Raw genomic sequence first — 112578 nt, forward strand, 5'->3', positions numbered from 1 at the left:
CGATGTCTGTTGTGATGGTGGCATGTTATGATGACAGCATGTAGTGATGCTTAAAGTAGTCACGATGTCTGTTGTGATGGTGGCATGTTATGATGACAGCATGTAGTGATGCTTACCGTAGTCACGATGTCTGTTGTGATGGTGGTATGTTATGATGACAGCATGTAGTGATGCTTACCGTAGTCACGATGTCTGTTGTGATGGTGGTATGTTATGATGACAGCATGTAGTGATGTTTGCACGTGGACACAAAGTCTGTAGTGATGGTGGTATGTTATGATCACAGCATGCAGTGATGTTTGCACGTGGTCACGATGTCTGTTGTGATGGTGGTATGTTATGATCACAGCATGTAGTGATGTTTGCACGTGGTCACGATGTCTGTTTTGATGGTGCTATGTTATGATGACAGCATGTAGTGATGTTTGCACGTGGTCACGATGTCTGTTGTGATGCTGGTATGCTATGATGACAGCATGTAGTGATGCTTACCGTAGTCACGATGTCTGTTGTGATGGTGGTATACTATGATGACAGCATGTAGTGATGCTTACCGTAGTCACGATGTCTGTTGTGATGGTGGTATGCTATGATGACAGCATGTAGTGATACTTACCGTAATCACGATTTCTGTTGTGATGCTGGTATGCTATGATGGCAGCATGTAGTGATGCTTACCGTAGTCACGATGTCTGTTGTGATGGTGGTATGTTATGATGACAGCATGTAGTGATGCTTACCGTAGTCACGATGTCTGTTGTGATGGTGGTATGTTATGATGACAGCATATAGTGATGCTTACCGTAGTCACGATGTCTGTTGTGATGGTGGCATCTTATGATGACAGCATGTAGTGATGCTTACCGTAGTCACGATGTCTGTTGTGATGGTGGCATGTTATGATGACAGCATGTAGTGATCCTTACCGTAGTCACGATGTCTGTTGTGATGGTGGCATGTGATGATGACAGCATGTAGTGATGCTTACCGTAGTCACGATGTCTGTTGTGATGGTGGTATGTTGTGATGACAGCATGTAGTGATGTTTGCACGTGGTCACGATGTCTGTTGTGATGCTGGTATGTTATGATGACAGCATGTAGTGATGTTTGCACGTGGTCACGATGTCTGTTGTGATGGTGCTATGTTATGATGACAGCATGTAGTGATGTTTCCACGTGGTCACGATGTCTGTTGTGATGGTGGTATGTTGTGATGACAGCATGTAGTGATGCTTACCGTAGTCACGATGTCTGTTGTGATGGTGGTATGTTATGATGACAGCATGTAGTGATGCTTACCGTAGTCACGATGTCTGTTGTGATGGTGGTATGTTATGATGACAGCATGTAGTGATGCTTACCGTAGTCACGATGTCTGTTGTGATGCTGGTATGTTATGATGACAGCATGTAGTGATGCTTACCGTAGTCACGATGTCTGTTGTGATGCTCGTATGTTATGATGACAGCATGTAGTGATGTTTACCGTAGTCACGATGTCTGTTGTGATGGTGGTATGCTATGATGACAGCATGTAGTGATGCTTCCGGTAGTCACGATGTCTGTTGTGATGGTGGTATGCTATGATGACAGCATGTAGTGATGCTTCCGGTAGTCACGATGTCTGTTGTGATGCTGGTATGCTATGAAGACAGCATGTAGTGATGCTTACCGTAGTCTCGATGTCTGTTGTGATGGTGGTATGCTATGATCACAGCATATAGTGATGCCTACCGTAGTCACGATGTCTGTTGTGATGGTGGTATGCTATGATGACAGCATGTAGTGATGTTTGCACGTGGTCACGATGTCTGTTGTGATGGTGGTATGCTATGATGACAGCATGTAGTGATGCTTACCGTAGTCACGATGTCTGTTGTGATGGTGGTATGCTATGATGACAGCATGTAGTGATGCTTCCGGTAGTCACGATGTCTGTTGTGATGCTGGTATGCTATGATGACAGCATGTAGTGATGCTTACCGTAGTCACGATGTCTGTTGTGATGGTGGTATGCTATGATGACAGCATGTAGTGATGCCTACCGTAGTCACGATGTCTGTTGTGATGGTGGTATGCTATGATGACAGCATGTAGTGATGTTTGCACGTGGTCACGATGTCTGTTGTGATGGTGGTATGTTATGATGGCAGCATCTAGTGATGCTTACCGTAGTCACGATGTCTGTTGTGATGGTGGTATGTTATGATGACAGCTTGTAGTGATGCTTACCGTAGTCACGATGTCTGTTGTGATGGTGGTGTGCTATGATGACAGCATATAGTGATGCTTACCGTAGTCACGATGTCTGTTGTGATGCTGGTATGTTGTGATGACAGCATGTAGTGATGCTTACCGTAGTCACGATGTCTGTTGTGATGCTGGTATGTTGTGATGACAGCATGTAGTGATGCTTACCGTAGTCACGATGTCTTTTCTGATGGTGGTATGCTATGATGACAGCATGTAGTGATGCCTACCGTAGTCACGATGTCTGTTGTGATGGTGGTATGCTATGATGACAGCATGTAGTGATGCTTCCGGTAGTCACGATGTCTGTTGTGATGCTGGTATGTTATGATGACAGCATGTAGTGATGTTTACCGTAGTCACGATGTCTGTTGTGATGGTGGTATGCTATGATGACAGCATGTAGTGATGCTTCCGGTAGTCACGATGTCTGTTGTGATGGTGGTATGCTATGATGACAGCATGTAGTGATGCTTCCGGTAGTCACGATGTCTGTTGTGATGCTGGTATGCTATGAATACAGCATGTAGTGATGCTTACCGTAGTCACGATGTCTGTTGTGATGGTGGTATGCTATGATCACAGCATATAGTGATGCCTACCGTAGTCACGATGTCTGTTGTGATGGTGGTATGCTATGATGACAGCATGTAGTGATGTTTGCACGTGGTCACGATGTTTGTTGTGATGGTGGTATGCTATGATGACAGCATGTAGTGATGCTTACCGTAGTCACGATGTCTGTTGTGATGGTGGTATGCTATGATGACAGCATGTAGTGATGCTTCCGGTAGTCACGATGTCTGTTGTGATGGTGGTGTGCTATGATGACAGCATGTAGTGATGCTTACCGTAGTCACGATGTCTGTTGTGATGGTGGTATGCTATGATGACAGCATGTAGTGATGCCTACCGTAGTCACGATGTCTGTTGTGATGGTGGTATGCTATGATGACAGCATGTAGTGATGTTTGCACGTGGTCACGATGTCTGTTGTGATGGTGGTATGTTATCATGGCAGCATCTAGTGATGCTTACCGTAGTCACGATGTCTGTTGTGATGGTGGTATGTTATGATGACAGCATGTAGTGATGCTTACCGTAGTCACGATGTCTGTTGTGATGGTGGTATGCTATGATGACAGCATATAGTGATGCTTACCGTAGTCACGATGTCTGTTGTGATGCTGGTATGTTGTGATGACAGCATGTAGTGATGCTTACCGTAGTCACGATGTCTGTTGTGATGCTGGTATGTTGTGATAACAGCATGTAGTGATGTTTACCGTAGTCACGATGTCTGTTCTGATGGTGGTATGCTATGATGACAGCATGTAATGATGCTTACCGTAGTCACGATGTCTGTTGTGATGGTGGTATGCTATGATGACAGCATGTAGTGATGCTTCCGGTAGTCACGATGTCTGTTGTGATGCTGGTATGCTATGATGACAGCATGTAGTGATGCTTACCGTAGTCACAATGTCTGTTGTGATGGTGGTATGCTATGATGACAGCATGTAGTGATGCCTACCGTAGTCACGATGTCTGTTGTGATGGTGGTATGCTATGATGACAGCATGTAGTGATGCTTACCGTAGTCACGATGTCTGTTGTGATGGTGGTATGTTATGATGACAGCATGTAGTGATGCTTACCGTAGTCACGATGTCTGTTGTGATGCTGGTATGCTATGATGACAGCATATAGTGATGCTTATTGTAGTCACGATGTCTGTTGTGATGCTGGTATGCTATGATGACAGCATGTAGTGATGCTTACCGTAGTCACGATGTCTGTTGTGATGCTGGTATGCTATGATGACAGCATGTAGTGATGCTTGCCATAGTCACGATGTCTGTTGTGATGCTGGTATGCTATGATGACAGCATGTAGTAATGCTTACCGTAGTCACGATGTCTGTTGTGATGCTGGTATGTTATGATGACAGCATGTAGTGATGCTTGCCGTAGTCACGATGTCTGTTGTGATGCTGGTGTGTTATGATGACAGCATGTAGTGATGCTTACCGTAGTCACGATGTCTGTTGTGATGGTGGCATGTTATGATACAGCATGTAGTGATGCTTACCGTAGTCACGATGTCTGTTGTGATGGTGGTATGTTATGATGACAGCATGTAGTGTTCCTTACCGTAGTCACGATGTCTGTTGTGATGGTGGCATGTTATGATGACAGCATGTAGTGATGCTTACCGTAGTCACGATGTCTGTTGTGATGCTGGCATGTTATGATGACAGCATGTAGTGATGCTTACCGTAGTCACGATGTCTGTTGTGATGCTGGCATGTTATGATGACAGCATGTAGTGATGCTTACCGTAGTCACGATGTCTGTTGTGATTTTGGCATGCTATGATGACAGCATGTAGTGATGCTTACCGTAGTCACGATGTCTGTTGTGATGGTGGTATGTTATGATGACAGCATGTAGTGATGTTTGCACGTGGTCACGATGTCTGTTGTGATGGTGGTATGTTATGATGACAGCATGTAGTGATGTTTGCACGTGGTCACGATGTCTGCAGTGATGGTGGTATGTTATGATGACAGCTTGTAGTGATGTTTGCACGTGGTCACGATGTCTGTTGTGATGGTGGTATGGTATGATGACAGCATGTAGTGATGTTTGCACGTGGTCACGATGTCTGTTGTGATGGTGCTATGTTATGATGACAGCATGTAGTGATGTTTGCACGTGGTCACGATGTCTCTTGTGATGCTGGTATGCTATGATGACAGCATGTAGTGATGCTTACCGTAGTCACGATGTCTGTTGTGATGCTGGTATGCTATGATGACAGCATGTAGTGATGCTTGCCATAGTCACGATGTCTGTTGTGATGCTGGTGTGCTATGATGACAGCATGTAGTGATGGTTACCGTAGTCACGATGTCTGTTGTGATGGTGGCATGTTATGATGACAGCATATAGTGATGCTTACCGTAGTCACGATGTCTGTTGCGATGCTGGCATGTTATGATGACAGCATGTAGTGATGCTTACCATAGTCACGATGTCTGTTGTGATGCTGGTGTGCTATGATGACAGCATGTAGTGATGGTTACCGTAGTCACGATGTCTGTTGTGATGGTGGCATGTTATGATGACAGCATATAGTGATGCTTACCGTAGTCACGATGTCTGTTGCGATGCTGGCATGTTATGATGACAGCATGTAGTGATGCTTACCGTAGTCACGATGTCTGTTGTGATGGTGGCATGTTATGATGACAGCATGTAGTGATGCTTACCGTAGTCACGATGTCTGTTGTGATGGTGGCATGTTATGATGACAGCATGTAGTGATGCTTTCCGTAGTCACGATGTCTGTTGTGATGGTGGTATGTTATGATGACAGCATGTAGTGATGTTTGCACGTGGTCACGATGTCTGTAGTGATGGTGGTATGTTATGATGACAGCATGTAGTGATGTTTGCACGTGGTCACGATGTCTCTAGTGATGGTGGTATGTTATGATGACAGCATGTAGTGATGTTTGCACGTGGTCACGATGTCTGTTGTGATGGTGGTATGGTATGATAACAGCATGTAGTGATGTTTGCACGTGGTCACGATGTCTGTTGTGATGGTGCTATGTTATGATGACAGCATGTAGTGATGCTTAAAGTAGTCACGATGTCTGTTGTGATGGTGGTATGCTATGATGACAGCATGAAGTGATGCTTACCGTAGTCACGATGTCTGTTGTGATGGTGGTATGTTATGATGACAGCATGTAGTGATGCTTACCGTAGTCACGATGTCTGTTGTGATGGTGGTATCTTATGATGACAGCATGTAGTGATGCTTACCGTAGTCACGATGTCTGTTGTGATGGTGGCATGTTATGATGACAGCATGTAGTGATGCTTACCGTAGTCACGATGTCTGTTGTGATGGTGTTATGTTATGGTGACAGCATGTAGTGATGCTTACCGTAGTCACGATGTCTGTTGTGATGCTGGTATGTTATGATGACAGCATGTAGTGATGCTTACCGTAATCACGATGTCTGTTGTGATGGTGGCATGTTATGATGACAGCATGTAGTGATGCCTACCGTAGTCACGATGTCTGTTGTGATGGTGGCATGTTATGATGACAGCATGTAGTGATGCTTACCGTAGTCACGATGTCTGTTGTGATGGTGGTATGTTATGATGACAGCATGTAGTGATGCTTGCCGTAGTCACGATGTCTGTTGTGATGCTGGTATGCTATGATGACAGCATATAGTGATGCTTATTGTAGTCACGATGTCTGTTGTGATGCTGGTATGCTATGATGACAGCATGTAGTGATGCTTACCGTAGTCACGATGTCTGTTGTGATGCTGGTATGCTATGATGACAGCATGTAGTGATGCTTGCCATAGTCACGATGTCTGTTGTGATGGTGGTATGCTATGATGACAGCATGTAGTGATGCTTTCCGTAGTCACGATGTCTGTTGTGATGCTGGTATGCTATGATGACAGCATGTAGTAATGCTTACCGTAGTCACGATGTCTGTTGTGATGGTGGTATGTTATGATGACAGCATGTAGTGATGCTTGCCGTAGTCACGATGTCTGTTGTGATGCTGGTATGTTATGATGACAGTATGTAGTGATGCTTACCGTAGTCACGATGTCTGTTGTGATGGTGGCATGTTATGATGACAGCATGTAGTGATGCTTACCGTAGTCACGATGTCTGTTGTGATGGTGGCATGTTATGATGACAGCATGTAGTGATCCTTACCATAGTCACGATGTCTGCTGTGATGCTGGTATGTTATGATGACAGCATGTAGTGATGTTTGCACGTGGTCACGATGTCTGTTCTGATGGTGGTATGGTATGATAACAGCATGTAGTGATGTTTGCACGTGGTCACGATGTCTGTTGTGATGGTGCTATGTTATGATGACAGCATGTAGTAATGCTTACCGTAGTCACGATGTCTGTTGTGATGGTGGCATGTTCTGATGACAGCATGTAGTGATGCTTACCGTAGTCACGATGTCTGTTGTGATGGTGGCATGTTATGATGACAGCATGTAGTGATCCTTACCGTAGTCACGATGTCTGTTGTGATGGTGGCATGTTATGATGACAGCATGTAGTGATGCTTACCGTAGTCACGATGTCTGTTGTGATGGTGGCATGTTATGATGACAGCATGTACTGATGCTTACCGTAGTCACGATGTCTGTTGTGATGCTGGCATGTTATGATGACAGCATGTAGTGATGCTTACCGTAGTCACGATGTCTGTTGTGATGGTGGCATGTTATGATGACAGCATGTAGTGATGCCTACCGTAGTCACGATGTCTGTTGTGATGGTGGTATGTTATGATGACAGCATGTAGTGATGTTTGCACGTGGTCACGATGTCTGCAGTGATGGTGGTATGTTATGATGACAGCATGTAGTGATGTTTGCACGTGGTCACGATGTCTGTTGTGATGGTGGTATGGTATGATGACAGCATGTAGTGATGTTTGCACGTGGTCACGATGTCTGTTGTGATGGTGCTATGTTATGATGACAGCATGTAGTGATGTTTGCACGTGGTCACGATGTCTCTTGTGATGCTGGTATGCTATGATGACAGCATGTAGTGATGCTTACCGTAGTCACGATGTCTGTTGTGATGCTGGTATGCTATGATGACAGCATGTAGTGATGCTTACCATAGTCACGATGTCTGTAGTGATGGTGGTATGTTATGATGACAGCATGTAGTGATGTTTGCACGTGGTCACGATGTCTGTTGTGATGGTGGTATGGTATGATAACAGCATGTAGTGATGTTTGCACGTGGTCACGATGTCTGTTGTGATGGTGCTATGTTATGATGACAGCATGTAGTGATGCTTAAAGTAGTCACGATGTCTGTTGTGATGGTGGTATGCTATGATGACAGCATGAAGTGATGCTTGCCGTAGTCACGATGTCTGTTGTGATGGTGGTATGTTATGATGACAGCATGTAGTGATGCCTACCGTAGTCACGATGTCTGTTGTGATGGTGGTATGTTATGATGACAGCATGTAGTGATGTTTGCACGTGGTCACGATGTCTGCAGTGATGGTGGTATGTTATGATGACAGCATGTAGTGATGTTTGCACGTGGTCACGATGTCTGTTGTGATGGTGGTATGGTATGATGACAGCATGTAGTGATGTTTGCACGTGGTCACGATGTCTGTTGTGATGGTGCTATGTTATGATGACAGCATGTAGTGATGTTTGCACGTGGTCACGATGTCTCTTGTGATGCTGGTATACTATGATGACAGCATGTAGTGATGCTTACCGTAGTCACGATGTCTGTTGTGATGCTGGTATGCTATGATGACAGCATGTAGTGATGCTTACCATAGTCACGATGTCTGTTGTGATGCTGGAATGCTATGATGACAGCATGTAGTGATGTTTGCACGTGGTCACGATGTCTGTTGTGATGGTGGTATGGTATGATAACAGCATGTAGTGATGTTTGCACGTGGTCACGATGTCTCTTGTGATGGTGCTATGTTATGATGACAGCATGTAGTGATGCTTAAAGTAGTCACGATGTCTGTTGTGATGGTGGTATGCTATGATGACAGCATGAAGTGATTCTTACCGTAGTCACGATGTCTGTTGTGATGGTGGTATGTTATGATGACAGCATGTAGTGATGCTTACCGTAGTCACGATGTCTGTTGTGATGGTGGTATGTTATGATGACAGCATGTAGTGATGCTTGCCGTAGTCACGATGTCTGTTGTGATGGTGGCATGTTATGATGACAGCATGCAGTGATGCTTACCGTAGTCACGATGTCTGTTGTGATGGTGGCATGTTATGATGACAGCATGTAGTGATGCTTACCGTAGTCACGATGTCTGTTGTGATGGTGGTATGTTATGATGACAGCATGTAGTGATGTTTGCACGTGGTCACGATGTCTGTAGTGATGGTGGTATGTTATGATGACAGCATGTAGTGATGTTTGCACGTGGTCACGATGTCTGTAGTGATGGTGGTATGTTATGATGACAGCATGTAGTGATGTTTGCACGTGGTCACGATGTCTGTTGTGATGGTGATATGGTATGATAACAGCATGTAGTGATGTTTGCACGTGGTCACGATGTCTGTTGTGATGGTGCTATGTTATGATGACAGCATGTAGTGATGCTTAAAGTAGTCACGATGTCTGTTGTGATGGTGGTATGCTATGATGACAGCATGAAGTGATGCTTACCGTAGTCACGATGTCTGTTGTGATGCTGGCATGTTATGATGACAGCATGTAGTGATGCTTACCGTAGTCACGATGTCTGTTGTGATGGTGGCATGTTATGATGACAGCATGTAGTGATGCTTACCGTAGTCACGATGTCTGTTGTGATGGTTGCATGTTATGATGACAGCATGTAGTCATGCTTACCGTAGTCACGATGTCTGTTGTGATGGTGGTATGTTATGATGGCAGCATGTAGTGATGCCTACCGTAGTCACGATGTCTGTTGTGATGGTGGTATGTTATGATGACAGCATGTAGTGATGTTTCCACGTGGTCACGATGTCTGTAGTGATGGTGGTATGTTATGATGACAGCATGTAGTGATGTTTGCACGTGGTCACGATGTCTGTTGTGATGGTGGTATGGTATGATGACAGCATGTAGTGATGATTGCACGTGGTCACGATGTCTGTTGTGATGGTGCTATGTTATGATGACAGCATGTAGTGATGTTTGCACGTGGTCACGATGTCTCTTGTGGTGCTGGTATGCTATGATGACAGCATGTAGTGATGCTTACCGTAGTCACGATGTCTGTTGTGATGCTGGTATGCTATGATGACAGCATGTAGTGATGCTTACCATAGTCACGATGTCTGTAGTGATGGTGGTATGTTATGATGACAGCATGTAGTGATGTTTGCACGTGGTCACGATGTCTGTTGTGATGGTGGTATGGTATGATAACAGCATGTAGTGATGTTTGCACGTGGTCACGATGTCTGTTGTGATGGTGCTATGTTATGATGACAGCATGTAGTGATGCTTAAAGTAGTCACGATGTCTGTTGTGATGGTGGTATGCTATGATGACAGCATGAAGTGATGCTTGCCGTAGTCACGATGTCTGTTGTGATGGTGGTATGTTATGATGACAGCATGTAGTGATGCCTACCGTAGTCACGATGTCTGTTGTGATGGTGGTATGTTATGATGACAGCATGTAGTGATGTTTGCACGTGGTCACGATGTCTGCAGTGATGGTGGTATGTTATGATGACAGCATGTAGTGATGTTTGCACGTGGTCACGATGTCTGTTGTGATGGTGGTATGGTATGATGACAGCATGTAGTGATGTTTGCACGTGGTCACGATGTCTGTTGTGATGGTGCTATGTTATGATGACAGCATGTAGTGATGTTTGCACGTGGTCACGATGTCTCTTGTGATGCTGGTATACTATGATGACAGCATGTAGTGATGCTTACCGTAGTCACGATGTCTGTTGTGATGCTGGTATGCTATGATGACAGCATGTAGTGATGCTTACCATAGTCACGATGTCTGTTGTGATGCTGGAATGCTATGATGACAGCAGGTAGTGATGTTTGCACGTGGTCACGATGTCTGTTGTGATGGTGGTATGGTATGATAACAGCATGTAGTGATGTTTGCACGTGGTCACGATGTCTCTTGTGATGGTGCTATGTTATGATGACAGCATGTAGTGATGCTTAAAGTAGTCACGATGTCTGTTGTGATGGTGGTATGCTATGATGACAGCATGAAGTGATGCTTACCGTAGTCACGATGTCTGTTGTGATGGTGGTATGTTATGATGACAGCATGTAGTGATGCTTACCGTAGTCACGATGTCTGTTGTGATGGTGGTATGTTATGATGACAGCATGTAGTGATGCTTGCCGTAGTCACGATGTCTGTTGTGATGGTGGCATGTTATGATGACAGCATGTAGTGATGCTTACCGTAGTCACGATGTCTGTTGTGATGGTGGCATGTTATGATGACAGCATGTAGTGATGCTTACCGTAGTCACGATGTCTGTTGTGATGGTGGTATGTTATGATGACAGCATGTAGTGATGTTTGCACGTGGTCACGATGTCTGTAGTGATGGTGGTATGTTATGATGACAGCATGTAGTGATGTTTGCACGTGGTCACGATGTCTGTAGTGATGGTGGTATGTTATGATGACAGCATGTAGTGATGTTTGCACGTGGTCACGATGTCTGTTGTGATGGTGATATGGTATGATAACAGCATGTAGTGATGTTTGCACGTGGTCACGATGTCTGTTGTGATGGTGCTATGTTATGATGACAGCATGTAGTGATGCTTAAAGTAGTCACGATGTCTGTTGTGATGGTGGTATGCTATGATGACAGCATGAAGTGATGCTTACCGTAGTCACGATGTCTGTTGTGATGCTGGCATGTTATGATGACAGCATGTAGTGATGCTTACCGTAGTCACGATGTCTGTTGTGATGGTGGCATGTTATGATGACAGCATGTAGTGATGCTTACCGTAGTCACGATGTCTGTTGTGATGGTTGCATGTTATGATGACAGCATGTAGTCATGCTTACCGTAGTCACGATGTCTGTTGTGATGGTGGTATGTTATGATGGCAGCATGTAGTGATGCCTACCGTAGTCACGATGTCTGTTGTGATGGTGGTATGTTATGATGACAGCATGTAGTGATGTTTCCACGTGGTCACGATGTCTGTAGTGATGGTGGTATGTTATGATGACAGCATGTAGTGATGTTTGCACGTGGTCACGATGTCTGTTGTGATGGTGGTATGGTATGATGACAGCATGTAGTGATGATTGCACGTGGTCACGATGTCTGTTGTGATGGTGCTATGTTATGATGACAGCATGTAGTGATGTTTGCACGTGGTCACGATGTCTCTTGTGGTGCTGGTATGCTATGATGACAGCATGTAGTGATGCTTACCGTAGTCACGATGTCTGTTGTGATGCTGGTATGCTATGATGACAGCATGTAGTGATGCTTACCATAGTCACGATGTCTGTTGTGATGCTGGTATGCTATGATGACAGCATGTAGTGATGCTTACCGTAGTCACGATGTCTGTTGTGATGGTGGCATGTTATGATGACAGCATGTAGTGATGCTTCCCGTAGTCACGATGTCTGTTGTGATGGTGGTATGTTATGATGACAGCATGTAGTGATGCTTACCGTAGTCACGATGTCTGTTGTGATGGTGGCATGTTATGATGACAGCATGTAGTGATGCTTACCGTAGTCACGATGTCTGTTGTGATGGTGGCATGTTATGATGACAGCATGTAGTGATGCTTACCGTAGTCACGATGTCTGTTGTGATGCTGGTATGTTATGATGACAGCATGTAGTGATGTTTGCACGTGGTCACGATGTCTGTAGTGATGGTGGTATGTTATGATGACAGCATGTAGTGATGTTTACACGTGGTCACGATGTCTGTAGTGATGGTGGTATGTTATGATGACAGCATGTAGTGATGTTTGCACGTGGTCACGATGTCTGTTGTGATGGTGGTATGGTATGATAACAGCATGTAGTGATGTTTGCACGTGGTCACGATGTCTGTTGTGATGGTGCTATGTTATGATGACAGCATGTAGTGATGCTTAAAGTAGTCACGATGTCTGTTGTGATGGTGGTATGCTATGATGACAGCATGAAGTGATGCTTACCGTAGTCACGATGTCTGTTGTGATGGTGGTATGTTATGATGACAGCATGTAGTGATCCTTACCGTAGTCACGATGTCTGTTGTGATGGTTGTATGTTATGATGACAGCATGTAGTGATGCTTACCGTAGTCACGATGTCTGTTGTGATGGTGGTATGTTATGATGGCAGCATGTAGTGATGCCTCCCGTAGTCACGATGTCTGTTGTGATGGTGGTATGTTATGATGACAGCATGTAGTGATGTTTGCACGTTGTCACGATGTCTGTAGTGATGGTGGTATGTTATGATGAGAGCATGTAGTGATGTTTGCACGTGGTCACGATGTCTGTTGTGATGGTGGTATGGTATGATGACAGCATGTAGTGATGTTTGCACGTGGTCACGATGTCTGTTGTGATGGTGCTATGTTATGATGACAGCATGTAGTGATGTTTGCACGTGGTCACGATGTCTCTTGTGATGCTGGTATGCTATGATGACAGCATGTAGTGATGCTTACCGTAGTCACGATGTCTGTTGTGATGCTGGTATGCTATGATGACAGCATGTAGTGATGCTTACCATAGTCACGATGTCTGTTGTGATGCTGGTATGCTATGATGACAGCATGTAGTGATGCTTACCGTAGTCACGATGTCTGTTGTGATGGTGGCATGTTATGATGACAGCATATAGTGATGCTTACCGTAGTCACGATGTCTGTTGCGATGCTGGCATGTTATAATGACAGCATGTAGTGATGCTTACCGTAGTCACGATGTCTGTTGTGATGGTGGCATGTTATGATGACAGCATGTAGTGATGCTTACCGTAGTCACGATGTCTGTTGTGATGGTGGCATGTTATGATGACAGCATGTAGTGATGCTTACCGTAGTCACGATGTCTGTTGTGATGGTGGTATGTTATGATGACAGCATGTAGTGATGCTTACCATAGTCACGATGTCTGTTGTGATGGTGGCATGTTATGATGACAGCATGTAGTGATGCTTACCGTAGTCACGATGTCTGTTGTGATGGTGGCATGTTATGATGACAGCATGTAGTAATCCTTACCGTAGTCACGATGTCTGTTGTGATGGTGGCATGTTATGATGACAGCATGTAGTGATGCTCACCGTAGTCACGATGTCTGTTGTGATGCTGGCATGTTATGATGACAGCATGTAGTGATGCTTACCGTAGTCACGATGTCTGTTGTGATGGTGGCATGTTATGATGACAGCATGTAGTGATGCTTACCGTAGTCACGATGTCTGTTGTGATGGTGGCATGTTATGATGACAGCATGTAGTGATGCTTACCGTACTCACGATGTCTGTTGTGATGGTGGTATGTTATGATGACAGCATGTAGTGATGCTTACCGTAGTCACGATGTCTGTTGTGATGGTGGTATGTTATGATGACAGCATGTAGTGATGCCTACCGTAGTCACGATGTCTGTTGTGATGGTGGTATGTTATGATGACAGCATGTAGTGATGTTTCCACGTGGTCACGATGTCTGTAGTGATGGTGGTATGTTATGATGACAGCATGTAGTGATGTTTGCACGTGGTCACGATGTCTGTTGTGATGGTGCTATGTTATGATGACAGCATGTAGTGATGTTTGCACGTGGTCACGATGTCTCTTGTGATGCTGGTATGCTATGATGACAGCATGTAGTGATGCTTACCGTAGTCACGATGTCTGTTGTGATGCTGGTATGCTATGATGACAGCATGTAGTGATGCTTACCATAGTCACGATGTCTGTTGTGATGCTGGTATGCTATGATGACAGCATGTAGTGATGCTTACCGTAGTCACGATGTCTGTTGTGATGGTGGCATGTTATGATGACAGCATGTAGTGATGCTTACCGTAGTCACGATGTCTGTTGCGATGCTGGCATGTTATGATGACAGCATGTAGTGATGCTTACCGTAGTCACGATGTCTGTTGTGATGGTGGCATGTTATGATGACAGCATGTAGTGATGCTTACCGTAGTCACGATGTCTGTTGTGATGCTGGTATGTTATGATGACAGCAGGTAGTGATGTTTGCACGTGGTCACGATGTCTGTAGTGATGGTGGTATGTTATGATGACAGCATGTAGTGATGTTTGCACGTGGTCACGATGTCTGTAGTGATGGTGGTATGTTATGATGACAGCATGTAGTGATGTTTGCACGTGGTCACGATGTCTGTTGTGATGGTGGTATGGTATGATAACAGCATGTAGTGATGTTTGCACGTGGTCACGATGTCTGTTGTGATGGTGCTATGTTATGATGACAGCATGTAGTGATGCTTAAAGTAGTCACGATGTCTGTTGTGATGGTGGTATGCTATGATGACAGCATGAAGTGATGCTTACCGTAGTCACGATGTCTGTTGTGATGGTGGTATGTTATGATGACAGCATGTAGTGATGCTTACCGTAATCACGATGTCTGTTGTGATGGTGGTATGTTATGATGACAGCATGTAGTGATGCTTACCGTAGTCACGATGTCTGTTGTGATGGTGGCATGTTATGATGACAGTATGTAGTGATGCTTACCGTAGTCACGATGTCTGTTGTGATGGTGGTATGTTATGATGACAGCATGTAGTGATGCTTACCGTAGTGACGATATCTGTTGTGATGGTGGTATGTTCTGATGACAGCATGTAGTGATGCTTACCGTAGTCACGATGTCTGTTGTGATGGTGGCATGTTATGATGACAGCATGTAGTGATGCTTACCGTAGTCACGATGTCAGTTGTGATGGTGGCATGTTATGATGACAGCATGTAGTGATGCTTACTATAGTCACGATGTCTGTTGTGATGGTGGTATGTTATGATGACAGCATGTAGAGATGCTTACCGTAGTCACGATATCTGTTGTGATGGTGGTATGTTATGATGACAGCATGTAGTGATGCTTACCGTAGTCACGATGTCTGTTGTGATGGTGGCATGTTATGATGACAGCATGTAGTGATGCTTACCGTAGTCACGATGTCTGTTGTGATGGTGGCATGTTATGATGACAGCATGTAGTGATGCTTACCGTAGTCACGATGTCTGTTGTGATGCTGGTACGTTATGATGACAGCATGTAGTGATGCTTACCGTAGTCACGATGTCTGTTGTGATGGTGGCATGTTATGATGACAGCATGTAGTGATGCTTACCGTAGTCACGATGTCTGTTGTGATGGTGGCGTGTTATGATGACAGCATGTAGTGATGCTTACCGTAGTCACGATGTCTGTTGTGATGGTGGTGTGCTATGATGACTGCATGTAGTGATGCTTACCGTAGTCACGATGTCTGTTGTGATGGTGGTCTGTTATGATGACAGCATGTAGTGATGCTTACCGAAGTCACGATGTCTGTTGTGATGGTGGTTTCCTATGATGACAGCATGTAGTGATGCTTACCGTAGTAACGATGTCTGTTGTGATGGTGGTATGATATGATGACAGCATGTAGTGATACTTACTGTAGTCACGATGTCTGTTGTGATGTTGGTATGTTATGATGACAGCATGTAGTGATGCTTACCATAGTCACGATGTCTGTTGTGATGCTGGTATGTTATGATGACAGCATGTAGTGATGCTTACCATAGTCACAATGTCTGTTGTGATGCTGGTATGTTATGATGACAGCATGTAGTGATGCTTACCGTAGTCACGATGTCTGTTGTGATGCTGGTATGTTATGATGACAGCATGTAGTGATGCTTACCGTAGTCACGATGTCTGTTGTGATGGTGGTATGCTATGATGACAGCATGTAGTGATGCTTACCGTAGTCACGATGTCTGTTGTGATGGTGGTATGCTATGATGACAACATATAGTGATGCTTACCGTAGTCACGATGTCTGTTGTGATGGTGGTATGCTATGATGACAGCATGTACTGATGCTTACCGTAGTCACGATGTCTATTGTGATGGTGGTGTGCTATGATGACAGCATGTAGTGATGCTTACCGTAGTCACGATGTCTGTTGTGATGCTGGTATGCTATGATGACAGCATGTAGTGATGCTTACCGTAGTCACGATGTCTGTTGTGATGCTGGTATGTTGTGATGACAGCATGTAGTGATGCTTACCGTAGTCACGATGTCTGTTGTGATGGTGGTATGCTATGATGACAGCATGTAGTGATGCTTACCGTAGTCACGATGTCTGTTGTGATGGTGGTGTGCTATGATGACAGCATGTAGTGATGCTTACCGTAGTCACGATGTCTGTTGTGATGCTGGTATGTTATGATGACAGCATGTAGTGATGCTTACCGTAGTCACGATGTCTGTTGTGATGGTGGTATGCTATGATGACTGCATGTAGTGATGCTTACCGTAGTCACGATGTCTGTTGTGATGGTGGTGTGCTATGATGACAGCATGTAGTGATGCTTACCGTAGTCACGATGTCTGTTGTGATGGTGGTGTGCTATGATGACAGCATGTAGTGATGCTTTCCGCAGTCACGATGTCTGTTGTGATGGTGGTGTGCTATGATGACAGCATGTAGTGATGCTTTCCGTAGTCACGATGTCTGTTGTGATGGTGGTGTGCTATGATGACTGCATGTAGTGATGCTTACCGTAGTCACGATGTCTGTTGTGATGGTGGTCTGTTATGATGACAGCATGTAGTGATGCTTTCCGTAGTCACGATGTCTGTTGTGATGGTGGTTTGCTATGATGACAGCATGTAGTGATGCTTACCGTAGTCACGATGTCTGTTGTGATGGTGGTGTGCTATGATGACAGCATGTAGTGATGCTTACTGTAGTCACGATGTCTGTTGTGATGGTGGTATGTTATGATGACAGCATGTAGTGATGTTTACCATAGTCACGATGTCTGTTGTGATGCTGGTATGTTATGATGACAGCATGTAGTGATGCTTACCGTAGTCACGATGTCTGTTGTGATGCTGGTATGTTATGATGACAGCATGTAGTGATGCTTACCGTAGTCACGATGTCTGTTGTGATGCTGGTTTGTTATGATGACAGCATGTAGTGATGCTTACCGTAGTCACGATGTCTGTTGTGATGGTGGTATGCTATGATGACAGCATGTAGTGATGCTTACCGTAGTCACGATGTTTGTTGTGATGGTGGTATGCTATGATGACAGCATGTAGTGATGCTTACCGTAGTCACGATGTCTGTTGTGATGCTGGTATGTTGTGATGACAGCATGTAGTGATGCTTCCCGTAGTCACGATGTCTGTTGTGATGGTGGTGTGCTATGATGACAGCATGTAGTGATGCTAACCGTAGTCACGATGTCTGTTGTGATGGTGGTGTGCTATGATGACAGCATGTAGTGATGCTTACCGTAGTCACGATGTCTGTTGTGATGCTGGCGTGTTATGATGACAGCATGTAGTGATGCTTACCGTAGTCACGATGTCTGTTGTGATGCTGGTATGCTATGATGACAGCATGTAGTGATGCTTACCGTAGTCACGATGTCTGTTGTGATGGTGGTATGCTATGATGACAGCATGTAGTGATGCTTACCGTAGTCACGATGTCTGTTGTGATGGTGGTGTGCTATGATGACAGCATGTAGTGATGCTTACCGTAGTCACGATGTCTGTTGTGATGGTGGTGTGCTATGATGACAGCATGTAGTGATGCTTTCCGTAGTCACGATGTCTGTTGTGATGGTGGTGTGCTATGATGACTGCATGTAGTGATGCTTACCGTAGTCACGATGTCTCTTGTGATGGTGGCATGTTATGATGACAGCATGTAGTGATGCTTACCGTAGTCACGATGTCTGTTGTGATGGTGGTATGCTATGATCACAGCATGTAGTGATGCTTACCGTAGTCACGATGTCTGTTGTGATGGTGGTATGTTATGATGACAGCATGTAGTGATGCTTACCATAGTCACGATGTCTGTTGTGATGCTGGTATGCTATGATGACAGCATGTAGTGATGCTTACCGTAGTCACGATGTCTGTTGTGATGGTGGTATGCTATGATGACAGCATGTAGTGATGCTTACCGTAGTCACGATGTCTGTTGTGATGCTGGTATGTTATGATGACAGCATGTAGTGATGCTTACCGTAGTCACGATGTCTGTTGTGATGGTAGTATGTTATGATGACAGCATGTAGTGATGCTTACCGTAGTCACGATGTCTGTTGTGATGGTGGTATGCTATGATGACAGCATGTAGTGATGCTTACCGTAGTCACGATGTCTGTTGTGATGGTGGTATGCTATGATGACAACATGTAGTGATGCTTACCGTAGTCACGATGTCTGTTGTGATGGTGGTATGTTATGATGACAGCATGTAGTGATGCTTACCGTAGTCACGATGTCTGTTGTGATGGTGGTATGCTATGATGACAGCATGTAGTGATGCTTACCGTAGTCACGATGTCTGTTGTGATGGTGGTATGCTATGATGACACCATGTAGTGATGCTTACAATAGTCACGATGTCTGTTGTCATGGTGGTATGCTGTGATGACAGCATGTAGTGATGCTTACCGTAGTCACGATGTCTGTTGTGATGGTGGTGTGTTATGATGACAGCATGTAGTGATGCTTACCGTAGTCACGATGTCTGTTGTGATGGTGGTATGTTATGATGACAGCATGTAGTGATGCTTACCGTAGTCACGATGTCTGTTGTGATGGTGGTATGCTGTGATGACAGCATGTAGTGATGCTTACCGTAGTCACGATGTCTGTTGTGATGCTGGTATGTTATGATGACAGCATGTAGTGATGCTTACCGTAGTCACGATGTCTGTTGTGATGGTGGTATGCTATGATGACAGCATGTAGTGATGCTTACCGTAGTCACGATGTCTGTTGTGATGGTGGTATGCTATGATGACAGCATGTAGTGATGCTTACCGTAGTCACGATGTCTGTTGTGATGGTGGTATGTTATGATGACAGCATGTAGTGATGCTTGCCGTAGTCACGATGTCTGTTGTGATGGTGGTATGTTATGATGACAGCATGTAGTGATGCTTACCGTAGTCACGACGTCTGTTCTGATGCTGGTATGCTATGATGACAGCATGTAGTGATGCTTACCGTAGTCACGATGTCTGTTGTGATGGTGGTATGCTATGATGACAACATGTAGTGATGCTTACCGTAGTCACGATGTCTGTTGCGATGCTGGTATGTTGTGATGACAGCATGTAGTGATGCTTACCGTAGTCACGATGTCTGTTGTGATGGTGGTATGTTATGATGACAGCATGTAGTGATGCTTACCGTAGTCATGATGTCTGTTGTGATGGTGGTATGTTATGATGACAGCATGTAGTGATGCTTACCGTAGTCACGATGTCTGTTGTGATGGTGGTATGTTATGATGACAGCATGTAGTGATGCTTACCGTAGTCACGATGTCTGTTGTGATGGTGGTATGTTATGATGACAGCATGTAGTGATGCTTACCGTAGTCACGACGTCTGTTCTGATGCTGGTATGTTATGATGACAGCATGTAGTGATGCTTACCGTAGTCACGATGTCTGTTGTGATGGTGGTATGCTATGATGACAGCATGTAGTGATGCTTACCGTAGTCACGATGTCTGTTGTGATGCTGGTTTGTTGTGATGACAGCATGTAGTGATGCTTACCGTAGTCACGATGTCTGTTGTGATGGTGGTATGCTATGATGACAGCATGTAGTGATGCTTACCGTAGTCACGATGTCTGTTGTGATGGTGGTATGCTATGATGACAGCATGTAGTGATGTTTGCACGTGGTCACGATGTATGTAGTGATGCTGTTATGTTATGATGACAGTATGTATATTCATACTTGCACGTAGTCACGATGTATGTAGTGATGCTGCTATGTTATGATGAGAGTATGTAGTGATGTTTGCACGTGGTCACGATGTATGTAGTGATGCTGTTATGTTATGATGACAGTTTGTAGTGATGTTTGCACGTAGTCACGATGTCTGTTGTGATGGTGGTTTGCTATGATGACAACATGTAGTGATGCTTACCGTAGTCACGATGTCTGTTGTGATGGTGGTATGTTATGATGACAGCATGTAGTGATGCTTACCGTAGTCACGATGTCTGTTGTGATGGTGGTATGTTATGATGACAGCATGTAGTGATGCTTACCGTAGTCACGATGTCTGTTGTGATGGTGGTATGTTATGATGACAGCATGTAGTGATGCTTACCGTAGTCACGACGTCTGTTCTGATGCTGGTATGTTATGATGACAGCATGTAGTGATGCTTACCGTAGTCACGATGTCTGTTGTGATGGTGGTATGCTATGATGACAGCATGTAGTGATGCTTACCGTAGTCACGATGTCTGTTGTGATGCTGGTTTGTTATGATGACAGCATGTAGTGATGCTTACCGTAGTCACGATGTCTGTTGTGATGGTGGTATGCTATGATGACAGCATGTAGTGATGCTTACCGTAGTCACGATGTCTGTTGTGATGGTGGTATGCTATGATGACAGCATGTAGTGATGTTTGCACGTGGTCACGATGTATGTAGTGATGCTGTTATGTTATGATGACAGTATGTATATTCATACTTGCACGTAGTCACGATGTATGTAGTGATGCTGCTATGTTATGATGAGAGTGTGTAGTGATGTTTGCACGTGGTCACGATGTATGTAGTGATGCTGTTATGTTATGATGACAGTTTGTAGTGATGTTTGCACGTAGTCACGATGTCTGTTGTGATGGTTTTATGTTATGATGACAGCATGTAGTGATGCTTACCGTAGTCACGATGTCTGTTGTGATGGTGGTATGTTATGATGACAGCATGTAGTGATGCTTACCGTAGTCACGATGTCTGTTGTGATGGTGGTATGCTATGATGACAGCATGTAGTGATGCTTACCGTAGTCACGATGTCTGTTGTGATGGTGGTATGTTATGATGACAGCATGTAGTGATGCTTACCGCAGTCACGATGTCTGTAGTGATGCTGGTATGTTATGATGACAGCATGTAGTGATGCTTACCGTAGTCACGATGTCTGTTGTGATGGTGGTATGCTATGATGACAGCATGTAGTGATGTTTGCACGTGGTCACGATGTATGTAGTGATGCTGTTATGTTATGATGACAGTATGTATATTCATACTTGCACGTAGTCACGATGTATGTAGTGATGCTGCTATGTTATGATGACAGTATGTAGTGATGCTTACCGTAGTCACGATGTCTGTTGTGATGGTGGTATGTTATGATGACAGCATGTAGTGATGCTTACCGTAGTCACGATGTCTGTTGTGATGCTGGTATGTTATGATGACAGCATGTAGTGATGCTTACCGTAGTCACGATGTCTGTTGTGATGGTGGTATGTTATGATGACAGCATGTAGTGATGCTTACCGTAGTCACGACGTCTGTTCTGATGCTGGTATGTTATGATGACAGCATGTAGTGATGCTTACCGTAGTCACGATGTCTGTTGTGATGGTGGTATGCTATGATGACAGCATGTAGTGATGCTTACCGTAGTCACGATGTCTGTTGTGATGCTGGTTTGTTATGATGACAGCATGTAGTGATGCTTACCGTAGTCACGATGTCTGTTGTGATGGTGGTATGCTATGATGACAGCATGTAGTGATGCTTACCGTAGTCACGATGTCTGTTGTGATGGTGGTATGCTATGATGACAGCATGTAGTGATGTTTGCACGTGGTCACGATGTATGTAGTGATGCTGTTATGTTATGATGACAGTATGTATATTCATACTTGCACGTAGTCACGATGTATGTAGTGATGCTGCTATGTTATGATGAGAGTATGTAGTGATGTTTGCACGTGGTCACGATGTATGTAGTGATGCTGTTATGTTATGATGACAGTTTGTAGTGATGTTTGCACGTAGTCACGATGTCTGTTGTGATGGTTTTATGTTATGATGACAGCATGTAGTGATGCTTACCGTAGTCACGATGTCTGTTGTGATGGTGGTATGTTATGATGACAGCATGTAGTGATGCTTACCGTAGTCACGATGTCTGTTGTGATGGTGGTATGCTATGATGACAGCATGTAGTGATGCTTACCGTAGTCACGATGTCTGTTGTGATGGTGGTATGCTATGATGACAGCATGTAGTGATGCTTACCGCAGTCACGATGTCTGTAGTGATGCTGGTATGTTATGATGACAGCATGTAGTGATGCTTACCGTAGTCACGATGTCTGTTGTGATGGTGGTATGCTATGATGACAGCATGTAGTGATGTTTGCACGTGGTCACGATGTATGTAGTGATGCTGTTATGTTATGATGACAGTATGTATATTCATACTTGCACGTAGTCACGATGTATGTAGTGATGCTGCTATGTTATGATGACAGTATGTAGTGATGTTTGCACGTGGTCACGATGTATGTAGTGATGCTGTTATGTTATGATGACAGTTTGTAGTGATGTTTGCACGTAGTCACGATGTCTGTAGTGATGCTGGTATGTTATGATGACAGTATATAGTGATGTTTGCACGTAGTCACAATGTATGTAGTGATGCTGGTATGTTATGATGACAGTTTGTAGTGATGTTTGCACGCGGTCACGATGTATGTAGTGATGCTGTTATGTTATGATGACAGTTTGTATATTCATACTTGCACGTAGTCACGATGCATGTAGTGATGCTGGTATGTTATGATGAGAGGATGTATATTCATACTTGCACGTGGACATGATGTATGTAGTGATGCTGGTATGCTATGACGATGTCATGTAGTTACCTTACTAGTAGGTGATGGTGTTTTGTAGTGATGATGGTTTGTAGTAATGCTTGTATTCGGTGATTTTACTGGACACAGTGAGTGTGTCCACCATCACATAGTGATGTGTTTTAGTTCCACTAACCTACCCTGGAATATGTGTTTATGAAGGGCATTGATCTTGGATGTCAGTTTTCTATATCATAATGTTGCTACAGGTAGACAAACAACATAACACACCTGTATTCATTACACACTTATCTAAAGGTACACAAACAACACATACCTGTATTCATTACACGCTTCTCTATAGACAAAAACATTAGAAATGTTCATTGATAACTCACCCACTGAAGATAACGCTGTGTAATAGAAGATTGCTGATCACTGGATGTTGACTTAAGAAGGATAACGAACAATAGTCATTGACCACAGACCTGCTATGATCTTTTACGTGCGCTTCGTGTTGAGGAATCACATGCACGATGTTACATATACATCCGTGTCCCATGTGTCACAAATACGCAAAAAATGATACATTTCTAAGACGGTAAGGACTTCCAGTATGAAATGTGGTCTGGATATTGAGTCGGGTACCGCCAATAGTGTGAGTGCCCCAAAGTATTATGAGATTATGTGAGTGTCAAACCTTCTGTTGTTTTATTTCCCGGATGGTGGTGCGACAGTATGTGAATTTGTCATACAATGGATAGCGTTCTCAGCAGGGTAAAGACAACGGCTATTTTCGGTGTCCGTTGTGGTCACAAACATCGGTGCACATGAGACACAGTGTAACTTTCACAGTGTAACTTTCACAGTGTAACAATCAAGGCGTCAGGCCCATCTATCGGCAATCGTGTCCGGATTCACGGTCGTGACTATGAGTTTGTTGCTATCTTTTTAAACTTGAGTTAGTGAGTTTAGTTTTACGCCGCATTCAGCAATATCCCTATACCCCAGCTATAAGTTGATCATTGGATTGTCTGGTCCAGGGTCGATCATTCACAGACAGTCGCCACATAGCTTGAATATGGGTAAATGCGGCGTCAAACAAGCAACCCTGTAGCATTAGAATGGCTAACTAAACAAACCCTGTTCGACATATATAGTAATGAATGCTCATGATATTAATCACTTTTTTCTCTGATCTGACATTCTTAAACTCCCGCCATACACACACTGAAACTTCTCTGAATACCTGATGATAAATGGAATTTCGCCTTGATTGATTATAACTTATACATCGTTCCTCGGAGAGTGAAACTGTTATCGACTCGCATCAATAAACATGTGATAGCAGTCAGTGTACATCGAAGAGGTTTGACAAGGTATATACTTTATTGTGGTGTAGATGTGACGGAATGACACAGCAAAAAGTGACGATGTCATTCGTGTTGCATATCATCGAATGAAAGGCATTTAAGGGGCTCACGCAATAACACATACATACAAAAACATTACCACTTACAGTCATAGTTTCAAATCGCTATTAATGGCTTGTATTACAAGGAGGGTAAGCACATGATCAGACACACCGGGAACAAGAAGGGTTGGTCTAGTATTGGCTTGTATTACATGGGATTAAGCACATTAACTGACACACCGAGAACAAGAAGGCCTCCTCTATTATTGGCTTACATTACATGGGATTAAGCATTGTAACTGAAACACACCAGAACAAGAAGGCATGGTCTGTTGTTGGCTTGTATTACAAGGAGGGTAAGCACATTAACTGACACACCGAGAACAAGAAGGGTTGGTCTGTTATTGGCTTGTATTACATGAGATTAAGCACATTAACTGACACACCGAGAACAAGAAGGCCTCCTCTGTTATTGGCTTGCATTACATGGGATTAACCACTTTAACTGAAACACCAGAGCAAGAAGGGTTGGCCTAGCATTGGCTTGTATTACAAATAGGGTAAGCACATTAACTGACATACCGAGAACAAGAAGGGTTGGTCAGTTATTGGCTTGTATTACATGGGATTAAGCACATTAACTGACATGCCGAGAACAAGAAGGGTTGGTCTGTTATTGGCTTGTATTACATGGGATTAAGCACATTAACTGACATACCGAGAACAAGTAGGGTTGGTCTGTTATTGGCTTGTATTACATGGGATTAAGCACATTAACTGACATACCGAGAACAAGTAGGGTTGGTTTCAGTTAGCGCATATCACATACCACACATGCTTTTGTTTCACTGTTCCAACTACTGAGTTTACCCTCCTGCGACACAAACCAATGAATAAAATTCTGAGATTTAAATGTTCAGTTGGCAAGGTAAAAATTATGAGAACATAGAGAAATAAAAATGAGAAACAACCAGGTCACTTTGTAATAGCGGGCAACATGGCTTTCCCGTTGGTGTTACTGATGACCCGATTCTTTCACTGCTACAGGGGCAGTGGGTCAAGTGTTAGCTCGCCATGCAGAAGACCTGGTTCAATTCCATATGTGGGTACAACGTGTAAAACCCTCTTTCTGGTGTCCCCCGCTGTGCTCTTGCTAGAGTATTGCTAATAGCAGCGTAAACATAACTAAACTCATACATTACTGCAGCAGCTCCGCAATGCCAGGATCCCGGGTTTTAACTTCATATGGTCGTTGCAGATTTGACAGTTTAGTTCCAACTGACGTTCTGCCAGTCAACCTTCCGCGACAGACCAGCAAATTTAGGGTCTGCACGTGCATCCAGTTTGAAGTCAGTGTGGACTGGCCACCATAATGTCCAGGTGCTCTATGGAGCCTGTTCGATGGTGTGCAATGTCTTTGAGCACGTCTGTGATTTAAGTCACTCCACAAACAGATGACAGTTTCCGTTTTCATGTTCTCTATAGAATGAAGGTGAAGGTCACGTTGATACTGGCAGCGTCAGCTCGTGCAGCACCTTGCTTTACTCTCTTCATCGGTTTCTTCAATGTGGATAGATCTACCGAATTCTGTGTCTGCATTCTGAAAATGAGGGGAGACCATCAATGTTTTTTGTTGCTTTGTTTTGACTAAATAGTAGTAACAAAGTTCTCAGGTAAAACATCCATCTTGGTAGAGTCCAAATATTATGTTTGATCGGTGAATGGTTACTCTGCAGTTGATTGTGTAACTATAGTTGGGCGTTTTCTAATGTGTCAGTGAGTTTAGTTTTAACATATTTATTTAACAATATTCTAGCAATCATTGAGTCACGGCAGGGACAAAACAAACGGGTTTCACAGGGTGTACCCATGTGAGGAAACGAACCCGGATCTCCAACGTAATGATCGAACGCTTTAACCACTATCGAACGCTTTAACCACTATCGGACGCTTTAACCCCGATTTCAAAAACAGATACCATGTACTAGTTTCACTGCCGGCTCGTATAGTAGCCCTTTAGTCCCCTGGGGATGCACGGGACTCACCAAAGCGTAGCACTTACGTGTTGTATATTGGCTAAACAGAAAGAACAATTCACTTGCTACATGTCAGACTTACCAGTCGTATGGTGGGTAACAGACACAGAACGATTCATTTGTCCCACGTCAGACTTAACAGTTGTGTAGAGGCTAACACATGCAGACCGATTCACTTGTCCCACGTTAGTTTTACCGGTTGTATACTGGCTAACGCCTACAGAAAAGTCACTTGTCCCATGTCAGACTTACCGGGTGTATATTCCGCCATGTTTCACGGATCCAGGTCTCAAAGGCTTCTTTGACATTGTCACCTGTCTTTGCACTAACGTCATAATAGGGCGCACAGAAAAAATCTGCTCTCTGTAAAGACAAGAGGAAGTTACGTACTGAAATAAGTAAAGCTACAACACCTACCTAGAGTTAGATGTATGACAAGCCTGCTGCTGACCAGTGTCAAATGTCCCATAGCAAATAATCACTCTAGGAAGAGACTTGAACATTGCTCATAAAGTCTGATTCAGAAATAAAGTAATGACTACAATGTCAATGTCTTACAATATCTTACAATATCTGACTCCTCACTCTTCCTTCTCTCCATGCCCTCACACTGACCCCACACTCTTCCTTCTCTCCCTGCCCTCACACTGACTCCTCAGTCTTCCTTCTCTCCCTGCCCTCACACTGACTCCTCAGTCTTCCTTCTCTCCCTGCCCTCACACTGACTCCTCAGTCTTCCTTCTCTCCCCGCCCTTACACTGGCCCCTCGCCCTTCCTTCTCTCCATGCCCTCACACTGACTCCTCACTCTTCCTTCTCTCCATGCCCTCACACTGACTCCTCACTTTTCCTTCTCTCCATGCCCTCACACTGACTCCTCACTCTTCCTTCTCTCCATGCCCTCACACTGACTCCTCACTCTTCCTTCTCTCCCTGCCCTCACACTGACCCCACTCTCTTCCTTCTGTGCTCACCCTTTTCCTGACCCCTCCCCCTGAAATTTTGTTGCCGCCTTCTCACCGACCCCACCCTGTTCATGACTCTCAATTGTATAGTTACCGCACGGGCTTGACTTATGGGTATCTCCCTGTGGGCTTTGAGGTCATGTTTGTTGCCGACCAGCATCACATGTGGCTGGGGTTCAATTTCCTGAAAATAACCATCACCAGTATAAATGAACCATGATACAGACAAGTCATTACACTCGTATATTTCATTTATTACTTTTCATCAACAGACTCATACTTATTCAAAATTCAGATTCGTAAAGTATATTCTGTCAGCAAGTTAAATGTTTTGGACTGACTAACACAAACTATATCCCGAATTCTTCTTAGTTGTCCTCTATGATCTGCGCCCAACGTTGCCTGTTCACAATCGTCTTTAAGTTCTCTGTAATGTTCGGCGACCTACCTTTGTCACTCTTTCCACCCATCCATCAACCGTATCGAAGCTCTTCTGGTTCGTCACGTCGAACACAACCATAATGCCCTGCGAAACCAGAACATGATTCAACAGATCAGTCATGTTTGGACAGGGTTATGTCCCAGTAAAGTATCAGGATCCCAAACAGAAAATCTGTATTTAATCAGGCACACTATTGTTTAATGTCACATCTGCCTTAGGTTTCGTGTTTAACAGCACGCTCAGTAGTCTCTTAAGTGTATCACAGAGGTATAGAATCGATTCTAGGCCAGAAAATCCAGTGATCAACAGTACGAACATCGATCTACGTAAGTGATACTCTCTGACATATGTCAAGCTAATCAGCGAGGCTGACCCGTGGTTAGTCGCCTCTTGCATGGGAAATCGAACCGCACTGTATACGATGTATGTAGACTTACGTTTGCGTTTCTGTATATACTCCTAATGAGGGACTTGACGTCAGCCTGCCCGGCCGTGTCCCTGTAAACAGACATGGTGTAGAGTTAGCACTGTGGTGGGATATGGACTCTAATGGACTTGTATATGGGTGGGATATAGGTTGTAAGATCCAGTTTATGTATGGGTGGGATATGGGTTGTAACATCCAGTTTGTATATGAGTGGGATATGAGTTATAACATCCAGTTTACATGGGGGTGGGATATAGGTTGTAACATCCAGTTTACATATGGGTAGGATATGGGTTGTAACATCCAGTTTATCTGTGGGTGGGATATGGGTTGTAATATCCAGTTTATTTGTGGGTGGGATATGGGTTGTCACATCCATTTTTATATGGGTGGGATATGACTTGTAACACCCACTTTATCTATGGGTGGGATATGCGCTCTAACACCCAGTTTATATATGGGTGGGATATAATTTGTAATATCCAGTGTATAGATATGGCCGGCATATGGGTTATAATACCTAGTTTATATGAAGATTTTTATAAATCAAGGAAATCCAAGTTCTGTGGATAGTCAATTTGATTTTTGAAATAAGTGCAACATATGTTGAATTCAAAATTATGCGTTTCTTAGTATTAACAGTGGTTTAAAACAAATGACAAAACAGCTGGTATAATTACTGTGCAATGTCAGCAGTCTGTCATTACCACGGAGTGATTGACTCACTGACTGAGCTGTCGTTTTGGGCAAGATTCCAGCATTATCACACCAGAAACATACCCATGTGGGAATCGAACCTGCATCTTCGTCATGACGAGCGAACGCCGTAACCACTTGACTACCCTGACTGAACCTTATACTGAATGATGAAACTTCAGGTAACGGCCATGAGCAAATGGTTTGTGCAGACACTCAAAGAAACAGAGCACAGGATATACTCTTCGTATATCACTGTGCTCTACTCATACATTATGTGTTATAATGTTCTTATTTTTCTGTTCATCTGTCAAATTCTGACGTCTTCGATAAGCATTTTTAGAAGTTGATGTGATGTAAAGATGAAAAATTAGGACGTTTTATGGATATACAACTTCTGTATCCTGCCGATATAGAAGAAAGAAGTTGTATATCCATAAGAAAATTCCTCATTCTTTATGTGTGTATGGTCATATATCAAGTATTAATATGTCCAGGAATCTCTGCTCATATATTCGTAAGTGTCTGATCATATATCCCCAAGTGTTTGCTCATATATCCCCAAGTGTCTGATCACATATCCCCAAGTGTCTGATCATATATCAAAAAGTGTCTGCTGTCACAAATATATTCAAGTGTGATAAATATATTCAAGTGTCTGTACATCTATCCCCAAGTGTCTTATCATATATCCCCAAGTGCCTGCTCATATATCCCCAAGTGTCTGCTCATATATCCTTAAGTGTCTGCTCATATATCAAGAAGTGTCTGAACATATTTTCCCAAGTATTTGATCATATATCCCCAAGTGTTTCCTCATACATCCCCAAGTGTCTGCTCATGTATCAAAAAGTGTCTGCTGTTATAATTACATTATATTCAAGTTTCTGCTCATATATTCCCAAATGCCTGCTCATATATCTTCAAGAGTCTGCTCATGTATCAAGAAGTGTCTGATCATATATCCCCAAGTGTCTCATCATATATCGATAAGTGTTTGCTCATATCTCCCCAAGTGTCTGATCATGTATCAAAACGTGTCTGCTGTTATGATTATATTCATGTGTCTGATCATATATCCTCAAGTGTCTGATCATATATCCTCAAGTGTCTGATCCTATATCCCCAAGTGTTTCCTCATATATCCCCAAGTGTCTGATCATGTATCAAGAAGTGTCTGCTGTTATGATTATATTCAAGTGTCTGCTGTTATGATCATATTCAAGTTTCTGCTCATATATCCTCAAGTGTCTGCTCAAATATCCCCAAATGCCTTGTCATGTACCAAGAAGTGTCTGATCATATATCCTCAAGTGTCTGCTCATGTACCAAGAAGTGTCTGGTCATATATCCTCAAGTGTCTGCTCATGTATCAAGAAGTGTCTGCTGTTCTAATTATTTTCAAGTGTCTGCTCATATATCCTCAAGTGTCTGCTCATGTACCAATAAGGGTCTGGTCATATATCCTCAAGTGTCTGCTCATGTATCAAGAAGTGTCTGCTGTTCTAATTATTTTCAAGTGTCTGCTCATATATCCCCAAGTGTCTGCACATATATCCCCAGGTTATATATGAATATGCCGCTGAAACTGCTTGCAACATGTAGGCATGAAAAACCGCTTAAAATGTATGATTACACGATGCCATTTAGAAATAAGTCAAATGCAACATATGTCATGTTTGGGAATTCTTAGTAAAGTACAAATTCTAGAACTTTGTGGTTGAGTCCCATCCGGGAGTCAGGCTTTTAACAGCCAGTTCACAAATAGCCGCATCTCTTATCTTTTCAGCTTTCAACATCTCAAGATTTTGAAAATATAAGTTAACCATATTAAACAACAACGTGCCATCAGTACTTCCGATCTTGACAATATCCGGGCTGGGTGAAGTGACACTTTTCAGAAACGCCATTCGCATGGCTCAAACTTACACAAAGTGCAGTTTAATTCGTCGGCCATCGACCCGCAGTTCCTTCTCGAACATGTCGCCACCTGTAATACAGAAACAGACTAAATCATCACTGAATATGCAACTTGTGTTTAAGGTGGCATTTGAAAGGTCTGCTTAATGTGGGATGGAATCCCGCAGTGACGCTGATCTTCTATTTCACCTCGTTGGTTCTCACAAATCTAGCAATGTATTAATTAGAGGTGGTCCTGGATTCGGACGGGACCAACGGATTATAACTCTGCAAAGGGAATTAAAGCACATTATGTCATATGTCTGAGGGCCGCGTTTCACAAAAGCAATCATAACGCCACGACTCTCTTATCTCCTTTACTTTAACATATACAAGATCGCTTTGTGAGACGGGCCCCCAACTCCTAACAAATAGTGTCTAGGTGCCTCTGTACGTGTGTGTCCAAAGAGTCGGTGGACAGGTCATGCCGTTGTTTTAGTCCGTTTGGCCCAAAAGCGTACCGATGATTTGCAATCTCGAAAACCAAAAAATATAAAATACTCACTGAAACGATGATCGTAATCAAAACATCATACCAGCTCTAAGATGCTTTTGCAGGATGTTGGTCGTAAAAATGAAACAAGTTGTTTAACAAACTAACATTAAATTATGGACACTGTTACGAGGGGGGAGTGCAGAAGAAAGGACAGCCAGGTGTTGGAGAACCACGTCCACAAGTGCCGACAAAGTTATTTATTCATTAACCCGTGCTGTGCCGTCACTATCCTTTCTCGCACACCCGGCTGTTCCTTTCTTCACTAGCTTCTTCGTCTCGTCATACGTCAGGCAAATCAACGTCACGTGGTATATTTGGCATATTTGGCAAGTGGTATTATTTACCGGGTATGTATTTCATCTTCAAACACGCATACATTAACATTTTCATCTCCTAAGGAAACTAAAACATCCTCCCTCCCTGGTCAGTACACCGACCTCGTCATTTAAAGGGGCACTAATGCGGAGCAATTTCCGTGGACTGGTGTAAACTTTTGTTATTGTTTTTCTCCCGTGAGTACCCGGATGATATCCCAGAATTCGTGACTGGTTCGTGACCTCTGCTGCGCAGTCCGTAGGCGCAACTGATAGTTTAATTACAGACAGATCAACTGAGGTGAAGTCACTTTTACTTCATTACAAATGTATTATGAAAACAAATGAAACACTTTGAAGGTTAATCATCTGCCAGTGGTAGAAATGGTAAAAAACTACTGGGACGGAAAAATAACGAAGCCAATGTACGTCTCTATATTTTGCCTCATAACCCTAATTAGTTTATTGTCATATTTGTATGATTCTGAAAATTAACAAAAGAACACACGATCTGCTTATACTCATAGTAAATTTCTAACATAACAGCAACATTTATACATTGTATAGATTGCCAATGTGGATCCTATTTCACACACATACGCGATCTAGTGTCTGTTTTCTGTGATACAGATTCTGCTGAATGCTACAATAAATAAATTAAACCAAAATGCAAATAATGAATGTAAAACAGACTAATTTTATAGCAACAATGTCAGGCTACTACCTTGTTCAGGAGTGTATCCATCAATATCCACATAAAAGAAATCGTATTCCATTCATCTGCAGCTGGTAAATAATCCTGCTCTGTGTCGCGTGTCTTACAACTGTCTCATTTGCGAAAAAGTAACACATCGTTTCACGTCTTTCGTTGGTGAAAACCAGATAAACCTCTCATTGGTCTCCCAAGATAGCACACCTGGCAACTAATTGTATGATGTCCACTATTCTAAGTAATTTAGTTAACCAATAATGAGCAATCAATCAATCAACGCAAGGGTGGTTAATTCTTTGAAGGGAGGATGTTGTTTTTGCACTCACACTTTACGACAGGGTGTTGTCATCTACACACTCTGCCTTTTGACAAATCCGCTAGAAGATAAAAGTAATTAATCAATCAGTGTGTTATCGGTTAATCCTTTGATCGATGTTTGCTTTTGTAACTCAGCTGATAAAACCTCTTGCATCACTTACATGCACATGTTACATAACATACAATACATTTGCCATTACAGACCTTAATTTATAATGTTGAGTATTTACTCCAGACAGGAGAAATGCCAAATGGGAATCTTTGTTGAGTAAAAGTGGTGTTACTACTAATTATACCTGTTAAAAAATCATTAATTGACCATCCAGGGAATTATGACAAATAGCACGTGTATTTACACCATCAAGCGCGAGTTACAGCAAGGAAGATGTAATCTCTGTATCGCATGCAGCCTGAAAACACTTATGGCCCGAAACTGTTTTGAGGATACCAACGGAATTTAGTTACATAAGGAAAACACACTGGCATTTGCTGTGTACTTTGGTAAATAGGTGAAATAAGGGGTTTTTTACGTAAGAAAAATTTCAGATCTCTCTACCAAAGGCAAAGTCATCGTTTTTTGTTTACGAATTCAAATAAATCAACTGTGTGTTTTTCTTATCATAAATAAGAAAGAATTGTAGCTACCATAGCTACCAAAATTTACGTATGCTATTTGCTATCACAGCTCAACCAACACTCAAAACTACCTAAATATAAAGCTTTGCAATCTTCCGTACTGAAACAAATGGCTTGCTACGTGCCTGTAGACATTATATTTTGATGTAACATGATTAAATATCGAGGTTAAAAACGCAGAAATAGGATCAAATTGGATCAGTAACTATACCATCCAAGCATCCTAAAAGTACTACACTGCTGGTATATTTGGTTACGATCGGACAAGGAATACCATGGATATTTTCAAACAAATGGCATATGATGGGCATCCGGCCCCCTGACTGTTTAGGTGAAAAAATTCTGCTAATATGGACAGGAGCCCAGTTCCTTTGTCCGTCACGGACGAAGGAGCGGGCGCTGACCAAATTGCGGTTTGGTTTCGTAATTAGACCGTTGGCGAGAAACATTATTCGCTCCGCATCAGTGCCCCTTTAACACTTCTCTTTATATCAAACCGCTGTTTTACATGGAAAGGTTGAACGTGTGATGGGGCGAGTGAGCACGTGATGTGTACTGTGACGTCATAGATCACAGCTGACTAACCGCATCATGACCTGGTAGATAACAGTTTATACTGTATCTATATTTAGGAAACACGTGTCGCCTTAAGTCTAGTTACCATGCCATGATTTACCCCGGAGACAAATTTCATCATGTTAACACATTTGGGGCACCTATGGCAAACTTTGCAAAAGTGGGGTGGAGGTGGAGCAAGAAAATAATTCGAAAACCCCTGAGGCAAATACTGTCCAAGGGGTCCTATGCTTTATGTAAACGCACTGACATTCTGAAACACCCTTTATGACATTTGTCAGCTTAATGAAGCGTAATGTGTTCCTTTGTCCTGGTTCTTCATAAAACGCAGCCTCTAGTTAACCATGTAACATAAAAAGAAGTAATGTTATATATTTGTTGCATAACCATTCACATAGAAGAATTGATCTTCATTGTGTACATGTACAATACTCACTTATGTTAAATTAACATAACGAAAATCAAGCGATGTCCAGTATGTATTCTAACAACGTTTCGTTTCAGTTTTCAGTCTGGATCCTCGTTGCTACAGAGTGAGTGAGTGAGTGAGTGAGTGGGTGAGTGAGCGAGAGAGTGAGTCTGGAAGGGCACCTCCATTGGCATTGTTTTGTGTCAATTGCTCCATTTGCAGGCCAACGCCCGGATCATCATTCTCGACACAGAATCACTCAGGTTGAAGCGCGCAGCTTGCATTTTCGCAGATAATGTGCAGTTCCACTGCAGCTACAGCTAGTGTCGGAACAAAGTACACATTCACATCTGTTCTTTAAATAAATATTCTCCAATGACTCCTGAAAAGCTCAAAGATACTTTCGATCGCCATAGGGGCGCTGCTGCGCCGATACACGCAGGAGCGGGTCCTCCCCGGTCACTGTCAGGTATTAACAACCAGGAACAAATAGGTTGTGTCCACCATCAATACTGCTGGCATGTCAACATCATGGTGTCCATCACCAACAGTTTGAATCCATTCTGCTGATGCTGGAATGCTGCAGCATTCAGGTCCTTGTCACGAACGCTCGGGCTTCATGTACTGGTCATGGTCATCCAATACAGACATCAGTAAGAATGTAGCAGTCATCAAATAAAGCCTCCACCAGCCTTGACGTCGTCTGTATGACAATAATATGGATAACGACTGGGGGTGAGGGTGGGGTGGGGGTGGGGTGAGGGTGGGGTGAGGGTGGGGTGGGGTGGGTGAGGGTTGGGTGAGGGTGGGGTGGGTGTGGGGTGAGGGTGGGGTGAGGGTGGTGGTGGGGTGGGTGTGGGGTGAGGGTGGGGTGAGGGTGGGGTGAGGGTGGGGTGGGTGTGGAGCGGGTTGGGTGAGGGTGGGGTGAGGGTGGGGTGAGGGTGGGGTGGGTGTGGAGCGGGTTGGGTGAGGGTGGGGTGAGGGTGGGGTGGGTGTGGAGCGGGTTGGGTGAGGGTGAGGGTGGGGTGAGGGTGGGGTGAGGGTGGGGTGGGGGTGGAGCGGGTTGGGTGAGGGTGGGGTGAGGGTGGGGTGAGGGCGGGGTGGGTGTGGAGCGGGTTGGGTGGTATCAACTGTCCCGGCGCAGATTGCGAACTTCCGTTTGTTCTTGAAGCCTGGACGACCTGCTTATAGTAATGCATGACATTCTGGAAATTTCACAGCGTCAGGACCACTTCTTGGCATATGCAGTCACAGACCTCACGGATGATCTGTCACAGTGTAGGATTATGAATTTCAAAGAGAGTCCTTACGGTGCGACATTATACAGACGCTGGCCAGGTAAATCACGGTGACAGCTATCGGGCTCCGTGGCCAAAGCTCCACTCACACAGGATAGCTTTCGATGTTGGATTGAAGTTTCTGACAGACATCATGGACGATAACTCTTGGTATTGTAAAGTTGTGTTTCCATTGTGCATCATCAAATCCCTTCAGGTTGTATTTCACCAGTTTTGGTCTTTGCCATACAGGCCGTTTTCTGAGAAAAAATACGAAACTGGTGTTTGTACACTTCCATGACTCAGTATCAGCTGTGATTCATGAATGGTTGTTATAACATTGATCATTATATTTCACAGCTATCGATGATCGTGGAAACGCGTTTCACATTCGCCTTTGGCCAAACAGTGAGTAAATTTACCCCTGGGGTATGTACAGGGACAAAGTGGTGTGTGTGGGTGTGTGGGTGGGTGTGGGTGTGGGTGTGGGTTTGTGGGGGTTGGGGTGGGGACAAAGGAGGGATTGTGGAATATCTACAGGGACAAAAGGAGTGGTATGTTGTAATATCTTCAGAGACAAGTCAGTACATGTGGACACTAAGGGTATATATTTGCATAAGTTGACCCTGAGGTCATCAGCACATGTGTAAACTGTGCAACTATGCCACACCAGTAAATACGCGAGTTAGAGGATCATGCATAAATCCATAAAGACACGTTTACAATCTTCCTTTTATTATCTCAACGTAAGCATGTGGTGCAACTCAGACGCCACCTTAAACAATAAGTGAATGTTTTCTGTGCGATGTAGCATATAGAATTCATGTCTCGACGATTGGTTGTAAAATAAATGTCAACCATGTGTCTCTTACTTCTAAATATTACTTCGGACATATTAGTAGTAGAGCGTACTGATCCTCTTGCGATAAATTACAGAAACATTGGATATCTATTGCATTTGTAGTTCTAGCAAATCGTGCCGCTTGGACTTTAATGTTATGAGCGTTACATCTAAATTTAACAAGCGTACGCATTCTGTGGTGACTAATCTTAGAAGGGTAAATTTCTGCATTAATACAATATTTATATTCTGAATAAAAGCAGGCGCAGGATGATGACGGTATTTCATCATGCCAGTTTTGTTGATAATGTAAACAAGAAGTACGCTATCAAGGATACGGTAGATACCGGTATTTCACGTGCCTGTCCGCAATGACCGGTAGGGCACTAGGTTACAGTGAGAGTGGAGTCTTCATGGCTTTTGTAACAGAGACTTCCACGTGATATAATAAGATAAAATGAATATTATAGCTTTAGTTTGTGGTGTTATAATTATATATGTATATAATTTTACTTATCAACACGTAATAGCTTGTAGCAACTGTGTAATATACTTTAATAAATCTAGCAACAGTATAGAGAGCATTTCTATCATAATTCGCAATGAAAGTCATTTTTGTAATAAACGTAATTGTAAACCACTGTGTTCTGTAATCTGATTGGTTGGAAAATGATCAAGTGGTATTAGATTAGATTGTATTGACACGTAGACACATCGCAAACAATTGTTTTGTTGTGTCATCCATAGTGGTGACGTCATTCAAATCATATTGTGACGTAATTACAAGATTAAAATGCACGAAGAACAAGATATTCACAGCTTATTATGTCCTTTTTTCCACAAGAAATTGTGTCACATACGGTAATATTTTACCATCGGTTTCACTGACATGATATTTTAGGAATGTCACAGTCTTTAACAGTGGTAACAGACAACTTGAGATTGGAAGAAGATGGTTACGGAAACTTCATGTTGCTTAGTGTCCATTCAGGATAAGGTAGTAAAGTTAATAATACATAATATTTTCAGTGAGTATACCTGCAAGTGATTGCACGTCACACTATCATTACCTCTCGATACCTCTCGATACCTCTCGAAAGGGTACGAAGGAGTGATCACTACTAACCCCGCTTGTACTGAAATGTTCTTAAAATGCCCATTGCAACTCGAGTGATAACGAAGAGTACAACACCCTCACCCTCCCCCTTCCCCCACCCACACACATACACACCTAACTCCCAACCCCCACACGCACACACACACACGCACGCACACATACACACACGCCCACACAACACACACACACGCACGCACACACACCTAACTCCACGCACACACGCACACATGCACACGCACGCACGAACACGCACGCACGAACACGCACGCACGAACACACATTACCCCACCACCTCTTTCTCAATAGTCTCCTCGCGGGTTCTGTATCGTGCCCCGTGACGACATATACCGTAGAGGCTGACGGGGGTCGGGGGAGGGAGCCGGGGGAGCATAATGACTCACAGTCCCTCACAATCAATTTTCATATTATCACCTCTGAACATTTTTCGTATTTCAGAAGTAGCTGTGCTACATTCCTCTCATTTCCATACTAGGAACAGTCACGTGAACACAACTCAACTCGCCTGATGCCATGTATCATGCACAGCGGATATGACTTATTGCGGTATGGTCAGACAAAACGGACATATTCACAATGATTGTCAAAAAAAAACACATTTCGTACTATATGTGGCTGGCAAGGGACGGGTGAAATTCTAAATAGTTCAGTTCTTCTGATATCAAATGGAATGTTATCAGTTTTCGCAGTGAGATCGTGTCTCTGGACTTTGTCCTTACACTCCTGACTCGCCGTCACCATCGCTGACACCAAATGTTATTGGTGTGTTTAACGCCGCATTCAGCAATATTACCGCTCGGTTTATAAATGATCGAGTCTGAACCTGACAATCCAGTGATCAACCGCATGAGCATCGATCAACGCAAATGTGGCATGATGATGTGTCAGCGCGCCTGACAACCCGATCCCGTTAGTCGCCTTTCAGAATAGGCATGTGTAACTGAAGTCATACTCCAACCCAGATCCTGACGAGTCAGCATATATCCAACGTTATCCTCACTCTCCATAAAGAGGACACATCGACGTTATCCTCACTCTCTATAAAGAGGACACATCGACGTTATCGGTGTTACTAAGACGAGAAGGAATGGGGATGTGGATTTAGACCTTATCATATCAAACATTACTTACTCGTGCTCATGTCGGTTCACTCCAATCCTTATTATAAAAACACATAAAATATTGCTTACTGGATACATATACCAGTTATTCTTTTCGATTTCATGCCTAGTGCTTATAATAATAAATAACATATCTGAAAAGAAATAATAAATTCTTACTGTATGCAAATACACATTGCGTAGTTCGATTCAAATTCCTAAACCTCATTATAAGAACATGTAAATACATTGCTAACTGCAGGTAAATATTTGTTGCTTATATCGGTCTTAAATGCCCAAACCCACGTTATAAAAACGTATAAAACATTGCTTACTGCACGTAAATATCTGTTGCTCATATCGGTTTTAATGCCAATCCTCATTATAAGAACACAAAATAATGGCGTACTTCATGTAAATACCTGTTGCATACTTAGGCTTAAATTCTCAATCCTCATAATAAGAACATATTGAAAACACTGCTTACTGTACGTAAATACCTGTTGCATATTCCGGCTTAAATGCCCAACCCGTATGATAAGCACATATAAAAACATTGCTTACTGCACATAAACGCCTGTTGCTTACTTGCATGTGTGTATATGGTTATATTTAGAACAATCAGCGTTCCGGCACACAGGGGGAATTCCAGGATGCACGTGATGCTTTCGTGATATTGTGACGTCATCTGAGGAACATCAGTGGGGTCATAACAGAGGCTCCGTTGTTTATCATCTGCAACACGCGGCTCAGCACGATATTGTTTAATCCTAATGACGCTAGACGCTAATGTTGGTGCCTATATAAATACCCGAGGTTAGACCAGGCAATCCAGTGACTGATTGAGAATTACCCTACCCAAGTCAGTGAGTCTGACAAACGATACTTTTATTCGACCCAAGCATTGGTGGGAGACTCAAAGTCTTAACCGGTGATCCAGGGGGTAAACGGTATTATTCAGCTGAGTGAGTGAGTGAGTGAGTTTTAATTTTACGCAGCTTTTATCACTATTCCAGCAACATCTCGGCGGGAACACCAGAAATGGGCTACATACATCGCACCAGATGAACATGTGATAACAAGCGCATATAACACACGCTTTTTTGTTTCGCTGTAACTAAATGATAACTTTTTGTACGCATGACGCAAGTGAGTTTACTTTCACGCCGCACTCACCAATATTGCAGCTATATGGCGGCGGACTGTAAATAATCGAGTCTGAACCAGACAATCCAGTGATCAACAACATGGACATCGATCAACGTAACTGTGTTATGATGATACGGATCAACCAAGTCAGCGAGCCTTACTAGATGTTGTGAACATCGGGATTCTCTGAGTCAAACTTTGTCACCGAATCGGACGACCTGGTGGTCTGAGAATATTTATTGGCAGGGTTTTTTTTAATGACCACAGCTAGATTTAAACAATGTCATCAGGAACTGACAAATGATGGTTAAAAGCTACTATATAAAGTCAGTCACGGTGACATCGCGTTGTGACACGCAAATCTCGTCACGTACATGATCCCTGGTGACTTCCACACCTAACTATGAGTGAGCGAGTGAGTGAGTGAGTGGGTGTGTGGGTTATAATTTAAGGATGACTCGATATTTCAACCATCATGACTTTAAATACATAATAAATGCAATAACATATAAAGTCATCGTCGAGGGACAGTAAAATAATAATTATTTACTAATATTTACTTAGACTGGTAAAATACCTAGATTATCACACATGGAGAATTAACTATAATTGATCAGTCGTAAAATTCGTAACATAATAAAAATCGCGTTCGGACAACAGGGCCATTAAATGTTTTGACTTGCCAAAGCACTGAGTTTATATAAACGGTACTGTAACGCTAATGCTATATTAATTCTTGAAAGTATAAGTACACAAAACCGACATGCCTGATGTCCAAGGCTTCATCGGGCTTGGAGACTTTGTCTAGCATTGATTGAGTGGCCTAGCAATATTCAGGCAATATCACAGCGGCTGACCCTAGAAACTGGTGGGGAATCAAACCCGGCCTTCTGCGTGAAGAGCAAACGCTTTAACCACTAGGCTACCCCACCATCCCTTATTCAGCAGGATTTAATGGCAGTGTAACCTAGAAATATGGCATTACCTTTATCGACTGCATCAATTATAAAAAAATTATTTTACAAATATCAAGTCCCGTCTTTGGAATTGGGAAGTTTAGATTTGGTTGTTCTTTTCTGGATTGCGTTATATAATGATTTATTTTGCCACAGCTACGCGGAGCGGGATGTGGTTTGTTTGTCTGTTTGTTTTGAAGCGTATTGTAAGCACCGGATCCTAGTCTAACAACAATAACCCAATCATATGAAGCCAGACAAACCAAGAACGAGATTCGAAACGTTCAGCATCCTCGTGACATGATGACACCTGTCTGTCTGTTATCTAACGCCGCATCCGACAATATTAAAACTATAAGGTGACTGTCCGCAAATAATCGAGCCTGGACCAGACAATCCAGTGACTGACATCATGAGCATCGATCTACGCAAGTGGCATGTGTCAACCAAGGCAGTGAACCTGACCAAACAATGCTATTACTTGCCTTTTACGACCGAATAATCGAATCGAATCGAACCCTAGTCTACGGCGTGACGGGTGAAGGCCTTTGCCACTATGTTACCCCACCGCCTATCCCACTGACATCTGTCTGCCTACACGAGCAGCCTACACGGCCTACAGTTTCCCGTTTAAAGCGTCCCGGTCCCGGGTCCTCCAGTGTGACACTGCTGTAATACTGTTTAAAGCGGCGTAAATCTAAACTCACTCACCCTCTTAACTAATGTCAAGCCATTAGTTACAGAATAGTCTCGTTTTCTGGCTACTGGGTTCCATCCTACTGCGCAGCTTAGTGTGATAACCAGTCCAGATTTAGACTGTCATTTACCTGGATGCATAAATATTAATCAGTACGGTTTGAGAAGTCGAAGCACTTGTATATTGCAACACTACGCTCCTAATCCTATCACATAAGTCGTGCAGCATGCTCGGTCGTACAGTGAGCTCTGACAAACGGAAACCTGCAAATCGTGGAAATCTCAAAATGATATTCTGCCGCGAAAAACGTTTGATACGAAACTGACTTTACATCAACCTCATTGTGCGTTACAGAACTACACTGAAATAACGCAAAAAGTACCCAACAGGTTTAACCAATGAGCCCGATACATTGTGAATCATTTTACGACCTCGTCAAACTGGGGCAGTCTGTGATTTGAGAGTTCAAATGTAAAATTCATTTGTAAATACCATTTTCTTATGAAATGAGGAATTGCAATACAGTTTAAATAGAGTTGTTTGTGGTGTCTATTTTCACTTTCACCCGAGGAAATTCGGATCGGTTGAAAGGTAGGTCATTGTGTGAATAAAGTAATGAGACTTGTTTCGGTGTGGTATAATAAAGTGATTGATGAGTAATAAGCATCGATCCAGGACACTGGGATACGATGTCATACTTCAACCAAGTCAGCGAGCCTGACCACCCGATCCCGTCATTCGCCTGTTTCAGCACGCACATTGTTAGCGATAAGTCCTAACCCGGATGTACACGGGAATGTGATATGCTTATATTGAATCTGCTGGCCTACCTCTTGTGTGAGTATATGTCGGGTTGTAAACGTTGTTCACGTACCGCCGCAACAACGACGTCTTGCCGACGTGTTGGTTGCCGAGGAGTACCAGCTTCAACCTCCCGGACCTCGCCTCGTCCGTCTGTGACATAACAGTGACCTGATTGCTCAACATCAGCGTGCAAGAAGCATCCATAATTCGTCAACAAAATACATCAGATCTAAACAGGATTCGGTACATGCGACACGCTCCCGTCGTCTGACACATACTCGCATAGAACCGTCCAATATTGTATGTCCAATACACTTCTCGACATAAATCACGTGCAGCGTTCGTATGTGATTGCGAATCGTTTCGACCGTATCGCTCATTGTTCATGTACGTAGGGGAGATAATTGAGATGGATCGGAATACCACTGACGTCAGGTTATTGTTGTTATCTGTTTGCTGGTGGCATGAACATCGCACCAGGAAATGCACAGAACACACAAGACAACGCGACGCATCGAGTTAAAGCATTTTGACATTAATATTGGCGTTTAGACTACATATGTCAGAATCCTCACATAATTCAGAAACGTCATGAGACAAAACTTGTTTAGATATCTAGCGCGTAGTGAGATACATTTCTCGTGATAGCCGATAAGTTGCACGACTTTATATTTAGGTAGTATTGGGGGATCCTTTTTAGCATCAATTATGTCTAAGCCGATCGTTTTTAATAAAATAGTAGCTGCGCCCCTGGATACGTGTGTCTGTCCATCAAATCATTCGCAGGGGTCGACTTCGGGTTTTTTTAACAAAATCCGTCTGGTGCAACCTTAAAGATAAACCGGGTTGCACAAATCATGTATTGGTTGCACTATAGGTTTAGTTGGGTTTTTTTTCACTTGTAAAATAAACAAAAACAAATGATATGGTGTGAAAAGAGCATTATACAACTGATGACTCGCTCATGGTGGGGTAGCTACCTCAAACCTGACGCTTTCACGGGACGCAACGGTTACAGGCCGGGAAAGCCACATTTCCGAAACAGATAGCCTCAACTGATGTGGCTCTCCCGGCAATAGTTACGGTTGCCTGAACATGGAATGCGGCTCTCCCGGTTATGTTGTCAAAACATGCTTAGAATTCGAACCCGTATTTAACAAAGCAGGGCATGTTTCCTCATAATTTTATTCAGATTACAACATGTTTTGTTTCTATAATTAGCACCACATCATATACTAATAGGTATATTTTATATAATAATAACACATGATGATAAGCGCATAAGCAGTGTCTCCTCACGTAAAAGAGGTGTACCAAAGGTCAGGTATTCAAACTGCAATACAATTTCCATTAGCAGAAAGTGTAAACGATATAACCTACTGATCAGTATCCTAACACTGACATATCGCCACCACCCCACCCTAGGCCTACCCCATCCCACACCCTCTCCCTCACACACCAGCACACACAGGCTCTCTACCACGTGTACTAAGTATATAGAGGATACTAAACGACCTTCCGTGTAATATCATTTTTATTAATGTATTTCGCTCGTTTGATATTAAATCTTTAACGAGTTTAATGAAAATGGTATTTCACGGAAGCGAGTTTAGTATTCTGTTTATTACTTGCCAACATAAATTGACAGAAACTGCGGCGAAAATGCCTACCGTGTGAGGACTGTCAGCTTCCAAGTCAAAAGTCAAGCAAGGTCTAGTAAAATCGCGACATCAACTTTAGCATAGTGACGTCATACGTCAAGCGGTATTACACTAGTGTAATACTGAAGTGAAAATGTTACACTGCAGTATCTTCAAGGGGCGAGTAATAAATAACACACCTCACCCTGGTCATACGAGATTTCATATGTACTGACATGCATTTCCTACAATTACAACATTTACATATGTTACACAGGCTGGAAACCACGTGCCAACAATGGCCAGATTTGCATACCTGTAAAATACATGTAAATTCAGAGATGATTGTTCGTGTATTTTAACACTCCTTTAAGTGTGTGTAAATCTGAAAGCCAGGTGAAACGTAGATTTCAAACGTTGTTCATATGGCTGCCGGATGACACGTACATTTTCTAACATTAGTATTTTAGCTACTTTACCTGTTACAATAATCCATTAATTAATTAATTAACGTATTAGAAATGTGGCTTTACCAGCTACAGCCATGTAATTGAAATGTGACTTTACCGGCTACAGCCATGTAATTGAAATGTGGCTTTACCAGCTACAGCCATGTTATTGAAATGTGGCTTTACCGGCTACAGCCATGTAATTGAAATGTGGCTTTACCAACTACAGCCATGTAATTGAAATGTGGCCTTCCTGGTAATAGTCATTTTCAAAATGTGGCTTCCCCGGCCCGATACGGACGCAACAGTCTCCTCTCCATGGCCTCAGCGTCACCTTGCAACAACTCCCAACTGTTGCAGAAGCAATATAATTGTGTGGTACAGTACATTGTTTATTACAGACATATATGCGAGTGACCACCAGTCGTGGTATGTGTGCACAGCAATGTATGGCATGTAAAAGCGATGCATATGTTTTGAGTCTCGCTGCAGCTCCAGTTCGGCAGCCCAAAGTGCTCTCCAAGAAGACCTCATTGCCCCTCTTGTAACGGTTAAGAATTTGGTGTGCCAAACGATGTAAGAAATTCCCTTGTGAACTAGCAAAACAGAACAAAGACAAGTCAATAAAGTTCAAATACTGTATTATTAGCAATGAGAGCAAGGTATACAAAGCCACAAGTCAATTTCACAATGCTGGTTACAAATACAATTCAAGAGAGACAAAATCTAAGGCAATGGGTCACAAGATATATAGTAGCAAACTCACCAAAGTCTTGGTGTGAGAGAGAATCAACTATACAGAATGTAAACACGGCGATCGGTCTGACAGCAGATAATGTATCCCGGAAGTGAACACATAGAAAACTAGGAGCAGATAAATTCCGGAAAACAAGAATCCCAATTTTGTTACGGTTAAAAATTTACTGTAACACTCTGTAGCTCCATAGCTAAGTTTAGATGTATATATGTCTACTAATGCTTGGTTGCTGATGAGAGACACACATAAGCACTGATTTTAATTTGCCTTCAAGAACATTGAGAATAAACATTACTAATATTATTTCTTGTTCCCTTGTACCATCACAGAGAAGAGAAAAGAACTCAGCACTCTTCAGTTCAGAAATAATATTTTTTACAACTGTTTCATTGATACACGTGATAAATAATCTATCTCTTTTGTCTGAAGAGTAGCTGTGACCTACATCCAAACCAACGGTTTGAAGAGGTCAATGATCTTTGGAACATCTGTGTAGGGTTTCTGATTCATTGCAATGTAGTATGCTACTCTAAATAATCTCATCAATATTTCTATACATGTATTTTTACAGTCAGTCTTCATAACGGCTTGTCGTAGTGTTAGTTTTGATGTACTACAAATGGTGGTTAATTCAGAATCTACAGGGCGCTTATGTACATTTTGACATCTAAATTCTCAATGAAGATACCCTGTTATTATGAGTCTGGGAAAGCTCAAGGTACATTTGAAATAACTCACTAGCCCGTGAAAAACTATAATATTCCATTCATGAAATAAGGACAGCTTTGATATTAAAACACACCAGCATGGAGGTTCTATAATGTCTGAGTGTCACCACGTGAATAATCCCGAATTACACTGCACTTCGAAAATGTGAGTGAGTAAGTTTAGTTTTACACCGCACTCAGCATGGTTCCAACCATATGTAATAAATCGAGTCTGTAATAAATCGAGTCTGGACCAGATCACTGCAATTACACACTTGCGGAACCTGATTGTACATTTCGTGAGTTGGCAATTTTAAAATCACATGAAACTGTCTTCGGTTCACTTGCATAACTTACATATGCAAGGGTCCGTTCCGTTTTATCCGAGATGTATGACCTGCTACAAGGGAGATAATCAGCTTTGCTCTTTGTTTATGGAGGGAAAGAAAGTGTGAACTTCCGGTGGCGGTACTTGTGATGTGTTTATGAATTGTGGAAGAATCTGTTGAATAGATTACTGGAGAAAGGTAGGTTGCAAGAGCTTGTGTTATTATATGTAGAGTGCAGTGTTTCAGTGTCAGTTTTTATTCACGCTGCAAAGCAGCGATACTACCAACCCATCCCGATGCCGGGTCATGTCTTGAGCACGTTGGGAAAAGCTAACTGGCTATCGACCTAACATAGGCCTAACGGGATATCGCTATGATTGAACATTTTTCTAACTATTTCAAATTCCGCATGAAATGGTTTCATATCATACAGATTAATAGTTAATGGATGTAGTGAGCTTGAATAAAATAAGTTTTGGGACAAAATGAGAATGTTCATCTGTTCATATTATGATCAGGAAAAGATGCTTCATTAAGAACACAATTTTGCATAGATTTTCTTTTGACAAACAAAACTGAATGTCTATGTCATTCATTTTCAGTAAAAATTGTCCAAAATATTGTAGACTTACATTAAATTAGCGATTTCGAAAGTTACTTATTACGTGATGGACATTTTCAAAAAGGGTTTCAAATTAAATGAAAGAAAACCTTAGGATACCAAAACTTGAATGATGCTGATGTCCTCATGCGGAAATTTATCACTTCAAATTTACTTGATCAATATCATAATTTTACTGGCAAACGACCAGTTAAGTCAAGCTGTCTGTACAAGTGGTACAGCCAGGTGTTAGCATAACAGGTACGCTGCAATAACAGGCACACTTTTAGCCGACAAGCACACTTTTAGCCGACAAGCACACTTTTAGCCTATATACGTGATATATGACTTCAGGTAGTCAAACCGATGCCTCCCAAACCAGGTTACTTGAGGTGTAGTGACAAATTTGTTGTAAATTTGCTTCAAACCATGATATGTCCAGACAGTCAAGACTTGACTATAAGACCCTAAAGACCCCACTGCTGCTCTTAACTAACACTTTGCCACCAAATATTATATACATTTCATAATAACGACAAAAACATTAAATAAAGATGGAACAAAACTTCTTGTTCGTACTGCTTTCAGAGCTGCCTTCATCATTCTCCTCAGATTTGATTAGTGTTTCTTTTTGATATGTTGGGATTGCACTTTCTCAGTAAAGTACAGATTCTAGTACTATTGGTTCTCAGTTGCATCAAGGTCTTAGACCCATGAAGGTCCTGGGGTAGAATAGGCCTTCAGCAACCCATGCTTGCCATAAAAGGCGACTCAGCTTGTCGTAAGAGGCGACTAATGGGATCGGGTGGTCAGGCTCGCTGACTTGGTTGACACTTGTCATCGGTTCACAATTGCACAGGTCGATGCTCATGTTGTTGATCACTGGATTGTCTGGTCCAAACTCGATTATTTACAGACCGCCGCCATATAGCTGGAATATTGCTGAGTGAGACATAAAACTAAACTCACTCACTCACTCACTCACCATCAAGGTCTTAAGCCTCTCTTTGAGAGTCGTGCTTAATTGCTATCACACAAAGTTAGCATTAAAACCCACCCAGTCACATATACGGAGAAAGCATAATCCCAACTGTGACATAAGTTACATCTGACCACTTTCTAAATGGCAATGTTTTTGCCACTGAATGCTTCAAAAATACTCACAGGAATCTTCATTTTCCACATTTGTTCAGGTAACCATGGCAGCAACTCGAGAGAAAAGGAGTAATGCTGGTGCAAAGATGGCTCGTCTCCTGGATGATGAGGAGGAAGATGACTTCTATAAGACAACTTACGGTGGTTTCACAGAGGTGAGATTACTCACTTACATGCAGATTCTTGCTGTGGCCTGACACTCACCTGTGTTCACTTGTCCAGTCTGGACCCTAAAGACTTATACATATTAAAGAGGTTGGGTACCGTGGTTTGTGCACATATCCTATGCAGTCGGATATGACAGCATTTATGTGTTACACAGTTATTTCCCTTTATTTTGCTTCTAATCATACTTCATGATATTTTGGCCACACAAGCATTTATTCTGAGGTAAACTCGTACGTGAGTTATCTCCCCTTATCAAATTTAATTTGAGTTTGATGTTTTACTGGGAGATAACTTTTCAAACAACTACCGTAGTGACTTGCTACTTTTATTACATAATTAGATTCATTCATTCAAGACACATTTTTCAAACAACTACTGTGGTGTGAGTCTGTGACTTGCTATTTTTATTACATGATTACATTAGAGACACATTTTCTACAAAATGCGAAATTTAGCTGTTTCAACTTCTTTACATTTTGATATTTAGTTTCCAACCTCCTTAACCATGTTAAGTAATGTGCAGATCAATTCATAGTAACAAGAACTTCATCATTTATTCAAGGAAAATGCAGGGTGGCGCAATGCTGGCTTCAAATACCATGTGGTCGGTATCGTTTATCAAAGGAAGAATGGACATCTGTAGCTGATTGCTGCCTAGATTTAACCCTTTTGACTCTCCATGTTTATATTCTGCAGTAACTAAACACACAGGATACAAAGTCAAACTTGCGACGATCATCACACAAATCATCTTAGGTTTTTTGTTCCCTAGATACCATGAGGACAAATATTGCTCCCAGGAATAGTTGCTGTAAACCAAGAAATATTCTGTGTCAGTTTATATTTTGGAAATTTTGTGTTTCTCTTCCCTACTCAAAAAATTCTTGGCATAGTAATATTAAGAAAGGTAAATTTACATCAAGAATATCTTCTATTTTCCTCCTTCCATATTGATCAACACACACACACAACAAGCACATGTTTATCAATAAACACTCGACAAACACATGTTTATCAATACATACACAACAAACAAGTGTTTATCAACACACACACAACAAACACATTTTTATCAATACACACATGACAAACACATGTTTGTAGTTAAATGCCTGACGTACCCCTGGGACAGACATCACGGATCCTGCAACCAAGTCACAGAAGAGGTCACCTTCGGACTTTGGGTCATCTCAACCTAAGAAGCTGTAGTCATGTGCATTGTTCAGCATATAAATCTTCGTTGAAACCACGTACCACTGCATCATCGAAGTCATTCAACAAAGACATGGTTCCTCTCAGCGAGAGTGAAATCTACGATGAGCTACCTCTACTGCTTCCTGAGATACCAATAGTCAGCACGATGTCTCAGCATTGATCTGCTACTGAACATTTGGCAACTGTCTCCGGACCAATTCTTCAGTCGATGGGGAGCCTGTATTCAGTGCTGACATCTAGCATATCAACCTCAACACGTCGAATGCATCATCTGCATCAAGTACAAGTACAAGCAAGCACCACAGACTTTCTATAATGGGGTCTTCATGCAGCAGTTCACGGATCACATGATGAACATCATGGAGTGCTGGAGGAAACTCCAGGCATCATCCATGACGGTATCCTTGGGCACAGGATCCGCAGGCGGAATGGCACCTTCAGACGAAAAGGATGCATTGAATGAATGTTCACGTTCAGAAGTCTTCACCATCTGCTGTATCATCTCAACGCAGTTTGAAGGAAGCACCCTTCATCAACTCAGCGTGTGCACGCACACATGCATCCCGTTTCAACCACAAGGACTCACCGCATGCATCGTCTGGACATTACACACCCTGACACCGCTCATCGTCGATTTCAGACCCGGAGCATGCGCACAGGCCTGCACGAAGGCAATCATGGCATGAGGAATACTCCCCAGTTCATGCAGGCATGAGGAACAGTCAGATGTTCGGCGCAGTGATGACGTTGGGCGAACCTACTCAGAGCACTCGCGAAGGTATTCGCTCAAGGACCTGGACAGGGATGACTCCTCAGAATGAGATATGCGTCATCAGTCTGCATCAGAAGGAGAATAGGAGGTTATCGTCTCAGAGTCGGGGATTACATTGTGGATAGCTGATGGGTTAGACCTAGAATCCCCATCCAACGAGGCTCTCACATACAAAATGGCCGGCGGTGATTTGACACTTTCACCTTTCCAATTATTGCTTACACAGGCTGTATATCCAATGACTGATAGAGATCACTAAATGAAACTGCATGAAAGCAGCATGACAAATATGTGTGTATACTTCTCTTTAAAGGTGTACTGTCACTATTGTAAATATTGCCACTTACTTCAGGCAACTGTTCAAAACTAAGGTTTGCAAAATATGCCATAATCTTTAAAGGTACTGTTTACACATGAACTGATATATTGTAAAACAAATTCACACCATTGAGAAGATTATTGTCATGAGTACAGTATATTATGAAAATCATTGAAATTGGCAAATTCTTAACACAACTTTACTCCACAATGCAGCTGTTCACATGCACTATGTTTGCATGTTTTCAGCAATTTGATACATATTACTCATGCAAGTCCACTGCATAAAGTTTGTAGTTGGATCCGCCAAGTTAGCTGAGGAATCAGTCATCAATGTGACCAGTACAAGTCATAGCATATAGCCAATATTTTGAGTGTGAATGTTTTGAGTATGGTTTGAACAACTGATGAAGACAGTGTTTCTTGTGATGAAGTCCAGCAACATTTTCTGACCATTTTAACAACCATGGTATGTCTTGTGATGAAATGCTTCGTTTAACTTTCAGGAAGTTGAAGATAACGATTATCAGTCTGAGGATTCAGAGTCAGATGTAACAGATTCTGACATTGACATCGATGAAAATGATGAAGCACGTAGTGACTTGGAAGATGATGAACCCCTGCGCAAAAAGAGAGGCGTGGATACGAAGGCTTATAAGGTAAGGAATACGTTGAGAGAGGTGCATGGATATGAAGGCCTATAAGGTAAGGAATACGTTGAGAGAGGTGCGTGGATATGAAGGCCTATAAGGTAAGGAATACGTTGAGAGAGGTGCGTGGATATGAAGGCCTATAAGGTAGGGAATACGTTGAGAGAGGTGCATGGATATGAAGGCTTATAAGGTAAGGAATACGTTGAGAGAGGTGCGTGGATATGAAGGCTTATAAGGTAAGGAATACGTTGAGAGAGGTGTGTGGATATGAAGGCCTATATGGTAAGGAATACGTTGAGAGAGGTGCATGGATATGAAGGCCTATAAGGTAAGGAATATGTTGAGAGAGGTGCGTGGACATGAAGGCCTATAAGGTAAGGAATACGTTGAGAGAGGTGCGTGGATATGAAGGCCTATAAGGTAAGGAATACATTGAGAGAGGTGCATGGATATGAAGGCCTATAAGGTAAGGAATATGTTGAGAGAGGTGCGTGGATATGAAGGCCTATAAGGTAAGGAATACGTTGAGAGAGGTGCATGGACCTATAAGGTAAGGAATACGTTGAGAGAGGTGCGTGGATATGAAGGCCTATAAGGTAAGGAATACGTTGAGAGAGGTGCATGGATATGAAGGCCTATAAGGTAAGGAATACGTTGAGAGAGGTGCATGGACCTATAAGGTAAGGAATACGTTGAGAGAGGTGCGTGGATATGAAGGCCTATAAGGTAAGGAATACGTTGAGAGAGGTGCGTGGATATGAAGGCCTATAAGGTAGGGAATACGTTGAGAGAGGTGCATGGATATGAAGGCCTATAAGGTAAGGAATACGTTGAGAGAGGTGCGTGGATATGAAGGCCTATAAGGTAAGGAATACGTTGAGAGAGGTGCATGGATATGAAGGCCTATAAGGTAAGGAATACGTTGAGAGAGGTGCATGGACCTATAAGGTAAGGAATACGGTGAGAGAGGTGCGTGGATATGAAGGCCTATAAGGTAAGGAATACGTTGAGAGAGGTGCGTGGATATGAAGGCCTATAAGGTAGGGAATACGTTGAGAGAGGTGCGTGGATATGAAGGCCTATAAGGTAAGGAATACGTTGAGAGAGGTGCATGGACCTATAAGGTAAGGAATACGTTGAGAGAGGTGCGTGGATATGAAGGCCTATAAGGTAAGGAATACGTTGAGAGAGGTGCATGGATACGAAGGCCTATAAGGTAAGGAATACGTTGAGAGAGGTGCATGGACCTATAAGGTAAGGAATACGTTGAGAGAGGTGCGTGGATATGAAGGCCAATAAGGTAAGGAATACGTTGAGAGAGGTGCGTGGATATGAAGGCCTATAAGGTAAGGAATACGTTGAGAGAGGTGTGTGGATATGAAGGCTTATAAGGTAAGGAATACATTGAGAGAGGTGCATGGATATGAAGGCCTATAAGGTAAGGAATACGTTGAGAGAGGTGCATGGATATGAAGGCTTATAAGGTAAGGAATACGTTGAGAGAGGTGCATGGACCTATAAGGTAAGGAATACGTTGAGAGAGGTGTGTGGATATGAAGGCTTATAAGGTAAGGAATACATTGAGAGAGGTGCATGGATATGAAGGCCTATAAGGTAAGGAATACGTTGAGAGAGGTGCATGGATATGAAGGCTTATAAGGTAAGGAATACGTTGAGAGAGGTGCATGGACCTATAAGGTAAGGAATACGTTGAGAGAGGTGCGTGGATATGAAGGCCTATAAGGTAAGGAATACGTTGAGAGAGGTGCGTGGATATGAAGGCCTATAAGGTAAGGGATACGTTGAGAGAGGTGCATGGATATGAAGGCCTATAAGGTAAGGAATACGTTGAGAGAGGTGCATGGACCTATAAGGTAAGGAATACGTTGAGAGAGGTGCGTGGATATGAAGGCCTATAAGGTAAGGAATACGTTGAGAGAGGTGCGTGGATATGAAGGCCTATAAGGTAAGGAATACGTTGAGAGAGGTGCGTGGATATGAAGGCTTATAAGGTAAGGAATACATTGAGAGAGGTGCGTGGATATGAAGGCCTATAAGGTAAGGAATACGTTGAGAGAGGTGCATGGATATGAAGGCTTATAAGGTAAGGAATACGTTGAGAGAGGTGCATGGATACGAAGGCTTATAAGGTAAGGAATACGTTGAAAGAGGTGCATGGATATGAAGGCCTATAAGGTAAGGAATACGTTGAGAGAGGTGCATGGATATGAAGGCTTATAAGGTAAGGAATACGTTGAGAGAGGTGCATGGACCTATAAGGTAAGGAATACGTTGAGAGAGGTGCGTGGATATGAAGGCCTATAAGGTAAGGAATACGTTGAGAGAGGTGCGTGGATATGAAGGCCTATAAGGTAAGGAATACGTTGAGAGAGGTGCATGGATATGAAGGCCTATAAGGTAAGGAATACGTTGAGAGAGGTGCATGGACCTATAAGGTAAGGAATACGTTGAGAGAGGTGCGTGGATATGAAGGCCTATAAGGTAAGGAATACGTTGAGAGAGGTGCGTGGATATGAAGGCCTATAAGGTAAGGAATACGTTGAGAGAGGTGCGTGGATATGAAGGCTTATAAGGTAAGGAATACATTGAGAGAGGTGCGTGGATATGAAGGCCTATAAGGTAAGGAATACGTTGAGAGAGGTGCATGGATATGAAGGCTTATAAGGTAAGGAATACGTTGAGAGAGGTGCATGGATACGAAGGCTTATAAGGTAAGGAATACGTTGAGAGAGGTGCATGGATATGAAGGCCTATAAGGTAAGGAATACGTTGAGAGAGGTGCGTGGATACGAAGGTTTATAAAATAAGGAATATGTAGAGAGAGGTGCGTGGATACGCAGGTTTATAAGGAAAAATGGATACGAAGGCTTTTATGGTAAGGACTGCATAAAAAAAAATGCTTTTGAAGTAAAGACTGTTTAAAAACATGCAAAGGCATATGAGATTAGGATTAAGTGAGAACAGGGGCATGGACACTTTGGCTTATGAGGTGAGGATTAAGACAAGTTTCACACAAGCATTTACTTTCCTGGAGAATTGTGGGACAGCCTAGTGGTTAAAGCATCAGTTCATTACACCCAAGACATGTGTTCCACGCCACACATGGTAATTTTTTAAAGCGTTTTTCCGCTGACCCTGCCATGTTATTATTGGATTATTGCAGCCAGTGACTTATAACTTTAACTCACTCACAACATGCTGGTTCAAAGGCACAGATAACGTGAGTTTAAGCCTATTGTCTACAAGTACACTCCAATTTTTGTAAATACTCAATATATTTGATCTTTTATGTGTACACACAAAACATCTGAAAGCCAATATTGACTATCCTGTCACGGCAAATTTGAACTGGGCGAATTTGGTTACCTCCCTTTGTGCACATACTCTTAGGCAGTGTCAGTTACTCGACAGTGATGCCTATAGAATTATCATAACTGATTTTATGACACTGTTAGGAGCACTATTTGTTGAAATATGGCTCTGAACGATGGGACAGGAAATCATTATCACCCTGACAGACAGACACACACAGACACAGACACACACACACACACACACACACACACCTCTATATATATGCTGAAAAAGGCTTTTTCATTTGAATACACGATGCCATTTCGAAAGTGATCAAATGTAGTGTGTTCTATTTGGGATTACACGTTCTCTTACTTTTGTTGGGTTAAGTCCAATGCAGGATTCAAACCCACACTCTCAGAGACAGGACCTAATTCCTCCGCCAAACCTTAACAATCGCAGAAACCGCAGTGACAGAATAAGTTAGACCACTGACTTTATGTGCTGGCGATTAGGTCGTGACTCTGACAAGGTGTCTTGGGATGGGACTTAGCCCAACTAAGTCCAAGAATCTGTACTCTACTGAGAAAGTGTAATCCCAAATATAAGTTATAAACATTAGTTTCCTTAGTTAGCCAATCAAATACACGATTTCACACAAAATATTTATATACCATTCCAAATAAGTAGGGGATATTCCATTTTGTGAGGAAAAACTGCTTTCATCATTTGCATTTTATCAATCCTGTAAATCCACAATACCCCTACTTTGCTTGAACAGGACCCGTGAAGGTCTACCCGGGGTGGAAGAGGCCTTCAGCAACCCATGCTTGCCGTAACAGGCGACTATGCTTGTCGTAAGAGGCAACTAACGGGATCGGGTGTTCAGACTAGCTGACTTTGTTGACACGTCATCAGTTCCCAATTCTGCAGATCGATGCTCATGCTGTATGTCACTGGATTGTCTGGTCCAGACACGATTATTTACAAACCGCCGCCATATAGCTGGAATATTGCTGAGTGCAGCATAAAACTAAACTCACTCACTCACTCATTGTCTGAACGGTATATCAACATGAAGCACATTTCTTCCTCTGCAGGAACCTGTGAAGAAGAGGGAGACTACCGAGAAGAAGTCTACAGAGAAGAGGAAACACAAAACCAAGTCTGAGATTTCTTCCGTCCAGATCTACTCCTCAAATGGTAGAATTTTTTTTCCTCAGAGAACTTAGGCAGTGAAGAGTAACACTCTTCATGGACAGACACCATCTATATTCCAATATATACAGTGTAGATGTTAAAAAGCAAGTGATGGTGTTATCATCTTCACCGTAATGTTGCAATGAAGATGTTGTGTGTCCATAAAGAGTCTTTTATAACATACCAGTATCTAAATGTCACTAAGAGAAGCTCAGACAGTGTTTTGTAAATAATTGATGCTCCTTCCCCAAACAATTTTACATCATTAGCGGTGTTCCAGTGATCAAAAATAATCAAAAATAGATTGAAAGAATGCTTGAAAATATTTATCAATCCTAAAAACATATTTTTGATTGATCAGAATTTTTTTGTTTTAGTTTATGGCATATTTGAATGAAGTAAACTAACCATTAAAACTGACAAATATTCAGAAACAAGCGCTCAGCAGTGTAAACCTATGCACATTGTGTTTATGAATCATAGTTTCGTATTCATTGCTGCAGTAGAAATTACTGTAATCCATCTATGAGTAGATTATACATCTAGTGAGATATACTGAGTGATAAATATTTGTTGTATAAATATACAGAATAATTTGTATTTATACATTTAAATTAAGATATTAAAATATACTGGTACTTACAAAGAACCTGGAGAAAAACCCTTAAAATTGGTACTGAAATTAAAAATGTGTATGTTTAGTTTATAAACAATAATCATTCACCACAAGTCCTCTGACAACCAGTTGTGGATGTGGTTTTCCAACACAGTATATGTAAAAACATATGTATAATTGTGCTTAAATAATAATTTTGATAATGCTTCCAGGGAGAAGTCATATTTGCTGTCTGGGCTGCATGTAGAGGGGGCAAGGGCCCTGAGCTGATCATGAGCCTTAACAGCCCTACTGTGTTAAGATCAGCCAAACCCTTTCTGCTGTATACTAATTTTAACGTGTGAAATATGATAATAATGATAAGGGGAGGTGAGAGCTGATTTCAGCAGTATTACAGCAATATGATGGCAGTCTGTGTATGATTTAGCCTGGACCAGACAATCAGGTGATGAACAGTATGAGCATCGGTCATTGTAATTGGGGTACAAGGAAGTGTAAACAGAGCATACTGATGGCACTCTTGTTGAGTAGGATCAGTTGCTGGCTTTGTCTGTCAGTGATTAGATGCTTCATTCTGAGAGTCAGGGTTTGAATCCTCAATGGTTCTCAACCTAAGTACTACAATCTATACTTTACCTAGGAGCAATCTCAGAAATATTTTAGGATGCTTTTCAATATCTGCAAAGTTATGGCTAATTAAGGGTTAAACTTTTACCATCAGACCGTTGTGAATTGGACTGGTCTAAGTTTGACACAACAGTATTTCGCTGTAGTTGAAATAATCACAGAACCACTTCCCTGTGTGTTTTGTAGAGAGGAAATCACTGCGACATTCAACGGCTGTGAAGTCCCAGGCAACAGCCAAGCGTGAGCAGGAGAGAGAACAGAAGAACAAAATGATGAAGGAGATAGCTGCCAAGAAGAATGTGACGTCCGTCAGACGTCTCACACAGGACGAACTTCTGGCTGAAGCCAAGATTACAGAACAGTTGAATCTCAAGAGCTTGGGTGAGTTGTCCCTGACAGAATCGGTTAGTTGTGCTTGAGATAATTTGTTGGTGTTTATTCTCGTATGGACTATATTTTCCTGATGTGTATATAGTCGACACCTTGTCAGTCTGTCCGTCCGTCTGTCCATCCATCCGCCCATCCGCCCATCCTTCCGTAATCATTTTGTTTCCAGAGCATAACTCAGAAACAGTTCAATATTTTTAGATCAAACTTGATAGATATAATAATCTCAGCCTATAGTTGTGCCTTTTGCTATTACAGACTTTTGGCATTTTTTTGTTTTTTTGTTTTTCCATGGAACATTTTGGTGTTAATCTAATGGTGGGGTGGACTTCATTTCCAGAGCATAACTCAAAAACCGTTTAATATTTTACTGCAAAACTTAGTAGATATATCAATCAGAACCTAAAGTTGTGACTTTTGCTATTTACAGGTTTTTATGAATTATTATTTTCTCAGTTTCAATGGAAACGTTTCAGACTTAGTCTCAAAATGGAGTGATGGACGTCATTTCCAGAGCAGAACTCAAAAACCGTTTTTTTCTGCAAAACTAGGTAGATATATCAATCAGAATGTAGCCTTTTGCTATTTACAGGTTTTTGTGATTTCTTAGTTTCTTGGTTTCCTTGGAAATGTTTCTGACTTCGTTTCAAAATGGAGGGTTAGGCCTCGTTTCCAGAGCTCAACTCAAAAACTATTTAATATCTATCAGCAAAACTTGGCAGATGTTTGAAACAGACCACAAAGTGGTGCCTTTTGCTATTTGCAAAGTTTTGGCTTGTTTATTTGCCCCGGTTTCTATGGAAACAATTCGGACTTAGTCTCAAAATGGAGGGATAGGCTTTGTTTCCAGAAAACTAGAAAACCATTTCATATCTTTCAACAGATCTTGGCACATGTATGAGACAGATCATGAAGTGGTGCCTTTTGCTGTTTACAGATATGTGGCATTTATATTTTTCATAATTTCCATGGGAATGATTCAAACCTAGTCTAAAAATACTTTAAGCAGCTGTCAGATGATTTGTCCTGTCAAATATGTGGGGGCCGGGGGGATATGTCACCTTCTCATGACTCTTGTTATTATCAATATTATTCTTATTATCATGACAGGAGGTGGTAAACATGAGCATCATTGCTTCAACCGTCTGTTGCTTAAGTATTCAGAAACACCGGAGTAGTATAGGGAATGATAGTTTTAAAACACTTTCAAGAAATGTCTCTACAAAGCCTTATTTAGTAAATAAGGCTTTGGTTGGACCATTAGATCTTGCTACTATTACCCCTACTACAAAAAAGTTGGCGGTAATTACTGTGCCTTGGTAGGAGGTAATACTGTGCCGTACGGTACGATCAATAATTCTTCTCTTACAAAACCCCTACCCGGCCCATCCCTCAAGTAGTACAAGTTAGGTTCGTTAGCTTTCATATCCACTTTATCTATGTTGTAAGTTTTGACTGACCATATAGGATCGGTGGCTCGCTTACGGCTATCGCCCTCGTGTTCCCCCGGCTGGTATAGATACCTCACTAGGGCCCTATCTGGTATCTGTTTCTCCTTCCCACGCAATGGAGCGGCCGACTCTGCAACTATTGATTTTAGTTTGATAGCGTCTGCCGGTTTCTTACCGGTGAGACGGGTGACTTCATGGTTGATTGCCGACACCACCTTGGGTAACCTCGTGACCCATTCAGTCGATCGTTTTCCAGGGGTGGTCATCTCCCTAGCATACTGATAGCCAAACAAGCGCTCAGCCAAAGTCCTATTAAATCTCTCAACTATGGCTTGGCTGCGATGGGCTCCGGCCGTGCCACGCCTGGCCTTTGTATCGTGTTTGGCTAGCAGTTGTGACACGGCACCCATGAACTCCCGTCCGGGGTCAACTTGCAGCTCTGTTGGCCACGTCAGCGGGCTGCGTTTGTATATGCGTTCGAATCCTCTGGCTACCTGGGCCGAATCTTTCGTGGTCAAGGGTTCGGCTTCCTTGTAACGACTGGCTGCATCCACTACGGTTAAGGCATACTTGTACCTCTTATCGTGGGGTAGGAACAATAGGTCTGCCTGGTGAATGCTATTAGGTATGTTAATACCGAACCTCCTTCTAGGCACGTAGCGTGGTGCCGGTAAATAGATCTGCCACAGGGCTTGTTTTTCAAGCCACGCTTTGGCTTCCTCCGGGGGTACTCGCGCTAGTTTAGCTAGCTTATCTACTGCGCTAGCTCCTTTCCAGTACCCACGCGGGCTGTAGTAAATAGCCTCAAATTTTTTCATGTCCATACGCGTATGTGTTTATTCCATCAATAGCTATCCAACGTTTCGTGTCCATAGGCGACAGGGACGTCTTGTTTATAGTCAGTCCGTATATCTTATGTCCATCACTTCTAAGTGTGTTCATTTTATGTCTAAAGGTACGGGTCTTGAACAGGGCTTCCTTGAATCTGGCGTGTTTGATGTGTTGTTTCACCACATACTTCTTAACCCCCTTAGCCTTCCGGATCTCACTATTGTCGGCTTTCAGTATGGAGTACATCTTAGGTCTCAAACCTATGTACTCGGCTATGGGCGTGCCAGCACACTCGTCCTTCATCTTACCTAGGACCTTTTTATTTACCGTACTGTGTAGGGTATGGGTCTTAGGGTAGTCGCTGGTGTCGTATAAATCGAGGTGTTTTTTCATGTCCTCGTACACGTCCTCGGTTCGAATCTCCATTAGTAGGGAATCCGTGTCAGTGTACAGTACTTCACACCTGTCGCCGTACTGTTTCTTGAGCTCGTTGTAGTAAAAGTCGTACATCAGGTGTTTGGATAAATCGAGGATGCTCATCCCCACGTAAACAGGTCGGTTGAATTTTATGTGGCTTTTCTTCATGTGTATGGCAACCAGGTTGTCTGTAAATATTTTATTACGGTTGAATGCCGGACTGGCTATCAATTTCCTGAGCTTGTCTTCCTCACTAGATCTAACCAGCTTCACGGTTACGCGTTTCCTCAGGTTTTCCATAGTCTTACCAAACACCGAGTTATTCATGAGCTTGTAGAGATTTTTCTCAAAATCACTGGTGGCTTTTTTTCGTAGGTCTGTGTTCATTCTGATGTAGGGCTCCATCCATGGACTCTGGTCGAACATGAGCACCCTGTGTATTTTGGTCAGCCTCATACCCAACGACAGGTACAGCTGTAGGTTGCGATAGTGAACGATGTACTTGGTCTTATTCATTAAGTTAGGAACGAGTTTTTCAACGTCTGTCACACGACCACCTGACAAGTTATGTTGGTACTCAGACATCCAGTCTGTGTTAACCCTCATACGTTCGGGTGCAAGGGGGTAGCTGTTGTGCGATGTGTGTAATTCCTTGGGATACTCTAGGTCAACCTCGAGGATATAACCTTTGTTCGAATCTGGTGCAACCCCCATAACATCAACGTGGGGTACCCATTCGAATCCCCCTGTAGGTAGATACTGGCTCATGGCCCAGCCGTACAGGTTGTTTGCGTCGAGGTATAGAATGTGATTGGTTGGTTTGTTAGGATCGTAACCTTTCACGTATTGATTATTTGCTTTCGCGTATCGTTTGGATGCCATGGAAATCCCACCTCGCAAGCCTTTCTCAATGAATAGGTGCATGTCGTAATCTGTGAGCAATTCCAAATTAACTCCGGTCTTTTTAAGCAAGGCGTCCCACGACAGACCTGGGCTGGTGTAATACCATGCGGGGTCGAGTTTATACTGCTTTAAACAGGTCCGCCTGAACGTTTCAAACACGTCGGCTAACAGCAGTACATCTGTCCTCAAGTACAGGTCGTGATAATCACCCAGGTTCTTACAACCCAGTTTATTCCATACGTTAGTCGCGTGCGAGTAATCATCTCGTGAGACGGACGCCTCATTCAGCTTGCTATAAAAGCAGTCAATAGGGGGTAGTCTGGTCTCGGTGAACTTAGCCCAACTATCCATGTACTCATAGGGGTACACACCCTTCCTCATAAGCAGGGGTCTAGTCTCAGCGTCTGTGTATCGATCGGTGATAGGGAAGGTATTGTTGGCCTTGACCAGACTGTCGAGTGACGACAGGAGGAACTGAAACGAGTCAATGAACCTAAGTCCGTTTAAGCTGAAGGAGATGTATCTCTCCATGTTATTGGGGATGCACGTTATATTACCATCGATTTTCGCGATGGCCTGCATGATCAAATGTGAGTCGTACCCTCTCAAGTTGTGAAAGACAACGGGGATGTTTATTGTCTTAGGGTTGATTTTAAGCTTGAGGTTGCACGCGCTGTGAGCGGCGCCTCTATACTTACCAGTTATGTGACAGTGATCTCTCACCGAATCACCGTTAAGTGGTGAGTCGCACACGTGACAGTTAGTGCTACTAGCGTGAGCTAGCCTGTCGGCTCGGGTCATACGCATGGGAGCGATTCTATACAATGCATTCCTAATAATTTTTTCTTCCTCCTGCAAACACTTTAGAAACCTTTCAGCCGCGTCAGGGCCCCTATACACTACCGGAGCTTTCGTTTCCCCGTCACAACGGACGACAATGTATCCAAACGAACAGGCTTTATGCTCTTGTGTCTTGTGGGTGAAGCTACCCCCACTGGGGGAATCCCCACCCACAACTAAGGCTTCGAAGTCGGCGTATATGATATAAGGTACAGACATTTGGTTCTTGTGGTTACTGAATTGTAGGATATTATCACCTTCCTTAGGCATGTCGACTCGTATGGCCGTCTGCCCCACACCTTGGCAATCATCCCGGTGGGATTCTAATAAATCAGCTCGACTGAAACCGTGTAGGCATCGTACACAAAAGTGTTTTTCCCCAACGTGTTTCGACTGGTCGTGCAACAACCGGCTGAGATGTTTTATCCACGTGTAGTGATACTTTTCACCTCGCTGGATCATGAATATATTGATAACTTGGCGATCCTTCACCGGGCTGACCCTGTGTACTATTGTTGTGTTACCTTCGTGCCCAAAGACATTTATAGCCAGATTATTCTGTTTTTCTACTTTAGTGATCTGGGATATGGGGGTGGGTTCATCTATACCATCCCAGTTGAGCCCATCGTCCTGTGGATAATTAGAAGCCCTGTTCGGATTAGTGTCAGCTGGAAATAAGGCTGACCTGATAGCTAACCTAAGGCAATCGTTTCCTCTATTCTTAACGTTTACTATGGCATGTTTGTTTCTATAGTAGGGAGGCAAGGCTAGGTATGACCCGCCTCTGAACGGCACGTAGTTAGCTATGTCTAGATAGACATTATCGATTTTATCTACAGCCCACCCGGACCCCAAGTGTGTGTAGCGTTCTAGGTATTCTCGTATCTGCTGAAAACTGGTATCGATTGATGCGTCAATGGTCTCTGCATGTGTGACGACCTCTTGTTTACCTCGGAAGTAAGGCTGAACATACTCAGTGGCCCCTGTGGGGCCCCCAACTTGCTTATCGAGCGACATTTTCACTGTAATCTGAAACTTGATACTTCCTAGATTATTTAGTTCCTGGTTGACCTTATCAGCTATCAGAGGCTTGATATCTGTAATGTCTATGTTTCTATCAACGTGCATGCGCCAACCTCTCAAATAATTACCTACGGCGCGCTCAGTGCGCACGAACTGTAGGTCAATAGCTCTATTCTGTCGTAATAATTCTAAAAGCTGTGGTTTTCTCATACGGGAATACCCGCCTAAACCCAAATCGTGTGCCTCGGCTTTCAGTTGTTTTACAGTGGGAGGTTTTGCTACAGGGGCATGTGATAACAATGCGGTTAACCCGGCTCTCCCCAGGTTTGAATAACCCGTGTGCCCAAGCTGTTTTGCTTGAGCTTTTAATTGTTTTACCGTAGGAGGGGCTTCTAAACCTAGTAATCTCAACAATGCTGACTTCCGCATTCTAGAATACCCGATAACACCTCTCTGTTTTGCGACCCGCTTGAGCTCGCGCACAGTAGACATCGTGTTTACACCTAAGAAAACTAATGTCTAATTGGTTCACAGTAAGGGGAGGTAACTCTTAAGTGGCTATCTTGAGCAGTCGCCTACGTTCTTTTATGTAGCCTTTTTTATTCTCGTATATGAGTTGATGTCTGACTACGTTCGCTCCGTGAGCTTTACATAAACAGTAGTGCCCTTTAACCCCGATACCACACACAGAACACGTGTAGTTAGGACTTCCCATATGGAAACAACAGAACCCCTGATTCCTGCATTTCCTACCACAGGCCTCGGTCTTCCCCATAAGTATGTATTCGCATCGGTATGGAGCGGGTCTCATGTTTACTTATATAGGTATTTTAGTTTAATTGCTTAGCAACCAACGCAGTAGCTGCTATACCCAACACTATGAAGCCCAGTTCACGATTCATTTGTCCCTTGGATGGTGTGTAGTACTGAGCGAGTGTGGGTTTATTGAGCGGTTCCAATTGTTTACCAGTTAGTAGGTAGTATTCTTTCATTGCTTCATCAACATCGTTGAATGTTTGAACGGCATGGTTTTCACGCGTGAGTTGTTCGTTAATAAAATCGATCCTCTGGAGGCGGTTTTTAGCGTACTCGGCCTGTGCTCTTTGTAATTTCTCAGTAGCGAGATCGTGTCGCTTCCTTTCTTCCTGTATTTCAGCCGCGTGATCATCTCGTAGTTTCGAGAAGAGGAAATTACTCCCGGAAAATGCCAGGGCATTCACTAACGCCCCACCGACCATCATAGCTATCGTGGCCATCCCTATATTTATTTCATTATATTATCAGGTATTATTCCTTGTTTTACTAGGATGTCTTTTGTGGCCATCGCCATACCAAGGTTCATTATGAGCATACCCATATCCTGCAGGTTGAAATCTAGCTTGATAGTTGGTTGTTTAAGCACCATTTTAGTCAACCGAGCGTACCCTACGGCTAGACTAGCGACCACTGTGGCGTGGTATGCGTCGTTGACGAACGTTTTCCCCTCAGACATTATGTATATGATATAAAATATTAAAATTATAACATGATATGCGGGTCGACGGTGGGGGTACCCCCCACACCCCCAACAGTGGGGGTTACCACCTCAGGTACCACCTCACGGTGAGGGTTTCCCTCACGTGTATATAACCACGAGATAGCCAAGGCAGCAGTTACACCTACAGCCAACAACAGTCGGGTTGGGTTGGTCACTTTATGTTGGTTACACCACCGTTTTTTACCGGCAGCTACTCTCTTAGGATTCTTCTGTCTGGTTACTGTTGAAGTGGTCTCCACCGTCACCTCGGGACTCACTGGTTCCGTCACCTCGGGACTCACTGTTTGGGGTGTGGGGGGTACCCCCACTGGGGTTTCCTGTGCAGCATCCATCTATACTATTATTATTATTCTTTCTCTCAAATTGACAATGTTTTGCCGTGATAATCGCCGCCGTCACTGGAGCCAACAACATACCATATTTGTGGTACAGCCCGCAGCTGATAGAGCTCACGGCGTGTTCGATAAAAGGGTCTTTCTCGAGGTCCTCCCACAGGTAAAGTCGGCGCTCTGGTGGAATGGGAAGGAAGTGTGATACAATACCGGTGTATATCTGGGTCATAGCCGATCCTATTGTTTTTGTCATTTCTGCTCCGAGCCGGGACTCGTATCTAGCGTACAGCTTATCGATTTCTTCGGCTGACATTTTGTTAATTTTATCCGGAGTGTAGTCTCCAAAGTAATGTTTGGCTTTGCCGCCAACAGCCAACGCCACCAGTTTCTCTCGCTTGTCATCAGTGAGGCCTGCGGGCGGCGTGGGGGAACCCTCCAACGACAATTGTTCGAGCAATTCCTCACACTCCATCTTATAATATAACAAGTAAGATTTAGTTTTAACTATATAATACCCGATGCAGACAAAACACAGAGAAATGAAAGTTAAGTTGCACACGACAAATACTTCAAATATCATAGCTTTGCTTAGCTTTGCTTAGCTTTGCTTAGCTTTGCTTAGCTTTGCTTAGCATACTATATATGCTACTGGTTGGTCGGTCTTTAGAACGAGCTTAGCGTGTTTAGTTTCAGCGAGCTGTTTCTTCACCCGTTCCCGTTCTAATTTACTCATCACATCGTTCTCTCTCAAACACTCCTCAAACGAATCCCTGTCCTTGCAGTGAAATAAGGCCACCCATCGCGTCTGCTCCCTGAGGTCTTTCAACACCGAGTTGAACTTCTGCGTTAGCACCCAGACGCTGTGATTTGCATGCCGGCCGGAGAAGGCCAGGTACGATAGCATGTCTCTCTTTTTTGTTATCTTGCGATTAGCGCTGCAGTCGTCCAGTATAAACAGCGTCGGTTCCCTTTTAAATTTCTCGTGAAGAGCTTTCAACCAGTCCTGCAGGCGTGTTCCAGGGTCGATTTTGTGTACGTCCGGGTCCGTCATTACCCAAGGTCGCGCGTACGTTTTATTCATGCCCAGAGTAGGGCACATGATAACGATGTTATCGAACACATCCTTGTAGTAACCCTCCAACATATCCAACACGAAAACGGTCTTCCCACAGCCAGTCTGCCCGCATATGATAGCGCAGTGTGGGTCAGTGGGTAGTTGTGGGTACCCCTGGGGGGTGTGGGGGTCTCCCCCACTAGTAGATGGCTTGCACGAATCTCCCATTGTCTATATTAAGTTGCGCGTCCATAATAACGTACAGATATAATTTCAACTTACCAGCGGTTTGAGCCTTCTTAGTAATCTGGATGGTTATCCCTTCGCTGCCGTTATCTATACGGCGCCCGCTACCGTGCAGTTTATCATCATCCGTGGATCGCATGTCCAACCATAGGGCGTACTTGGTGGTCAGGTATTCACCGATCTGCACGGAGCTTAGGTCCAGGTCCTTTATTATGTAATCCCCCACTGGTAGCTTTTTTATCTCATCCCACTGCTGGTGTGGTCTCATACCATGACTGAACAGCTGGTTGGGCACGCCCTCGATGGTCACTTCCACCTTTTCAATCTCGGGGTTGAAAAACTTCTCGCTGTCCCTCTGGAATGGCTCGTAATCCTCCACGGGGACGACCAGGATACCTTTCACCGATCTCGCCGGCACGTTCAGGTTGATATTCCACACAGTGTCGCTCTTATCTCGCACGACTGATCTATGTCTCAGTACGCGATCGTATAGGATAGCCATCTTCCCAGAGTACTGACTTCGAACCTGCCTGGCCAGCTCCGGGCTAGTGACCATGTCGAACTCCAGAGAGATGTTGTCTATGGCATAACTGGCCTCATCACCGTTCGGCGTACGCACTACTTTGCTATAGTCGTTAAACGTGAGCTCGTATTCGAGCCTATCACCCAGCGCGGCCTGGTAAAACGGCGCGTGTCCCATGAGCAACTCGAAGTCGAGCGGCACGCAGAATCGATTCCCGTATGCTAGAGCGATGGCTTTTTCACCGGCCGATAGCTTGTCTTGTTGGTCTTGCGTGAAGACATACCCTATGCGCGCCCGGGTTGATTTGCTGATACCCTGGTACACATCATTGACTCGTTCTCCATCGCTTTTCCAGAGATCCTTGTAGCAGTAAAACACGTCGCTGTCGTCGATGCTCAGCACCTCGTTACCGCTGATCTTGACGGTCGTTTTCTTGATGATAGCTCGACCCACGTTCCGCACTAGCTCGCGTTTGTCGTTGTCGGAGATCAACGTGATATTGAACGCCAGTCGAACAGTGCCTGGTACAATGAGGTCATTCTCACCAAGGTTTGGAAATCTAACCAGCAGAGTTTGGTTCTGGTCTATCTTGCTGGGATTGTTGGTGATGGTCACCGACTGTCGCACGGCTCTGGCTCCTAATGGCTCTCTCAATTTTCTGAAAGGATCTAATTTTCTACCGTACATTGTTATATAAAAGAAATATATTTTTAATACTAATGGATGAAGACATACCTATGGATGAGATGCCGGGCGCTAGTGCCCAGGCATATGATGAGCAGGAGACCTCATTTACTAGTTCACCATTGAACCAAGAACTCTTGGAAACAACGGTAAATGATTATTTCGAAAGTTTAAGAAGAGATAAAAACTACGTTGAACCACAGGGTCGATACCATAAGGATTTTTTTATTGATACAAAGGGTGTTCTACGCCTTAAGTCTGACCCAGGGGTTGACCTCTTTAACAAGAGCAATAAAAAACCACTGGCCTTGTCAACTCTAGCCAGCCGCTATGGTGTTGAATTTATCCGTAAAAATCTAAACATGAATGATTACGGTGGTGCAATACCTAAGGCCGTTAAAGAAGATCTGCAAGCTACCAGATCCCACCTCACCACTAGAGATGAAATGACACCACAGCGTGCTACAGAAGCCTCAGACAGCATAGAAAAACTGTTGAGCACCTACTGGGACAAACCGTTACCGGGGTTTGACTTTCCGGTAAGGGAACTGCGCGGCTTAGACGAAGCCGTGAAACGCGTGCGTGGAGAACTCGTGAACAACATGGGGAAACTGAACGAAATCGACGAGCACATCGCTAGGGAAAAAACCAAACTCAACGAAACTGAAAACGATGATATGAAGCGTCGTATCAATGAACGAATACGTGATTTAGAAGACGAGAGACGTACACGATTGGAAGCCGCTTCCTCGAATCGTGAACAGCTTCGATCCCAGATCAGTCGTATTCGGGAAACAATCGATAGAATACTGAATGAGGATACAACTTTCGCCAACAGGATTCGGATATTGTTCCGGGAGCAAGGGATCACCATCGCCAGCATTCTGACTGCATTGGGTTTCATTATATCAACCCTCGTGGTGTCACTGACGGGGGGAACCCCTGTGGGGCCTGCCGGCGGAGGGGGAACTCCCAGCGGTGGTGGGGGTGTTAAAGACTGGATAAAAAAACTCGGGGAAGGCCTAGCTAAACTGGCTGGTAAAGCCGCCGAAGCCCTTCCCGGCATCCTGGGTAGCATCGTCTCGTGGTTGTTGAGCGCTCTGTCTAAAACTGCCATGTGGCTCAGTCAAAACCTGTGGGCAGCCATCGTCGCCGTGGCGGGTCTGGTGTACGTAGCGGCTAAGAAATCTTTAACCAAATAAGTCCCAAAGTTACCCCACCAACCACCAGGGCCGTTTTACTATCAATATGCTGCTGAGCCTGAATATGAGAGTGTGTGGGGGGTACCCCCACATGAACTTTAGGCTCCGGGGGCGACGCAACTATACCCTTTTCACGTGGTGGGATGTGTGGGATATAGGTGGTGTTAATATCGGGGTTGATACCCAACTTTTGATCCTTCGTGGCTATGACTATTTCGTTGTTATAACCCACCACTTTTTTTACTCTCAGTTGCATATCACTCGGAGCCATGTACAACCCCACGCCGAACACGTAGTCGACTTTCGACCTGGCGTATTCTAACACGTTTTGGTAGCGTTCGATAGCCCGCGGGAGATCAACTGGAGAATTGATAGCATCCTCAACGTTGGAAACGAATTGTGTCTGAGCGTCGTAAGCAGTTCCCTTACCGATGATGTTGGAACGCGTCATCGACTGCGCACCCAACAGCGCCCACACGTACGTTCGAATCGAGTCGTTCAACCTGACTACCCCTGCACGAGTGAATCCTTTCGACGTGTCCAGCATGAACATTTTCCACCCGTCTGTGGTTGACTGCTCCACTTTCTGGATTGTGAAACCAACACCACCTTTTTTAAAGTCCATACGATCATCCCTCCATTCATTACTCGACAAAGCAAAGTCCTGCCTAAGTATACCTAGTGTCAGTAAATCATCACTGGCATCTTTCACTGGTTTTGGTCCAGATTTGTTAGGTTTAGGAACAAGATCAGCTAATGCATGGGAAAAACGTTCCGTACTAAACATTTTTCGTTGCATAAATTTTATTAGTATATGTTTGTCAAATGCCTTTGGCGAGAGCCCATGAGCGTAAGGAATACCCAACCCGTGGTTCAGCCCCGGCAAACGCCAATCCGTCTTCGGGTCTATTTCGAATTCGTTGCAAATACGTTCGTAGACCCGTCTATCGTACGGGTTGTTTGTTGCGTCCCACGCTTTGTCCTGTGGGAGGGGGGCGCTGATCTCTTTAAGGATACGTCTGACCTGGTAGTACACGTGGAACTTGAACACAGACTGACTCAGCGGCCCACGCCGAGTGTCGGTCAATGTCACACCACACCCCGTTGTAGCGCACCACACGGCAAAGTTGAATTGGTTCTGCCAGAACTGCATAGGGTTGTTGAACCAAGCGTGGACTGCCTCAATGTTAGTCACCGAAAGCTTATACTTATCAGGCATATCTATAAACTTGGCATTGAAATACAACCCAGGAGCAACCACGATCTTCATGGTGGAGAAATCTACGTCCAGTTTAGGGTACAACACACCAGGGGAATACATTTTAAAACTATTATATAATAAATATATATGTAATATGTACATAACACTTCCAGGAATAACGAGCGGTGAGGCCGTTCAGCTGACGCACGCGATCGATAACACGTCAGGTCAACTCGAAGTCGCACTCTGCGATATCACCTACCTACCGCAATGGACTAACATTAATATCAGCAACAATAAGCTGTTCGTTAGTGGAACTCGCAGCCAGATAACTGACGGCTACTACAGCGTGTGCTCTCTAAACGACGAGGTCTTCAAACCCCTGGGAGCCGAACTCAAGATGAACGACTCAAACGGTACAGTGGTGTTAATCAACAATGGAATAAACCCTTTGAGGCTCGGCCGACCATTAGCAAGGATGCTCGGTATGTCTCCTGACGAGATAAAACCAACAACAACCGTCACAGGCACGAAGTTACCCGACCTAGTACCGTACCGAGAGCTATACATTCATCTCGGTCAGGTGAGCACAACGTATAACATTCAAGGAGGCCACCCTTCCACTATACTGAGAGCAGTGCCGGTGAAAACTGAGAAATTCAACGACGGTAGAACCGAGTCATTTTCACCACGGCAGTATAAGAGATTAACCCAGGGCAACATACCTGAGCTGACAATATCGGTGTTAGATATAAATCATAATCCTGTAAATATAGGATACCTCAGCTTAACACTTCATGTAACATGACCAGCGCACAAGGGCCCGGAGTGAAAAAATGCGTCAATATCGGGATCTCCGACCTCGGAGACACACGCGGTTTCGACGCTCCCGGAGTAGATGGTAAATCGTATGCCTTGCAACTGAAAAACAACATTTACAAACGCGTTGAAATCCCCTCCGGTGGAACCCTAAGTGATATGATAGATACCACAAGAGCAACAGTAAACACTAAGTACTCCATTGTCAACACCGGTGATAATAATTGGGTAATATACCCATCGTTCGGAGGTAAACTGTTCGACTTAGACGATGTTGAGAGCACTACCGTCGTCAAAAACAAACCATATATGCTCGTCTTCACCGAAGATGACAAGTGGGTGTTGTTACCCGATAATAACTGGTTTCTCAATATTAGACTCGTCTCTCCCTACGTGTTCACTGATAACAAAGACAACCACCTAAACAAAGTCGTGAACAATGGAACCCTGCTCGTGGCTTACGTCCCAACTCAGAGACGTAGCATAGTCGTCAGCCCAGTCAACACTATAGCAGCCCACATGCTATCGAGTAAACCAACCATACAAAACGTGAAATTGCAGTTGGTGTCTGAATTCGAAGGCGTGGTCAAGATACTAGAGGATCTACCGGCAAACTCAACATTGTTCATCAAAGTCTACCTAAGGGAACCATCGGGGAATGATGTCGAGATCGTGAAGGGGATCAAACTCGGGTGGGTGAAACGACACCAGTTTCAAGTTTGCAACGTTTACGTGCGGGTGGGTGTCGACTCCAAGACCAGTCTGCAGGGGGTCAACGTGATCGTGGAAAACAAGATATCATTAATCAATATATTCCTGCCTGACAACATACACTTCATGGGTATTAAGTTAACCCCTGAATTATTATCAGAAAACCAGTTGGAAATTATATCGTAATAATATAATAATGACCAGTCATCATCCCAACACTACGCTTAACGACCTGGGAGATACAGAGGGATTCGATCAGCCTGGTGAGGAAGATGAATTATACATCCTACAATTCAAAGACAACGTGTACAGACGGGTACCGTTACCAGATTTTAAAAAACCTAAATGGCTGATCAACTTAACACCCACCTCACCTTATATCACAATAGACGCAGATACGGGACGTATTTCTAAGATTAGGAATAACGGTATCTGGGTCGGGGATTTCATTCCGGAGTGGGGATTAATAAGAAGTAGCAAAAATTGGTTATCGGCTCCATTCGAAAATAAATTAACATTTAGTAATCCTGAAATAATATTCCCCCCTTTCACACTCATCATAGAAGTCTTCTTTGATTATTCAGACAATGGAGACCCCCCAATAGTACACCAAATTTTACCCGGGGTGTCAATACACTGGTTTAGCAGGCACAAAGGCGAATATTGTCGCATTGTTATACAACAGGATACCACGGGTCCTATAAACCGCTTAATAAGCCTCAGTGGGGTTTTTATTAGAATAGGAAATTCTATTAGCCTCTCACCTATTACCCTGACTAGTAGTCTAGAACTTGTAGACTTCAAATACATTGATAGATTTTTAACTGAACCCCAATTAAAATATCTTTCAAAATATATATTATAGGATGGGTCTGTACCCAGTCGTAGAGGAAGTAGCGAAGACGTTGGAAACCGTAGATGGGTTCCGCTTGAGGCAGTTATGTGATGTGAAACGTCAACTAGAACAAGACCGTGACACGCGAAAAGCATTATGTAAAAAGTACAATAGAGCTTTCAATATCGTGGACGGGGCTGACACTACCCTTATGGCAACCAGCATGGGACTAGGGGCGGCAGGCGTTGGGTTGTTAACCACCATCGTGGCTGCACCTATAGTGCTAGGTATTGAAATAACGGCTGGGGTGACAGGGTTGGTAGGGGTGGCTCTTAAGTTAGTATCACGCAGACTTAATCGTAAGGCATTGAAACACGACGAGATCAGGGTTCTGGCCGAAGCAAAGCTAAACACAGTGAGTGAGCGAATTTCCACGGCACTCTCTGACAGTAAGATCTCAGAAGAGGAGTTTCGTTCAATCCTCTCTGAACTCAAAAAATATAACGGAATGAAACAAGATATTCGATCCAAGTCTCGTAAGTCTGCTATCAGCGAGGACGAGAAAAAAAAGTACATAGCACAGGGAATACAAAAAGCCCAGCAAGCCTTTATTATGAACACCAAAGAGATCGTAGGCGGTTCACGTTAAACTGTTTCATCGATATAAACATGACATAGGGGCGATAGTCGTAAGCGAGCCACCGATCCTATATGGTCAGTCAAAACTTACAACATAGATAAAGTGGATATGAAAGCCGACGAACCTAACTTGTACTACTTGAGGGATGGGCCGGGTAGGGGTTTTGTAAGAGAAGAATTATTGATCGTACCGTACGGCACAGTATTACCTCCTACCAAGGCACAGTAATTACCGCCAACTTTTTTGTAGTAGGGGTAATAGTAGCAAGATCTAATGGTCCAACCAAAGCCTTATTTACTAAATAAGGCTTTGTAGAGACATTTCTTGAAAGTGTTTTAAAACTATCATTCCCTATACTACTACCGGGAATCTGAAGAAGAGTTTACGTATGATGTCTCACTGCTAAACATGCCTAGACATAAACACAAGGCTGTATGAGATGGTTGCTGGTGCTGCTGTTTTTGTGAATGAGTGCCTAATGTTCTTTTTTCATCGACCCGTGAAGGTCCCGGGGTAGAATAGGCCTTCAGCAACCCATGCTTGCCATAAAAGGCGACTCAGCTTGTCGTAAGAGGCGACTAACGGGATCGGGTGGTCAGGCTCGCTGACTTGGTTGATGCGTGTCATCGGTTCCCAATTGCGCAGATTGATGCTCATGTTGTTGATCACTGGATTGTCTGGTCCAGACTCGATTATTTACAGACCGCCGCCATATAGCTGTAATATTGCTGAGTGCGGCGTAAAACTAAACTCACTCACTCACTCACTCACTCACTCACTCTTTTTTCATCAACAAACTATGTTCAAGTGCCTAGGAACCAGCATGTATGGTGTGGAAGTTTTTCGGTCTTTTCGCAATTTATCTATGCACAAAGAACTTAATTTAGCACCCCAGTATATTTGCAATAATAGGTTTTCAACATGTAAATTCTTTTTGGTGAATGTGAACATTCAAAATGTCATTTTGCCTGACTTACACAATACAAAGTCATACCAAGTGTAACCTCCATGTGACTGTATGACAGTCAGCACTCTCCTCCTCATACCTCCTGTCAACCTCCTGATCCTCTGAATGGACAGTCTTCCACATTCCTCATGTAAAGCAGCTACCATCTGGGCCAGGTTCTGTGCAGGACGATCCCTTTGTTGACAACCAGTCATGTCCTAGATATGCTCCAAATAGTCAATCTTGAGATATGTCAAGGGGTGTATATATATTCTTTGACAGTTTAACAGACTAATGAAGGACTGACCATCGCCATGTTTCTAGAATTTTGCTGGGCAAAATAATGGCAAAAATATGTGAATTTGTGGTGTTTTTCGAAGGTTGTTTTCAGGTGTGATGGAAAAATTTTGGGAAAAAGTACACGTTGAGCCTGATGGCTTACTTCTAACACATCATCGGTTCCCAATTGCCCAGATGGATGCTCATGCTGTTGATCACTGGATTGTCTTGTCCAGACTCGATTATTTACAGACCGCCACAATATAGCTAGAATTTTGCTGAGTGCAGCGTAAAACTGAACTCTGTCCCTCACTCACTCACCTCAAACACAAAGATTGGGTTTTTTGTTTTTGTTTCCGCCATGATTGCCTTTTCAGAATTTTGAAGAAAAGTTGCCCATTGCTGCTCATTGTCCATCATCTTTATCCAGCCTTCTACATCTCCATCCTATCATGTTAACAACTATGGACATAAACATTGCTTCAGAATCATCTGTTATGTTGTCAGAAACGTACGAACGTCTGGAATCTGAGAAGAAGAAAGTGCGGGTAACAAAGCAGGCGTACCGAGGTCCAGTCATCCGATACCAGTCTCTGGCAATGCCAGTTGTGGAGGAGATCATTACGGAGCCAGATGTCAACGTGGATGACGACAGGTGGGACACTCAGTCAGAGGTTATATTTTTGCAAAATTTCATATCCTGCCGCCTGTAAAAATCTCACTCTCCCATGTAACAACAGATTCTTTTATTACTAAGCTCCAACCAATTCTCTCTTCAGCCAGTTAAGTGGCTATGGGGCCACAATTTCACAGATTTTCAGAAACTCATGGCGCCTACTCAAAACCACTGTGACATCCTGTGATTTAATGACAATACTGTTTGAGTCAGCATTAAGCCAAACTCTAGACACTCCAGCTTTGGCAGTGATTTCTGACAGTCTGTGCCAAAACACAAATGCTTCCAGTATTTGACTTACAATTGCTCAGGTGTCGAATTTGATTTTTCAAGACAAAAAGTTTGAACATATAGCTTAAATCACAAGCTCTTGTGAGATTTTTTCATGAAGAAGGACAAGATTCATAAGACTTCAAGACCAGGAGAAGGATTACATGCTGTGAGAGTTGTCCCCCTTTGCTTATTCAAGCATCTTCTAAACATAGGCTTTATTCCCTGTTATTTCTGTTAATGATTCTCGGTTTGTGAGAATGGTTTTGCCAGAATGGTACTACATGACATTGTCTTGGAGGTTTCTATTCACCTGACTGTAAATATTCTGTCTCCAGTTCCGATGCGCACAGGAAGGTTGACCTTGTGAGGACGGGAGATCGATGTGAACGGACATTCATTACCTTCACAGATGAAGGCACATACAAGGATGTGTTCCCCCAGAAGAGGCCACGCCCACCTGCCAAACAACTCTGTCCAATCACACGCCAGCCTGCAAAGTATTTCGACCCTATAACACAAACCCCCTACTCCACACTTCAAGCGTTCCGGTGTTTACGAGAAGCTTATTCACAGCAATTAGAGGGGCAAAGAGCTCTTCAACAGAAGAAGAGAGAAAAGACCCCTGTCCCGTCGACATCACAGACAGTGACCGTGTCTTCATAACAGTATGCATAAGAGGCGACCAACAGGATCGGGGGGTTTCCATGACCGTTGAAGGTCCGGAGTAGAACAGGCCTTCTGCAACCAATGCTTGCCATGAAAGGCAACTATACTTGTCTTAAGAGGCGACTAATGTGATCGGGTGGTATTAGCTCGCTGACTTGGTGGAAACGAGTCATCATATCCCAGTTGTGTTGATCGATGTTCATGCTGTTGATCACTGGATTTACAAATTTCAGAATGCTACCATATAGCTGGAATATTGCTGAATGTAGTGTTAAGCAACAAACCAAACAACCAATTTACTGCATTTTTTATATGTGCACATATTTTCACCGAGAACTTCTCAAAAATTGGTGCATCGGCAACCAGACACTACAATACCAAGTACTGGTACCTCGGTACTCTGACACAAGAGTATGAATACCAAGTACTGGTACTCAATCAGTTAAACATTCTGGGTTAACTTTAATTCACACAATCAGTGCGTGAGTTTTATGCTGCACTCAGCAATATTCCAGCTATATGGTGGAGGTCTGTAAATAATCGAATCTGGACCAGTCAGTCCAGTGATCAGCAGCATGAGCATTAATCTGTGCAATTGGGAACCAATGATGTGTCAAACAAGTCAGCAAGCCTGACCACCCAATTCATTAGTGGCCTTTTATGGCAAGCATGGGTTGCTAAAGGCCTAGTCTACCCAGATCTCCGCGAGTCAGTGTAAGAGCCAGAGGAGGAGGTCTTACTCATGGCTTCAATGTTTCTACACCAAGAATTATGTCAAAAGACACAAAACTTTCATTCACCTCATTAGATGACACCCGGCTTTTTGATTTTATGAATGGATTCCATATGTTCGATGACAATAAATTGTAAATAAAGTATGTTCTTTTGCTAAATATGATTGTTGTGTGCCTTGGTGTGATGTTCCTCGCAACGTCAAAGAAGCAGGCTGGAAATTCTTGTCCTGTGTTCGTGGAGGACAGCAATGGTGAATGTATGCTTGCATTTATTTACTGTTTCTGAACCTGAAGATTCTGCAATCACATAGCTACTTGTATGATGACATCTCAAAGCAACCAATCAGATACATTCAGGTATGACAGCCATGTTATTGTCGAATACCCCTGAGAAGCATACACAGTACCAATCACACATGTTGAAAGCAAACAGAGTGTCACAGGTGTTAGATGTACACAGTATCACACATGTTGAAAGCAAACACAATGTCACAGGTGTTAGAGGCACCCGTGGCGAGCCACCTCCTCGTGGTGGGTGCTGGGTAACGCCAAGAGCTCGCCGACATCCCCGTAGTGGACCCGGGGGGATATTTGGTCCACCAACCCGTTTGCCGTGGGTTGCAGCCCTGTGTCGGCGGAGGAGGGGATCCTGGTGGTTGAGAGCAATAGGAGCTTGCAACCGTGTTCCTGTTGCTCAATACACCACTTCGGCCCTGACTTCGCCTAGACGGGTGGTCGAATAGGCCCGGTTCGACCAATCGGCTGGTCATGCCAAGCCCTGTGCATGGGGCATTATTATATTTATCAATGCACATAAATCATTTGGAATCGTTGTAAATTTGGACTTGGCTTTATAATCTAAAACATTTTGAATTTGAAGTATGTTGTTCTGTAATTTGCCTAGAGTCCTATGCCAGAAGGCGGTGGCTCATGGGCCAATCTGGTAGAATTATTAATCTCTTAATTCTTCTGCTGGAGTATGTCATCCGGGTATCCTTGGTGCTGCAAGCTGGAGGCTCTGCTCACAAGACCTTGAACACAAGTAAAGGTATCGTCAGAGATCGTGATCGGTTGTTTGCTGACATGTCCGAGCTTGATATAGCATGCGAAATGAAGGATCAAGGTGTGCTGTATGTGAAGCGCTTTTCCACCCGAAAAAACAATGAAACAATCCAAACAAATACCTATCTGTTTTCTTTTTCATTGCCGAATGCTCCCAAATCAGTAAACGCGGGTTACTGCAATATCCAAGTTGAAACCTACATCCCCAACCCGCTCAGGTGTTTTAAATGTCAGAAATATGGACACGGTGTATCTACCTGCACATTGTCTGTTGTGTGTGCTCACTGTGGTGAGAAGACACACACAACAGAAGATTGTGACAGTGACTTTAAAAAATGCACTAACTGCTCTGGCGACCATTCATCTTCGTCAAAACAGTGTCCAATATGGAAAGAGCAAATGGCGATTAACAAAATAAAGTTCACCCAAAATATCTCTTTTTCTGAGGCAAAGAAACTGGTGAAGAGATCTGACCTTCTAGAAAGTTATGCTACAGTAGCAAAATCATCATCTGAATCCAACTCTAAAATAACAAAATCATCCACAGGATGCCAAACTACCTTGACTTGGGTCAGTTCCGACTCCCCACAGGTTTTATACCCTGCTATATCATCCCAGACTGAGGAATCACTTCCTACTACATCAAAGTCCTCTGATCATAAGTCATCTTCACAGTCACGCTCTGAGTCTCATTCAACAGCTGATAGACAACAAATTGTTAAAACTAAACCCAAACCTAAGTCTGATGCTTCAAAACAACAAAGTGGCAGAGCTCCTAAGGGGTCACAAAATAAAATTCAATTGTTTAATAAATATGGGTCTCTTGAAGATATGAACGTTTGTGAAAACGTCCATTCTAGGGCACATAGCTTGTCGCCCTCCAAAAGAGTGCGGGGTAGATCTAAAAAAATCCCCCCAAAAGATAGTTTATTCCAATAATATTGTACAATGGAACTGCAGAGGTTTGAGGACTAATTTACATGAATTACAGCTATTAGTCCAAGATTTCACACCTTCAGCGTTATGTCTCCAAGAGACATATTTAAAACAAACAGATGCATTTGACCTTCGTCATTTTAATGCATATCATTGTTTTTCACCTCTGGGTGATAGGGCCACTGGCGGATCATCCATTCTAGTCAAACAAAACGTTATTCAAAGCCCTGTTTCACTTAATACTAATATACAGGCTGTTGCAGTGAGAATTATTTTACATGTAGCGTTTACGCTATGCTCTCTTTATATTTCACCATCTTCGGCTTTTGCCAAAACCGATCTTCAAGCTCTATATGATCAGCTCCCGAAGCCCTGTATTATAATGGGAGATTTAAATGGCCACAACCCACTCTGGGGTAGTGTAAATACAAACACTAGAGGTAAATTGTTGGAGGACTTTTGTTCTGACAATAATTTATGTATTTATAATGATGGTTCCAACACATATTTACACCCTGGTACAGGGACTTATTCTGCTCTCGACTTGTCACTTACAAATTCAGAACTATTAAATGAATTCGAATGGTCAGTCCACGATGACCTCTGTGGAAGTGACCATTTTCCTACTATATTAAAAGCTGTAACTCCATCTGATGTTCCTCCATCATCAAGGCGGAATTTTACAAAGGCTAACTGGACTTTATAAGAAACACTGTGTGCTGAAAAACTTAAACCCGAACTTTTTTATTGACGTTCCTGATGCTATTAAATGTTTTACTGATGAACTGAATTCCATAGCTGATGAGTGTATACCAAATTCCTCTGTAGTTCCACACATAAGAAAACCATGGTTCAACGATGAGTGCAAACAAGCTAGGAAGGCAAGGAAAAAGGCAGAACATTATTTCCGTCGCCATCCTATGGTACATAATTTAAATAAATTTAAAATTTTAAATGCTAAAGCGCGGCGTACTTTTAAACAAAACAAACGCCAATCTTGGCAAAATTATGTGTCCAAAATCAATTCTCGGACACCCATGTCCAAGGTATGGAACATGGTCCAGAAAATCAAAGGTAAAGGTACTAAATCTACTGTCCATCATCTCAAACATGGAGATCAATTGCTTACTGATAAATCAGATATTGCTAATAAACTAGGTGAAACCCTTGCTAAACACTCTTCCTCTTCAAATTATGTACCAAAATTCCAGCAATATCAAAAACAAGAAGAAAAGAAAACTATTAATTTCAATTCTGATAATGGGGAAGATTATAATGAAACGTTTTCTATTCATGAACTCCATACTGCCCTTGATCAAGCTCATGACACTGCTACTGGAGCTGATAACATACATTATCAACTCCTGAAGCACTTACCAGAATCCTGCCTAGAAACTCTTCTCAATATTTTTTATGATATTTGGACATCGGGTAACTTTCCTCCCTCATGGCGTGACGCCATAGTAGTACCCATACCTAAACCTGGACGTGATCATACGGATCCATCCAATTATCGTCCGATTTCATTAACTAGCTGTGTTTGCAAGACCATGGAACGCATGATAAATAATCGACTAGTTTGGTACTTGGAAACAAATAACCTTATAACTGATATCCAATGTGGTTTCCGGAAAAACAGAAGTACTGTCGATCACTTAGTGCGTTTAGAATCATTTGTTAAAAATGCACTAATTAATAAACAACATGCTGTGTCTATCCTTTTTGATCTAGAAAAAGCATATGACACAACCTGGAAATATGGTATTTTAAGAGACCTACATGACTACGGCTTGCGAGGTCGTTTACCTCAATTTATAGCAATTTTTTTAAAGGACAGACAGTTTCAAGTTCGAGTGGGTTCTACCCTGTCTGATCATTACAATCAGGATCAGGGTGTTCCACAAGGCAGTATTTTGTCTGTCACACTTTTTAGCATAAAGATAAACACTTTATCAAAAGTTTTAAACGATTCAATTGATGGATCGTTATTTGTGGATGATTTGAATATTTCTTGTCGTGGGAAAAATATGCATACTATTGAACGACAACTGCAGTTGTGTTTAAACAAAATAAATAAATGGTGTCTTGAAAACGGCTTTAAATTTTCTAAATCCAAAACTAACTGTATACATTTTTCCAGAAAATATAAACTACATAAGGACCCTGATCTATCTCTAGATGACACTCCCATCAAAGTTGTAAAGGAGGCCAAGTTCTTGGGCCTAATCTTTGACTCCCATTTAACATTTCTGCCTCATATCAAGTCCCTTAAAACTAAATGCTTGAAGGCTCTTGACTTGTTGAAAGTTGTTTCCAACTCAAAGTGGGGAGGGGATCAAGCAACCCTCTTACACCTGTATCGATCACTCATACGTTCGAAACTCGATTATGGTTCCATCGTATATGGTGGAGCCTGCAACAGCAACCTTAAACTTCTTGATTCTGTCCACCATCAAGGCTTAAGACTTTGCCTTGGGTCTTTCAGAACTTCACCTATTGATAGTCTCTACGTTGAGGCCGATGAACCATCTCTTACTCAACGTCGTATAAAATTGTCTTTACAATACATTACTAAATTATATTCTAATGAATCTAACCCTACCTTTAACTGTGTGTTCAATCCCCTTTATGAGGATTTGAAGAGGTTATTTTGCGACGATGTCGTGTTGGCCACACTAGATACACTCATACGTACCTGTTAAAAGGTGAAGATCCTCCATTTTGTATCCCTTGTGATGAGAGAGTCACGGTCAAGCATATTCTGCTTGACTGTGTTGAATTCTCCATCACAAGGGATAAGTATTTTACAGTTAAAACAATTAAGGATCTTTTTACCAGCGTTAATTCTCATTTAATTATAGGTTTTTTAAAAGAAATTGATTTTTTGGTTGAATTTTGAATAATGTGTTTCTGTAAATAGATGTATTTTAATGACTGGTAGTTTGAATTAGTAACTTGAATTGTTGGTGGCTGTACCCTCAAAGGGGGTTGAAGTATTGTAAAATTATTGTCCTCCTGAGAGGGTACGTAAGTCCACAAACATACAAAGTAAATTCTAAATTTCCACGTTTTTAATGGTAGTATAAGTGTATTTTTATTGTATGGCTAGATTTCCGAAATTGCTGACGGCTGAGGGGATGATGTAAACCCAGCTAGGGTCCATGCAGGTAGCAAAAGTACTGTAAGTCCCCATGGTCCCTAGTATGGTGATCTACCATCAGTTGCTGGCAATCTATAGCCCGGTTTTATATTGTATTGTCCTCTATAGATAAATTGTTTTAGGCATAGCTACTAGTTTTACATTCATTTCTGTGATGTTCTAGTTTTTTACTGTCCTTCGTCGACTGATTGTTATAATACTCATATATTCCATTTTAATGTTCCGTTCCCGTCACGATATGGCTGAAATATTGCCGATGTGACATTAAATTTTAACTCACTCACTCACTCACAGGTGTTAGATGTACACAGTATCACACATGTTGAAAGCAAACACAATGTCACAGGTGTTAGATGTACACAGAATCACACATGTTGAAGCAAAGGCAGTGTCACACGTGGAAATCATACACAGCGTGTGAGAATGGTATGCAGTATCACACATGTAAGATGTTTACTCAATATTTCATATACTAGATGTATGCACGGTATTAAGACAGCTTTGTTTGTGAGTTTTGTTTAACGCCGCACTCAGCAATATTCCAGCTATATGGCCATGGTCTGTAAAAATTCGAGCCTTGACCAGACAATCTAGTGACCAATAGCACGAGCATCGGTCTGCACAAGTGGGAACCTATGACATGTGGCAACCAAGTCAGCGAGTCTGACCACTCGATCTTACGACAAGCAGAATCCCCTTTTATGGCAAACATGGGTTGCTGAAGGCCTATTCTATCCCGGACCTTCACTGGCCACTTTGTGTCGAGTGAGCCTTGAAACAAGAAAGGAAAGAATGAGTTCGTTGTGCTCCTTCTGCGATAGGACTACTTATCTACACTGGGACATTATTGAAAAGTAAGCCCGCTTCCCACGGGAAATCCCTAAGAGAAGAGGGCTTACTTTTCAATAATAATATACACTTTAAACATAATTCAATATTGTGTATTACCGACAAAATGGGGTGAGGCTCGCAGCCGACGCCTGGCCTTGCACGCGCAGCGTACGTGCTTCGTACACAGTAACCGTACCCTGCAGACGTTCTGTCTGCACTACCTGTGTTGCGAGAAACAATCTCATTCTGCACAACGATCCTTCGTAGTCTAGTGGATAAACATGCCAGCCCAATAAGTGACGGGGCACGGGTTCGAATCCGAATGTCAGAACAACATGTTGAAAATTATCAATAATGCCATGTTTTACGATCATATTGAGTGATGTGAAGACAAAGTCGTATCAATCTTCAAAACGAGTAATAAGACAAAATTCTAGAGCAGAGGGACATTATTAAGATACTGCACGGGTCAGAGGGACATTATTAAGATAATGCTTTGGTCAGAGGGACATTATTAAGATATTGCACGGGTCAGAGGGACATTATTAAGATAATGCTTTGGTCAGAGGGACATTATTAAGATAGTGCTTTGGTCAGAGGGACATTATTAAGATAATGCACGGGTCAGAGGGACATTATTAAGATAATGCTTTGGTCAGAGGGGCATTATTAAGATAATGCTTTGGTCAGGGGGACATTATTAAGATACTGCACGGGTCAGAGGGACCATGTGTAGACAACTGCCTGAAGAAGCGAGATTCCAAGGACAATAGAATGACGTCACTGGAAGTTAATAACGAGAAGCAAGACCGATGCCGACACGGCTCACTAATTTCATCCATGATTAAATAGTTCAAGGTGGGCGTGGATGCGTTTGCTAATTGACTGCCGCTGTGCTTGCCAAGTTAGTACAAGATACACTATGCGCAGGGACTTGCTCCTATACGGATTTCCTTTGTTAAGAACAATTTTTGAAAAATATAGAAATATATCAGGAAATATAAGCACTGTAATAATACCCCTGGGCGTCGTGGAGCTTTGGTCCTCAAAAGCTATTACAAATACAAAGAAAGGGTTACAAATACCGAGGGTGTACAATGAGATTCAAAGAAATGCACAAGAGAGCCCTTGACGAAAAAAATACGATGTACATTAGGTTGGCAGTCTGAAAATATGAGAGTACAAGGATTAAAATACAATTATTTGATCTGAAATACAAATGCATACTGCAGCATAAGGCATCAGGGACAATTTAAAATGATGGACAGGTGAAAAGGAAACTGAAAACATGAAGAGATACATAGCAGGTAATGGAAGCAGGTTGAATGAGGGATGTTTCAGCGTTCCCTAAATATTTGCCATCTAAAAGACATTTAAAACATGCCATTTGATTCCCAACCACCCCCACCCCCCCACCCCCCCTAATGGACTATTAAAATATATGCGTTAAAGGGGTGCTAAAAGAGGTTGTGTCATTTGCGGGCGATAGGAGACCGAGACTGTGGGAAGGTTGTGTGAACGGTCGGTTAGTTTATTGGTGACATGGAAATCAGGACAGGGAAATGTGAATGGGAAAGAAAGGTCCTGAAAGTTATGATTTACTATTATAGAAGAGGGGTGGATGTGTTTGTAGGAGGGACACAGTGTATGTGGACAGAATGGAGTAGTGACACAGTCAGGACCAGAAATGAGTTCAAGGAGTAAATTGTTGTTGTGTCGAGTCCAAGATTAGAATTGCTGGCAAAAAGACAGTGAGGTCAGGAAGCACAGGTAGGGAAGGGATAGTGACTCCCCATGATGGACCTCAGACAAAACAAGAACCAAGGGACATTTCAGATCGGATCACAATCATGCAGGAACGTTGTGGCCGCAACATTTCACAACGTAGCACTTATAAAACACAAGACAAAGTGATTACCTGTAAAGGTTGGTCAGAGCTCATCTATCCTGACCAAAGTTGACATATTGTCCGAAGGCATACCATGGAATATCACGACCTGTGATTTTGCAAAACATCTGTGTTTCCGTTTTCGTCTGTGCCCGATCTGGTTCTGTAAGAGTGGTAATTACTTATCAGTTCAGGACCAATTTTCGAGGCTGGCTCCCAGGTATGCTGTGGGTAGCCTTCCCATTCAATTAGGTTTCTCCTGATCGCCTTCTGGTTTTCTGAATGCCTTTTACAGCATACAGTTGATCGTCTTCTAGGGAAGATGATGAGTAGGTGTTGTCTGGTGCATTATCAGGTGAAACGGCCAGTTTTGACATGGTGGGGGGTGGGGTGTCAGTCATTAGAACCTGATTTCCAACAGAATAGGAAGGTTCCTTGGCTCCGAAGTCCAGGAGAGCCTTGTAATGTGACGTGTTAGCACTTGTAGTAGAAGAAGGAGTGTCAGAATCAGAAGTGTCAGGCAGGTCAAGGACAGATGTAGGGTCAATCTCTGAGACAACAATGGCAGGTTTTGAAAATAGTGTGACATGCCTGTCACCTGCATTATATAATCTTGTGCAAGCTGACACAGGATTGTTTGTAATGAGACATTTGGCATCTTGGAGTTTCATGTCATTTCATGTTAGAATTTGTTCCAGGAGAAAAAAACTGACTTTGTTGACAGTCAGAAATTTTGAGAAATTGGAATGTCAGCTTGAGGGTGTAGAGGAAGAACAAAGGATTTGGGTGGTCTCACACGACCTCCACTGATTGATGCCAGAGACAGACACAAGACCTCTATGTATGTGTTAGCACTTTGACGGCAGGTCGGTGGTGACTTTGTTGGACTCAAGTCAGTGCCTAAGATGGGAGTGTGGTGTGGGGTATGGAAACATATGGAGACATAGATGTAACCTATGTTGATGTCAACAGAAATAGAACCTTGAACAGGGTGTTTTTCACCTTCTATGCCAATGATTTCATTAAGGTCGGGGATGACTTAGGAACAACAGGACCAAAATGAAAGGGTTTAATACCTACCTTGTGTAAGTACCTCATGCTGACACAGCTAACTGAAGCACGTGTTCCAACAAGAGCTGGGCTTCTGACTTGTTTACCTTAGGATGAACATTGTTTTTTGTCAAGGGTGCCACAAGTGGTACAAAAGCTGACTCTTAACTGATGCCAGAATGCTGTGATTCAGGTGTCCATATCTTTTCTGCCTGGTTACATTGAGCATAAGATGCACACATACAAACTTTAGCATAGTAACCTATGAGACTACAATAGGTGCACATTGTTTTCCTACGAGGGCAATTGTGACAGAACCAAAAAAACATCCGCGACATCTGCTTTGAAGATGCTGTGGAGTCCAAAGTCGGCTGCTGGGTGGTCCTTGTGGCTGCGCTCAGCCATATTGTTGATGAAGTGGAGCTAGATACTGCTTGGGTGCTTGGTGATACTGCTATGGGGATGGCTGTGGTGGTGATGAGTGGTAGTCCTGCTGCTGTGGTGATGGTGGTTGGTACTCCTACTGCTGTGGTGATGGTTGGTACTGCTGCCTTGGTGCTCATGACGTTGATGATTGGCACTCCTGCTGCTGTGGTGATGGTGATGGTTGGTACTCCTGCTGCTGTGGTGATGATGGTTGGTACTCCTGCTGCTGTGGTGATGATTGGTACTCCTGTTGCTGTGGTAATGGTGATGGTGATGGTTGGTAGTCCTGCTGCTGTGGTGATGGGAATGATTGGTACTCCTGCTGCTGTGGTGATGATGGTTGGTACTTCTGCTGCTGTGGTAATGGTGATGGTGATGGTTGGTACTCCTGCTGCTGTGGGGATGGTGATGATTGGTACTTCTGCTGCTGTGGTGATGATGGTTGGTATTCCTGCTGCTGTGGTGATGGTGATGATTGGTACTCCTACTGCTGTGGGGACGGTGATGATTGGTACTCCTACTGCTGTGGTGATGATGGTTGGTACTCCTGCTGCTGTGGGGATGGTGATAATGGGTACTCCTGCTGCTGTGGTGATGATGGTTGGTACTCCTGCTGCTGTGGGGATGGTGATGATTGGTACTCCTACTGCTGTGGGGACGGTGATGATTGGTACTTCTGCTGCTGTGGTGATGGTGATGATTCGTACTCCTGCTGCTGTGGTGATGGTGATGGGTGGTACTCCTGCTGCTTTGGTGATGGCTGGTACTCTTGCTGCTGTGGTGATGGTGATGGGTGGTACTTCTGCTGCTGTGGTGATGGTGGTGGTGATGATTCGTACTCCTGCTGCTGTGGGGATGGTGATGGTTGGTACTCCTGCTGCTGTGGTGATGGTGATGGTTGGTACTCCTGCTGCTGTGGTGATGGTGATGGCTGGTACTCCTGCTGCTGTGGTGATGGTGGTTGTGATGGTTGGTACTCCTGCTGCCGTGGTGATGGTGATGGTTGGTACTCTTGCTGTTGTGGCGATGGTAGTTGGTATTGCTGCTGTGGTGATTGGGAGGGTGTCTGTTGCCTGTGGTGATATTCCCAGGGTTTTCGCTGCTGAAGACCAGTTTAAGGAAATGCTGACTGCACAGCACAGGCCACATTTGTTGTGATCAGCACGGCCACCATGTTTGTTAATCAACATGTCCACCAACGACTGTGCAGCTACCTGTGCCTGGTAACGAACCTCGTCAAGGGTTGTTGGCACTTCGTGTACACCCACTAGTTAATCTGTGGGAGTAGCCCATTGATTGCAGTAGCTACTATCACAGAGTGTGGCAATGTCGAATGCAGCATGGATGATTGAACCCTGATGGTGTAGTCTTCTGTGGTTTCTGTGTCATGTGTAGAAGGCCCTCATCAAACGAACGCAGAAAACGTTTGAAGGCCACCGTCAGTGACTGCATGTAACGCTGTGTGGTTTCAGGCAGGGAGAGAAACCCTTCTTTGTGCCGCCATCCAAGTAGAATGGCAGGATTCTACAGGATATGTAGTCTGAATGTCTCATGGGCGATGTTAAAGTAGGCAGGATCTCTCAGAATCCTGTTGACCGTTGGGCCTTTGTTGTTGCTAACTGCTGGGCACATTGAGACGAACTGGCATGGGACGATCATGTGATGTCTGACCTTCTCTCATACGGTGATAGAGATGATGATGGTGTCGTCACTTGATCATGACATTCACGACAGGACAAAGAGGATGGTACATGGTAAAGTTGATTTTAGATATACGACCTAGCTGGTGGTCCTGCTGCGACCTTATCTGCACTTGACCAAAGGATGTACCCGACAGGACAGACTGGTGCCGACTAGCTCACTAACTTCATCTGTGATTAATGAGTTTAAGGTTGGAGTGGACGCGTTTGTTAATTGACTGGTGAGTGAGTGAGTGAGGGAGTGAGGGAGTGAGGGAGTGAGGGAGTTTAGTTTTACGCCGCACTCAGAAATATTCCAGCTAGGTCTGTAAATAATAGTCTGGACCAGACAATCCAGTGATCAACAATCGATCAACATCGATCTGAGCAGTTTTGAACCGATGATATGTGTCAACCAAGTCAGCGAGCCTGACCACCGATCCCGTTAGTCGCCTCTTACGACAAGCATAGTCGCCATTTTTGTCAAAGCATGGGTTGCTGAAGGCCTATTCTACCCGGGACCTTCACGGGTCGTATCATATACGAGATACACTATGCACAGCGACTTGCTCCAATACGGATTTCCTTTGTTGAGAATAATTTTTGATAAATATAAAAATGTATGAGTAAATCTGTAATAGTATCGCACGTGTGACAAGTATACAATATATACATCAATAAATCATGGATGATATATTATTTATTGATGTTTAATGAGCATATTGCACGGTGACTGGACAGTTTAATCAAGACTGAGTAAGTTGTATATTTCATAACAAATGTGAATGTACAACATGTGTTCTGATGAAGGGAAATGTGTTAATATGTGTTTGATAGATAGAAGTCCATGAATATTTGTTTGACACATTATGCACTAAATAGAAGGTAATGTTACAGAAAGGCATGTTACCATGTATGTCGTGGTCTTATCTTCCTTGTTGGGGATTGTCGTGAGAGAGCACCACCTGACGCCGAGGGGCACTACAGGGCTATGCAAAAATAATCCCTCCTCTCAACGCTGCACATTAAACTTGGGACAGAAATCTCTTGGGAAATTTTCACATAAGTAAAACCTGTTAAACGTCAGTATTACATAGGCGGATCCTGAGGTGGGATGCACACCCCTCATTTGTCCTGAAAATTTATCAAATGACTATTGGAACCCGTGAAAATTGGCGAAAATGAACAGTGTACCATAACCACAACCCTCTTCTCAAAAAGATGTATCCCCCCTTCACTCAAGTTCTATAACACGAACCTGATCCCACTATCCCAGAGTACGAAGAAGAGGAAGAAGAAGAAGAGGAAGAAGAAGACAACCGTGAAAAGGAAAAACTACAGAGCGCACGTGACAACCGATTTTAGTTATCATGATGGTGAAATAAGTGTGACATGTTTATGTGCGAAGCTGTAGTGGCGACGGTTCTATATCTCGGACACCTGACAGTGGCCATTAGTCCAACCCTGACATCGGAGAACCATGAAGGTCGTTTTATGTCTCCTCCTGGCTGTCGTCGCGGTCTCTGGTAAGTAATCAAAGTGCAGTGGGGTATGATGAGGTGCCTGAGTGAGTGAGTGAGGTTTTAGGCCGCTTTTACCATTATCCCAGCAACATCACGGTGGGGGATCCCAGAAATGGGCTTCATACATTGTACCCATGTGGGGAATCGAACTCTTTAACAACGAGGGGCTTTTGGGCTGGGATGAAGTGAAGCGAGGTGAGAGTGAGAGTGAGAGTGAGAGTGAGAGTGAGAGTGAGAGTGAGGGTGAGGGTGAGGGTGAGGGTGAGAGTGACTGTGAGGGTGAGAGTGAGGGTGAGGGTGACTGTGAGGGTGAGAGTGACTGTGAGGGTGAGAGTGAGGGTGAGGGTGAGGTGACTGTGAGGGTGAGAGTGACTGTGAGGGTGAGAGTGAGGGTGAGGGTGAGGTGACTGTGAGGGTGAGAGTGACTGTGAGGGTGAGAGTGAGGGTGAGGGTGAGGGTGAGGGTGACTGTGAGGGTGAGAGTGAGAGTGACTGTGAGGGTGAGGGTGAGGGTGAGGGTGAGGTGACTGTGAGGGTGAGAGTGACTGTGAGGGTGAGAGTGAGGGTGAGGGTGAGGGTGAGGGTGACTGTGAGGGTGAGAGTGACTGTGAGGGTGAGAGTGAGGGTGAGGGTGAGGGTGACTGTGAGGGTGAGAGTGACTGTGAGGGTGAGGGTGACTGTGAGAGTGAGGGTGGGGGTGAGGGTGAGGGTGAGGGTGAGAGTGAGGGTGGGAGTGAGGGTGAGGGTGAGGGTGAGGGTGAGGGTGAGGGTGAGGGTGAGAGTGAGGGTGAGGGTGAGGGTGAGGGTGAGAGTGAGGGTGAGGGTGAGAGTGAGGGTGAGGGTGAGGGTGAGAGCGAGGGTGAGAGTGAGAGTGAGGGTGAGAATGGAAAACGAAGAAAATACTGAGTGAGAAGAAGGGCTTGGTAGAAAAGTAGACACGTGACAAAGTGGATACTAGTGGCTCTTGTAAATGACAAGAAGTCACCTGTGGTCTCATGCTTGTCGTAAAAGGCAACTAACGGTATCAGGTCGTCAGGCTCGTTCACTTGGTGGGCACATGACATCGTACCCAAATCGTGGTTCTCATGCCGTTAATCACTGCATTGCCTAGTCGACTCGGCTTAATCAATTACGGACCACCTTCATATTGTTATAAACTTACTAAGTGTAAATAAGCTAAAACCGCCACAGGGACACAGCGTATTCATAATTATTCAAATATTTTCTCAATGTAAAATTGTGGGTAATAAGATTTCTCGAAGTGTTGATGGCCCTGGTACCCTAACATTGTTGTAAATGACGGTCAGTTTTCTTTATTTAGCGGTAGGCGGTGGAATGGCCTTCGTTGGAACAGGGGTGGTAACTGCGGGTGGCGGGCATGAGACAAGAAAAGCATACAGCATGGCGCGAGAGATGAAAGTGTACATCGCTGAAGGAGAGGAGAGAAAGGGTTGGGCGAGGGGGAATTGTGGGACAACGGAGAAAGAGAGACGACGAAAGGGAGAATAAGGCAAAAGGGGGTGTTAGACTCGGTAGAATATGATAGTAGATGAGGTTGCGTGGTTTGTATCGCATTTGCCATTTGTATGCCGTGTAGTTTAAGCACAGGTCATCCATTTAAGCTTACAATGTTCGGGAGGAAACTCTTCTTACCGTGCCCAAATAGTGGCAAACTTCAGATGTCTTACACGCAGTAATGAAATCAACGTTTGTTTCATATTTTGTCAATTCCAGCCGCCCCAAGTAAAATCTGTGGACCTATTTGCATGATGTACTGCCCTTTCGGCAACGTCCTCGACAGCAGCGGCTGCCCCATCTGCAAGTGTAACTGTGAGTATGAGTTAGTGAGGGACGGTAGTGTAGCCTACTGATCAAAGCGTTTGATCGTCACGCCTTTGTGACACGGGTTCGATTTCTCATATGGGTACAATGTGTGAAAGATCATTTCTTTTGTGGCCAGCCGTGATAATGCAGAAATATCGCTAAAAGTGGCGTAAAACTAAACTCACTTGCTCGGATGCTGGTAACTGGGTACCCGGTAGGGAGGGTTGCTAGAGTTACTCAAGTCAGCACGGTTGTATATTTCCCAAGGAGCTGAGGACAATTTTGATTGCTGATGTAGCGTCTTGGTCCTGATTTTGGTTGAGGATCGAAGAACGTATTGATAGCGTGTAGCTGAACGCGTGAATATCCGAGATACAATTAACATCCCATGCTTGTATTAAGAGGCGACTAACAGGTGGTCAGGTTCGCTGACTTGGTTGACACATGTCATCGTGTCCTAACTGAGTGGATTGTAATGCTCATTATGCTCATGCTGTTGATCACTGGATTTTCTAGTCCAGATTCCATTATTTACAGGCCGTTGCCATGCAACTGCTGGAATATATTGCCGTTGTTAGACAACAAGCCCAAAACTAACATGCGATTATATATATGGCCGATGAGTTAATGATATTGATTATCCACTTAAGCAGGAAGGTTGCAGCTACTGCTAATACCAGAAAACAATATACTGACAAATTGATAAAAATGGTTATTTCTGGGAACAACTACATTTATTGCCTTATTTGTACAAAAGAACCTTAATTTATTTTAATTGTACTGACATTGACATTTACTGATTCTGAAAATATCAAATTATCACTGATTTACCTACAGATAATAGTTATACAAAACTCCCTATTAAGTGGCCGGTATAAAATGGTTAGTAGTTATACAAAGAAAAACGAATAGTAATAGTAAACTTCAGAACAATTGCGAACATCTGATAGTGTGTATATCGGAAAAACTGGAAAGTTATCAAACATAGGCTTATTGCATGAACAAATGTGTCAAACATATTATAATAAGTAATATTACACGGGTTTCGTACGCGTGGTATGGGTGGAATAATTTCCTTATTATCCATGTTTTAATGTACAGAAAAACACGGTTAGCAAGTGTGACTGACACGTTCATTGACGTCATGTTCAGTTGTTGAATGACGTCACAGACGACGAAATACAGAAACAATGTTGCAAGGCCAAAGGGATATGTCCACATAATTATGATATATGTAACACTGGCAATACGTGACCATACATGGATAATAGATGATGATGATGATGATGACGACGACGACGACGATGATGATGGTGATGATGATGATGATGATGATATCTACTTTCAGGGCCTGAAGCCTCCGACGCCCCCGAGCCTGCAAAGAAGGCCATCTGCTTCAACCCTCTGATGGCGCTGTGCGATCTGTATTGCCCAACGGGGAGGATGGCTCACGATGCCAATGGATGCCCCCTTTGCAAGTGTGAAAACAATATCATCCTACCATAGGCTATCTACTACGACTTCGAATAAATCATTTCAATATAAACGGCTCTTTTTGTTCATCTTGACTGCGTAGAAAAGTAAGAACTATACTCAAGGACTAAAGGAACACCACTTCAATCAACAGAGAACGCTTAAACCTCGAGGCCTGCACACTTCCCTTTTGAAGACAGATTGCTTCCCTCTGTCAATAACCCTGTGTATCTCAAACCACGGTACCGTCTGTACAACACAGCCCTAAATTCCGTTTGTTTTTATTTCGTATAAGCAAGAGTGAGTGAATATTACACAACGCCGCATCAGCAATGTTGTAACTATTCGCGCCGTCGCAGTAAGAGCAAGTACATGTATTCAAAAACGAGATGTCATATACTCGCGATGTCAAATAGCACCAAAACGGGGGTTTCATTTAACACGGTTTATTACAATAAAATATAACCCGCAATAAATATACATTGGTTCTCAGTGACTTGAATGTGTCAAGATGGTGCTACACGGTGCTGTTCCGTAAACAGATTCCAGCCAGTCAACACATGGTGTGGAGAACCGTCGTGGTGGTAGGCGCAAACACCCTATTTCCTTCAGAATATATAATTTCCCCATTGAGACAAAGATCGCATCGCCACCACTGAATGAATCGCTACCACAATCACACTGTCACCTCGGTCTTCATCAGTCCAGTTCACGGAATCACCCGAGGATAACCGACTGGGTAATCAAAGATTGCTTTGAGTCAAGAGGCTTTGAGACAAACACATGATGACAGGTATGTGTTATTTCATATACAAACATTCCAACTAGGCTATGACTTCACATATACATCAGGCCCGGGCCTTAATGAGATTCGTCTGCAGCCAGTTGCCCAGGAACGTGTTCATTATGAATTTTATGTCACACATATCCACATATATATACAAATACACAGACCCATTTAATGTATGGTACAAACGAGATATCTGTACAATCACAACAATACCGAACGTCCGCACACAGAAACGCATTGCCCACACGTGTCGGAGTTCCTAGTTCTCTCTGTAAACCAACACATTTACAATACCGACCGCATTATACTATGTACACCCGAATACAACATAAGTTAAGGACTCTCGTCTTTCCAATACTGTCTGGACAGTGAGAATCTATATCCATGAAATGTTCAATGCTGTCTTTTCTGAAGGACTTCCTTAAATATTCCTCCATGGTATGATATCTCCTAGGAAACTGTAATAGCCGCTTATCACTGAAAAATAATAGTAAACCTTAAAGAAATAAAATATGTTCAGTTCGCACCACAAATCAAAATAAAATGCATCCACAGTGGCTCCACGAGGAGCCTGGCAGCTGGACAGACTGACGTCATATCTATACCCATCAGGTACCCATGTTGAAAGGTTTGACGGTTGCGTTTCTGAACATAAACAGCTTGTCATTGGTCCCCCTTAGGAACGCCCCCCTGATGCTGAAGTTACTTGCAGAGACAACTAGCACATGACATTTTGTCAAGATCAGCTGTTCCAAGATGGCCGTCTCGAAGCCATCGCATGCTGACCCGCTCTTCCTCTGTCTGTCAATGTGTATAATCGTACCACCACTGTCCAGTGTTTTCTGCCCGAATCTCTTCCTCGCGAGTTCTCTTACCTCCATTGAGTCAGTTGCTATAAAAATCCGAGTTGCATTCTTTACATACGGGTCAAGGAATTCCCATAATGCATCTACTGACTCGATGGAGTTCCGGTTGGGAGAGTCGTTTGGTAGCTGCGCGTTCTTACCAATCCGCACATGTGCACAAACGAGGTCCCCCTGTTTCTGGAGATCGACGCCTTTAAGAAGAGAGTGTATTTGTTTCTTTATGTGATTTGTTGGCGTCATTAGTTTTTCCCAGCCGTTCTTGAAAGCTCTGTGGCGATGTGTTTTAGCCCAGTCAGGAATCCTGTCCTTATAAAGAGGATTTGATTTGATGATGTTCAACAGGTCGCTGTTTGATCTTAAATAGATAACGTCATAATCATACACCTTATTGAAATCCTGGAAGCGAGCCACCTTGTGATAGTCTGTTGCGCGAACACCGCCAACTGTTATGTCAGATTTTCCCGCCAATTCTGAATCAGGGATTTCCCAGTTGTACTTGTGTGGTTGAAGGAACTTGCGCACTGGACACGGTGACGTCATATTAAGAACAAATACTCTGTTGGTCACGATGGCAAGCAGATAGGCAGCGACCACGCCCCTTTGTCTGTCGCCCCAACCAGCGCATGCGCGACTACTGTCACATAAATGAACAATATAACGTTTCTTGCTTACGTGTGAACGTTCAGACGTGATGATTTCGGTAGATGAGTTCATTTGATTTAGTCTCGTATTGATTTTGCGTTTTTCTTTTGATTTTTTACGACGTACAATGTCACTCTGTATGTTAACCACATTTTGCAAGGATGTCCTCTGTCTATGAGACAAATGCTTCTCTTCAGCTTGAATCTGTTCTTTGATCAGCTGTTTGAGCTCGCGCAAGCTAAGATCTCTTTGAATGGAAACGTTGTCTCTTTTGGTCACGTGGTTTACGAAAATGATGACGACAAATGCGGAGATCACCATCAGCAGCAAGACCTGCCCCTCAAGTCTCTTCATGTTGACGCCTGGAAGTAGAAAAAAAATGGGAATATTAGTGCACCACCGTTAGATCATTTCATGTGCTTGTCAATCTTGAATCCTTGAATCCGCCAATGTTATTTGGGGATGTGTTCCCTGTGTATCGGTTGATGTTCACCTTTCACAACTATACGGGTGAGTTGATCTGCTTTCGGACCCATGTCCTGAGAGGCATAAATTGAGTTCTATCACAACAACAATAAGATAATAATGTGCTACATTTCAACATTGCACCGCGACAAAGGGAATCTGAGATTCGAACACATTCACGGTGGGTATTCGCGACTTCTGCGTCTAGAAGGCTAAAGTGAGATTTGAGATTTTCACTGTATACGTGGTATATCGGAGAAGGTTTACTAGCAATACACCATTGCAAAAAGTAGGAGATCCTGCATTTACATGATTGATAAACTGCAAATGAAGAGGTCACCATCAACTTCCTTCCAAATGAGGAAACAGACAATGAAGAGAAAATATGGGAAAATGTGACAATTTATTCCATTCCTTTTAAAATGTTTTATTGGTATGGCTATATATTATTTTTTGTCCCATGTGCACTGGCATTGGTCAGTGATGCTTGTGGACGGTATGTATGGTATCATCGATGACATTCAACCACGAGTCTTCGACTTGACCACCAAGGCTACTAAACTGACCTGTTGAGAATATGTTTGCGTGTGTTTCCTTGTTGAAAGTCAAGGTAACATTATGCCCCAACGGCTCATCCATACTACTGAGCCGCCATCATGGCAATGTGGGTGTGGCCCACGGTTTGTCACGTCACGGGTAGCAGGGTGTACAGCCGGACACCACAGCAGGCAACAGGGTGCGGCAGCGATTATGTTATACACCAGCAAACTTGACCTATTTACACCGATTATAGCTTCTATATACACCGGCTACATGTATCTGGTGTGTACACATACACTATATAGCCCGTAAACACCGACCAAACAGCCTATAGAGGCCTCCCATGTGATATATAAATATATTCCACAAATATTCTTCTATATAAATTACATACCTTGGATATTTCAATGGTTCAGATAATGACCCCACTATTCAAATCTAGGGTATCTATTTGTTACTAATATACTGTGTAATAATTCTCTGGTACTGAGCAGTAGCATTTTTTGTCTCTTTCCTAAACCAAACCATTCTCCATCCGACCAGCACCAGCTGTTATGCAAATCCCACAATGAAGCCATGCCATGTTTTCCACAGGTTCAGTCTCCCATCTTTCTAGTGCCGAGTTTCATTATAAACGGACCCGGAAAGATCGGAGATCTTCAGTAGCCCATGCTTGTCGTAAGAGACGACTAAAAGGATCGGGTGGTCAGGCTAGTTGACTTGGTTCACACATCGTTACGTAGACTGATGCTTATACTTCATTGTCTGGCCCAGACTGCAAATGCAGCTGCTGTTATACCAGACACTAAGCTTTACTCCAAGAGCACCTGCTGTCTTTCAGCTAGTGGCAGAATTGTTCATGTCATTTGTGAAATAACATACATTGATGCCATACAGTAACCTCGTCGTACCTGACAAGATCTGTCCGTGCACTTAAAAAAGTTCCACAATTGTGACATATATAAGCATATCTATATCACGCTCTACCCGCGTTCCCTGTCTGACAGGATCTACCCGTATCTGAACGAATCTACCGGCGTACTGGTCACAACACCACAGACTTGACATATATAACCAGACCCAGATAAGGTAAGACTTCAGACATATCCCCCATAAATTTTAACGATGAGGGAAAAGACAAATACTATACCAGAAGAAATATAAGGGGCGGGGTGGGGGTGGGGGGGGGGGGGGCGTACGGGTGGAAGTCTTTCCCTAGATAACACTCTACCCGGGTTCAGTACGTGTGGCAGTGCGGCGTGGCAATGCAGTATTTAACAACTGGGCGCAAGACACAGGGTATAGAAGCCAGAGAGTTAAGTAGGTCGGGTAGCATACCCACCATGTGCCCGATACGACACTGTAAATAATATTGTAGAACGAAATACAGGTGGATCACTTTACCTGAATGTGGCCTCCTTCCTCGTGGCTCCCAATCACAAATCCATGGTCGTATGTGTCACAGCCCACTTACTACCTCTGTAGTGTGAAACTAGTTTCCACTCTGAGTACTGTCATGGCCCATGTTTCGTCATCCGTCCAATCACAACAATCCTGCTGTGTGCGTTGGGCGTGGTCTAGCTGAGAGTCAATCACGCGAGACGTTGGAGCGGCAGAGAGTACGGAAAGCTGTTTGTGTCACCAGTGGAGCAGACAATGAATCGACCTTAATTGGGCGTTTATGGAAACCCATTGATGTCATGTTTCTGTAATGCTGTTAATCCTCCGGTTAGAGGCGTGTATATAACAATAACACTGCCCTCGGCGGCTTTCTTGTGAGCATTGATAAACTAATTAGATACTTGTATGTGCAGCTGAACATGCATCCAACTGACAGCTTGTGGTGTTGAATGGCTCTTCCAATTCGTTCCACATGACATGCGTGAGATGACGCGCAGTGGATTACTGTTTCAGTAAAGATGATCAGCTGTTCCCTTTGAGCAGTTTATCTTAATCAGCATCCAAAACAGTCCTGAATCTTAGAGCCAACTGAAACATACCATCTACAACGAAATCAAAAGCCCACCGAAACCAAGATTTTTTTAAATCGGCAAAGTACCACCAAAATTCAAAATGTAAACTTAAACACCTAATCCCAAAGTGGTTTATCCTCATTGTGTAGGCAGTCTGTAGATGATTAGGCTGCATAAAATTAAAATTGAGTGTTTCTTGGGCACATTCGTTTCAAAAGTGAAGAGGGCGGTAGGATTTTAATTTTACTATTTCATAGAAAAAGTTAATCCCAACCCTATCCTTATTGTGTAGGCAGTCAGTAGATGATTGGGCTACATAGAATTAAAATTGAGTGTTTCATTATAAATCTCATGGTGACTTGTGCCACGCACAACACCACAGATCGTTCTCACAGCATCAACATGTAAGCTGTCTAATATCCGTGATTGTTCAGCTGTACAATTGTCCCAGACATGCGAGCAGTTGTCAGATATGGGTAGAATGTAAGATTGTACATAGTATCTAATGTCTTTCGGGATAAACGATATTTAAAACTCCGCAGACAACTGATCATAGGATGAGTTTTACGGACAATCTCTTTAATGTGATCATTATTCCATGAACCTTCGCTTTGGAGTGTTATTCCTAAATGTTTGTGGCTTTTGACTTCCTTCATAATCGTTCCGTCCATAAGTAAATTTAATTTTATCGAGGGGTTTCTTTTACTAGAAAACTGAATAGATTCGGTTTTATTAGGGTTAAAAGTAACTTGCCATTCCTGAGCCCGCCGGGAGATTTTATCCAGATCATTGTTAAGACTAGAAGCTGAGACCAGCGGATCTTCAATAATTGCATATAATGAGGTATCATCCGCAAAGAGGCGAATGTTACTGAACCCTGCGGTACTCCGGCCAAGACACCTTTCTTGTTAGAAATGTACCCGTTAATTGCAACTCGCTGCTTTCTCTTATTGAGATAACTTTCAAACCATTGTAGTAATTCATCTTATATACCATAGCTTCTGAGTTTATAGATAATCCCTTTGTGCCATACTTTGTCAAAGGCTTAACTGATATCACAAAATACCGCCCTTACTTCTTTACCGTCATCGACGGCTTCAGCAATGAAATTATACAGATACGTTAATTGATTAGACGTTGAATCTCCGGGCATGAATCCTGACTGTAAATCCGTTAGAACATTTTTGTCTCTAAGGAAATTAAATATGTATTTAAATACACATTTTTCAAAAACTTTAGATCAGCAAGGGGTTAATGCGACTGGACGGTAATTCGAGCATTCGTGGACGCTATCTTTTTTGTGAATAGAAATAACAGAAGCTTCTTTCCACGTCAAGGGAAATACTGACTGACTCAACGATAGGTTAAATAATTTCGTGAGTATGGGACTTAGACTTTTGGCAGCATATTTCAATACTTTGTTGCCTATTCCGTCTGGACCAGTCGCTTTTGATGTATCTAAAGACAACAAGATGTCTTTAACATCATTACAGGTTAGTGTAATTCTTGATAATGTCGAATTGCAAATGAATTGGGTATCAGGCAAATCTCGATGAGGGTATTTAACAGTCGATTGAGAAGTAAAATAATCATTTAGGATATTAGCGATTTCTTCGGGATCGTTATATCCAATATCCTTTGATATAACTGTTGGAAACTAACTTTCAGTGTTTTGTGATTTCAAAAATGTTTTAGACAGGCGCCACCATGTTTTAGTACCGATTGAGCTATTTACAGAATCTTCGATTTTAGAGATGAATAGACGTTTGGCTGTTCTAATAGCGGAAGTAACTGTATTGCTGTTTGACGTGCTGGACTGGTTCAGATTTTATTGACAAAAAGTGTCTGCACTACGAGGAGACCCATAACAAGATCCACTAAACTAGAAAAGCTAAAAAAGGATGCTAACACAAGTACAGGACACAGACAATTAAAATCCCACAACTTGGATTTTTGGACACTCCAGGTCACCGGAGAGTTATGAAAATGAGAGTTATTCCCCCTTTGTTTATAACAGATTGAAGTAGCAGAAAGAGACTTTGATAAATGGTGATAAATGGGACATTCTGTACCAAGATTTAACTGAAGGTGAAACATACCAGGATGATAGATTAGGAAAACATGACACCAATTATATTTTCTATGCTGTTTAAAATTCAATCATTTTAAAATGATCATGAGAGGATATTTGTTATCTTTTAACTTTCACTGGGAACTACATACTATTATGTGAGCAGAATTGTGTGAACCCCAGCAAATATTTAGAGTATAACTAGCACTTTTTGATCTGATGTGTAATAAGAGCAACTGAAATCGACATGAAAACCATTTGCTCGTTATCATTTTATGTCATTAACTTGATGAGGGAGCAAGAAGAAGACCAGAAACGTCGTGTTGTAAACATTAAAGAAGTTATAAATCCATACCTTTCGTTGTCATAAGAGAGACCCTTCCGAAAATGGGTGTACACAGAGTCGGTTAATTTAATTTGCATCCGATTATGCAGATCAGTGTGAGGACCTGGATTAACACTTACATCTGACGTAGTTGTCAGTCAGGTGACGGCTTACCAAGGATGCCGAGGGATGGGTTCATGTGTCCTGGATCCATATGTTAGGGAATCAATTTTATTAATGTCTTGAATAACTGTAGCAGAATGTAGAATGTTAAATAAATGACTAGACTGTATCAATCTCAGTTTTGAGCTGGCCCTGTTTTCTCGAAACAAACTGAAGTCTGAGTTTTGACTTAAGTCTGAGTTTTTACTCAAATTTGAGAAAACGCATTTCACAGAATGAACTGAAATGGGCATAAAACTCAAACTATAGGAGACAGGTTGAATTTGGTGGCTAGATCACTAAGTTGTTTGGGCTTTTATATTTCAAAAATGCAGTTGAGTTAAAAAATCAGCTGTTTCAAATTGTGAAACTCAGTTTGAGATTTGAGTAAAAGCATAAGTTTGTTTCGAGAAATTGGGGCCTGGTTGTATTTTCCAGATAATGGATATACTCAGCGACTTTGCCACCCATATATTGATATGAGTGTCCCGTTATGCATGATCTGGTCCCGTGTACGTCAGTCGGTTCCATGAGGTTTAAGCAGAAAAATACTGACGTGGATTTCAGACTTCAGTATTAACTGCACAGACCTAAACCCAGTGTTGTGGACAAATATCAACTCCCATTAGTTTTGGAATAGTCACACGAATACTGCCATGGACCAACGTTCGAAATAATCGCCTACACAGAGGTCCAGCTCCGAATGTGGTTCTAAATCTAAATTCTAAATATTAGCAACCCTTGCCTTCAGTAAATTACAGTGAAAGCTGTCTAAACCGGCACTCATTGAGCCTGAAGAAGCAGTCCGATTTAGACAGTGTGCTGGATTGCAGAGCAGTAGGACTGAGACTTCGTGCTGGTGTTGACGACTTGCCCGATAGGACAGATGCCGGTTGTGACAACTTCCACTGTACAGGTCCTCTATTTATGTGGAATGTTTCCCATAATTCCTTTCTTTATTAACGTTCAGGAATGATCACTCATCCATCATGTGATCATGACTTAAAATTTCAATTCCTGGTATTTGAGTCTCTAGGATAGTGAAAGGCGGCTATGCTTGTCGTAAGAGGCGAGTAACGGGATCGGGTGGTCAGGCTTGCTGTTTTGGTTACCACATGTCATCACTTCCCAATTGCGCAGATCGATGCTCGTGTTGTTGATCACTGGATTGTCTGGTCCAGACTCGATTATCTACAGACCGCCGCCATATAGCTGGAATATTGTTAAATGTACTCACTCACTCAGATGTTGGTGATCTTTAACCTATTTATATATCATGTCTTGTTCGAATTGTACTGGTTTGGGCACAGGGACTTGTATCGCTTACAAACGGCATTCGAAAGACATATAGGTGTATAGACCCTACCCTAGTACTATATAAAAGGAAAGGGATGTAACGAAGAAACCACCCCCTCCTCGATCAAAGTTACATGTTACCGCGTAAAATATTTTTAAGGCCCCGTCGAGCCAACGGATCGAAAGCCACATGATTTCCCTACAAAATGAGCTATAAATGGATCATTATCGGATCATCATTTCAAAAGTTATACGTTACGAATCATCGAAAACAGCTACCTCCGCAATGTCACGCCCAAATCATGGATCACCCAGTACGGCGAAAACTCACCTTCGTTTATTAATTCCAGCCCCGTTGACAGCACCAGCGTTTGGCTGAATTCGATCGGCCGCGGCATTCCGCGGGTCGGAAAACTTATTGCAACATCTACATGTCATTTTCTCGACAGAAAGCAAGCATTTTCACCAACATTGCCGGCAATCCTACTCACATATCGGCCATTAGTGACCTTGACATTCAAGTGAACTGAGCAGATCCGTACAAGCAGACTCGGGCCATCCGATTGGTTGGAAACAAAATATATAGTGGAAATGGCCAATATATACACCTATATGTCTTTCGAATGCCGTTTGTAAGCGATACACGTCCCTGTGGCTTTGGGACCAGGCCCTGATGGCAGGACGAAAAGTGAGGTGCGCACCTCTGCACCTCTGCACCCCTTCACCCTTGCATCCTTCCCCCACAACAGCCTCGTTTCCAGATTACTGGATTCTGTCCCATTGCGCAACTTAGTGCGATAACCAGTTCAGAATTCACTTTATTGGATACATGACCATTAGTCAGTATGATCTGATACTTCTAGGCACTGTATATTGCATCAGTGCGCTCCTTGTAATCCTTGCAAAACACCTCGTGCAGTGTTCTGTGCCGTACAGCCAGCTCAAACGGACACCTGGAAATCGTGGAAATCTCAAAACGAGGCTCTACCGCTACAAAACTTTGGCGGTATGATGCGGAACTGAGCTCATTGTGCATCACAGAACTACCCTTAACAAGCTCCAAAAAACACAAAACAGGTGTAACCGGTGAGCCAGATGTATTGTGAATCATATTACGAGCTCATCAAACAGGGACTATTTGTGACTATACAGGGACTATTTCTTATTTAAAGAACGACTAAACTCAATTTTTGGTACTCTGGTAACTCTGTCGCCAGAGCCCTACACTGACGTCATAGAAGGAACGATTTTCAGTTAGTTGTATCAGGGAGCCTAGATAGAGGGGGAGAAGAACCTCCTCGAAACGACACTGAACATATACCTGGGTGTCGTTACGTAACCAGTGTAACCAATATGGTGTATTTTCAACAGCTGATTAAGTTCACTGAGTGTTGTAACAACTGAAATCCTACATGTAGAAGATAGGTTAACTATTTTGTCACTTCAGTTTAAGTCAAATAATTTATATCAGTGTCCGTATTAGGACAGTAGATTTGTAGTAAAGTTTCAAGTCGGTATGTTACAGCTCACTGGCTTCTATTCTCGATTCACCGCGAAGATAGACTAAAAACATTCGTTTAATTTTTAGAAGGAAAACATACATTTAGTTGAAAGATATTTGCAAGTAATAGTGATAGTTTTATGACTTGTTAGGGTGTAATTGAGGTGTGTGAAAAATATGACATTTCGCCGATCCGCCATTGAAATACTACACGCCGTTGTTTGAGTGTTTCTAGTTATTACTTCAAAAACATCTTTCACACACACCTTTAATTCTTATGAGGGGAATATACTATCAGGTGAAATGTGTTTGCAAGTAATAGTGATAGTTTCAGAATCTAAAACAAATTGTTAGGGTGTATTTGAGGTGTGTGAAAAATGTGACATATCGCCGATCTGATCTGATTCTCCATTGATGCTTGAGGGTTATAGTTCCATAACTTCTTTCTTTCTTGTTGATCTTCTTATTTGACAAAACTGGAAAGGTGTTTTAGAACGCTTTGTGACAGTTTTACACTTTATTTTTTAGGGTAGTGTGACAGTGTCAGTTAACAGTTTCTTAATGTCCTTTCCATTCCCCACATGCAATAAGATATCTGAAGTAATTATTAATGTAAACAAAAATGTCTCAAGGTAGATTTTTTGAAAGGACAGTTGATAATAACACGTGTTCTCGAGATACTTTTGCGTTCTTTAACATGTTTTGGGAAGGAAGGCCGCGGTGTATCATTGATTCTTTCATTCATTCACATATGTACTTCTTTCTTCTATTCTTTGTCTGTATTTTTTTCATTCATTTATATAATTTTTGCTCTTAATTCTTACTATAATTCATTCATTCATTAATTCATGTAAAATTCCGACTGATACAATAAACTGGCTGAAGTTCCGTTAAACACAACTGAAGTTGCGCTGGGAACGAACCAAATCACAGTGTGCGTTGGAGCATGACGAGGCACACGTTAATTAGTACAAATGGTAAAGAAAGCAAGCGACCTATCCCTGTTGTAGAGTATCCCTGGTTGTATAGAAAATGTGTAGGAAGCTCGTCATTTTGCTGATTTCTCGACGTCACCAAAGAATTGTTATGTTGGCGTCAATTGCTCCTTGGGGTCGGGTGATGGTGTCACTATGCACAGATTTCCACCGGACCCCGTAGTTTGTGCTTAAATTGGTTGTTTGTGTGTGCGAAGCGAGCGTTGTGGAAGACTATGGTATATACTAAATCGGATAGTTCGCCCCCTACCACGCTTCCAGGATAGAAAATGGAGTTCAAGTTTCATCGAGTTTATAAAATAAAGACTGCCTACTACACATTGCTGACCAAAAGGATTTTGCATGAATATAACGATTTCTTCCTCGGACGCGAGGTTGTGGTCGAAGTGCCAATATTATCGTAAGTAATGTTATATCGACCCCCACCTCGATTCCAAGAGTGAAATTGTTATGTTATGAAAATTGTGATGTAAAATCCTAATGTCCATCAATAAAATACATATTTTACTACCAGTCGGTGAAAAGAAACTTAAATAGCATTTGTCTTCAGGCAGGGCGCTGCCACTTTTGAAAATGGTGAAGTTAAGGGCTAAAAGTCAGTTAGAATTATTGAGATTATGGTTTGTTTTCACCAAGTTGGAAAATCCAAACTTCTTTTTACTAGTAGTTAAATGTGTATTTGAATCATGGCCAACAGGACTTTGCATGACACAACTTGTAACATAACGGGTAATCTAAGTGGCGTTACCACTAATTATACCTGTTATAAATTCATTAACTGAGCATCAAGTGAATGATGACAAATAACGTGTAGGTTTATACCACCTAACACGGATTACAACCTAGCGACACCAAGTGATTTTGACAAAATCGTCTATACATACATGGGTTGTAACTCGGAAACTAGGCAAAGCATCGGACAAAACTAAATGGTAGTAGATTGTGAGAGCACAGAGCTTTCAGTTTTCACAACAGCTGTCGCGATTTCAGGTTTGTACAAACCTGTAAACGAAATAGTTTACCCCCTGGAATGTAGATGAATTCTGCATAGATCCTCATATCTACACCTACTGTTACACCACGGAGACGCGCCGCTCTGATTGGTTGAAATTTCGTTTGAAGCTGTGAATTGTGTAAGGTCGACTTAAGGTAATCAAAGATGGAACTGAGCAGTTTCAATGACGGGGTTTCATTTATACCGACGTCAGTTAGTGATTTATGCATTTGCACCCCCTGGTGTATATATGATCTTTAAGGTATGCTGCCGAAACCTTGACATCAAATATTGAAATATTAAAGTTCTAAGTTAAAATCATTTGTAAATATCATTTTCGTATGAAGCAAAGGAATTCAGTGTTTTGTGATGTCTATTTTAACTTTCACACCAGAAAGTTCGGATCGGCTGAAAAGTAGATCACTGTGTGAGTAGGTTAATGAGACTCGTGTTTCAGTATGTCTCACCGAAGAAAGAATATGTGAAGAATATGTGTTAGTTTTAGATAAATGGAATGATATTTTAACACCTTCTTCACATTGATAGAAGATAATCATAACTTAGATTTGACTTAAAGAGGACCTGAATAACATGCTCCCGAAGTTGTGCTTATTTCACCTTTGGAAATAGAAAATATATGCTATGAAAATATATGATTATTCAAATTATATTACTTTTCCAGCCCATGTATTAGTAGCTCCTTGTGTCCTCCATATATCTATACATATATAAACGTACATTTGGGTCTCATTGTCAGATTTAAACAAGATTTACCAAGTAACAGGATTTAGCATAGGCTCTATTTGACTTTTCTAACCTGTGTACAAATACTTCGTGTTCTCTTTGGAAAAAACCCCAAAACAATACTTTTGTGTCAACATAAAATTTTAAAACATATTCTCAAAAAAATCAATTTTATACCCCCAAATAGGACTTCGCAAAATATTATTTGACTTCTCCAATCCATTTATTTGTAGTACTTTTGTGTTCGTTTTTTAATATTGGTGAATCTGTGTCTCAATATGATTGTTTTTTAAATATTTACCAAACAATAGGACTTAGCATCACATTTCAACGGTTTCAGGGGGAGGACTTTTTAGTTACAACTTAAGCATGTTGAAAATACTCTGCACTAATTATTTGAGCTTTTTGTCACATTTTGACATTTTGACTGGACTATTATATTCGTTCGGTCAAATCACGTCACTGTTTCATTATGCTGGATATCTAAGCGCATATATCCATGCAAACAGTGCATGCTCAAGGCGCTGGTATCAGTTTCCCTCGATCATTGGATGTCAATCTCAACGTCACATTGTGTTATCAATCTCAACTCCCTGGGGACTGTACAACTCGTGCTGTCACTAGGCGCGCCAAGTTTATTGAGGCTCTCTCATCTTAACGAGTTACCCCATTCACAACTTGGTGGACTGGGACACATGGTCACAGTACTTTGTCCAAGTTTACTGCGTCGTTGCTGTACCCGCATGTATTCATGTGGCCACCATCTGGTCACATACCAACGGATTCGTGGGTTCTTTTAAGTGCGGTTGTGTATTGTACATTAGCGGTTGTGACAACACTGAAAGAGTCTGCACATAAAGTTGACTCCAAGGTTTTCACGAGTGTGATGTTAGCATTACTCGGAAAGCACTCATAAAATCTCCAACTCTCGTCCAAGGTAACGACGCATTGCGTCAGCTGTCCGGAATACACAAAATTCAATGAGATTAGATTCACCTACAATGATTTGCAGACTCTGGCCTCATACGCTTAGTCTCTGAGTACATTTGATTTTGTTAGTCACAAATAATGTAAACGACAATAAATATTGAAACTGAAAATGAGCCTCTATCTGTTGAGAAATGCAGAATCTGAGGAAATCTAGACTTGCTGCATTTACTGCTTCAGTAGCAGTGCAGGGGCCGTCGGAGGGGAATACAAGAAATGCAGTTCAAGGACTGCGAGGAAGACTAACTCTGAACTCAGTATACACAGAAGTCAGTGCGCATTTTATACATTTTATATGCATATAGAAAAAAACCGGTAGCCTAGTGCTAGTTAAATCGTCTGAAGCAGTGCTGCATAGAGTAAATACATATTGAATACTGACATGCTTGCTGCTGATTACTCTATACATAAACATAATTTGAACAAATGACAATGATGTGCATTAATAAGTAAACGCCTGTATTCTGAGGAGTAAACTTTATTGTTGTCAGCATGTTTAGTACAGGCCTAAATGACACCTAAGCGCCTTGTCTTCTGAGCAGCTAACTGCTCAATGACACGGTCTGGTTTACTGGCATGTCTTTGTGGACATGTGTAAGTGCAAGTGATGACGTGGACATCATCTATAGTGGGTGGAAGGTACGACTTGAAACTAAGTGTAGGCAGGTGCCTGAAGTGTCCAATGGCAGGTAGGCTACTGCCCTACACGGATGCAGCGTGAGGCCACTTTCTGGTGTCCACCGCCGTGATATTGCTGGAATATTGCTAAAATCTCACTAACCTCACTCACTCACACCGACACACAAAAACAAATTTTCAAAACTGCTTGCGAGTCACGTTTTGATTCCAAGAACAAGTTGCAGGGAAAAGATTTTGTCTTTTAATTTTTTCGGTTTACCCTGAATAAGTGATTTTAGATCCTACCTCTGTGTTGTTGACCTCAAGATTTTACCATGTCTTGTAACGATGAAATGTCTGCAGGCCTATGATAGTAAAAACCATTTGATTTGTTTGAATCGTAAACAAAATCATCCCCACTTTGCCATTGATAGAAACGTTAGGTAGGTCAGTAGTTACGCACAGTTGTAACTTGAATACAACAGCAAGTGCTGATATTCCGTTCCCCAAAATTCCCAGTTAAAATTCCCGTTCCCCAATTTAAATTGCATACAACACAAGATTACTATTCCCTGGTTGTAGTTCAACGGCAATGTGCTCCTATAGTGACCTGGTTCATTAATACTTCCCCTTTGTATGTACTGCTTGACAAGTATTAGATGAGCCAGCACAGTGAACGCGTTGTGAAACAAGCAGGCGGAGCAAGTAATCGGGACGTATACACTTGGTAGCTACTGTTAGATTGGCCATTAAGCACGTGCAATACATGCTGACCGTGGCGTGAAATCAATACCGCTACTGTTTAACACGTGTCTCGTAGAGCGAGTTAGTTCAGCAAAACACCACCACGACGTGATTTGCACGAGGAAATTGAACTTTTCAATATTTAGACGTCAACCTGATTCCCTCTTGTTTCAAACGGAATGTTCTGGAGGGCGTTCCCATATATGGAAATTGGGGTCATTTGTCAGGTCGTGGCTCATCTAATACCTGTCAAGCAGTAGCTGTTATAATAGTTCAAGGAAGATTACTCTCTCCCTCTCTAGTATAACAGCAACAGTCCATGCAGCTGGGAAATTACTTCATGTGGAATAGGAGGTTAAATGTTTTGAACACAAGATTAAGATATATGATGAGAATTATCATTGATGATTTATTTAGAATAAATGAAAAACATGTTGCATCATGTCAGTGTGGCTATGAATGTGAGAATGATTTCATTTACTTACTGTTATACATATCCTATTATTACGAGAGGGCGTTTTGTTTAGTGCGATTAGTATTTTATCGGCAGGCCTTTAAGGTAGTTCTTTAGAGTTACCGCCCTTTACGTTTGTGTTTTGATTAGTAGATCGTACTTCCGGGAGATTACCAGAAGCTTCTACGTTAATGGCGATGACACATGTGCTCGAATGTTCTTGCTGCTGTTTGCTGAATACATATTATTGAAACTTTCAGACTTCTCAGTGTTACATTTTTGCTTGTTATGAGGGGATTTCTCATACCTTTTGTCACGGCAAATTTTTTAACTGTTTCATATGTTCAACAGTAAATGATAATAGAAACAATTTTGAGAAGAGAAGAAAGAATATCATTTAATCACGACCAAGTTGTATTTACACGCATTTAAGCCTCTCAGTAACGATCCTGTTTCAGGATCACCTAGACTAATGCTTCGCCTCTGAATATATATGATTTTGATAGTAACAAACAAACCCATTTTAACTGAAAAAGAAGCCCCAGGGAGACCAGAGATTCCTGAACCTGGAAGTTTGCCGTCGTCAACTACCAACCATTTCACCGATAGACAATCGATCCAAGAAGTTAGAGGGTGAGTCCCAGACATTATAATATTTTGATATTTTCAAGCAGTAAACTTTTATGAAATCTACTTGTGTGATAAGCCGAATGGTCGTGGATTCTAACCACTCTGTCATTTGGTCATGACACATTATAATTTATTGACAATTGAAGCATTTCTTGACACGTCTGTCTGCGCGGAATCGGTAAAGCCGAGAAATCGACCACTTTCGGTGTATTTACACCATTATAAATTGAAATTCCGTGACGTATTTATGTAGGCACTGTCTCAGGACGTTAGCTTCTGTGAACACACACCAATTGAGATATTCGCAAAAAAACCTTAACTGTACCCGTTGATGGTAGTTCCGTTTCACTGTACGGGTTGTTGGTTTCTTCTCACACAAAACTGTCTTGGTAGTTGCAGCCATCGAAGTTTGATTCGTTCTCATTTCTCCTATTGTAGGTATCTATTACCTGTATTACAACGAACGGATTTGTTCTGCTGATACACGTTTCCATTGTTGTTACTACGCAGAAACATCTGACTCTTGTGACATTGCTAAACCTTTGTGTAAGCACCATTCACAGAATCTCATCAAGGTTCGGCAAAGAATACCCGATATTCTATCTGAAATAACCTAAACATTTCAAAATATAACTCCCTTTGAAATCCGTAAGTGTGGCAAGTAGTGTACCAGTCCCGCTGACGCCAACCTTGAGGGCTGAAGACATAGGTCCACCGCACAACGAAAAACGTACTAGAACTTGTAATTTACTAAGAAAGTGAAATCCCAAATATGACATACGTTGAATTTGACCACTTTCTAAATGGCATTGAGTAATCATAGTGCCAATTTACACTTATGAAAGGGGAACACAAAGTACGCAGTCAAGACAACCAGTTGTCCGACTTCCATTTTTGTCGAAGTCGCGGTGGCTGAGCGGGCTAGGCGGCTGGCTTTGAGTTCTGACAAATTAGGTGCCAGACTCTGAGGGTGCGGGTTCGACTCAACCCAAAAATACTAGAATTCGTTTTTTACTAAGAAAGTGAAATCCCATATATGACATATGTTACCCTCGCACATAGAAAAACAGAAGGTTGATGAACAGAACACTGACCACGACGTTGCACGCGGTAGCACCAGCAGTCGCTGTGAAACAGTTGTACTGCTAAAATTCTTCAAAGGCATTTAGAAGTTGGTGAGGTAATACAAGAAAACATTATGGATGACAACTTCTTTAATTCTTTTAACACGACCTTCGTCAGGGGCAAGAATTAGCCTTGAAACGTCGTGTTAAAAGAATTAAAGAAGTTGTAATCCATTATAGTGTCTTGTATTAGTTGTACTGCTAGACACATATTAGATGATCCTGCACACAAAACGCATTTGTGACAAGAGAGGTGGTACAACGAATTGGGCGAGTACACTTGGCTGCTACAGGTAGCTTGACGATTATGAACGTGCAATACATGCTAACGGTGACATGAAATCAACACCGCTACTGATTAACACCAGTCTCGCTACTGTTTTACACCTGTCTCAATACTGTTAAACAGATTTCAGTTGTAGTAAAAAATGTCCAAGTTAGGAAAGCATGGGCAAATAATTCATTCTCAGGCAAGGGAGCTAGCATACAATGTTATCATGTATATTGACAAAAAATGTGCAACCAAAGCAGAGTCTCTTTTACAAAGTAGCCTTGCTACTGGACTCTCAACGGCAACTTTGAAGCGGCAGGTGGTGGTAGGAGTGCGAGTGGACCTACATTTATTAGTCCCACCAAGTTGTGCAAACCCAAAACTTGCAGTTACAAACTTGATGATTTCGACCGCTGTGCAGTCCGTCCATTTGTACAAAGTTTATATGGCGTAAAAAACAACGACCTACTCTGGATACGATGTATGATATGGCAAAGTGCCAGTTGAACTACAAGGGTTGTAAGGAAAGTTTTAGAAAAAATCTCAAAGACATGGGGTTTAGGTGGCGAAAAACGCAGTCAAACCGTAAACTTTTATTGGAACGTAAAGACATTGTTTCCAAGCGTTTGCAATACTTGCGTGCAATAAAGAAATACAGAGAAGAAAATCGAACACTCATCATCCTTATCGATGAAACATGGTTGCATGTACACCACACTGTCCCAAAGTGTTGGCAACTTGAGGGTGAAATCGTAATAAATGGGGTTCAACCTCCGTCTGGCACCGGACCTCGGCTTATTGTGGTTCATGCAGGGGATGAAAACGGTTTTGTTCCAAATGCTTTGCTTGTTTTTGATTCCAAACTCAAATCAGCAGACTATCATGACGAGATGAACTTTGATAAGTTTTCCAAATGGCTCCAGGAAAAGTTGATCCCAAACCTTCCACTGCACTCTGTCATCGTTATGGATAATGCACCATATCATAGCAAACAAGTGGACAAATGTCCGACAACCGCAAACAGAAAAGATGACATAAAAGCGTGGCTACAAAGGCACAATATCTCATTTGATGAGAAAATGCTTAAAGCCGAACTATTGTTTCTTGCAAAATCCAACAAATCGGGCCCTGTCTACAGAGTAGACACGATGTTGAAGCAACATGGTCATGATGTACTACGACTCCCTCCATACCACGCAGAACTAAACCCGATTGAGTTAATTTGGGCAAATGTGAAAAATTATGTCCTTCACAAAACTTGCAGTTCACAAAAAATTCCTTAAGAGTTGCCATAAATGAAAGAATGTCTGCAATCGGTGCAAAAGAATGGTCGGAATGTTGTAAACACGTTAAAACAGTTGAAGATGGTTACTGGCAGCGAAATCGCAGTAGAAAGGGGAATTGACAGACTAGTGATTGACTTAGGATTTGCAAGTGATTCAGACACCGAGACTGATTCAGAGAGTGATAATTAAAGCATAAATCAGTAAGTCCGCCTAATTTTCCAGCATTGTTGTGTCTTGTATAATAATTGACACATGCTATATCAGGTTTGTCATAACAAAAGAGTAATCTTTGGTGAGTTGTCTGGATTTTATATTCTTTTAGTCACTGATAAATCTACTGAGTCTGGTACTGAGTAATCCCCAAACCGACAAATTTGTGTACAAAGATATTTCTCACTGACTTATCAATGTCAAAAGGTATTTTCAGTTTTCTGTACACAATTTTGGTGACCA

The 112578-nt window shown here is 42.7% G+C and overlaps 5 protein-coding genes across 6 annotated transcripts; 2 read left to right on the top strand and 3 right to left on the bottom strand.

The window, feature by feature from the left end:
• Positions 1-24892: 24892 nt before the first annotated feature.
• On the bottom strand, positions 24893-43460 carry LOC137259298 (uncharacterized). The gene is made up of 7 exons (XM_067796931.1): positions 43091-43460; positions 31615-31675; positions 29000-29060; positions 28569-28646; positions 28215-28304; positions 27409-27519; positions 24893-26720 (listed from the first exon to the last, which is right to left on the bottom strand). The coding sequence occupies exons 1-7, from the start codon at positions 43266-43268 to the stop codon at positions 26640-26642; spliced, it is 660 nt and encodes a 219-aa protein (XP_067653032.1). The 5' UTR covers positions 43269-43460; the 3' UTR covers positions 24893-26639.
• Positions 43461-47027: 3567 nt separating this feature from the next.
• Positions 47028-76955, top strand: LOC137259297 (vacuolar protein sorting-associated protein 72 homolog). Of its 2 annotated transcripts, XM_067796929.1 has the most exons (7): positions 47028-47144; positions 48741-48857; positions 51682-51834; positions 56244-56346; positions 57773-57967; positions 74955-75102; positions 75732-76955. In XM_067796929.1, the coding sequence occupies exons 2-7, from the start codon at positions 48747-48749 to the stop codon at positions 76057-76059; spliced, it is 1038 nt and encodes a 345-aa protein (XP_067653030.1). In that variant the 5' UTR covers positions 47028-47144; positions 48741-48746; the 3' UTR covers positions 76060-76955. The 2 variants fall into 2 exon arrangements, with proteins under 2 accessions (XP_067653030.1, XP_067653031.1); XM_067796930.1 differs by lacking the exon at positions 47028-47144 and having other exon boundaries at positions 48736-48857.
• Positions 76956-86282: 9327 nt separating this feature from the next.
• On the bottom strand, positions 86283-87781 carry LOC137260368 (snake venom metalloprotease inhibitor 02A10-like). The gene is given in 2 exon segments (XM_067798043.1): positions 86283-87222; positions 87678-87781. Coding segments are annotated over 2 exon segments (1044 nt in total).
• A 1440-nt stretch (positions 87782-89221) lies between these two features.
• Positions 89222-92720, top strand: LOC137259301 (antistasin-like). Its single transcript, XM_067796933.1, has 3 exons — positions 89222-89354; positions 91085-91180; positions 92523-92720. The coding sequence occupies exons 1-3, from the start codon at positions 89309-89311 to the stop codon at positions 92678-92680; spliced, it is 300 nt and encodes a 99-aa protein (XP_067653034.1). The 5' UTR covers positions 89222-89308; the 3' UTR covers positions 92681-92720.
• A 60-nt stretch (positions 92721-92780) lies between these two features.
• On the bottom strand, positions 92781-97513 carry LOC137259293 (uncharacterized). The gene is made up of 2 exons (XM_067796926.1): positions 97355-97513; positions 92781-95307 (listed from the first exon to the last, which is right to left on the bottom strand). Exon 2 carries the CDS (start codon positions 95297-95299, stop codon positions 94046-94048), a length of 1254 nt encoding a protein of 417 aa, XP_067653027.1. The 5' UTR covers positions 95300-95307; positions 97355-97513; the 3' UTR covers positions 92781-94045.
• Positions 97514-112578: the final 15065 nt, after the last annotated feature.

This window comes from Haliotis asinina, chromosome 13 (assembly GCF_037392515.1).
Source record: "Haliotis asinina isolate JCU_RB_2024 chromosome 13, JCU_Hal_asi_v2, whole genome shotgun sequence".
Classification (NCBI taxonomy): Eukaryota; Metazoa; Mollusca; class Gastropoda; order Lepetellida; family Haliotidae; genus Haliotis; species Haliotis asinina.

Excerpts from the sequence above, each read along its gene's own strand:
- LOC137259298 (XM_067796931.1), bottom strand. The coding sequence starts at position 43,268 with ATGGATGCTTCTTGCACGCTGATGTTGAGCAATCAGGTCACTGTTATG. Across the intron at positions 29,061-31,614 it reads CGAATTAAACTGCACTTTGT|GGACACGGCCGGGCAGGCTG; the intron begins GTAAGTTTGAGC and ends GTCTGTTTACAG. Across the intron at positions 26,721-27,408 it reads CATGGCGGAATATACACCCG|AATGCAGACACAGAATTCGG; the intron begins GTAAGTCTGACA and ends CCTCATTTTCAG.
- LOC137259293 (XM_067796926.1), bottom strand. The coding sequence starts at position 95,299 with ATGAAGAGACTTGAGGGGCAGGTCTTGCTGCTGATGGTGATCTCCGCA.
- LOC137259301 (XM_067796933.1), top strand. The coding sequence starts at position 89,309 with ATGAAGGTCGTTTTATGTCTCCTCCTGGCTGTCGTCGCGGTCTCTG. Across the intron at positions 89,355-91,084 it reads GGCTGTCGTCGCGGTCTCTG|CCGCCCCAAGTAAAATCTGT; the intron begins GTAAGTAATCAA and ends TGTCAATTCCAG. Across the intron at positions 91,181-92,522 it reads CCCCATCTGCAAGTGTAACT|GGCCTGAAGCCTCCGACGCC; the intron begins GTGAGTATGAGT and ends ATCTACTTTCAG.
- LOC137259297 (XM_067796929.1), top strand. The coding sequence starts at position 48,747 with ATGGCAGCAACTCGAGAGAAAAGGAGTAATGCTGGTGCAAAGATGGCT. Across the intron at positions 57,968-74,954 it reads GTTGAATCTCAAGAGCTTGG|AAACGTACGAACGTCTGGAA; the intron begins GTGAGTTGTCCC and ends TTATGTTGTCAG. Across the intron at positions 75,103-75,731 it reads GTCAACGTGGATGACGACAG|TTCCGATGCGCACAGGAAGG; the intron begins GTGGGACACTCA and ends TTCTGTCTCCAG.